General features: G+C 38.3%; 1 protein-coding gene and 1 long non-coding RNA gene across 2 annotated transcripts; one reads left to right on the top strand and one right to left on the bottom strand.

Annotated features, from left to right (window-relative positions):
- Positions 1 to 38,812: 38,812 nt before the first annotated feature.
- Positions 38,813 to 115,980, bottom strand: LOC118575022. The gene is made up of 5 exons (XR_004943838.1): positions 115,863 to 115,980; positions 86,110 to 86,191; positions 67,403 to 67,484; positions 39,259 to 39,339; positions 38,813 to 38,855 (listed from the first exon to the last, which is right to left on the bottom strand). It is a non-coding gene; the product is annotated as an uncharacterized LOC118575022 (long non-coding RNA).
- Positions 115,981 to 131,022: 15,042 nt separating this feature from the next.
- Positions 131,023 to 131,714, top strand: LOC118575023 (phosphoglycerate kinase 1-like). Its single transcript, XM_036175746.1, has one exon. The coding sequence runs from the start codon at positions 131,023 to 131,025 to the stop codon at positions 131,686 to 131,688; it is 666 nt and encodes a 221-aa protein (XP_036031639.1). The 3' UTR covers positions 131,689 to 131,714.
- Positions 131,715 to 144,179: the final 12,465 nt, after the last annotated feature.

The raw sequence follows: 144,179 nt of genomic DNA, 5'->3' as shown, positions 1-144,179 counted from the left end.
AGTGAGTTCCAGGACAGTCTCAAAAGCTAAAGAGTAAATAGTGTCTCATAAAACAACAAAAAAAATGGGGTTGAGGATTTGTCTCAGTGGTAGAGGCTTGCCTAGCAATCTAGCAGTCACCAGGTCTCTATTTGTAGAAAAAGGAGAACATATATACCAGCTCTGTTGTTCCACAATGTTATGTAACAAGGATCAAAAACATGTGATATTGGCAGACTCAAAAAGAAGTAGAAATGAAAGCAAATAAGAATGCTGTGTTTTTAAGTATTATTGAGCTGGTCATTAATTTTCTTTCCCTCTGAAAGGCTAGGAACCCAATAAAGTGCACAGAGGGCTCCACAGGAAGTCCTGCAGTTCTAGTCTGAGAGCTGAAAGAAGAGCTCAGTGCATATTTCCCCTCCCCTCCCTTTCCTTATTTCCTCGAATCTTTCAAATCACAACCCTCTGGCCACCTAGTTGCCTTGGGAACAGTGACTCTTGTAACAATAGAAATGGAAAAGTCATCAACACACAAGTAGGAACATTTCACTACTTGGAACACTTGGAGCTCCTGCACAGTGGGCTTATACTCACTTTTTGTTGTTACTATTGCTGTTGTACACAATTCTGCTCTATACCCCAGGAAACATGTATTTTACACTGCAACTTTTTTTTTTGTATTTAAATATATTTATTTATTAATTTTTTTTCATTTTACATATCAACCCCAGATTCCCCTTCCTCCCCTTCTCCTACCTCCTTACCTCCCTCCCACTCTACCCCCATTCACTCCTCAGAGTGGGTAAGGCCTCCCATGGTAGTCAACAAAGTCTAGCATACTAAGTTGAAGGAGAGCCTAGCCCCTCCCCATTATATCAAGGCTGAGCAAGGTATCCCACAACAGGGAATGGGTTCCAAAAAGTCAGTTCATGCACCTGGGATAAGTCCTGGCCCTGCTGCCAGGGACCCCACTAACAGATCAAGCCACACAGCTGTCACCCACATTCAGTGGGCCTAGTTCAGTCCCATTTATGCTGCAACTTTTATTCCCACTTATCATTGTTGTATCTTTTCTTTTTGTCTGTCTATCCTCTGTCCAATCACTCTTGATAGAAACATCATCTTTGCTATATGAATACAAAGGGGACCCAAAAGCATACAGAATGCTGGGAAATTGGGGAAAGAGTAATCTTTGCAAGAGACCAGTACAACTGTTTATATACCTGTTTTCAAAGATTGATGTTATTCTAATTAGCATACTAAAGCTTTATCCCAAGATTGCACAATGCATAGTATGAAGGCCAGAGAGCATTTAATTCTGACTTTGCTGGTAGTCCTAGTCCCTGGGCACAATTGATTGGACTATGCCAATGTAGCATACAGGCAGCTTTAGACAGTAGATGAGTGGATGGTTGTGTCTGTGATTCAATAGAGTTTATTAAGAAACAAAAAGTCAGGCTGGAGAGATGGCTCAGATGTTAAGAGCACTGACTGCTCTTCAATAGGTCCGGAGTTCAATTCCCAGCAACCACATGGTGGCTCACAACCATCTGTAATGAGATTTGGGACCCTTTTCTGCATACATAATAAATAAATAAATCTTTTAAAAAAAGAAACAAAATGTCATGAGGTGGACAGGATTTGTTCCATTGGTCATTAGTAAACAAAAAGAATAGGTAAATACTGTTTATCCATTTAGGAAGGTGAAGAATTGAGTTCCTGTAGGCAAGGAATATTGCGTTTACACCCCAACAGACACTGTTGACTTAAAAATTGTGAATATGGCCAGGTGGTGATGTCCTTTAATCCCAGCAATCAGGAGGCAGAGCTAGGTGGATCTCTGTGAGTTCAACACCAGCCTGGTCTACAGAGTGAGATCTAGGACAGGCATCAAAACAACACAGAGAAACCCTGTCTCAAGAAAACAAAACAAAAACCAAACCAAACCAAAACAAACAAACAAACAAAAAAAATGTGAATATGTTTAATTTATATAACATAACACATATTTTCTATTTCTGAATTATATCTGACATGAAATAGTGCCTAAGAATTCTGAGGTTATTACACCCATTTACACTGTATTTGAACCATATACTTCCATAGTTTTTTTTTTTTATTTGTTTCTTGAATAGTCTTCTAGGTGGACGACTACATTTCTTTATGAAAATATATAGTGATATTTTATTTGTATTGAAATGTAATTTTATTTGTATGTTAATAAAGTTGCCTTGAGGTCAGAGCAAGCCAGAGCAGAAGCTGGGCGGTAGTGGTGCACGCCTTTAATCCCAGCACTTGGGAGGCAGAGCTAGGCGGATCTCTGTGAGTTCAAGGACACAGCCAGCATGGCAGACACACACTTTTAATCTCAATACCAACCATAGAAGACCTGGAGTTCTGTACAAACAGGCAGTGACAAGGAGGTCATGTGGCTGGGTTTACAACCAATGAGAAAACAGAACAGAAAGTCTTTAAATAGACAGGACGCACAGAAGTAGGTCTCTTGCGAAGAGGAAGAACGGCAGAAGCAGTGAAGGGTAAGGTTTTCCACTTTGGCTCTGACCTTGTGGTTTTTAACTATGCAATTGGTTCTGTGTTTCTTATTTAACGAGCCAGTTACATCTACAAAAATATACTAGTAATAAGTGCTCTGTGAATAAACATCATGAATCCTCATCCTTGTTACTTCTTCATCCTCCTCCATCCCCAGTTCAACTATCAGGTCCCTCTGCTTACTCCTTGTGCCTGGATTTGGGTCACATAATGCTTCACACTACTAGGAGAGGAGAGAGCCTAAAAATATACATGGCTATCAGATTTAAAATTATTTAATTTTAAATAAGTTAAACCTCCCTAAGAATCCTCTGATGGGGTAAGAGAAACAATGCAGCCCTGGTGCCAGAACTTGTTTCCTACAATAAATTTCACAGTTCAGACATCTTATTGGAATGCCTTGCAGGACAGACCTGGACCAGAAGATGATGGCTCAGTGATGAGGGAGAACACACCTTGATCTGAACTTCTGACTTCTGTGTACTCCTTGCCCTCTGTTTAAAATTAAACCTCATGCCGTGCAGTGGTGGCACACATCTGTAATCCCAGCACTTGAGAAGCAGAGACAGGTGGATCTCTGTGAGTTCAAGGCCAGCCTGGTCTACAAAGCGAGTTCCAGGACAGTCTCCAAAGCTACAGAGAAACCCTGTCTTGGAAAAACAAAAATAAAACAAAAAAATTAAACCTCATGTCAGTACCCTGAAGAAAGGATGGAAGGGTAACTAAATTCTTTCTTTCATTTATTCTTCCCATGTGACCAAACTGAACAAATCTTTCCCTGTTTTAAGTGTTAATTGTCTCTTAAATTAGAATCATAGGGACTGGTGTCCTAGTCTAGCCTGTAGGGTCTGCCAGGGCTAGGGTTTTCACCTAAATACTCTAGTAACATGAAAGTATGGCTTTAATGTTTAGGAGGCTTCCACAAGAATCCTAAGTCAGTTTAGCTAGAATTCCCATCTTCTTTTAATATTGATTTCTATGAGTTCTTGGATGAAATTTCCACATTCCATGCTGAATTTTGAGTTTCTTCCATTGTTTTCTATCCTCCTAAAATTTCCCATTGCCATTACTTAATAGTAACATACTTTTTATGTTTTTGTGTATCAGTTTAAATAAATTTGAACATAAACATACATAATAAGACCAGGAGGGGTTGGGGATTTAGCTCAGTGGTAGAGCGCTTGCCTAGCAAGCACAAGGTCCTGGGTTCAGTCCTCAGCTCAGGGAAAAAAAAAGAAAAGGAAAGATATTTTTGGAGGACTCATGACAAAGTTACACAGGCATGTTTAAGGACAAAAAACAAAGTTAGGGAAAATACCTCAATTGACTAATTGTAAAAAGCTTTAGGGATTTTGGAAGAATAAACTACATCCACTTTATTAAATAAGTAAGCAAGTACTGGACATACTGAATATTATGTAATTTTTTTTTTGTAAAACAAACATGCAGTATGCTATTATAAGTAAGCAAAAGCAGCAGGCATAGCAGCATACCTAGGCAATGCAGACCATGAAAAAAATATTCAGAGCTGAAGCTGAGGTGCTGAGTTCCAGACTGTATTGGGGTATAAAAGAAGACAATATTGTTTCAGGGAAACAACATTATTATAATCCTACACAATGAAGTTCTCTGAAAAGAAAAAGATAACCTGTGTTTAATACTCTACAGACCTTGTACTGTGAAACTGCAAAGTTGAAAATTCAAATCCAATATTTTGTGCTATCCTTTTTTTTTTTAGAGATGAGCTCTGAAACTGTTAGCTTCTGGAGTGCCAGAAGGAGGGGAGTTGAATTTAGCTAAGATTATCTGACTATAAAATATTTTTTTCTAAATGCTTAAAAGATTATTTCATTTAACTCACAAGACATAGTGTTACCAAAGAGAAAAACTGCTTGTTCAGGAAACATAAACCCTAACAAGTAGTAAATGATAAATGTCATACATGTCAGCTAAACCAGTTTTGCAGTCAAACATGAACTCTGTATTTGTCCATATGCTTATATATCCATGTATGTATGTGAAATAACTCAGCTTAACAGGATTCACTGTTATGCGCAGATCTCCAGGATCCCCAAAAGACTACCACGGAGACAGAATCCCGTATGTAAAAGCAAAGAGTCTTTTTTTTTTCAAGCTCTGAGCTTGGTCTGTCTTTCTTTCCAATGCAGCTGTGAGAGCAAAGAGCCCTGAGCTCAGGCAGGGTAGAGTTTTTATCCTAGCAGAGTTTGGGATGAGGGCATTTCCAGGGTTCAGGACCCTGATTAGATGACATTTGTCCAGGGTATCTATACAACAGAAATAGGTGTGTGCTAGGCTTAGGGACATTTGGGCACCTTATCTAATGATTGGAATATTTGAAATGTCAGGTATTTTGACTTAGATGGAAGCTCTCCCTGGGTGGGGTCAGCTTATGGCTTTTCCTGTGTCTTGCTGTTGCTAGCTAGTAAACCTGTCATAGAAGCTGTGTTTGGCCTCTAAGCCTGTCATGGCAGCTGTGTGGTCAAGTTGTTTTGGGGCCTCTGTACATGCACATATCTCTTCAGCACCTCAATAAATTCGACCTAACAGTAAAAGGAGACTTGGGACACTCTTCCTGTTTCTTTACAGAGAATCATGAACTGAGCTTCTCCTCCAGCATTTCTGCATTATGTTTTTGCTGTGATATAAATATTGTAAAGAATTCTGCTGTAGTTTTTTTTTTCATGGACTCCTTTCTTTTTCAAATTACTAAGCTTGTTTTCAATCTTACCAACACTCTCATGCAATGTCAGCAACAAGTTTTTGGATGCTATGGGTTGCTGTGGTTATAGTGACCCCAAAATATAGTGAGGTATTTACTTATTCCCCTGTCTTTTCTTTATTGAGATTATAATGGAACTGTATCATTTTACATTTCCTCCTTCCAAGACCTCCCATATACCTCCTGCTCTCTTTCAAATTCATGGCTTTCTCTTCTCTATCTGTTGTTTGGAATTTAAGGATCCTGAGCTTAGAGTTCAATTGTCTCTTTCCTAGAGGATTTGATAGCCTGACTCAGCATCTTTACATTAGATCAAAAGGAGTTTCTTTCCATAATACATTTTCTGGGGTCTCTCTCTCATGAAAGTTTATTTTTTTCCTTCATGAGTGTTTGCTATTGAATGAGGTTTGTGCCTGATGCTCTTCGAGGCTTTAGGAGATGTGAGATGCCATGACTTGAATTACACAATGTTGTGAGCTTCCATATGGTTGCTGTAAAGTGATCCTAGGGCCTCTGGAAGAGAAGTCACTACTCTTAACCACTGAGCCACTGCTCCACTCTTTTTTTATTGAAAAAAAATTTTTTCCTTACAGTATATTCTGATCACAAATTCTTGTTTTCCAGTTCATTCCAGATCCTCCTCACCCATCCTACTCTATGCCATTTATTCTCTCTTCTCTTTCTCTCAAATAGACAAGCAAAATAAAAAGACAATGATTAAAAAAAAGCCACAAGAAACATGCACACCATAAAAAATACAAAATTGTAAAGCAAAACAGACAAGGAAAGACCAGTAAGATAAAGAATGTACAAACAAAGCAGTATGAGACAAAACATCTACAAAAATACCATGGTTGTCTTTTGTGTTGACCATCCAGTCCTCAGCAAAAGGCTTAGCCTGATCTGTTGTTAATGTATCCATAATCCTTCACAGGTTCAAGCCACATGGAGTCCCAGTGCTTAGAAGAGGAAGTGGAAAGTGGCTCCCAACCCTCACTAAGAAGCTATCTGAATCTACATCCAGTTGCAAAGTAAACTGTTTTTCTCCAATGTAGCAACTTTGTTACTTTTTTGGACTTTATTAGACTTCTTTTTTTCTGAATATCCTACTTTTCTATTCCTTGTACATGATACAATGAATCAGCGAAGGAGAAAGTAAGTTAGAAATGATATAAAGGTTTACTCAGATTCAACTGTTTATATACATATATGGAAAGTATATTATTTATCTATTATAAATCCAGGGGCCTTAATAGTGGCCCATTATAGGAAACTGAAATAATTACTGAAAATACTGCATTAGAATTGCTTTTGTTGGGGAAGGTTTGTTTTTGCTGAAGCTGCTGCTACTTCTTAATTTGTTATTGTTTTGAGACAGGAGTTACTACATAGCTCTGGTTGGTCTGGAATTTTCTATGTAGAACAGGCTGAACTTTAACTTTCAGATCCACCTGCCTCTGCCTTTGAAGTCATGGGATTAAAGGTATTTACTTCTTGCTTTAAAGGAGAGGAATTCTAGACATTTAGAAATGGAATGAAAAACGTTACCTAAAGCTTGTCAGGTGATGCAGTATGGATATGGTCAGAGTTCTGTGGAAATGAGGGAACTAAGTGATACACTAACCGTCCCTCTTTGAGACACAAGTTCCATAACCCATAGCAAATGAGTCTATCCCTCATAAGAGTCATGGGATGTACTTGGTTATTGCAGTACAGGGAGCCCATGAGCATCAGGTAGTGGAGCACAAACAAAAAGGTCAGTTTTTACCTCAGGAACTAAGCATATGAAGGTGGTAATAGATGTCCCTATGAATATCAGAGATTACAAAACAATGGAGGAAAAATGATTAAGATATGCCTTTTTATATTTAAAGGCTTTAGACTAGCATGGAAACTGGGTCCATAATGTGGCAAAGCTAGCAATGGGGCATCATGGACTGGCCTAAGCAGAGGAAGTACCTGTCTGGGTTCACTCATAGGCAATGTGGTGAGATTAGTACTGAGCACTGAATGCCTAGAGAAAATGTGACCAAAAAGCCACATGCTGTACTAGTGAGGTTCTGGAAGATTTTAAATCCCTGGCAGCAGTTTGCAGAGAATATAAATGCTAAATAATTGAGATGATTAAATTTAAGTTTGAGGCTGGGTGTGGTAGCACACGCCTTTAATCCCAGGTGCTGGATGCAGAGGAGGCTTTCTGTGATTTAAAGTATATCTGGCTCTACATAGTGAGTTCAAGGTCTTTATGAGACCCTTTAAAAACTGTTTTTAATGATTAAGTTTGTCCTATTCAGTTTATCTCACCCCAAGTATGCAGTGTATATTTCTCTCCTGCACCAAGTCAAACTGGGGCCAGATGTTATTTGTCCAGCCCTAGGACTTTTAGCAGTCACTTTGATTAATGGAGCACATGGGTCATGGTACTGCCCTGGAGCCTATGAGAACTGTGGAACTGGCTTGGCAAACATGAGAGTAGGTGTGATGGTTTTAATTAGAAAATTTCCCCAGAAATTCTGATATTTGAACCCTCGAGGCCCTGGTGGTGGCTCTGTTATTGAGGTTTGGATATAGTAGCCTTGATGGAGGAAGTATAAGACAAAGAGTGAGTTTTGCCATCATAAGCCTTGTGTAGGTTCCAGTTTGCTTTTCCTGCTTACTGCTTGTCCTCTACACTCTCTGCTCTCTACTCATATGTAAAGAGATTGCTTTCAGCTTCCTACACCAGCCACCATAATTGGGGAGAACACCGAAGTTAATAAAAACAAAGTGATGACTGATTCAAAAGATATAATAACAACACTGCTAAGATAGCAATTCATTGCACAAATATACTATATCACAGTGTGCTCAACAAATATGTATAATTTTTATATAAAAATAAGATATTTTACTTGGTCTAGGTCTTCCTGTTTCTATCTCTCTGTCTTTCTCTCCCTCTCTCTTTCCAGAAAGATGGATAAACAGGGTCAATGTGCAATCTTGAGAATACATAGTAGAAAGAGAGAACAAACCACATATTGTCCTATGACTTCACATGGTTACTTGGTGCCTGTAAATGCACAGATCATGCACATGCAGACACACCCACACACATATATACAAAATAATTAACAAAATAATGATATTTGAATTATTTATTTAAAACCATGTATATGGTATTGTGGTAGTCTGATTGAAAATGGCACCTATAGGCTCATAGGGAGTTCCATTATTAGGAGGTGTGGCCTTCTGCGAATAGGTGTAGTGTAGTATAAAAGTCTCTAGGGGTAGGCTTTGAGGTTTCAGATGCTCAAGCCAGGCCTAGTGGCCCTTTCTCTTCCTGCTGCCTGCTGATCCAGATATATAACTCTCAGCTCCCATTCCAGCACTATGTCTGCCTATGTGTTGCCATGCTTCCCACCATAAAGATAAATGAGTAAACTTCTGAACTATAATTCAGCCTCAATTAAATGTTTAACTCTATAAGAGTTGCAAGAGTCATGGCATGTATTCACAGAAATAAAACTCTAAGACAGAAGTTGGTAGCAGGGATTGGGGTACTGTTGTGATTTCTTTTTTTCTTTTCCCCTTTGAAGAATGTAGACTTGGCTCTTTGAGTTAGAAAAGAAGTCAAATGCTTTAAGTGAAGTTTAAAAAGCCGTAATGATAGAAGCATGGAAGACCATGGTGCCGAGGGTGATTTCAACTGTGAGGTACCTGATCACGATGTTTCAGAGGAGAATATTAATATATGGCCTAGAGTATATTCTTGTGGTATTTTGGTGAAGAATGTAGATACTTTCTGGCCTTACCCCCCCCCCCCAAAATCTGTGTAATATTAAATTGAATAGTTTGGATGAACAGCTTTTTCAGAGGACATTTCAAAACTACCTAGCATTGATTGTGCTACTTTGTTATTTTTGACTAGTGTTATGAAGATCTATAATGAAAAGAAGCAAGCTGAGTAACAAAATATACAAAATACACAGTTTGAGGAAGCAGCAGGAAGTTGTTTAAAGAAAAGCTTGATGCTAAATAGAATAAAGGGAGTAGTAACCTCTGGGCAACACTGCTTCCCCCTCTGCTATTGGTGGAAGTATTAAAGCAACTCTACATAGTTAAAAGGGTGGTATATTTTGTGAGTTAACTTACAAGTAAAGGTATAGGTTACATGGTCTGAGAAAGGTATAGTATAGTCCAGCAGTGTTCTCTGGAGAACTCTGCTCATTCTACCTCCAGAGTCCAGGATCCAGGAACCAAGAGAGTGTGTACATCCAGGTCTCAGGTGTTAAGGGCCCCTGTCTTGGTCCCACCTTGTAGATGTGACAGTTACAGGAAGCCTCAAAAGGGGTAGTACTTCCAGGTCAAAGCTGGAACAGCTACCCACTACATCTCCCCCTTTTGTCTAAATCAGAAAGTTCTAAGCCAAAACAAAACTATATACAATAGGAATGATTATCACATATTGTCCAGGAGGAATAAGGGATAATGACCTAAACAAGATGAAACTACCACCAACACAAACAATATCAACCAAGAGACACATACTAAAATCCAGAGAAGTCTGGAGCATAAGTAAATGGCACGTTACATAGATCATTCCAAAAGGTGCCCTACCCTGAAGAACCTGAATCTAAACTTAACGTGTTCTAACTAAGACATAAGATTATAACTGTAACTGTCAAGTCTTCCATTCCATCAAAGACCTGAGAAGGAATATAATAATTCCTGAGAAAAAGGAGAAGAATGCAAGCAACATTTGGGAGTTTTGCAAGAGTAGACATAGACAGCTGGCAGCCTGGACATTCATCTATTGTTTCTCAGTATTGTTGGTGCATTCAAAGTGACTATAGGCCTAGAGTATCAGTCATGTCTCTATGTGTCCTGTAGAATGTATGGCAGTTTCCTGTGAAAAGCAGGAACCTGAAGGACCATTTTGCCAAGCAAAGTCCAGTGGTCACCTTCCTATGGGTCCTACATGTCCAGTTAATACAACATTTTGTCAAGCAGTTCAGGCAACTACAGGTTCTTGCCCAAATGGCTATTTTTGCCAAGAAGAAGATAAACTCCATATAGAGTGTCTTTGATGCCCATCCTCCTCTCTTAAGTAAATTGGTACTGCAAGGATCAGATATGTCTCACTGTCCAGAAAGTCTAAAATTTTAAAACATTTTAAATGCATATTCTGTAGGTCTTTCAAGTGTTTGAAGATTACCAAAATAATTGAATTATATCTATGTATACCTAGAAAACTCAACATGTGTATAAATTTGACTATCATATTAGACCAATTATCAATCTGTATTTCTTAATCACCCATTAAAATCTAAATGAGTTACATAAACATAATACACCAAACAAGAATAGAAATATATATACAGTATACCAAAATTAAGTTAAAGCTTGTATCAATGAGCTAAAATCTATAGCAATATAAAACATTTCTAAACAAGTTGTTGCTCTTTAAAAGTAGGTTTATTAATCTACCCTTTCATCCTATCATATTTACACTATCCCCTTTTGTTCTTTAGAAAGAGATCACATTTATAATCAACGTGTATAGGATAGATAGGATTTCTTCTTTAATTTTGCCAAATACAAATAGACTAGATATTATAAATAGACTTGATATTATAACTGTATTTCTTGCTTGATAATTGTTTTGTTTTATGTAATTTTACTATGTTAAAGTTTAAACCTTCTTTTTTGAAAAAAAAAAAAGAAAAGGGGAAGTGCTGTTGATATTGCTCTGTATGCTGTGAATGTATTGTTCAGATTAGTTAATAAATAAAGTGCCAGTAGCCGGGTAAGAAGTATAGGTGGGACAAAGAGTGAGGAGAATTCTGGAAACAAGAAGGCTGGGTCAGGAGTCACCAGCCAGACACAGAGGCAGCAAGAAGTAAAAGTACCGGTTAGTCACCAGCCACATGGCCATGTATAGGTTAATAAAAATAGGTTAATTTAAGATATAAGAACTAGATAGCAAGAAGACTGCCATGGCAATACAGTTTATAAATAATATAGGTCTCTGTGTATTTATTTGGGTCTGAGTGGTTGCAGGAGCCAGGTGGACACAGGGAAACTTCAGCTATACTCATCTAAGCTTCGTACCAGTGAAAAGGAACTAAGAGGTTAGTTCCAGGCATAGCAGTACATACCTTAAATCCCAGCATTAAGAGAATGAAGCAAGTGGATCTCTGAGTTCAATGCCAGCCTGGTCTACAGAATAAATTCCATCATAGGCAAGCTTAGATAGTAAAGGAAATCATCAAAAACAGAAATATGGTGAAGGTGTAATTGAATTAGGGGGCTATGTTCCAGACCCAGCAATCAGTAAAATTTGCAAGCTTTAGAATCTAGGGCAAAAGAAAGTAGTTATGGAATTTCCCTTCATCGCTAAAGAAAGACTCTAATGCCAGCTGTGTGCCAGGGGTATCCCTTCATGGAGGCCTAGAGTGGCTGTTGTGTGAAGCTGTGAGGGTAAAGCCTGGATTGCCTTAGAGACCTCAAAATGATGGAGATACCAGAGCCATGTGATAACTGCTAAAGAGAATGGCAGACAGGGAAAGGAACCAGCCCATGAGAGAACCAGCAAAGCAGAAAGGAATTGGAGATCTGAAGGGCACTTTGACATCAGACATGGAGGTGTGGAGTTTAGAGTTTCCTAGCTGGTTTTCAGTCTTGTTGTGGCCCAGTATTTCCTCACAATTCTCCATTTCCCCCTTTTTGGAATAGTAATGTATATCCTGTGGCCTTGTATGTGGAAAGTGTGCAATCTGCTTTTAATTTTTGATTTTATAGCAACTTACATTTAAGAGATCCCAATGAGTCTCAAAAGAAATTGAGCTTTTAGACATTGTTGAGACTTTGATAGACTATGGGGACTTTTTTGTTTGTTTGTTTGCTTTTTGAGACAGGATTTCTCTGTATAGCTCTGGCAATACTGGAACTCACTCTGTAGCTCAGGATGACCTCAAACTTGGATATCCATCTGTGTCTGCTTCCCAAAAACTGTGATTAAAGCTGTGTACATTACCATTGTTTGGCTGACTATGGGGACTTCTGAGTTGGACTGAACACAGTTTTGAATATGATATGGTTACAAAGCCTATGGGGACCAGGGAGTATAATGTGGTGGTTTGAATGAAAATGGCCCCCATAGGCTCATCGGGAGAGGCACTATTAGGAGGTGTGGCCTTGAAATAGGTGAAGCCTTGTTGCTTATGGAAGGATTATATGGTGATATTTTATTTGTACTGAAATGTGATTTTTTTTTTTTGATTTTTCAAGATAGGGTTTCTCTGTGTAGCTTTGTGCCTTTCCTGGAACTCACTTGGTAGCCCAGGCTGGCCTCGAACTCACAGAGATCTACCTGGCTCTGCCTCTGGGATTAAAGGCATGCACCACCATTGCCCACGTGATTTGTTTTTATATGATAATACATAAATTTACTTGGCAGTCAGAGCTAATAGAAAGCCATAGTAGAAGTCTGGCAGTGGTAGCAGACTCCCTTAATCCAAATCACATGACAGGTAGATCTTTGTGTGTTCAAGGACACCACCAGCATGGAGAAATGCCTTTAATCTCTATACCAACCATAGAGACCTAGAGGTCTGTATAGAAAGGCAGTGATGAGGAGGTCATGTGGTTTGGTTTGCAACCAATGAGAAGGCAGAACAGAAAGTCAATAAAAAGACAGATACAAAGGAAGTAGGTCTCTTTCAGAGTGGAAAGACAGCAGCGGCAGTGAGGGTTAAGAAAGGGTTTTAGTCTCTGCTCTTAGCTACTGCTCTGACCTCTTGGGCTTTTAACTCTGAATTTGGCCCTATGTTTCTTATTTAATAAGACCCTTACATCTGCATAAGTGTGTCCCTGTGTTTGGTTTGAGGTTTCAGATTCTCAAGTCATTTTTACTTCCTGTTATCTGCTAATTTAGATGTAGAACTCTCAGCTACTTTTTCAGTACCTATCTGAATGTGTGTTGTCATGCTTCCTACCATGATAATGGACTAAATCTCTGACCTGTAAGCCAGTCTGAATTAAATGCTTTCCTTTATATGAGCTGTCATGTTCACTGTGTCTCTTAACAGTAATAGAAACCCTAAGACAGGTATATATACACAATAGACTATATCAGCTACAAGGAAAATAAAATCATGAAATTTATAGGATAATGCATAGAAATAGAACAAAAAAGTACTATGTGAGGTTATCATTATTCTTGGCTGTCCACTAGAACTTGATGGTAAGAACCTTTTTAGGGCGGGGTGTTCGAGATAGGGTTTCTCTATGTAGCTTTGCACCTTTCCCGGATCTCGCTCTGTAGACCAGGCTGGCCTCACACTCACAGAGATCCACCTGCCTCTGCCTCCCGAGTGCTGGGATTAAAGGAGTGTACCACCACTGCCCAGCGAACCTTTTGTTCAAGACACAGCACATTTTGTTTGCAGGATACAGAGAAATTGACCTTGAACTAACCAGAAAACTCTTCATACTGGCTAGGATCCATAATATTAGAAAGTGTTATGCAGGGTGCTTGCCTAGGGGAGAAAAGATGGTCATTTTTAACCTATTGCTGGATGTTGCATGCTACAATAAGGGCATTCTAGTCAAGAAGTACCCAGTGGTGCAATAGTGGCAATTCTGTATTGACTGGAATTGAGGCCAGATCCACAAGAGGAAATATAGGTTTGGTTCTGTAAACATGTTTTAAAAAACCAACCAAAGAAACAAACAAAATAAAACAGAAACAAAAACAAGGGTATAGAAGTCTTAGAGGAAAATCCATATATATATATATATATATATATATATATATATATATATATATATATATATATATATATATATATAATATGGTATTTGTGCTTAGTATGAGAATAATAGGAAACTAGAAACTAGTCACTGGCAGACATTGATGTATTTAGAGAGAAGTGGTCATAAAATACTTGGGAAATGAACATAGAGAGAGAAATTTTGAAGGCAGAATAATTCAAGAAAGTAGTATAGTGAGGGGAAGGAGAAATAAGGTACTAAGGGAAGGGTTAATAATAATTAATTGTTCATGAAGAAGCTATTTGGGAACTTGTAAACTTTCAATTAAGTTCAAACTATAGTAAGTGAGGTTTAAACAGGAATAATAATAATTGAGGTTTAAACTAAAAATTATATATATATATATATATATATATATATATATATATAATAAACTCTAAATGCTGCCTATGTTTCATATTGCTAGGAATTATTGTGCAGCAGCTGTTTGCTTGAATAGAAATGATATTGATTTTCTTATTTATTACAGGACCTTACATGTTAAAATTGCCAACCTCCTTCAACGAGGCTACAAATACGCTGATTCTTAAACCAAACAAAGATGCAACAAAGAAAGAGAACTACAGACCGAGCTCCCTCATGAACATTGATGCAAAAATACTAAATAAAATACTAGCAAACAGACTCCAAGAACACATCCAAACAATTATCCACCATGATCAACAGGCTTCATCCCAGGGATGCAAGGGTGGTTCAACAAACAAAAGTCTGTCAGTATAATGTACCATATAAACAAATTCAAAGAAAAAAACCACATGATCATCTCACTAGATGCAGAAAAGGCATTTGACAAAATCCAACATCCCTTCATGATAAAGGTCTTGAAGCAATCAGGAATAAAAGAAATATACCTAAACATAATAAAGGCAATTTACAGTAAGCCAACAGCCAACATCAAAATAAATGGAGAGAAATTCAAAGCAATACCACTAAAATCAGGAACAAGGCAAGGCTAGCCCCTCTCCCCATACTTATTCAATATAGTACTTGAAGTTCCAGCCAGAGCAATAAGACAACATAAGGAGATTAAGGCGATACAAATTGGAAAGGAAGAAGTAAAGCTTTCCCTATTTGCAGATGACATGATAGTATACATGAGTGACCCCAAAATTTAACCAAGGAACTGATACAGCTTATAAACACCTTCAGCAACATAGCAGGATATAAGATCAACTAAAAAAAATCAGTAGCCCTCCTATATACAATAGACAAACAGGCTGAGAAGGAAATCAGAGATACATCACCCTTTACAATAACCACAAATGATATAAAATAACTTGGGGTTACCTGAAAAAACAAATTGAAGAAGATGTCCGAAAATGGAAAGATCTCCCATGCTCATGGATAGGCAGGATTAACATAGTAAAAATGGCAATCTTATCAAAAGCAATCTACAGATTCAATGCAATTCCCATCAAAATACCAACATAATTCTTCACAGACCTGGAAAGAATAATACTCAACTTTGTATGGAAAAACAAAAAAAACCAAGATAGCCAAAAGAATCCTGTACAATAAAACAACCTTTGGAGACATCATGATCCCCGACATCAAGCTCTACTAAAGAGCTAAAGTAATAAAAACAGCTTGGTACTGGCATAAAAACTGACATGTGGACCAATGGAATCTATTTGAAGACGCTGACATTTATCCGCACACCTATGAACATATAATTTTTGACAAAGAAGCCAAAAATGTACAATGGAAAAAAGAAAGCATCTTCAACAAATGGTGCTGGCGTAACTGGATGTCAACATACAGAAGGCTGCAAATACATCCATATCTGTCACCGTGCACAAAACTTAAGTCCAAGTGGATCAAAGACCTCAACATAAATCCAGTGACTCTGAACTTGATAGGAGAGAAAGTAGGAAGTAGTCTTGAATGCATTGGCACAGGAGATCACTTCCTAAATATAATAACAGTAGCACAGACACTGAGAGAAGCAATCAATCAATGGGACCTGTTGAAACTAGGAAGCTTTTGTAGAGCAAAGGACATGGTCAACAAGACAAAGCGACAGCCTACAGAATGGGAAAAGGTCTTCAACATCCCCACATCTGACAGAGGGCTGATATCCAGAATATATAAAGAACTCAAGAAATTAGTCATCAAAATGCCCAACAGTCCAAAATAAGAAATGGGCTATAGAACTAAACAGAGAACTCTCAACAGAGGAAGTTCAAATGGCTGAAAGACATTTAAGGAATTGCTCAACATCCCTAATCATCAGGGAAATGCAAATCAAAATGACTCTGAGATACCACCTTACACCTGTCAGAATGGCTAAGATCAAAAACACTGAAGACAGCTTATGCTGGAGAGGATGTGGAGCAAGGGGAACTCTCCTCCACTGCTGGTGGGAATGCAAGCTTGTACAGCCACTTTGGAAATCAATATGGTGCTTTCTTAGAAAATTGGGAATCCATCTCCCCCAAGACCCAACTGTAGCACTCTTGGGCATATACCCAAGGAATGTTCAATCATATCACAAGGGCATTTGCTCAGCTATGTTCATATCAGCATTGTTTGTAATAGCCAGAACTGGGAAACAATCTAGATGCCTTTCAACTAAAGAATGGATAAAGAAAATATGGTACATATATACAATGGAGTACTACTCAGCAGAGAAAAACAATGACATCATGAGGTTTTCAGGCAAATGGATGGATCTAGAAAAAAATCACCCTGAATGAGGTAATCCAGACTCAGAAAGACAAACATGAGGCAGAGCCAGGTGGATCTCTGTGAGTTCAAGGCCAGCCTGGGCTACAGAATGAGTTCCAGGAAAGGCTCAAAGCTACACAGAGAAACCCTGTCTTGAAAAACCAAAAAAAAAAAAAAATACAAACATGGTATGTACTCACTTATAGGAGGATACTAGATGTAAAACAAAGATGACTAGATTGCTACTCACAACTCCAGGGAAGCTACCTAGAAAACAGGACCCTAAGAAAGACACAGGGATTGCCCAGTGACAGAGAAATGGATGAGATCTACATGAACAACCTGGATGTGAATGGGGGTAATGAAGGGCAAGGTTTGAGGGAAAGAGAGCTTAGGGGAGTAGGAGATCCCAGCTGGATCAAGAACAGAAAGGGAGAACAAGGAATAAGAGACCATGATAAATGAAGACCACATGAGAATAGGAAGAAGCAAAGTACTAGAGAGGTCCCCAGAAATCCACAATGATACTTCCACTGTATACTACTGGCAATGGTTGAGAGAAAGCCCAAACTGACCTAGTCTGGAGATTGGATGGCCAAACACCCTAACTGTTGTGCTAGAAATCTCATCCAATAACTGATGGAAGTGGATGTAGAGATCATTAGCCAGGCCCCATGTGGAGCTTCAGGAGTCCAATTGTCAAGAAAGAGGAGGGATTGTAAGAGCATGAATTGTTGAGACCACAATTAGAAAAATCACAGGGACAAATAGCCAAACTAATGGAAACACATGAATTATGACCAAAAGCTGAGGAGCCCCCAACTGGATCAGGCCCTCTGGAAAAGTGAGACAATCAAATAGCTTGAACTGTTTTGGAGGCACCCAGGCAGTGGGACCTGCACCCTTCCTTAGTGCATGAGCTTGATGTTTGGAACCTGGGGCTTATGCAGGGACACTTTGCCAGCCTGGGAGGAGGGGACTGGATTTGCCTGGACTGAATCTACCAGGTTGAGTTGAATCCCCAGGGGAGTCTTGGCCCTGGAGGAGATTTGAATGGGGACTGGGGTGGGGGGAAGCTGGGGTTGGGGGTGGGAGGGGAGAGGACAGGGGAACCCATGGCTCATATGTAAAATTAAATTAAATTTAAAAAATTAAATTAAAAAAGAAAATAAATGATATTGATTTTTTTTATTTATTACTGTGCCTTACATGTTAAAATTTTATATGTATATGTATTGTGTTATTTAGTTAGTATTGGCCAGTATTATGCAGATCTATAATGAAAAGAAGCAGGCTGAGTGAGAAAAAAAATACAAATTTTAAAGTTTGAGGAGAAAAGGAGCAACATGAAATGGTTAAAAAAAACAAAAACCTGGCCTAGTGTTGTTGGAGCACACCTTTAATCCCAGCACTCAGGAGGCAGAGGCAGGTAGCTTTCTGTGAGTTAGAGGCCAGCCCGGTCTATGAGCAAGATCCATGACAGTCTCCAGAAGCTACACAGAGAAACCCTATCTCAAGTACATAACAATGACAGCAACAAAAGCAGCTGGATGCTAAATAGAATAAAGGGAGTGGTGAACTCTGGGTAAGACCATGTCCAGCTAAGCTTCCAACCACTGAACAGGAATTAAAAGTTTAGGTCCAGATGTGGTATTACATATCTTTAATCCCAGCACACAGAGACAGAAGCAAGTGGAAATCTGAGTTCAATGCCAGCCTGTTCCATAGAGCAAGTTCTAACACATTCAAGCATAGACAGTCATGGAAACCATCAAAAACAGAAAGCTGAAGATATGTGACAGTAGTGAACAATGTTATTCCTTCAAGACACTGGTTATTAAGGGAAGATCTCAGTACCAGACAAGGGTTACTACTCTATGTGTTATTGGTCAGACAAGTCCAAAAATCATCTACAACTATAGAGGGAATTACCATTATTCTTGGTTGGCCATTAGAACTTGATGGTAAAACCTTGTTGTTCAACACGCAGCATATTTTGTTTGTAGGATATAGAGAACTTGATCTTGAACTAACCAGAAAGCTCTTCATTCTGGCTAGGATCCATTGTATTAGAAAGTGTTATGCAGGGTGCTTGCCTAGGGGAGAAAAACTAGTCATTTTTTAACCTATTGCTGGATGTTACATGCTACAATAATGACATACCAAGCAAGACGTACCCACTGGTGCAATAGTGGCAATTATGTTTATGGGGGTAACTATCCATTTTATTGATTGGAATTGAGGCCAGATCCACAAGAGGAAATTTAGGCATGGTCCTGTAAACATGTTAAACAAACAAACAAACAAACAAATAAAATAAAAACAAAACCAAGGGTAGGGAAGTCTTAGAGGAAAATCCATTGATGTTTTCATAAATAGTCATATTGCAAAGCTACACTCTCAGTATATATGTTTATGTCCAGAGATTTGTGCTACTCTCATCTTTGATTAGACATGATCCTTACTGCAGTTGGTGTTGATTAATTCATATTTGAATAACTACTAAAAGCACTGAGAATAACAACTGGGACAACTCAGCTATAGAGGGGTTGTCTATAATAATCCTTGTCAGGAATCAAGAAATATCCTGAAAAGGGTATAAAGAAAATAAGAGATGGAGGATGGGAAGGAAAGCTGTGAAATATTGTCCTCTATACATGACATGGCTGTTTCAAGCATGATATAACAGCAGTTGCAGTTGCAAACATACTCCTTAAGCACAAGATCAACCATGTATAAGCATGTGTTCAAGCATGGAGGAGGGGCTCTCAAGGCTATAACCATAGCTGAAGAGTATTGCCATTGACTGATGCAAGAACAAGAGTCAATTTTCTTAGAAAATCATGGCTTCTGATAAGGATAAACAGGACATGTTTAAACATAATAAAACAAATATACAACAAACCTAGAGGTAGCATTATACTTAAAGAAATGAAACTCAAAAGAATTTTTATTATAACCAGAAACAAGACAAGGATGTTCATTCTTCTCCTTCCTACTCAGTATAATAATAGGTTTTAGCTAGGGCAATAAGAGAAGTAAAGGAAACAAAGGCAATATTAATAGGAAAGGGGAAAGTCAAAGTATCATTGTTTGAATATGATAAAATTAATTATATACATAGAACTTTCTAAATACACTACCAAAAACCTAACACATCTGATAAGTACATTCAGCAAAGTGACAGGACCAAACATTAACACACAAAAATCAGTAGGTTTCCTACAACAACCATGCTGAGAAAGAACTCATAAAAACAATACCATTCATAATATATATAATACATACACAAACATCTTTCTATCTATCTATCTATCTATCTATCTATCTATCTATCTATCTATCTATCTATATTATGGAGGGGCTCCTGAACCACTTGTCCACACAGTTGACATGACAGGCTTAGAGCCCTAGACACAGCCTCTGTAACAGGTTTACTGGGAGGCAACACCAAGAAAATCATAACCTGACCCCACCCAGGAAGGGCCTCCATCTAAGGAGAAGTACCTGACAGCCCAAACATTCCAACCATTAGTAAGATGGCCAGATGGTCCTGAGTCTTGCATACACCTATCTTTGTTTTGCAGATACCCTTATACAAATGCCAGCCAATCAGGGTCCTATGCCCTGGAAATCCCCTCACCCCAAGCACAGCTATGATGAAAAACTCTATCCCACCTGGGCTCAGGGCTCTCTGCTCTTACTGTTGTATTGGACAGACAGAGACACCCAGCCTCAGAGCCTGAAAATAAGTGCTCCTTGCTTTTACATATCGGGTTCTGTCTTGGTGGTGGTCTTTTAGATGTCCCCATGGCCTGGATAGAACATTTGGGGGTTTGTCCCACATCCCCCAAGCCAACCACCACCATTGCCCATAGAGCCTGAAGCCGGCTGGTATGTTTTCTGTGTCTCTGTGTTTATTTTTTGTGTGTTCTATGTTTACTTTTATTTGGATATCCTTATGTAAATGGGCTTTTGAAATATCCTTTTGTAAGTAGGCCTTTTGGCTATTTGGATTATCCTTTTGTAAGTGAGCCTAAAATTTGAAAGTCCCTACAGAAGGTCTTTTGGATGGGTTTGAATCTCTTTGGTTTATTTGTATTTGAATTTGATTTGTATAGATGACATAGGTTGCTCCCATGCACCAGCATGAGGCTGACATCTTTCTTTTTGGGTTTTGTTTCCAGGCACAAGGAGAGCTGTTTTGTTGTATTATGTGTTGTAAAAAGTTTTGTTTGCCTTTCTGTTGGAATGTCCTACCTATATGAATGTGTGAATGTGTGAGAAAGTGGCCACAGGTATGCATGTTTTATGCCTAAGCTTGTGTGCACATTGTGACTCCTGATAGAAGCTGTGCATGGACCGCCTTTAGAGCCAGATGGCCAGTGAAAGGGATGGAGGGTCCCTTTCATTGAACTGGGACAGACTAAGAGTACCCCTGCCAGTTGCTTCCTTGCTTTCTGAGGACACAGCAGTTGGTGCCAGTGAACTATTATGGTACCTCCTGTGGAGGTAAGTAACCACTAGACCAAGTGGCTGGGCACTGGGGTGGGTCATGAGCACTCTGGAATTGGGCACACCAGGTTTGAGGTCAGGCCCCCACTCAGTGAGCCTGGGGGGGGGGGGGGGCTGAAGAGCTCAGAACATGCCTGAGCTGTGTTGGGGCTGGTGGAGAACTGCCTCTCTAGGGTCACAGCCAAGGAGTGGTCTACAGGTCCAGGGGACCAGCAGGGCCATGGAGTCACTTCTAGTCTGCTGTTCTAGCACACTTGAGAAGCTGGGGGTGGCAAAATCTTTTGTCCCCTTGCTAAGCACCATCCCCTTTCTCTACCTTGCTAATGGGTGGGGCTCCCACGACCTGCCCTGGGGGCTGCCCTGCAAACCTGAGAGAGTACTAGCTCCTAGAGCAGAGTGGTGCCTCATTTTCTATGGTTGTTAAGCTGTGGTGGCTATGTTATGCTGTAGCCAGAGGTGCTTTGATCATTCAGATTCAATAGATTATAAATATTTGTCATTGTTTAGAAGGGTTGGTTATAAATTATTATTGGTTTACAAGAAAACAAATAAAAAAAAAAACAGCTAGTGGTAGAGCACACATATAATCCCAGCAGTCAGAAGGCAGAGCCAGGTGAGTTTGAAGCTATCCTGGTCTACAGGTGAAATCCCAGACAAGCACCAAATCTACACAGAGAAACCCTATCTCAAAAACCAAAACAACAACAACAACAACAACACCTAACCAACCAAAAAAAACAAAAACAACAACAATAACAACAAAACCTAACCAACCAACCAAACAATAACAACAGAAAAACTAGTGCTAGTTTCAGATGCTTCATATTGATACAATGTTGATACAAATTTAGTTATTCTTGTTATGGTATATGCATGTATTTTTGTTCCTCTTTAAAATATTGCAGCTTTACAATATACTCTAGTCTACTGGTAGAAACCACAAGAAAGACTTTGGTAAGAGTGTCTGTTTTAAAAAGGAAGAAAAAAAATTTAAAAAAAAGGGGGGGTTGAGGATTTAGCTCAGTGGTAGAGAGCTTGCCTAGCAAGTGCAAGACCCTAAGTTTGATTCTCAGCTCCAAAAGAAAAAAAAAGGAAGAGAGAAATGTGTCTGAAGGAAATGTCTGAATGGACTGAGGATACATGGGAGGTTAAGAAAGTCAGAGGGTGTGTGAAATGAAATGTTTGTTGTGGTTTCTTACATGGAAGGTTGTAGAAGATAGGAAGGAATGTGAACTACATTTGTTGTGGTTTCTTATAACTGCAAATCTAAATTTAAAAGTTAATTATGGTTGGTTTTCATTTTAAAAATAGCTGATAATTCTTCATTGCAAACTGTATATATATGCTAGCTTTAACTGTATGTTATATGTATGTAACTCAGATCCAACTGTGAGTATGTATGTATGAGTGCATGCAATCATTGTTTAGAAAAACATGCTTTAAACAGCAACCACATGGCTTTCCTCCATTCTGCTTGGTGATCTGATCATGATGTAGGCAGCCATGTGGCTGGCAACCATCTTTTACTAAGATTATAAAGATCTATTCAGAAAATAAAAGCTAACTTAGAGATTTACACTTAAGTACTTATGTCTTTGCCAAGTGTTCAACAGCAAGGCTACATGTGTTTAATAAATAAGGTATTTGATAAATATTAAAGCTGCACCTCAATGCTTTTATACACAAGAATGTACCTTGCTCTGGCAGCTAAACTTTGTAATTTAGGGGTCACCCAGCTGATAGTCACCAGAAGCACCAGCCACAATGAAATGTAGCAGGCTGAGATCTAGAAGGTAGTCTATTCATATGCTGCCAAGCAGAGGGCCCAAGAAATGATGCAAGCCTCTAAGTAAAAGAACCAAAAGGATTGTGAATGAATCTCAGATATTGAACTTTGGGATTGTTTATACTCTTGAGCTTAGTTTTACTTTATACAGATTGTGGTTATGCCATGTTTTCTCCCTCTTTAAGTAAAATAAGAGACTTTATTGTTGATATTACAGAATGACATTTGAGAAATTTTAACATTTTTAAGAATAGTTTTTTAAATATTTAAATTTATGAGGCTATGGAACATTTTAAGTCTATAAAATGCTCTATATTGTTAATATTTTGACTTAAAATTAAAGGTTAAAAATTAGTGTCACAACCATAAACACCAAATACTAACTGGAAACTGGGATGTTCATTTCTTGCGATATAGCAAGACAATGACATAGGCAAAGGGCTTAGAACAGCTTCTGAGTCCATGAGTCTTGACCCTTTGGGGGTTAAAAAACCCTTTTTACAGGGATAACCAAGGTCCACCTGTGTGTCAGATGTTTGCATTGAGATTCAACAATGGCAAAAGTGCAGTTATGAAATAGCATTGAGAAAGTTGAGAACCAGTGACTTAGAGAATGTTTCTACTTACTCAAGGTTTATTCAGGCTAAAGAATGTTGTCAAACTTCCTTGTCTTTGCTATTTTTTTTTTTTTTTTTGGTTTTTCAAGACAGGGTTTCTCTGTGTAGCTTTGTGCCTTTCCTGGATTTCACTCTATAGACCAGGCTGGCCTCGAACTCAGAAAGATCTGCCTGGCTCTGCCTCCCAAGTGCTGGGATTAAAGGCATGTGCCACCACCACCTGGTATCTTTGCTAAATTTGTTAAGCTTAAGCTATTTGGATAAACTGAGTCATATAAATGTTTTATATTGATATTTTATTTTGGTTTCTTTACTGAACCTGTATTTGATACTAGAAGAGCTTCAATTAAAATCATTGTTTTTGAAGGCTACTTATTGTAGACTGTTAGAGAACATATGAAAATAGTCAATCATAAAGAATCAAGTTCTTTAATTGTTATCATGCTAAGTACTGATGTAATTAATTACAGGGATAAGCTTTACTCAGTTCCTTCCATATGTTTTCAGGGTTAAGCTTAAAACAAGTAGCTAGAAACAAAGGTTGTCTAATCAGATATACCCCAACAGAGCTCATACTTCAGAGATCTGCAGAATATGGCATTTTAAATGTTACTCTAAAAGCGTATTATATCAGATTTCTAGATCCTATTGGTGACCAAATATCCCCAAAGAAGTTTACATATGGGGCACCACAATGTTTCTCCCTGCATTATGGCTACAATGACCACAGGGCAAGATGCCCTCAATGCAAAGCTTGCCACCCAGACCCAGCCCAGACTGTGGACAATGAGCAGGACATCAGGGAATTGATTGCAGCTCTTTTTGCCTAGACAAAGTAAGCAGTCTTCCCATGTCATTCTTCCAAGGAAAACTCTGCCTTATGGGCCTGATGGCCAAAGAAGATGATGCTATTCTGATACTTGTGCCCTCTAATGCTATGGAGAACTGGGTATGGAATGGTCCCTGTCATTTATAGAATCTGAAGCTGCTTGGCCTGTGCTGAGATATAATTTATCCTTCTCAGATCTCTGATAATACTGATGGCTAGGCTAGCTATAACTTTGTCAGCTTGGCAGCATCAGAGAATCAGATCCGTCCACAAGGCTATAGCCAGCTTGTTAGCTCATTTTAAAGAAAATGTTCTAAAATATAAAAATTTAAATAAGTCATAAAAGTTGAAGTATGGGTCTAAGAAAATGCTGAGGATAGGAAAGCTTGTAATCTTTTGGGAGCTCAGAAAATGATTTAAGATATAAATGCAAGTTGTAAAGAGGTAAATAAATGATTTAGATTATGGGAAATGTTTCAGATTGTTCTCTTATTATGCTTTATAACAGTTCAGAGCTCTACATTTAATAGAGTTCTGATAAGCTTGTAGAGCAATGACTATTTACTGTTCAGTCACAAGCTCAACATTTTAGATTTATTTTAGTTGTCATCTAAATATATCTAAATATAAACCTAGAAGTGCTGCTCATCAGCCAAAAATCTCTATCTTATTTACACCTGGCTCTCAGGACAGAAGGAAAATATACATGTTTTTAACCTAAAACTGTAATTCTTGTTGGGACTTAAAGGTATGAGTCCACTTCTGCTGTTTTACATATACACATCACCTGCTTTATCTATGATATGGATTTCTGTACAGATTGTGATATTAATGTGTCTAAGTCTTTTATGATATTTTGTAAGATAGTTTATGTAGGACTCAGAGAATTAAAAGAGTCATAAAACTTTGACCCACTTCACAAGGGTTGGAAAGTACAGCTTATTCCTAAAGATGGTCTATTTTTCTCTCTCCTGGTCTTGCGACTCCTCTTCCCAGTTACCAAGAATGTGGTCCTAAGGGTTCCAAATAAGTTAATAAATTTGAACTTCTGTTCCTAATTTAAATTTCTATCAATGGATTTGCACTTTAGCTTCAGTTGCTGACTACACTGCTCTCCAGGACTATGAGCTCCAGACTCACTAAAAGCTGAAATGAAGCAACCTAGCCAAAGTGATTGTTCCCATTCTTTACAGCTGGGTCAGATAGCTACATGTTTTTGACAAATGCCCCATTGCCCAGCCTTTGACCAATCTTTCTGCCTTTTTTTGGTGGGGAAGGGGGGGGCGACAATAATGCCCCAATGCCAGCTTGAAGCAGTTCCAAAAGTTACTACATCATCCCATGTTCCCTGTCCAGAATAAAGCTGAGATGCTGGGTCAAAAGGAAACTCCCTGGCATAGAAGCAAGACAGTCAACTATAATGTCCATTGACATACCAGAAGCATAGTTTCAGAATTGTCAATTAATAAATTTATTAACTGAATTGGTTCTGCAATAGGATAAGACATTTGACCTTATTTGTGCAGAACCAAGGAGATATTACTCAAAAATGAGAACTATAGGACATTAAGAATGGCAATATATACAGCTGTCACTGCCCTAGAAAAATCTGTTAGCTAATAGTTCTTAAGTTACAATACCCCTGATCCCCTGGACTGGTAGGACTCATGATGGACTTCTATCATTGGTAGTTGTGAAGGGGGGAATGTGGATGGGCCCCAAAACAGTTTGACCACATAGCTTCCATGACAGGCTTAGAGACCCAGACACAGCTCCTGTGACAGGCTTACTAGCAAGCAACACACAGACCCAGGGAAAGCCATAACCTGACCCCACCCAGGAAAGGCCTCCCACCAACTAAGGAGAAATACCTGACATCAAAAATATTCCAACCATTAGATAAGGTGTCAAGATGTCCCTGAGTCTAGCACATACCTATTTTTGTTTTACAGATACCCCTAGAGAAATGTTAGCCAAACAGGGTACTGAAGCCTGGAAATCTCCTCACTCTAAAAACTACTATGATTAAAAACTCTATTCTACCTGGGCTCAGAACTCTCTGCTCTCACCTCTACCTCAGACAGACAGAGAGACCAAGCCCTTGATCTTGAAAATAAAAGCTCCTTGCATTTACATATGGGATTCAGTCTCTGGTTGTCTTTTGTGAGTCCCTGAAATCTGGCCATCACACACACACACACACACACACACACACACACACACACACACACATCAAAGAGTACATGTATGCATATGCAAAGTTTACAGCAAAATTTTAAGAAACTGGAAAAGTCAATTTAAAAAGAACCAGAACCTGATAAGCATTTCATGATTATTGATTGGAGGGTTATTTTTATGAAAATGGCCATCTTAAATGAAAGCAACTAACAGATTCAATGTAATTCCCATCAAAATCCCAGCAAAAACTTCCAAATAATTGTAAATTCATGTGGAAATACAAAAGACTCACTGTAGCAAAAAAAAAAGCCCTGAACAATAAAGAGCAAGAAGTATACAACATCTCATATTTCATGTTATAATATAGAGCTAAAATAATAAAAACAATATGGCATTGGTATAAAAACCAAGAGATCTTGAATAGAACCAAACTTAGGGGGCTGTAGGAATGTACAGCAATAACTACTAGTGATGAACAGGTCGACCCACCAGACCTACCTGATGGGGAGCCCTACCTGGCAAGGCCATCAGGTCACTGGCTGTGGAAACCAGTTGTTTTCTGTCTGTAATTTCTCTCATGTGGTATTGTGTTCCCCAAAATACTGTGCACCTTAATTTATCTGGGGTCAAAGACAGAACAGCCACAATATTAAACATAGAGGATAGGCAGTAGTAGCACACACCTTTAATCCAAGCAGAATTTCCACAGCCAGAAATCCATCTGTTCAAGGATACAGCCAAGTATGGTGACTCATGCCTTTAATCCCAGAAATCCAGCCTTTAATCCCAGGGCGTGTTGGTAGAAGGCAGAAAGATACATAAGGCATGAGGACCAGAAACTAGCAGCATTTGGCTGGTTAAGCTTTTAGGCTTTGGAGCAACACAGTTCAGTTGAGATTAATTCTGGATAAGGACAGAGTGGCTTCCAGTCTGAGGAAACAGGATCAGTGCAGGTACAGTCGAGATGAGGTAGCTATGGCTAGTTCTGCTTCTCTGATCTTCCAGAATTCACCCCAATAACTGGCCTTGGGTTTGATTTTATTAATAAGACCTGTTAAGATTCCTGCTACGCATGTACCCCTACATTTCTTCCCTAAGAACAGTTATGGGTGTTTTCTCACTGCTTGTTTATCTTGAGAATATATTCCATCTTTGGGCACACTTACAGCTGTGGATGTTCAGGAAGATGATTTTGGTTTAAGTTGTGTACTTCTGATATATAGGAATAATACCAGAATACTCTTCTTTACTGACACAGAAAGTAACAATTGTCTCAGTCTCAAAGACAGCTAAAGTTGGACTTCAGAACAAATTCAAAACAGACTAAAAATGGAGAAAACACACAGGACTAATTCCCAGGTGTTGTTTATTGCTAAATCAAGGCCAGGCTGTTTACACTGAGATCTAGGTCCTTGCAGTAGCTCTCTTTCTGCACGTACTCTGACTGTGCTCAAGGTTCAGCCAATTGTTTACTATCTAGGATCTCTCACCAACTTAGAGCTACGTGCATAAGTCAATGTGATATTACCAGCTTGAGAGAAACTATGTGACTTATCTTATGTTCTGAAAATAGGTAAGGCCCTGAAAAGGTAACCTATGATTGTCCAGAGTCTGTCTTGAGGTAGCAGTGGCAGTGTAGAGAGAGAGGGCTGTGGAGAGCTATGAGAGAACTGCTGCAGAATATCAGTGAAGTGTATGTGTGTGTGTTGAGTGACAGATGAAGAAGAATCCTGAGAGAAGTGTGAAGGAGTGAGTGTGTGAAAGAATGAGTGAGTGAATAATGTAAGAGAAGGTGTTTAGTGAGTGTGAGAGAGAAAGCTGTGAGCAAGAGCTGCTGCTACATAGAGGAGCTGTGCCTAGGAACTGTGTAAAGTGTTGTATGGTGAGAGAGCTATGTAAATGAGATGTTTAGCTGTGACTGTGTGGAGATCTGTAACTGTGTGGAGGCAAGGAAGATGAAGCTGTGTGGAGAAGAGATGTAGAAGAGAAATACATGTAAAAGAAAGATGTGTAGCCAAGTGGAAAATGTATGTATGTAAAGATATGTAGGTGTATGCAGCAGTGGTGAGATATGTAGCTCTGTGGAGACAGAGTCAGAAACCATTCTTCATCTAAAGTAAAAGAGAAAGTTATCATCAGAAAGCATGTGTGTTTCCTTATTTTACCAGTCAGATAGAAATTTATTTTAAATATTCTCAGATAGAAAAAGTCTAGCCTTCAGATATATGAGAATTTTTTCCTAATCCCTAGCTACTCTGAGGTTTTCTATTCACAACCCTGGAGTAGTTTGGGAGAGCTGGCCTTCCCCAGTTTATGATAACCAACATGACTGTCAAAAGACAAAAAAATTGGTGAAGTGATTCCTAATGATATTCTGATATACTCATAGATTGTCACCAGAGGGACTTCATTCAGCAGCTGATGGAAACAGATGCAGAGACCCACAGCCACACATTAGGCAGACCTTGGGGAATCCTGTGAAAGAGGGGTTGAAGGAGTATAGGAGACAGAAGGGCCACGAAAGCCACAAGAAAAACCATAGAATCAACTAACCTGGGCTCATAAGGATTCTCAGAGACTGAATTGACAATCAGAGAACTTGCTTGGGACTGACATGCACATATGCTACAGTTGTGAAGCATGGTCTTTTATGGGACTCCTAACAGAGGAAGCAAGCTCTGACTCTGTTACCTGCTTTGGGGATCCTTTCTTCTTACTGGGTTTCCTGCTCCAGGTTTAAAATGAGAGGTAGTGCCTAGTCTTACTGCAACTTGATATGCCATGGCTGGCTAATACACATGGGAGATATTACCTATTTCTGAAGAGAAAGGAGGAGTGGATAGTGGGTAGGGGAGGTTTCAGGGATGGAGTCAGAAGAGAAGTGGGAGGAAGGGGAAGTTGTAATTAGGCTGGGGAAATATTTACTAATTAATTAACCAATTAAAAACCTCCAATGCATAGACTGATGGAATAGAGTTAAGACTCACATATAAACACACACTAAAATAATCATCTTATTATTCACAAAAACATAAAAAGTTTTCAGTGAATGGTGTTGATTAAACTGCACAGCTACATTTATAAGGATGAGATTAAATCTTTTTTTTTTTTGTTTTTTGTTTTTTGTTTTGGTTTTTCAAGACAGGATTTTTCTATAGCTTTGGAGCCTGTCCTGGACCATCTCTGTAGACCAAGCTGGCCTCGAACTCACAGAGATCCACCTGCCTCTGCCTCCCGAGTGCTGGGTATGCCACCACTGTCCAGCGAAATTAAATCTTTACCTCTTACCCTGAACAAATTCAACTGTAAAGTGATTGAAAACTGCAACTTAAGACCTGATGCCCTGAATATGATAGAAGAGAAAGCAGTAAACATACTTGAATTCATTGACATTGAAACGACTTTCTGAACAGGACAATGATATCACAGCCATTATGTTCCACAATTAACACATGTGACCTCATGAAATTGAAAAAGTTTTTGTACAACAAATGATACCATCATTCAATTGAAGGGACAGCATTTGGATTGGGAAAATGTCTTTATCAAATATGCAACTGATAGTTTTTGGAATATAAAAAGCACTGCTAAAACTAAACACTAAAGAAAACAAACCTTCTGGCCGGTGTTAGTATATACCTCTAATCCTAACACTTAGGGAGCAGAGGCAGGCATATCTCTCAGTTTGAAGCCATCCATGTCTACAAAGTGAGTTCCAGGACAGACAGAGCTACACAGAGAAACCCTGTCTTGAAAACAAAACAAAACAAAACAAAGCAAAGCAAAGAAACAACAAAAACAACAAACAATAACAAAATAATCCAACTAAAAAGTGGGCCATGAATACATAGGTATATACATATACACACACTGTTACAGTTGGTGGTGAAAGAGGCCAAGAATTGAAAGAACTCAGGGAGGTAGGCATATGGGAGGGTTTAGAAGGAGGAGAGAGGATAAGTACTATAATTAAATTATAATCTCAAAATTTATAGAATTTTAATAGTAAGGCATTAAATTTAATTCTCAAAAGATTAAGTACAAATGGCTGAGAAATATTTTAAAATTCAACATTCTTAGCTCTGATGTATAAAAGTTACAAATACTCTGAGATTTCAGGTCACACCAATAAGAATGGCTAAGATAAACAAACAAGTTAAAGAAATGCAGGCAAAGGTGCAGGCAAAGAAGAACCCTGGTAGAAATGCAAACTGATTCATCCCCTATAGAAATCAGTGTGCAGGTTATAAATAAGCTAGATTAATGGTACTGCCATAGCTGAATGGAATGGCAGAAGTCATAAAGTCAGCACAGCCATTTGACAAAGATCCATCAAAGCTGAGCCATATGATGACTGCCATGCCACCTTTGTTTTTCAACTTTTGAGCTGCTGTGTACCTGAAGCAATTTTAAGAATTGTATAATATTAGAAATATTAGATTGATGACAATTTTCTTATGAGTCATTTATGCCTTCTTCCAGGAATGGCAGAACATAAGCATCCCAGAACAGTCAGGAACATACTATTCCCCTTATTTCAAGAGAGATATCCTTATCTACATGAAGGTATCCCTATGCCTTGGAGGTTGTGACATACATAAAGAAGCCAGAAGACTGTTCATAAGGCTATGAGACATTCTTGAAATATGTGTCCATGTACTTAACACAAGAACAAGATATTCAAAACAAAGTAAACTTAAAAAGTCCACAAGATTTGGTGGGCTAGAGGAGTTGGTCACAGTTCAGATTACAAGCCTTTAGCCATTGAGCATTCAGACAAATATATGGCACACAATTCTGCCCTACATAAAGACACATTGACGAGTAAAGTATAGAGTAGAAAGACCATAAAAGTATGAGACCTCAGGACCTCCCTTTCTTAGAAAAGTGAGCACATAGCTAGGGGGTGGTACATGCCTTTAATCTCAGCACTTGGGAGTAGGGAGATCTCTGTGAGTTCGAGGGCAGCCTGATCTATAGAGTTGAGTTCCAGGATAGCCAGGACTATTTGACAAAGAAACCCTGTCTCAAAAAAACCACAAAAAAATGAAAGAGACAAAGAAAAGGAAATTAGTACATGTAGAGGCATGGTGATGTCCTATGACCAAGGAACAACAGAATGCCAGGATTAGATATGGAGACAAATTCTATAAATGTGTAAACATTATATTAAGCCAGAATTTGAGTAATGGATAAAAAACACTTGGTATATTTATACAATGTAGTGTTATTGAACTCATGAGAAATTGAAAATATGAAACTCACAGCTAAATAAATGGAGCTTATTTTTTGTTGAAGATGTCTATACAATCAAAGGAGAAGTTATTATATAAAATGTTGAATTTCTGAGTTGAGGTATCTGTGTAGTGGTAAATCTTGACTGCTGTAAACAAAGTGTTTCATGTAAATTTCTTAACCACAGACTACAAGAAAATTAACTTGTTTATAAAAATTCTCTGCTTAAGAAATGGATGAGATCTACATGAACAACCTGGACAACAGTGGAGTAATGAAGGGTAAGATTTGAGGGAAAGAAAGCTTAGGGGAGCAGGAGATCCCAGCTGGATCAAGAACAGAAAGGGAGAATGAGAAATAACAGACCATGATAAATGAAGACCACATGAGAACAGGAATAGGCAGAGTGCTGGAGAGGTCCCCTGAAATCCACAATGATATATCCTCTGTAGACTGCTGGCAATGGTTGAGAGAAAGCCTGATCTGACCTAGTCTGGTGATCAGATGGCCAAACACCCTACCAGTCAAGCTGGAACTCTCATCCAATAACTAATGGAAGTGGATGCAAGATCCTTGCCAGGACCCAGGTGGAGCTCCAGGTGTCCAATTATCGAGAAAGAGGAGGGACTGTAAGAGTGTGAATTGTTGAGCCCAAGATTGGAAAAAGCACAGGGACAAATAGCCAAAGAATGGAAGCAGGTGAATTATGGACCAAAGGCTATGGATCCCCCAGCTGGAGCAGGCCCTCTGGATAAGTGAGACAATTGAATAGCTTGAACTCTTTGGGAAGCATCCAGGCTGTGGGACTTGGACCTGTCCTTAGTGCATGAGCTGGCTGTTTGGAACCTTGGGCTTACACAGGGACACTTTGCTCAGCCTGGAAGAAGGGGACTGGACCTGCCTGTATTGAATCCACCAGGTTTAAATGAATCCCCAGGGGAGTCTTGTCCCTGGAGGAGATGGGAATGGAGGGGAAGGTTGGGGTGGGAGTGGGGAGGACAGGGGAACCCATGGCTGATGTGTAAAATTAAAACACAAATTTAATAATAAAAATAAATAAATAAAAAATAATAAAAAAATTCTCTGCTTAATACAACTTTAGTCTGATTTCCCACCTTTGATTAGGACTGTCTTGGCAGTTTTCTATTTTAGCAAAGACCCTGCTCTTTTAGATTAACAAGAATATACCATAGTAGATATGTAATAATGTTTTTCATCTGCCACCCCCCATACATGGTATCTTGTCACACTGAATTAAGTTCAGCCAGAATCCCTAGTAATGCTCAGTAATCATTGATCTTCTGGACTTTCTAACTTTTTCTGGATGATAAATTCATACATTCCTATGTTTTACTTTGTGTTAAGCCAATCTCTCTCTCCACATGAAGACTCTGTGTTAGTGGTCTCTTTATATACATCAAGGGTTAGATTCACCATGCTTTAATAAGTTATCATTGAGTAACTTGGTATGACATGGAGGTATACATCTATGAATTCCAGTTTGGAAGGCAGAGAGTGGAGTATTGACACAAATTTAAGGCAAACTGTGTCCAGACCAGCCAGTTCTAGAAAAGAAGATCCTGTTTCAAAAAACCCACTCTCCACCTCAAATTATTAATGAATACATTTCAAATATTACATATACACAAACACATCTGAATACTGATATATTATGCAAAATTCACATGGTTCTTTAAGAAGATGTGTGTGTCATTGCAGACAATAGGCAACCAAAAGCCCTTTTCTTTGGCCTCTGTCATAACAGCTATGGTTATAGAAACATATGGCAGTCAACTGAATGGAAATTGTGGTGAAAATGAATCTCACTGAAACAGAAAAGGAATACATGGGGCCATCAATGGTACAAACAATTATTTCAAGAAATTTTGACAAATGTATTAAAACAACACAAAATATTTTAAGAGTGGCATACAAATTGACAACTTCCACAATCATAGCATAACTGCAAAAGCATTTTCATTTGTTATATAAGCAAAAGCTTTGACAAGACATTTCTAAGGCCAGATGAAATAAGTAAATGACTAAACATAGAAGGTTGATATTTTATTATTTGTATTTGTATTTGTATTTTGAGACAAGGTCTTGCTAGCCTGGAACTTAATCATCTGTAAATGAGCCTGGCCTGAAACTCATAGACATCTACCTGCCTCTGCTTCTCAAGTACTGGGATAAAGGCATCCTCAGGCACAGCAATATAATACATAGTCTCAGTAGCTGGCTCTGACCTCCAGATACTCTTAACTACACTTCCCAGAAGTATGATAATAGGTATGGGCACCAACAGCCTGACTTTGGATATTTTCCAATCTGCATTGCATATATGTACATTCTAGAGTGGGTAGATATAAATCCATGTATTCAATCAGTAATACTGACTATTAAGTGGTGTATACAGGTGATACCAATACAGATATGGCATGACTACTGAGTAAGTGAGTAGCCTAAGCTACAGTGTGAGACCTGTTTTCAAACCACCAAACAAAAAAGAAACCAACAACTCCCCACACCCAAAAAACTAAGAAATAAAATCCAGAAATTTTGAAAGTAAGTATAAAATATAGAAAATATAAAAAGTCCCTTACCAATGACCACTTTTCTGCAAGATTGGTTCCTTGCCTATACATTACAAGAGATGGGGAAACTATCTATGCACTGAATGATGAGGAATTAATGGGTTGTGGCTCAGCAAACTGACACATGCCCTCTAGGGTAACTTCTTTAAAATAAATTTACTTCTGTTGAAGGGTGCCTTGCATATTTAAGAAAGCATACCCAACAGATTACCTCTGGATTTTTATTCCTAACGTGAAAAAGTTCTGGGTAGTCAAAGCTTGGCCTCACATTCATTTTGTTTTTTGAGACAGGGATTCTCTATGTAGCTCTGACTGTCCTAGAATTCTGTGTGTAAGCCAGGCCTTGAACTGACAGAGATCCACCTGCTTTTGTCACCTTGAGTGCTGGGATTAAAGGCTTGTATCACTAAACTCAGTAAGTTCCACTTCTTAAGTCCCAGAGTACATGTACAACATAGGTTGCAGTTATTCTACAGGAATAATGGTTTTCAAAATGGGTCCTGATGTTGGGACAGTGGGTGCTGCAGAGTCTAAGACAAGGACTTATATTCAATGTCTGACACTGTTAAAGAATGGACTGTTAAAGAAGTTCATTCAATGCTGGGTGGTGGTGGCACACGCCTTTAATCTTAGCACTTGGGAGGCAGAGCCAAACTTTGTGAGTTGGAGTCCAGCCTGCTCAACAAAGTGAGATCCAGGACAGGCTCCAAAGCTACACAGAGAAACCCTGTCTCAAAAAAACAAAAACAGAAAAAAGAAGCTCATTCATGTGCTTGACTAGTATTTTCCAGGCTCCATTCCCTGCACCTTATAATACAGAGTATGGAGGTGCACATCTGTAACAACAACATCCTGGACATGGGGGCAGAAGGATCAGAAAATCCAGATTATTCTCCACTGCTGCAGGCCTCAATAATAGGAAGTAGGATTTCAGCTGATATGACAAGCGAATACCTGGATGAAACCAAGGGCCTTCCTGATTTCAAGCTGAGGCTCAAGGAGTCTTGGTGATATTACCTTTTGATTTTTAGCCATTTCCTACTATTAATTTCTTGTGTGCTATTGTAGCTTTTCCATCATTCACTGGGCACCATTTCCCCTCTACTAATGGAATATTTAGGTAACTTCCTGTGCAGCCATGCAGCCAGTATCCCTAATTCCAGGCCTCTGTCATTATTGTAATTAGTGGCACCTGGCCAGGACCATCCTCCAGGTAGATAAAGTGTTTTATCAGAGATACCTCTGTACTCACTAAGAACAGACTCAAGCATCTAGACCATCTGTTTGAAAAGGCCTGGCAGATGTGCTAATTGAGCTTACCTTTCTCCTTCCCAAAGTCTTATCTCTAGTTTTAGATCCACCTTTAACTATTAACTCAGAACCTAATCACTACTTACAGGTACATTAAGCTGAATCATGAAACCCATTCACCCAATGCACTTCATTTCCCTGCCAGAAAACTGCAGTAACCAAGATAGCTTGGACATATAAGTGACCAAAGGAAAATAAAGCAGCTTTATTTCCACGTGTCACTGATAGACTTCTAACACTTTAATTACCTACTTCTAAGAATATATAGTTGAGCACATAAAATCCCCCTTGCTCTGAAATTACCAAATTCATCTCTCAGTTGATTCTATTCCCCATTGGTCACTTCCCTTTTGGGTTGCAGGTGATGGCTGGCAATTACTGCTCTTTTGTGTGGATCTCATTGCCCCTCCTTTTTAACCTGAGGAAATTCAAGCCAGGTGACCTAGCTTTAACCAGAGCATTGCTATTACATAGGTATATAACTGTAAACCTCAGAGACTTGGGAGGATGAGACAGAGAAGAGAAAAAAGAAGGGAAGAACTAGAGGGCTAAGAACTTGAGAGGAATGAACTGAGATGAGAAAGAACTAGATTGAAGTCTAGAAGAGAGTACTAGAGGATGAGATAAAAGATGAAGAAGAAACAGATGGGACAGAACAAGATGAGGAAGAACAAAAAGAGAAAGAAAGATGGGAGAGGAGCTAAGATGGGAAAGACATAGATGGATGAGAACCTAAATGGGGCAGAAGTAAGATGAGAAATTTAAGATAGAATTTAGAGGGGAGGGCAGATAAATGCATAGAGAAATCAGAGAAAAAAGGAGCTAGGCATGAGAACAGAAGTGAAGCTTGTAGATAAATTTTATTCTAGACGAATAAAGTAGGTCGAGGAAAGCACCTATGTACTTAGATTCTTTTCCTGAAAATAATTCATGCTGTTTATAGCTTCTCTTCTGGGCCCCTGGGAAGAAGATGAATAAGGCTAGACCCTAATAATTTTCCAGACTCCACTACATTGCATTTTGGTAGCCAACTTGTGATACATGAAACCTCCTCTCAAAAAAAGAAAAATGGTAAACAGCACATATACGGCTGAATATATCTGGGCATATGAGTAACATTATCAGTAAATATTGCTATCTGAAATATTACAATTTATATTTATGGATTCATGAAAGGACAACTCCAAGTTATAAAACATGATAACACAATTTCTACAAATGAAGTTCCGTTACTCTTAATACAACATGATCACAAGTAATTGTACCTTAAACCACTTTAATGACATGCATATGCACACATGTGCATTTTGATATATATCAGAAATAGATAAATACTAAAATACTATATTATCTCATTTTTGTGGGTGTAGGCATAAAACTGAATTCTACAGAAGAAATTGAATGCTGGTCTTCAGTGTTGGGGCATGGCTCAGGGAAATGTTGGGTTAAGGCTCTATAATTAGGATGCTATAGAGCAGTTTTGAGGTGACTCTAGCTGAGAGTTTGGTTTTACAGAACTTAGAAAACAAGTTCCCATGGAAATTTTTGGGAGGAAATAGGAAGGCTGCAATGGTGACTGTGTGGTATGACTGTCAGTCTGCTTGATGGCTAAATCCTGCTCCTGAATACAAAGATGTCAGAACCTCTTGCTTTGGGATCATCCTTGTAAATGGTCTCTTATTTAAAAGTTCAGCAAGTAAACTAAGAACTAAGCAGTGGTATGGGACAAGGAACAACATTGTGGACTCCATGGTGAGCAGTCTACCTCCTATAGAAGTAAAGTGATAGTGGAATGAAAGTTAATAACAGTAGAGGATAAATTAGCAGTAGAATTACAGATGAGTTTCAGTAGCACTATCTTAATTACTGACATGTGTCAATGCAAAACCCATAGCACTCTTCATAAAGAGAGTAAAGGGTAGTTTATTCTGGATCCATCTGAGTGACCATGACTTACAAACACCAGTTTAGGTTACCTCACATTCCGTTTTTCAACATGGAACCAGTTTCAAGAAGTTTTTTAAAATAGATTTTATATAGAACAAGGTCATAAATCAAGGCAAATTAAAAATATAATTGGAGGTATATCAGAGAGACAGATACATCAAAATGGGGAAGCTTTTCTATACATCCAAGATGCTGTTGACATTATTAATTTTTGTGTTGGTACAAGCTAGTTCACTGCTAATTTAACAGATTCTGAAAGATTTTATATTTTATTTTGTTTTGAATTTGTTAGTGACAATCTGTCAGTTCTAACACAACTTGGTCAAGAAATGTCTGTTCTGGAGTGCTGGTATTAGCCCAAGATAAGATAAGTCTCTGGACCTGCAACTTTTCAATGTCTCCACAGTGCTGAAATTGTAATCAGACAACCAGTTTCTGCATACAGGGCTTATTTTTAAAAGCTTTCATTTGCACAGTGAAGGTAAAGTAAAAGGAGACATGGCTAAACATACTATGCTGAATTTTATGGAGAGAAAAGACACAATGTCTCTCTGCCATTTTCAAGTCCCCTGATCTGGATGTTATAAATTAGGATAATGATGACTGATTTTGTAGCTTAGTGGTAGAATTATTTAACCTATTCTGTACAAAACACTGCATATACTTCCTGGCAATGTGGAGAGGGAGTCCTAGGAGTCCACAAAAGTGAGATATTCAAAGATTCACAGAAGACCAGAGGGGAACAACTAAGCCTATGCTACAAACTCAATTAAACCCTCAATGAAGTCATGTGAGGAGATTCACCCTGTGCAAACAAATTATGTCTCATGTGAATGGATTCTCAGTGTCTTGCCTAATATGGTCAGCTTTAGGTAGAATATAAAAAAGTTCTTACCTCTTGTCCAGAAAGACTGTAGGGCAGGATGATTATATACAAAGATGAAGTCAAAAGGTCAGTTGTGTCACAACAGCCTTTCCAGCAGGCAATTTCTTGCATACCTTTGACTATAGGTAATTATTCACTCCAGACAGGATCATCCTATTTCTGTAGGGATTTCTGAATGTCAGAGGATGTTCTTGAATTCTATATCTCAAAAAACCAGAGGTTGATGTGTTGTATTAGTTGGTAATTGGGGTGGCCAACTAGACAGGCACTTCTGGGGTCCAAAAATAATACTTCCATGATAGCATATGCATAAACTCCTTAAAGACTGCTCTAGTATGCTCTTTATTTCATTCTTGTGTGTATACCCTTCACATGATATGGACTAGGCCTTGACAAATTAAGGTGTAGGAATTGTGACCTTTGCAGTTAAGAGGCAGCATATATCAAAAAGAGGGGAACCAAGAAAGACAAGGAAAAAGAAAACAGGAGATGTTGGAAAAGTGAAAGAGGAAGAGTCAAATGTGGAAAATCCACATAATATCCTAATATATTTTCTGTAACCTATAGGCAGCCATAAATTGTAGTATCAGCATAGTGCTAGGATTACCTCTATGTAGTCAACACTCTAGAAGGAAAATCTGAGAAAAGAGATGAGCACTGCAGCTTAAGGTTCTCTCAGTGTTGGGTCCTGTGAAGAAAGGAAATAAGCATCAAAACAAACAGTGTTTGCCTGTGGAGGATGAAGGGAAGGATACTTAAATGCATTGTAGTACAGGACAATATTCATTATCTTGACAATGTATCTTAAACATGTGGACACATAAGAACCAATCAAAAGCAACATAAATGGATGGAAATAAATGATAAAAAAGAGCAGAAATCAAGAGAATGGAAATGGAAAAAGTAAAATAATTAAAGTAATCCCTATCATAATACCTAAATCAAAGGTTCCCAACCTTCCTATTTCTATGACCCTTTAGTACACTTCTTCCTGTTGGTGTTGAGACCAACAGGTTGATAAACACTCACTTAAATTAATCTATGATTAACAGCATTAAAGAAGTGAAGCACCTTTGTTACAAAAAATTTAAAATCTTGTAGAATGAAATTGATGGAAAGATCCCCTTTTGTAAGCATTAGAGTAACTAATATTGTAAAAAGAGCTAAACCACCAAAAGGCAATCTATAGATTTAGTGAAATTCCTTTCAAAAATTTAATGGCATTCTTCACAGAAGTAGAAATTTAATTCTATAATTACTACAGAAATACAAATGATCTTGGACAACCAGAGCATTCCCGAGTACAATGAGCAATGCTATAAATATCCTCATAATTGATCTCAAGTTATCCTTCAGCCATATATAAAAGTGGGAGATGGCAGTGTAACATGAGGAGGAGAGGGAGAGGGACCTGTGGTTGGAATGTAAAATTTAAAAATAAATTAGAAGTTAAGTAAACCGTATTGTGCTGACAGAAAAACAGAAACAGCCCTCAGGAGTCAGAGACGTGCAAATTCCTGAGCTTAGGTCATCCAGATCTACAGAGCAAGTTCCAGGATAGACCCAGTAACCTGGAGTCACGAAAGCCCCTGGAGGTCCACAGGAATGACCTCATGTAGGACTCCTGGCAGTGGTGGAGAGGGTGCCTGACCTGACCTTCTCCTGTGGTCAGATTGGTGACTACCATAATTGTCATCATAGTACCTTCCTCCAGTGACTGATGGAAGCAGATGTGCAAGTCAAAGTTCAGGTCCTAAGGCTCCAGGAGTCCAGGTGAAGGGAGGAAGGAGGAAATATATAAGGGGTGGGATAGGGTGGTGGTGTCAAGATCCTGATGGGAAACACATAGAGACAGGTGACAGGAGCTCATAGGAGATTAAAGAATCCAGACCCACAGCTTGTGAGCTTATATGGGACCCACCTAAGCCTTTTGCATGTGGGTGACAGTTGTGTAGCTTTTTCTGTTTGTGGGGTACCTAGCAGTGGGTACAGGATCTGTCCCTGGCACATAAGCTGACTTTTTCTAACCTTTTCCCTGTGGTGGGCTATCTCTCTCATCCTTGATTAAGCAGGAAGGAGCTTGGTCCTGCCTTGACTTGATATGCCAAGCTTTGTTGACTCCCATGGAAGGACTAACATTTTCTGAGGAATGTGTGAGGAAGGGTGTACAAAAGAGGTAGGGGGTGGGAACAGATGGAGGCAAGGGAGGGTAAACTGTGGTTGGTCCCATACTTGCAGACTCTTGTCTCTGTTTGAATTGTTTAAAATATAAGTTGGGTCAGGATCCTAAAAGAGACATAAGGGTGGTAGCATATGTAAACTGCATGAGAATAAGGTATGTAGAAATTAGTAAAATCTTCCATTAGAGTTAAGCTCTTCCTTGGGCTTTAGTTACTCTTAGCTACATGCTTTCTCTCCCTTTCAATAATGATCTTTTCCTCCTCTAATCCTTAAGTATGCAGGGTGATTCCTCACTGGAAGGCATATTACGTCTAGAAGTGTAGAAGAAGAATTGGAGGTGGAAGGAGAAAGGTGACTAAAGAAGATACAGAGGAGGGATATGATCAATATACAAGCACATTACATACTTGTATGTAAATGTCTGCATAATACTCATTTTTCTAAACAGTGAAGATATACCAATTTAAAAAAAAAAGAAACAGGTAGTATGGACACATTGTAGAGACTGAAAATATAACAAAAGTCCAGAGGCCAGTTCTCTATCTTGACAGCTAGTATATGTGTTACATTGAATTTATTAAAAATAGTGAACTAGGCTGTGTTGCTTAACAACTGTATAGTATTTCAGATTAAAAGCAGCAGTATTCAGAGAAATAAGTGGCAATCAGCATTATTATCGTTAAACTTTTATTCACAATACTAATAGGAATACACCAAAGTAAGTGAAAGTTGTAAATTACTGAGATGCTTCTCAGGATCAATTTATAGTTTAAAATAAAAAAGTGCATTTGTCCAGTACAAATTTAGTTCTTTTTTTTCTTTTCTGAAGTTGAAAGTAATCAAGCATTTACCAGGTCTCAATTTGTAAGAAAGGTAGAATATATGTACTAACTTTGATGTTCCATATTGTTATGTAACATCGATCAAATATATGGGGTACTTGAAGACTCAAAAAGAAAGTAGAAATGAAAGCAAATAAGAATGCTGTGTTTTTAAGTATCACTGATGTGGTGATTAATATTCTTTTCCTGTGAAATGCTAGGAACCCAATAAAGTGCACAGAGGGCTGCACAGGAAGTCCTGAAGTTCTGAGAGCTGAAAGAAGAGCTCAGTGCATATTTCCCCTCTCCTCTCTTTCCTTTATCTTCTCCAATCTTTCAAGTCACAACCCTCTGGCCACCCAGTTGGCTTGGGAAGAGTGACTCCTATATCAATAGAAATGGAAAAGTCATCAACTTTCACCACTTGGAGCACTTGTAGCTCCTGCACAGTGGGCCAATTCTCCTCACTTTTTGTTGTTACTAATGCTGGTCTAACCCAATTCTGTTCTGTACCCCAGGAAACGTGTATTTTATGCTGCAACTTTTATTCCCATTTATCATTGTGTTTTTTATCTTTTCTTTTTGTCTGTCGATCCTCTGTCCAATCACTCTTGATATAAACATCATCTTTGCCGACAAAGGGGACCCAAAAGCATACAAAATTATGAGTATTGGAAAGAGAAATGTTTGCTAAGAGACCAGTACAACTCTTTATATACAAATGTTCCACATCTCTTTTCAAAGATTAATGGTATTCTAATTAGCATACTAAAGCTTTATCCCAAGATTGCACAATGCATAGTATGAAGGCCAGAGAGCATTTAATTCTGACTTTGCTGGTAGTCCTAGTCCCTGGGCACAATTGATTGGACTGTGCCAATGTAGCATACAGGCAGCTTTAGACAGTAGATGAGTGGATGGTTGTGGATGTGTTTCAACAGAATGTTATTTATAAACAAAAAAGTCATGAGGTGGACAGTACTTGTTGTGGGACTGGCGGGTAAGAGAGATTTGTCCTGACTGTGGGCCAGGCAGGAAAACTCTAACTACAAATGGCGTCCAACGTATTGGCAAGAGATTCCACCTAACACCTGAAAAAAAAAATTCTAAGACTGAGCTAACAACAGCTTCTTATTTGTCTCTCTCAAGTTAGCGGCAGCCTGCCGGTTTGAACTACTATGGCGGGTTCCTGGCGTGTGTGTCTGACCTGCAGTGTGGCGGGAATGAGGAGTCTACAAGCAGCACTTTACTCTGCTGCGTGGTAGATTTAGCCTTTGCTAGTTTAAAAAAAAAAAGTTTCTGGGCTATGCGCTGCTTTGATAGAACTGCTTCTGATAGTTGATGGTACACACGGCTCCAGACACAGAGCTGGCGGTAAACTTATCCACCGCCATGTTGGGAAGCTGAGGTGGGCAGAGCCAGCAGCCACAGTGGCGTTTCAGTCTTACAAAGATGGATATTACGCAGAGAATCTGGTTTGTCTTGTCTTTGGAATTTTTAACTACAAAAAAAGATTTTATCGTAAAAGCTGTTGAGTTAAATAAATATGTTTAAATTTTAAAGGTAACTTGACTTCAAAATTTGGATATAAAGATATGTTGCTTTGGAAAAGAGTCTCTGCTTTTGTTTCCACAGAAAGCCAGAGGCTGTGGATTTGTTCCAGATTAAGATACACCAGGTTTGATCAGCCAAGACCACCTGAAAGGTCTCTGATGACACCATGGCCCAGATGATCCAACATCCAGAATGCTTTCAAGGCAACTGGCTCAGAGGATCACCCTAATGGACTACTCCATAATCCTAAAATTTTCTTTGTGTCCCCATAAGATTCAGCGCCCCCCTCCAGCAGGAAGTAGTAAGAGAAACTACGCCCACATTCCCAAAATTATCAAGCTGGCTTTGGAGATGGAATTGGCTCACTCCTTCTCTAAACCCAGACATATTGCTAAAAGAAAAGGTTAAGAGATTCTTGTGTCCCAAATCAAAAGAGCCCTCTGGTGTGGGACAGAAAAAAACCAATATTTTTCTTTAAAGCAGGTTGATTATAAATGCAATCTCTTTCTAAAGAAGAAAAGGGGATATGATACAGATATAATAGGATAAAAGGGTAGTTTAAGGAACTTACTTCTAAAGAGCAACAACTTGTTTAAAATATTTTACATAGGTATAGACTTTAGTCTATTGATACAAACTTAAAGTTAATTTTGTTATACTGTGTGCATATTTCTACTCATGTTTAAGGTATTATGTTTGTATAGCTCATTTAAAATTGTAATGGATAATTAAAAATAGATTAATAATTAATCATCTGTGATAATCACACTCATAGCCATGTTAGTTAAGTCTTCTAGGTATACATAGAGATATTTCAGATAGATAGGTAATCTTCAAATACTTCAAAGACCTACAGAATATGGCATTTAAAATATTTTTAAAATTTAGACTTTCTGGACAGTGAGACATGTCTGCTCCTGGCAACACCGATTTACTTCAGAGAGGAGGATGGGCATTGAAGACATTTCATATGGAGTTTATCTTCACCTTGGAAAAAATAGCCATTTGGGCAAGAAACTGTTCTTGCCTGGACTGCTTGATCAACTATACGTGCAGGACCCATAGAAAAGTGACCACTGAACTTTGCTTGACAAAATGGTCCTTCAGGTTCCTGCTTCGCAGAGGAAACTGCCAAACATTCTACAGGACACTGAGAAAAATAACCAAGAGACTCTAGCCCTGTGGGCTGAAGACAGATGCCCCAACTTTACAAAGGAACATTAGGTGACTGTCCAGGCTGCCAGCTGTCTCTGTCTACCCTGCAAGACTCCTGAAAAATGCTTACATCCTTCACCCGGTTCTCAGGTTATATATCCGTCTGAGATCTTTGATGTGGTTGAAGACTAGATAGTTATAATTTCCTCAGTTATGATAAAAGATAAGTTAGATATAAAACCTTAGACTCACAAATATAAGATAGATAGGATATCTTCTTTAATATTGTAACTGTAATTCTTGCTTGATGATTGTTTTGTTATATGTAATTGTACTATGTAAAAGTTAAAACCTTCCTTAAAAAAAAAAAAAAAAAAGGGGGAAGTGCTGTGGATATTGCTCTGTACAAATAAAATGCTGTTTGGCCAGTGGCTAGGCAGGAAGTATAGGCGGGACAAGAGAGAACAGAATTCTGGGAAGTAGAAGGCTGGAGAGAGACACCGCCAGCCGCCGCCATGAAAAGCAACATGTAAAGACACTGGTAAGCCACAAGCCATGTGGCAAAGTATAGACTAACAGAAATGGGTTAATTTAAGATAGAAAAGGTAGATAACAAGCAGCCTGCCACGGCCATACAGTTTATAAGCAATATAAGTTTCTGTGTGATTTCTTGGTTGGGTCTGAGTGACTGTGGGACTGGCGGGTAAGAGAGATTTGTCCTGACTGTGGGCCAGGCAGGAAAACTCTAACTACAACTTGTTCCATTGATTATTATTAAATAAAAAGAATAGGTAAAATGCTGTTTATCCCAGTAGGAAGGTAAGGAACTGGGCTCCAGTAGGCAAGGAGTTTATACAACAGAAACTATTGACTTAAAAATTGTGAAAATATTTAATTCATAAAACACAATATATATTTTCTATTTCAGAACTATATATGACATGAAATAGTGCCTTGTGATGTTATTACATCCATTTACATTGTATTTGAAACATACAATGCCAAAGTATTTTTTATCTGTTTTTTTAACTTTCTCTATGCTGACGCATATACTTTTGAAAATATACTATTAATAGGTATTCTGTGAATAAATATCAGGAATCCCCATCCTTGTTACTTTCTCATCCTCCTCCATTCACAGTTCAGCTATCAGGTCTCTGTGCTTGCTCCCTGTCCCTGGATTCATGTCTTGTATTGCATCACACTATTAGGAGAGAAGAGAGCCTAAAAATATACCTGGCTGGCAGGGCAATGTTGGCTTATTCATTTAATCTGAGCCATTGGGAGACAGAGGCAGCTGGATCTTTGTGAGTTTAAGTGCAAACTGGTCTACAAAGTGAGTTCTCAGACAGTCAGGGCTTCACAGTGAAACACTGTCTAAAAAAACAAAAACAAAACAAAACAAAAAGTGAATTTCTTTGCAGCAGGTGTTGGTGCATGCCTTTAATCCCAGCACTTGGGAGGTAGAGGCAGGTGGATCTCTGTGAGTTCTAGGCCAGCTTAGTCTAAAGAGCAAGTTCCAGTACATGCTTCTCAAAAGAAAAAAAATATATGTATATATACATATGTGTGTGTGTCTATCTGATTATTCAAACCATGATATCCAAATAATTAAAATCTCCCTAAGAATCCTATCCTGGGTTAAGAGAAACAATGCTGACCTGGTGCCAACTGGAGGGAGAACTTGTTTTCCAATAATAAATTTTACATTTCAGACATCTTATTGGAATGCTGTCAGGACAGACCTGGACCAAAAGATGATGTCTCAGTGACGAGGGATAACACACCTTGGTCAGAACTTCTGAATTTTGTGATTTCTTGCCCTCTGCTTAAAACTAAACCTCATGCCAGTACCCTGAAGACAGGATAGAAGGTTAATTAAATTCTCTCATTTGTTCTTCTTCCCATGTGAGCAAAGTGAACAATTCTTTCCCTGTTTTAAGTGTTACTTGTCTCTCAAATTAGAATTTTAGGGACTGGTGGCCTAGTCTAGCCTGTAGGGTCTGCCAGGGCTAGGGCTTTCACCTAAATACTCTAGTAACATGAAATCGTGGCTTTAATGTTTAGGAGGCTTCCACAAGAATCCTAAGTCAGTTTAGCTAGAATTCCCATCTTCTTATAATATTGATTTCTATGAGTTCTTGGCTGGCATTTCCACGTTCATTGCTGAATTTAGAGTTTCTTCCATTGTTTTCTATCCTCCTAAAATTTCTCATTGTCATTACTTAATAGTAACGTATATTTTATGTTTTTGTGTATCAGTTTAAATAAATTTGTACATAAACATACATAATAAGAAAAGGAAATGTATTTTTGGAGGACTCATGACAAAGTTATGCAGACATGATTAAGGACAAGAAACAAAGCTATGGAAAATACCTCAGTTGATTAATTGTAAAATGCTTTGGGGAATTTGAAAAAAAAACTATTTTTACTTTATTAAATAAGTGTGCAATTACTGGACATACAGAGTATTATGTAACTATTTTTTGTAAAACAAACATGCAGTATGATATTATAAGTAAGCAAAAGCAGCACACCTAGGCAATGCAGACCATGGAAAAAAATACTCAGACCTGAAGCTGAGGTGCAGAGTTCCAGACAATATTGGGGTACAAAAAGAGACAATATTGTTTCAGGGAAACAACATTATTATAATCCTACACACTAAAGTTCTCTGAAAAGAAAAAGACATCCTGTGTTTTATACTCAACAAAGCTGGTTTGCTGTGGAATTGTAAAATTGAATATTCAAACCCAATTTATCTTGGGTTATCTTTTTTTCTTTTTTTAAACTTGGTGAGGCCTGGAACTGGTAGCTTATTGAGGGCCAGAAAGAAGAGAGGTGAATGAGGCTAAAGTGATCAGACTATAACTTTTTTTTTCTAAAAGGATAGTCCCTCTTTTAAGATTTTAGCTTAAAGAATCATTTCATTAAACCACAAGATATAGTGCAACCAAAGAGAAAAACGGCATATTCACGGAACATAAACCCTAACAAGTAGTCAATGAATGATGTCTCAACATGTCAGTTAAACCATTTGGCAGGAAACACGAACTGTGTGGTTGTCCATATGCTTGTATATCCATGTATATATGTGAAATAATTCAGCTTAATTGGCTTCATGTACCTCTTCAACACATCAATAAATTTGACCTGATAGGAAAAGCAGACTTGTGATATTCTTCCTTTTTCTTTACAGAGAATCATGAACTGAATGAACTTTGCCTCCAGCAATTCTGCATTATGTTTTTGCTTTGAAGTAAAAATTTTAAAGAATCCTAATATAGTTGATTCATGGACTCCATCCTTTTTCAAAATTTACCAAGCTTGTTTTCGATCCACTAACACTCTCATGCAATGTCAGCCACAGATTTGTTGAAAGCTAGGGGTCGCTCTGGTTACGCTAACCAAATGTTCACCCTAGTATAGTGAGGCATTCACTTATCCTTCCTTTTTTTTTCTTTATTGAGATTACAATGGAACTGCATTATTTTACATTTCCTACTTCCAAGACCTCCCATGTACCTCCTGCTCTCTTTCAAATTCATGGCTTCCTTTTCTCTATCTGTTCTTTGGAATTTAAGGATCCTGAACTCCTTCCTAGAGGACAATTTGATAGTCTGACTCAGCATCTTCACATTAGATCAAAAGGAGTTTCCTGATAACATTTTCTGGAGCCTTTCTCTCATTAAAGTTTATTTTATTACTTCTTGAGTGTTTGCTGTTGCATGAGGTACATGCCCGATGCCCTTAGAGGCTTTAGGAGATGTGAGATGCCATGACTTGAATTACACAATGTTGTGAACTTCCATGTAGTTGCTGTAAAGTTGCTCTAGGGCCTCTGGAAGAGAAGTCACTACTCTTAATCACTGAGCCATTGCTCTTGTTCTTTTTTTTATTGAACAAAAATTGTTTCCTTACAGTATATTCTGATCACACATTCTTGTTTCCCAGTTGATTCCAGATCCTCCTCACCTAACCTACTCTATGCCATTTCTTCTTTCTTCTCTCTCTCTCAAATAGATAAGCAAAAAAAAGACAATGAAAAAAAGCCACAAGAAACATGCACACCATAAAAAATACAAAATTGAAATAAAAATAGACAAGGAAAGACCAGAAAGATAAAAAATGTACAAACAAAGCAATGTGAGACAAAACATCTACACAAATACCATGGTTGTCTTTTGTGTTGACCACTCATTCCTGAGAAAGAGGCATAACCTGAACTGTGGTTAATGTATGCAGAAGCCTGCACAGGTCCAAGCCAGTGCTTAGAAGGGGAAGTGGAAAGTGCCTCCCATCCCTCACCAAGAAGCTATCTGCATCTACAACCACTTTCAAAGGAAACTTGTTTTCTCCAATGTGAAGACTATTTTTACTTTATTGGACTTTATTAGACTTACTTTTCCCCAAATATCCTGCTTCTCCTTTCCTTGAACATGATACAATGAATCAGCGAAGGAGAAAGTAAGTTAGAAATGATAAAAGGTTCTACTCAGATTCAACTGTTTATATACATATATGGAAATGTATTATTTAATCATTATAAATCCATGGGCCTTAATAGTGGCCCATTATAGGAAACTAAAATAATTAGTGAAACTTCTACATCAGAATTGCTTTTGTTGTGGAAGATTTGTTGTTGATGTTGTTGCTGCTGCTTTGGTTGTTACTGTTTTGAGACAGCAGTTACTATATAGCTCTGGTTGGTCTGGAATTTTCTATGTAGAACAGGCTGAACTTTAACTCTGAGATCTACCTGCCTCTGCCTTTGAAGTCATGGGATTAAAGGTATTTACTTCTTGCTTTAAAGGAGAGGAATTCTAGACATCTAGAAATGGAATGAAAATGTTCCCTAAAGCTTGTCAGGTGATGCAGTATGGATATGGTCAGAGTTCTGTGGAAATGAGGGAACTAAGTGATACACTAACCATCCCTCTTTAAGACACAAGTTCCATAACCCATGTCAAATGAATCTATCTCTTATAGGAGCCATGGGGTGCACTTGTTATTGCAGTATGGGGAGCCCATGAGCATCAGGTAGTGGAGCACAAACAAAAAGGTCAGTTTTTAACTCAGGAGCTAAGCATATGAAGGTGGTAATAGATGTCCCTATGAATATCAGAGATTACAAAAGAGTAGTAGTAGAACAAAAATGATTAAGATATGCCTTTTTATATTTAAAGGCTTTAGACTAGCATGGAATCTAGGTTCCCAAAGTGCCAAAGCTAGCAATGGGGCATCATGGACTGTTCCAAGCAGACAAAGTACCTGTCTGGGTTCACACATAGGCAAATGTGGTGAGATTAGTACTGAGCACTGAATGCCTAGAGAAAATGTGACCAAAAAGCCAAATGCTGTACTAGTGAGGTTCTGGAAGATTTTAAATCCCTGGCAGCAGTTTGCAGAGAATATAAATGCTAAATAATTGAGATGATTAAATTTAAGTTTGAGGTGAGTGTGGTAGCACATGCCTTTAATCCCAGGTGCTGGATGCAGAGGAGGCTTTCTGTGATTTAATGTATAGCTGGCTCTACATAGTGAGTTCCAGGTCTGCAAGGACTATATAATGAGACCCTTTAAAAACTGTTTTTAATGATTAAGTTTGTCCTATTCGGTTTATCTCACCCCAAGTATGCAGTGTATATTTCTCTCCTGCACCAAGCCAAACTGGGGCCAGATGTTATTTGTCCAGCCCTAGGACTTTTAGCAGTCATTTTGATTAATGGAGCACATGGGTCATGGTACTGTCCTGGAGCCTATGAGAACTGTGGAACTGGCTTGGCACACAGGAGAGTAGGTGTGATGGTTTTAATTAGAAAATTTCCCCAGAGATTCTGATATTTGAACCCTCGAGGCCCTGGTGGTGGCTCTGTTATTGAGGTTTGGATATAGTAGCCTTGATGGAGGAAGTATATGACAAAGAGTGAGTTTTGCCATCATAAGCCTTGTGTAGGTTCCAGTTTGCTTTTCCTGCTTACTGCTTGTCCTCTACACTCTCTGCTCTCTACTCATATGTAAAGAGATTGCTTTCAGCTTCCTACACCAGCCACCATAATTGGAGAGAACACCGAAGTTTACCAAAACAAAGAGATGACTATTTCAGAAGGTATTATGCTAACCACACTGCTAAATAGTTGCACATGACAGTGTGCTAAACAAATATGCATAATTTATATTTAAAAAGAAGAAATCTCACTTGGTCTAAGACTCTCTGTTCCTATCTCACTCTTTTCTCTTTCTCTTTCCAGAAAGATGACTAAATAGTGTAAATGTGCAGTCGTGAGAATACGTAGAAGAAAGAGAGAATAAACTGAATATTGTCCTATGACTTCACATGTGTACTCAGTGCCTGCAAATGAACAGAGCATGAAAATGTACATTACCACACACCCACACACATACAAAAGTAATTAACACAATAATGATTTTTGAAATATATATTTAAAAATATGTATATGGTATTGTCGTGGTTTGAATAAAAATAGCACACATAGATTCATAGTGAGTTCCATTATTAGGAGGTGTGCCCTTGTTGAAAAAAGTGTATCTCTGGAGGTAGGCTTTGAGTTTCAGATGCTCAAGCCTGGCCCAGTGGCACTTTCTCTTTCTGCTGCCTACTGATCCAGATATAGAATTCTCAGCTCCCATTCCAGCACTATATCTACTTGTATGTTGCCATGCTTCCCACCATGAAGATAAGTGACTAACCCTCTAAACTATAATTCAGCCCAAATTAAATGTCTTTCTGTATAAGAGCTGCTAGATTCATGGCATGTATTCACAGAAATAAAACCCTAACTAAGACAGAAGTTGGTACCTGGGACTGGGGTACTGCTGTGATCGGCCTGACCATGATTTTTCCTTTCCTTAAGGAATGTGGGCTTTGGCTCTTTGAGTTAGGAAAGTAGTCAAATGCTTTAAGCATAGCTTAATGGACCATATTTATAGGAGCATGGAAGACCATGGTACCAAAAGTGATTCCAACTGTGAGGGCCCAGATCAAGATGTTTCTGAGTAGAATATTAATACATGCTCTACAGACCATTCTTGTATTTTGGTGAAGAACATAGATACGTTATGCCCTTATTAAAAAAAAAAATCTGCCTAAGTTTAAACTGAAGAGTTTTGGATGAACAGCTTTGCTTTGGCAGAGGACATTTCAAAACTACTTAGCATTGATTATGCTACTTGGTTATTATTGATCAGTGTTATGAAGATCTATAATGGAAAGAAGCAAGCTGAGTAAGAAAATATCCAAAATATACAGTTTGAAGAGAAAAGCATGTTCAGGAAATCCTTTAAAGAAAAGCCTGATTCTAAATAGAATAAAGGGAGTAGTGACCTTAGGGCAAGACCTGCCCCCCTCAGCTAAGCTTCCAACTAGTGAAAAGGAACTAAGAGGTTAGGTCTAGGTATGGTGGCACACATCTTTAATCCCAGCACTAAGAAACAGAAGCAAGTGGATCTCTGAGTTCAATGCCAGCCTAGTCTACAGAGCAAGTTACAACACAGCCAAGATTAGGTAGTGAAGGAATCCATCAAAAACAGAAATATGGTTAAGATGTAATTGCATTAGAGGGATATGTTCCAGGTCCAGCAAGCATTAAACTTGACTCAGACATGGAGATGTGGAGTTTAGAGTTTTCCTGGCTGGTTTTCAGTCTTTGTCTATGACTACCTCATAATTCTCCCTTTTGGAATAGTAATGTATATCCTGTGGCATTGTATGTGGGAAGTATGCAATCTGCTTTGAGATTTTGTTTTTATAGCAACTTACAGTTAAGAGAGTACAAGGAGTCTCAAAATAAACTGAGCTTTTTGACATTGTTGAGACTTTGATATACTATGGGGGCTTTTTTTTTCTTTGTTTGCTTTTTGAGACAAGATTTCTCTTTATAGCTCTGGCTGTTCTGGAACTCATTTTGTAGCCCAGAATGGTCTCACCCTTGGAGATTCCTCTGCCTCTGCATCCCAAGTGCTGGGTTAAAGCTGTGCATTAGCTTTACCTGGCTGACTATGGGGATTTCTGTGACACAGGTTTAAATTATGATATGGTTACAAAGCCTATGGGGACCAGGGAGTGTAATGTGGTGATCTGAATGAAAATGGCCCCCATAGGCTCTTAGGAAGTGGCAATATTAGGAGGTGTGTTCCTGGAGTAAGTGAGACCTTGTGGCTTAAGGATAAAAGTGTGTCCCTTTGGGTCAGGTTTGAGGTTTCAGATGCTCAAGCCAGACCCACTGTCACTTTTCCTTCCTGCTGCCCTCTGCTCTGGATTTAGAACTCTCAGCTACCTCTCCAGCACCTATCTGCATGTGCCATTCTTCCTACCATGATAATAGACTAAATCTCTGATCTGTAAACCGGTCTGAATTACATGCTTTCTTTTATAATAGTTACCATGGTCATTGTGTCTCTTAACAGCAATTGAAAACCTAGGACAGGTATATTTACTCAAGAGAATAAATCAGCTACAAAGAAAATAAAATCATGAAATTAACAGGATAATGCATGGAAACAGACCAAAAAATCTCTATGTGAGGTTACTCTCTTCCCTGCCCCCAATAAAAAGCAAATACTGTATGATTTCTCTTGCATGACAGTCCTAGCTAGAAACCTTATGGTATTTGTGCTTACTATGAGGGAAATAGGAAACTAGAAATTAGTCACTGGCAGATATTGATGCGTTTAGAGAGAAGTGGTCATAAAATACTTGTGAAATGAACATAGAGAGAGGAATCCTGAAGGCAGAATCATTCAAGAAAATAGTATAGTGATGAGAATGGAGAAATCAGGTACCAAGGGAAGGGCTAACATTAAATAATTGTTCATGAAGAAGCTTCTTGGGAACATGTAAACTTGAAGTTAAGTTAAAACTATATTAAATGAGGTTTAAACAGGAATAATAATAATTAAGGTTTAAACTATGATATATATATATATAAACTCTACATGCTGCCTATGTTTCATATTGCTAGGAAGCATTGTGCAGTTGTTTGCTTGAATCGAAATGATATTGATTTTCTTATTTATTACTGGACCTTACATGTTAAAATTTTATGTATATATTGTATTACTTAGTTACTATTGGCCAGTATTATGCAGATCTATAATGAAAGGAAGCAAGCTGTGTAAGAAAAAAATACAAATTTTACTATTTGAGGAGAAAATGAGCAACATAAAATGGTTCAAAGAAAAACCTGGCCCAGTGTTGGTGGAGCACACCTTTAATCCCAGCACTCAGGAGGCAGAGGCAGGTAGATTTCTGTGAGTTAGAGGTCAGGCTGGTCTTCAGAGCAAGTTCCAGGACAGGCTCCAAAAGCTACACAGAGAAACCCTGTCTCAAAAATAAAACAACAACAACAACAATAGCAGTCTGATGCTAAATAGAATAAAGGGAGTGGTGAAGTCTGGGTAAGACCCTGTACAGCTAAGCTTCCAACCACTGAAAAGGAATTAAAAGTTTAGGTACAGATGCGGTATTACAAATCTTTAATCCCAGCACACAGAGACAGAGCAAGTGGAAATCTGAGTTCAATGCCAGCCTGGTCAATAGAGTAAGTTCTAACAAATTCAAGCATAGACAGTCATGGAAACCAAAAATAGAAAGTTGAAGATATGTGACAGTAGTGAACAATGCTATTCCTTCAAGACACCAGTTATTAAAAGAAGATCTAAGTACCAGACAGTGGTTACTACTCTATGTGTTATTGGTCAGACAAGTCCAAAAATCATCTACAACTATAGAGGCAATTACCATTATCCTTGGTTGGCCATTAGAACTTGATGGTAAGACCCTATTGTTCAACGCACAGCATATTTTGTTTGCAGGGTACAGACAAATTGACCTTGAACTAACCAGAAAGCTCTTCATGCTGGCTAGGATCTATAGTATTAGAAAGTGTTATGCAGGGTGCTTGCCTAGGGGAGAAAAGATAGTCATTTTTTTAACCTATTGCTGGATGTTACATGCTACAATAATGACATACCAAGCAAGATGTACCCACTGGTGCAATAGTGGCAATTATGTTTATGGGGTAACTATCCATTTTATTGATTGGATTTGAGGCCAGATCCACAAGAGGAAATTTAGGCATGGTCCTGTAAACATGTTAAACAAACACACAAACAAACAAATAAAATAAAAACAAAACCAAGGGTAGGGAAGTCTTAGAGGAAAATCCATTGATGTTTTCATAAATAATCATATTGCAAAGCTACATTCTAAATATATATGTTTATGTCCATAGATGTATGCTGCTCTCATCTTTGGTTAAACATGATCCTTATTGCAGTTGGTGTTGATTAATTCATATTTGAATAACTACTAAAAACACTGAGAATAGCAACTGGGACAACTCAGCTATAGAGGGGTTGTTTATAATAATCCTTGTCAGGAATCAAGAAATATCCTGAAAAGGGTATAAAGAAAATAAGAGGTGGAGGATGGGGAGGAATGCTGTGAAATATTGTTCTCTATATATGACATGGCTATTTCAAGCATGATGTAACAGCAATTGTGGTTACAAACATACTCCTTAAGCACAAGATCAAGCATGTGTTCAAGCATGGAGGAGGGGCTCTCAAGGCTATAACCATAGGTGAGGAGGGATTGCCACTGATTGATGCAAGAGCAAGAGTCAGTTTTCTTTATTAAAAATGGCTTCTAGTAAGGAAAAACAGGACATGTTTAAACATAATAAAGACAATATAAAATAAACCTAGAAATACCAGCATGCTTAATGAAAAGAAACTCAAAAGCATTTTTGATCAAAGCTGTAAAAAGACAAGGATGTTCTTTCTTCTTCCTACTCAGTATTATAATGTGTTTTAGCTAGGGCAATACGAGAAGAGAAGGAAACAAAGGCAATAGAAATAGAAAAGGATAAAGTCAAAGTATCACTGTTTGAATATGATATAATTAATTATATACATAGAACTTTCTAAATACACTACCAAAAACCTCTTATTTCTGACAAGTACACTCAGCAAAGTTGTAGGATCAAACATTAAAACACTAAAATCACTAGGATTCCTACAACAACCATGCTGAAAAAGAACTCATAAAAAATACCAATATATATATATATCTATATCTATATATATATATCACATATGCTGCACAGTTATGTAAAGGCTATTGTGAAACATTAAGAAATAAGAAAAATAAATTTAAGAACACACCAGTGCTTCATATGCTTCCATATTTATAGATCGCCTGGGTTATTATTATGAAAATGGCCATACTACTACAAGCAAGTAACAGATTCAATGTAATCCCCATCAAAATCCCAGCCAAAACCTTTATATACATTGGAAAATAGAAATTGTAAATGTAAAAGATTACTGTAGCAAAAAATAAAAATAAATAAATGCTGAAAATAAAGAGCAAGAAGTATCCACCATTTCATATTTCATGATATACTATAGAGCTAAAATAATAGAAGCAATATGGTATTGGCATAAAAACCAAGAGACCTTGGATAGAACCAACTGCAGGGGGCTGTGGGATTGTACAGCAATGACAACTAGTGATTAACAGGTTGACCCATCACATCTACCTGATGGGGAGCCCTACCTGGCAAGGCCATCAGGTCACTGGCTGTGGAAAACAGTTTTTTTCTGTCTGTAATTTCTCTCATGTGCCACTATATTTCTTCCCTAAGAACTGCTATGGGTGTTTTCCCACTGCCTGGGTGTTTATCTGGAGAATATACTCCATCTTTGGGCACACTTATAGTTATGGATTGTCAGGAAGTTGATTCCTGTTTAAGCTGTATAATTCTGGCATATAAGAATAATACTAGAGTATTTTTCTTTACTGACACAGGAAAATAACAATAGTCTCAGTCTCAAACAGCTAATTTTGGACATCAAAACAAATTCAATACAGACTAAACTGCCCCTGTAGATAATACATGGAGACTAATTCCTAGGTGTTGTTTATTGCTAAATCAAGTCCAGGCGATTTACACTGAGATCTGGCTCCTTGCAGTAGCTCTCTTTCTGCACGTACTCTGACTGTGCTCAAGGTTCAGCCAATTGTTTACTATCTAGGATCTCTCACCAACTTAATGCTATGTGATACATCAATGTGACATTACTAGCCTGAGAGAAACTATGTGACTTATCTTATGTTCTGAAAACAGGTAAGACCCTGAAAAGGTAACCTATGATTGTCCAGAGTCTGTCTTGAGGTAGCAGTGGCAGTGTAGAGAGAGAGGGCTGTGGAGAGCTATGAGAGAACTGCTGCAGAATATCAGTGAAGTGTATGTGTGTGTGTTGAGTGACAGATGAAGAAGAATCCTGAGAGAAGTGTGAAGGAGTGAGTGTGTGAAAGAATGAGTGAGTGAATAATGTAAGAGAAGGTGTTTAGTGAGTGTGAGAGAGAAAGCTGTGAGCAAGAGCTGCTGCTACATAGAGGAGCTGTGCCTAGGAACTGTGTAAAGTGTTGTATGGTGAGAGAGCTATGTAAATGAGATGTTTAGCTGTGACTGTGTGGAGATCTGTAACTGTGTGGAGGCAAGGAAGATGAAGCTGTATGGAGAAGAGATGTAGAAGAGAAATACATGTAAAAGAAAGATGTGTAGCCATGTGGAAAATGTATGTATGTAAAGATATGTAGGTGTATGCAGCAGTGGTGAGATATGTAGCTCTGTGGAGACAGAAAGAATAAGAAACCATTCTTCAGCTGAAGTAAAAGAGAAAGTTATCATCAGAAAAGCATGTGTGCTTCCTTATTTTACCAGTCAGATAATTAGAAACTTACTTTAAATACCCTCAGATAGAAAAAGTCTAGCCCTCAGATATGAGAATTTTTTCCTAATCTCTAGCTAATCTGAGGGTTTCAATTCATACACCCTGGGTCAGATTGTGGGAGCTGGCCTCTCCCAGTCTGTGATGTTGAACATGACTGTCAAAAAAGAAAAAAAAATACTAGATGAAATGATTCCTAATGAGAATCATTGATTGTCACCAGAAAGGCTTCACTTAGCAGCTGATGGAAACAGATGCAGAGACCTGCAGCCAAACATTAGGCAGACCTTGGGGAATCCTGTGGAAGAGAGGGAGGAAAGAGTATAGGAAATATAGTGGCCAAGGGTACCACAGGAAAAAGCACAGAATCAAATAACCTAGGCTTATAAGGACCCACACAGACTGAACTGACAATCAGATAATTTGTGTGGGACTGATGTGCATATATGCTACAGTTGTGTTGGTTGGTCTTCTCTTGGGACTCCTAACAGAGGGAGCAAGCTCTAGCTCTCTTACCTGCTTTTGGGATCCTTTCTTCTTACTGAGTTTTCTGCTCCAGGTTTAAAATGAGAGGAAGTGTCTAGTCTTCCTACAATTTGGTATGCCATCGCTTCATGATATACATGGGAGACCTTAACTTTTTCTGAAGAGAAAGGAGAAGTGGATAGTAGAGTAGGGGAGGTTTCAGGAATGGAATAGGAAGTGAACTGGTAGGAAGAGGAAATTGTAGTTAGGCTGGGGAACAATTGACTAAATAACTAACCAATTAAAACCCCCCAACACATAGACTGATGGAATAGAGTTGAGGACTCATATATAAGCCTACACTAAAATAATCATCTTATTGTTCACAAAAACATAAAAAAAGTTTTCAATAAATGGTGCTGATTAAACTGCACAGCTACATTTGTAAGGATGAGATTAAATCTTTACCTCTTAGCTTGAACAAATTCAACTGCAAATGGATTGAGGACTGCAACTTAGATCTGATGCCCTGAATATGACAGAAGAGAAAGCAGGAAATATGCTTGAACTCATTGATGAGGAAATGACCTTATGAACAGGACGATGATATCACAGGCATACCAGTAATACAAGTTCCACAAGTAATACAAGTGACCTGATGAAATTAAAAAGTTTCTGTTCAGCAAATGACACCATCATTCCATTGAAGGGACAGCCTTTGGATTGGGAAAAAAGTCTTTATCAGATTTGCATCTGATAGTTTGTGGAATATAAAAAGTACTCCTTTCAGCCATTTGAACTTCCTCTGTTGAGAATTCTCTGCTTAGTTCTATAGCCCATTTCTTAATTGGACAGTTGGGCATTTTGATGTCTAATTTCTTGAGTTCTTTATATATTTTGGATATCAGCCCTCTGTCAGATGTGGGGTTGGTGAAGAACTTTTCCCATTCTGTAGGCTGTCGCTTTGTCTTGTTGACCATGTCCTTTGCTCTACAAAAGCTTCTCAGTTTCAACAGGTCCCGTTGATTGATTGTTTCTCTCAGTGTCTGTGCTACTGGTGTTATATTTAGAATGTGCTCTCCAGTACCAATGTGTTCAAGAGTACTTCCTACTTTCTCTTCTATCAGGTTCAGAGTAACTGGATTTATGTTGAGGTCTTTGATCTACTTGGACTTAAGTTTTGTGCACGGTGACAGATATGGATCTACTTACAGCCTTCTACATGTTGACATCCAGTCATGCCATCACCATTTCTTGAAGATGCTTTCTTTTTCTATTGTACATTTTTGGCTTCTTTGTCAAAAATTATATGTTCATAGGTGTGCGGATTAATGTCAGGGTCTTCAATTCGATTCCATTGGTCCACATGTTGGTTTTTATGCCAGTACCAAGCTGTTTTTATTACTTTAGCTCTTTAGCAGAGCTTGATGTCGGGGATTGTGATGCCTCCAGAGGTTGTTTTATTGTACAGAATTTTTTGGCTATCCTGGGTTTTTTGTTTTTCCATATGAAGTTGAGTATTATTCTTTCCAGGTCTGTGAAGAATTGTATTGGTAATTTGATGGGGATTGTGTTGAATCTGTAGATTGCTTTTGGTAAGATCATCATTTTTACTATGTTAATTGTCTCTTTCTATGAGCATGGGAGATCTTTCCATTTTCTGACATCTTCTTCAATGTCTTTTTTCAGGGACTTAAAGTTATTGTCATATAGGTCCTTCACATGCTTAGTTAGAGTAACCCCAATGTATTTTATATCATTTGTGGCTATTGTAAAGGGTGATATTTCTCTGATTACCTTCTCAGCCTGTTTGTCTATTGTATGTATGTAGGAGGGCTACTGATTTGAAAGACATTTAAGGAATTGACCAACATCCATAATTATCCTGGAAATGCAAATCAAAATGACTCTGAGATACCACCTTAAACCTGTCAGAATGGCTATGATCAAAAACACTAAAGACAGCTTATGCTGGAGAGAATGTGGAGCAAGGGGAACTCTCCACTGCTGGTGGGAATGAAAGCTAGTACAACCACTTTGGAAAACAATATGGTGCTTCCTTAGAAAATTGGGAATCCATCTCTCCCAAGACCCAGCTGTAGCACTCTTGGGCATATACCCAAGGAATTCTCAATCATACTACAAGGGCATTTGCTCAGCTGTGTTCATATCAGCTATGTTTATAATAGCCAGAACCTGGAAACAACATAGATGCCCTTCAACTGAAGAATGGATAAAGAAAATATGGTACATATACACAATGAAGTAGTACTCAGCAGAGAAAAACAATGACATCATGAGGTTTTCAGGCAAATGGATGGATCTAGAAAACAATCATCCTGAGTGAGGTAACCCAGACTCAGAAGGACAAACATGGTATGTACTCACTCATAGGAGGATACTAGATATAAAACAAAGATGACTAGACTGCTATACAACTCCAGGGAGGCTAACTGGAAAGTGGGACCCTAGGAAAGACACAAGGATCACCCAATGACCGAGAAATGGATGAGAATTACATGAACAACTTGGACAACCATGGGAATAATGAAGGGCAAGGTTTGAGGGAAAGAAAGCTTAGGGGAGCATGATATCCCAGCTGGATCAAGAACAGAAAGGGGGAACAAGGAATAACAGACCATCATACATGATGACCACATGAAAACAGGAATAGGCAGAGTGCTGGAGAGGTCCCCTGAAATCCACAATGATATATCCTCTGTAGACTGCTGGCAATGGTGGAGAGAATGCCTGATCTGATCTAGTCTGGTGATCAGATGGCCAAACACCCTAACAGTTGTGCTGGAACTCTCATCCAATAACTGATGGAAGTGGATGTAGAGATCCTCAGCCAGGCCCCAGGTGGAGCTCCAGGAGTCCAATTGTGGAGAAAGAGGAGGGACTGTAAGAGTGTGAATTGTTGAGACCACAATTGGAAAAGCACAGGGACAAATAGCCAAAGAATGGAAGCATGTGAATTATGGACTGAAGGCTGTGGAGCCCCCAGCTGGAGCAGGCCCTCTGGATAAGTGAGACACTTGAATAGCTTGAACTGTTTGGGAAGCACCTAGGCAGTGGGACCTGGACCTGTCCTTAGTGCATGAGCTGGCTGTTTGGAACCTTGGGCTTACACAGGGACACTTTGATCAGCCTGGAAGGAGGGGACTGGACCTGCTTGTACTGAATCCACCTGGTTGAAATCAATCCCCAGGGGAGTCTTGTCCCTGGAGGAGTTTGGAATGGAGGGGAGGGCCTGAGGGGAAGGTGGAGTTTGGGGCAGGAGTGGGGTGGACAGGGGAACCCATGGCTGATGTGTAAAATTAAAACACAAATATAATAAATTTAAAAAGGGAGAGAAAAAAACCACAAAGACAACACACACACACACACACACACACACACACACACAAATGAACTCCTAAAACTAAACATTAAAGAAAACAAACCTGCTGGCTGGTGGTAGTTCAGGCCTCTAATCCCAGCACTTTGGGTTCAGAAGTAGGCAGATCTCTGAGTTTGAAACCAGCCATGTCTACAAAGTGAGTTTCAGGACAGACAGGGCTTCACAGAGAAACCATGTCTCAAAACAAAACAAACAAAGCAAAGCAAAAAAACAACAAAAAACATCAAACAAAATAATCCAATTAAAAGGTAGGCCATGAATGCATAAGTATATACATATACCCATGCTATTACAGTTGTTGGTAAAAGAGGCCATGGAATGATTGTGATCAGGGAGGTAGGCATATGTGAGGGTTTAGAAGGAGAAGGGAGAATAAAATAACATAATTAAATTATTATTCTCCAAGAATTATAGAGTTTTAAAAGGTAGGCCATAAAAGTTAATTCTCAAAAGATAAAGTACAAATGTCTGAGAAAATTTTAAAATTCAACATTTTTAGTTCTGAGGTATAAAAGTTACAAATAGTCTTAGATTTCAGGTCACACCAATAAGAATGGCTGAGATCAACACACAAGATGAACAAATGCAGGCACAGGTGCAGGGAAAGAAGAACCCTGGTAGAAATGCAACCCATGTGGAAATCAGTGTGCAGGTTATAAATAAGCTAGATTAGTGGTACAGCCATAGCTGAATGGAATGGCAGAAGTCATAAAGTCAGCATAGCCACTTGACAAAGATCCATCAAAACTGAGCCACATGATGACTGCCATGCCACCTTGAAGCAATTTTAAGAATTGTATAATATTAGAAATATTAGATTGATGACAATTTTTTTTATGAATCTTTTATGCCTTTCCCAAGAAAGGAAAAACATAAGCTTCCCCAGAATAGTCCAGAACATACTATTCCCCTTACTTCAAGGGAGATATCCTTATCTACATGAAGGTTTCCCTATGCCTTGGAGGTTGTGACACACATAAAGAAGCCAGAGAACTGTTCATAAGGCTATGAGACATTCTTGAAACATATGTCCCTGTTCTTAACACAGGAACAAGATATTCAAAACAAAGTAAACTTAAAAAGGTCCACAAGATTTGGTGGGCTAGAGGAGTTGGTCACAGTTCAGATTACAAGCCTTTACCCATTGTGCATTCAGACAATTATATGGCACACAGCTCTCCCCTACATAAAGACATATTGATGAGCAAAGTATGGAGTAGAAAGACCACAAATGTATGACACCTCAGAACCCCTCTTTCTTAGAAAAGTGAGCACATTGCTGGGCAGTGGTATATCCTTTTATATCTGTACTGGGGAGGCAGATGAAGGAAGATCTCTGGAGTTCAAGGGCAGCCTGGTCTATAGAGTGAGTTCCAGGAAGCCAGGACTGTTTGACAGAGAAACCCTGTCTCGAAAAACCACAGAAAAAAAGAAAGAGAGAAAGAAAAGGAAAGTTAGCACATGCAGAGGCATGGTAATGTCATATGACCAAGGGACAACAGAATGCCAGGATTAGATATGTAGACAAATTCTATAAACGTGTAAACATTGTATTAAGCCAGAATTTGAATAATTTGAATTAAGCAGTAGCTTTGTCCTCAGGATGTTTCTTGGGCACTCTGACCATTAAGAGTTAAGGATACAGTGCTTGGGTCACTGCAAATTTCCCAGGGTTGCTTGAAGATTTTGTTTTGGTCTTGTGTCATTGAAGCGACCGAATGTAACAGCATGAGAACCGTCTGTCATATGCCTCTAGATTCTAAAAATTGGGTTATGCAGTTAATAGAAAGAATGATAATTATTTATTCATGATTTCAAAAATTGAGTGGAAATGATAACTCTGTTCTGTCATAGTTTATTAATGATGACTAAAAGATGAGCAAAAGGAAGTGAAACATATGCCCCCAAAGTGATATGATCTATGTTTTGGAACATCATGGATGTATGCCTGATTATTAAATTCTCTATAAATAAAGAAGAATCCTGGATGCTAGACATTCAGACTGCAAGATTCTCCCAACCACCATGGCCTGGCTCACTTCCTTTCTTTCCCCAACTTCTTACTTCCTCTGCAGGGACCCATCCACTGCTGGGATGGCTCCAGTCAAAACAGGTTCACAATATGATCGCGTTATGACATTTTTGGTCATATGCCCATAGGAACCTATTTCATACTATGGAAATACCTGATACTCATGTTCAATAATTTTATATTCATAATAACTGGGAAATGGATACAGTTTAGATATCCGTCATTTGAGTAATGGATAAAAAACACTTGGTATATTTATACAATGTAGTGTTATTGAACTCATATGAAATTGAAAAATATGAAACTCACAGCTAAATAAATGGAGCTGAAAACAATTATTCTGAAGGATTTAACAGAGACCCCCAAAGGATAAAACCTTATGTGTATTGTCTTACTTGTTGGTGCCTGCTCTGAATTTTCTGAAATGTATTTTTCATTTTGAAAACCCAAAGGTATGGAAATTAGTAAATGGCAATGGATTACAGGAGAGCAGGGAAGACTCCAGTGCTCTAAATGGTTAAAGGAGAATAATGGCATATGAAGGGATTAATGGGAAGAAGATGAGTGACTTTTCCTTGTTAACAACCTATGAGATCTCTCTTATTACACACACATAAAAGTGTGTGTAAGTTTGCTTTACTAATCTCATAGGTATTTGTATCCAGTTAAATCAGCTGGGCAGTGGTGGCACATGCCTTTAATCCCAGCACTCGGGAGGCAGAGCTAGGTGGATCTCTTTGAGTTTGAGGACAGCCTGGGCTACCAAGTGAGTTCCAGGAAATGCACAAAGCTACACAGAGAAACCCTGTCTCAAAAAACCAATTAAATAAATAAATAAATAAATAAATAAATAAATAAATAAATAAATAAATTGACATTAATCTAAGAAATATTCAAAATCCTCAAAAACATAAGAGGACTGAGTACTATTACAATTTGTTTATGAAGCAAACATTATTCTGATATGAAAACCATAACAAATGATATAAAGCACTGATCTAGAAAATGTTCTACTGAGGAATGCAACCCATACTCAGAAGGGGAAACACTGCTAGTTTTCTTGTACTTGTGAATGCTATTTCAGAATCTTTAGATGTAAGCAACCTGAGTTAACCTGGAGTAACCAGAGACACCAGGAGTGTAAAAAGGGAATATCAAGGAAAGGGGAATGTATCATCCCTAAACATATAAATACAAGCAACAGTAAATGGACTTCACAAGCTGTATATAACAATAACAGCTAGAGAAGAGGTCATGGATTTGAGAAGAAGTGGGGGGGTGGAGGGTTAGTTTGAGAGGGAAGGAAGGAATCAAGATGATATAAATATAATATTCTTATATGAAATTCTAAAATATATAATGACAATATAAGGAATCTAGCTACCAAATCTCAGACATGATTTGCTCCTGCCAATTGACATTGGAGGCAATCTAGGACAGTCATTATTAAACTGTAAGGAATGTGAATTTATATGAATATGAATTTAGTAGGATTGAGTTTGAGGTTATGACTCTATCTCTGCTTTTGGTGCTCCACATTCTCCTCAGCCTTTGTGGAGTCTATTAACACTCACATATTCAATATGATGTTCTGCTATGACATCTCATCAGATTTGCTGTATTTCATGGCCCTTTGTTGATCCAAAGTTAGAGAACTACAATGACACCAGTAGTAATTTATTTTAGTTTTGTCTTTAGAGCACCACTGACACTTGATGAAATAGAAATTCAAAGACCCCAGCTAGACCTTGTGAATTTTAATGCCTAGGTCAAAGTTATACCTAGTATTTTAACAACTCCCAGGTGAAGCAAATGCCCATTAAATTTGAGGAACAATGGGTAGTGCTAGAGGATTGTTAGAATTAGGGAGAACTGCTGGAGAGAAAAGCAAATATCCAATACTGAAGAAAAGACTGAGTTCTGTACCTATAAATAAAATTACATTGCTTGATCAATTGGAGGAATGCTTCATATTAAAGGGAAATACCCAACAACAGGTAGAGGGAGGAGTTAATTAAACAGTTTACATGCTAGTGGAAGTTAAGGAGGACCAGACAAGACATTGTAATAATTCTATTTATACAAGACAACGTGTCTTATGGATCTAGTATGGAGGCCAGAAAAACCTTTGAATCAATTCTATAAAAGGAATATGTTAGAGGTTATATTTTATTTTACAATTAGATAGGGCCTGGCTAGTCTGAGGAGTGAGGAGTAACAGTTCAGAGATGTATTACAGTTAACTGGAAGGTAGTGGGGTGTTAAGGAGCAGATCCTACCTGGGAGGCATATAAGGGAGGTCTCATAGGATCCTGGTCAGAGGATCTAGTTGGAGGATCAGGCCAAGCAAGTGTCTAAAGAACTAATGAGGTGAAGGAAAGCACCTATGTACTTCGATTCTTTTCCTGAAAATAATTCATGCTGTTTGTAGCTTCTCTTCTGGGCTGCTGGGAAGATCAAAAATAGGGCTAGAACCTAATAATTTTAAAGACTCCCCTACATTGCATTCTGGTAGCCAACTTGTCAAACAAGAAATGTCCACTCAAAAAAAAAAAGTAAAAAGAAAAATGGTAAACAGCACATATACAGCTAAATATATCTGGGCATATGAGTAACACTATCAGTAAATATTACTATCTGAAATACTACAATTTATATTCAAAGATTCATGAAAGGATAACTCCAAGTTATAAAACATGATAACCCTTTTCTTCAAATCAAGTTCCGTTACTCTTAATACAACATGATCAGAAGTAATTGTACCTTACTCCACTTTAATGACATGTGTATTTTGATATATATCAGAAATAGATAAATGCTGAAATACTATATGATCTCATTTGTATAGGAAGAGGCATAAAACTGAATTCTATAGAAGAAATTTAATGCTGGTCTTCAGTGTTGGGGCATGGCTCAGGGAAATATTGGGTTAAGGCTCTATAATTAGGATTCTTTAGAACAGTTTTGAGGTGACTCTAGCTAAGAGTTTGGTTTTACAGAACTTAGAGAACAAGTTCACATGGAAATTTTTTGGGGGGAAATAGGAAGGCTGCAATAATGACTGTGGGGTATGACAATCAGTCTGCTTGATGGCTGAATCCTGCTCCTGAATACAAAGATGTCAGAACCTCTTGTGTTTGGATTGTCCTTGTAAATGGTCTTGTACATAAAAGTTCAGCAAGTGAACTAAGAACTAAGCAGCGGTGTGGGACAAGGAACAACATTGTGCTGATATTAGCCCAAGATAAGTCAAGTCTCTGGACCTGCAAATTTTCAATGTCTCCACAGTGCTGAAATTGTAATCAGCCAACCAGTCTCTGCACACAGGGCTTATTTTTAAAAGCTTTCATTTGCACAGTGAAGGTAAAGTAAAAGGAGACATGGCTAAACATACTATGCTGAATTTTATGGAGAGAAAAGATACAATGTCTCTCTGCCATTTTCAAGTCTCCTGATCTGGATGTTATAAATTAGGATAATGATGACTGATTTTGTAGCTTAGTGGTAGAATTATTTTACCTATTCTGTACAAAACACTGCATATACTTCCTGGCAATGTGGAGAGGGAGTCCTAGGAGTCCACAAAAGTGAGATATTCAAAGATTCACAGAAGACCAGAGGGGAACAACTAAGCCCTTGTCCTATGCTACAAACTCAATTAAACCCTCAATGAAGTCATGTGAGGAGATTCACCCTGTGCAAACAAATTATGTCTCATGTGAATGGATTCTCAGTGTCTTGCCTAATATGGTCAGCTTTAGGTAGAATATAAAAAAGTTCTTACCTCTTGTCCAGAAAGACTGTAGGGCAGGATGATTACATACAAAGATGAAGTCGAAAGGTCAGTTGTGTCACAACAGCCTTTCCAGCAGGCAATTTCCTGCATACCTTTGACTATAGGTAATTATTCACTCCAGACAGGATCATCCTATTTCTGTAGGGATTTCTGAATGTCAGAGGATGTTCTTGAATTCTATACCTCAAAACACCATAGGTTGATGTGTTGTATGAGTGGGCAATTGGGGTGGCCACCTAGCACTTCTAGGGTCCAAAAATAAGACTTTCATTGTAGCATGTGCATAAGCTCCTTAAAGACTGCTCTAGTATGCTCTTCCTTTCATTTCTTGACTGTGTACCCTTCACATGATATGGACTAGGCCTTGACAATGTAATGTTTGAGAACTGTGATCTTTGCTGTTAAGAGGCAGCATACATCAAAAACAGGGAAACCAAGAAAGACAAGGAAAAAGAAAACAGGAGATGTAGGAAAAGTGAAAGAGGAAGAGTCAAATGTGGAAAATCCACATAATATCCTAATATATTTTCTGTAACCTATAGGCAGCCTTAAATTGTAGCATCAGCATAGTACTAGGATTACCTCTAAGTAGTCAACACTCTAGAAGGAAAATCTGAGAAAAGAGATGAGCACTGCAGTTTTAGGTTCTCCTCAGTGTTGGGTCCTGTGAAGAAAGGAAATAAGCATCAAAACAAATAGAGTTTGGCTTTGGAGGATACAGGGGAGGATACTTAAATGCATTGTAGTACAGAACAATATTCAGTATCTTGACAATGTATCTTAAACCATGGAAACACAAGAACCAGTCAAAAGCAACATAAATGGATGGAAATAAATGATTAAAAAAGAGCAGAAATCATGAGAAGGGAAATGGAAAAAATAAAATAATTAATAAGTAATCCCTATCATAATACCTAAATCAATGGTTCAGAACCTTCCTATTGCTGTGACCCTTTAGTATACTTCTTCCTGCTGTGGTGACCTCCAATCATATAATTATTTTTGTTACTACTTCATATCTGAAATTTTTCTACTCTTATGAATCATAATATACATTCCTGTGTCTTCTGATAAACTTAGTTGACTCCTGTGAAAGAATTGTTTGATGCCCAAAGTGGTTGAGACCAATGGGTTGATAAACACTCACTTAAATTAATCTTAGGATTAACAGTGCTAAGGACCTTTGTTATGAAAAATTTAAAATCCTAAAGAACAAAATAGATGAAAAGATCCCCTTTTTTAAGCATTTCAGTAACTAATATTGTAAAAAGAGCTAAACCACAAAAAGCCAATCTATAGATTTAGTAAAATTCCCGTCAAAATTTAATGGCATTCTTCATAGAAGTAGAAATTTAATTCTATAATTCCTACAGAAATACAAATATCTTGGACAACCAGAGCAATCCTGAGCACAATGAGCAATGCTATAAATATCCTCACAATTGCTCTCAAGTTATCCTACAGCCATATATAAAAGTGGGAGATGGCAGTATAACATGAGGAGGAGAGGGAGGGGGAACTGTGGTTGGAATTTAAAATTTAAAAAAAAATTAAAAATTAAGTAAACAGTATTGTGCTGGCAGAAAAACAGAAACAGCCCTCAGGAGGCAGAGACCTGCAAATTTTTGAGCTTAGGTCATCCAGATCTACAGAGCAAGTTTCTGGATAGAAACAGCAACCTGATGTCAGGGAAGCCCCTGGAGGTCCACAGGAATGACCTTGTGTAGGACTCCTGGCAGTGGTGGAGAGAGTGCCTGACCTGATCTTCTCCTGTGGTCAGATTGGTGACTACCATAATTGTCATCATAGTACCTTCCTCCAGTGACACCTGGATGCAGATGTGGATGTCAAAGTTCAGGTACTATGACTCCAGGAGTCCAGGTGAAGAGAGGAAGGAGGAATTTTATAAGGGGTGGGGTAGGTTGGGAGTGTCAAGATCATGGTGGGAAACACACTGAGACAGCCACCCAAGCTCATGGGAGAATACAGACGCTAGAACCAAAGCTTGGGAGCCTGCATGGGACCAAGCTAAACCCTCTGCATGTGGGTGACAGTTACGTATCTTGTTCTGTTTGTGGGGCACCTAGCAGTGAGTAATGGGTCTGTCCTTGGCACATGAACTGGCTTTTTGGAACTTATTTCCCATGGTTAGAAATCCCACTCATTCTTGATGCAGCAGGAGGCAGCTTGGTCCTGCCTCAATTTGATATGCCAAGCTTCCTTTACTCCCTTGGGAGGCCTCCCATTTCCTAAGGAGTATGTGGGGAAGGGAGTAGATAAAAGGTAGGAGAAGGAACAGGAGGAGAGAAGGGATGGTAAACTGTAGTTGGCACATAGAGTAAATAAAAATAGGTAAATAAAAATAAAATAAATAATTGTAGCAACATCTTTACTCTGTGAATCTCCCATTTTTCCAATTAGCCAGTCTTGCAGTCTTTTGTCTGTCTTTGAATAGTTTAAAATGTAACCTGGCTCAGGACCTAAAAGAGTTATAAGGATGGCAGCATATATAAACTGCATAAGCATAATGTGTGTATAAATTAGTAAAATCTTCTATTAGAATTCAGCTTTTTCTTGAGCATTACCTACTGTTAGCCACATGCTTTCTCTCCCTTTCAGTAATGATCTTTTCCTCTTCTAATCCTTAACTATGCAGGGTGATTTCTCACTGGAAGGCATATTACTTCTAGAAGTGTAGAAGAAGAATTAGAGGTGGAAGGAGAAAGGTGACTAAAGAAGATACAGAGGAGGGATATGATCAATATACAAGCACATTACATACTTGTATGTAAATGTCTGCATAATACTCATTTATCTAAACAGTGCAGATATACCAATTTAAAAAAGAAATAAATTGATAGTGTGTACACTTTGTAGCGATTGAAAATATAACAATAATCCCAGAGGCCAGTTCCTTATCTTGACAGCTAGTATATGTGCTACATTGAATTTATTAAAAATAGTGAACTAGGCTGTATTGCTTAACAACTGTATAGTATTTGAGATTAAAAGCAGCAGTGTTCAGAGAAATAAGTGGCAATCAGCATTATTATTGTTAAACTTTTATTCACAATACTAAGAGGAGTACACTAAAATAAGTGAAAGTTGTAAATTACTGAGATGCTTCTCAGGATCAGTTTATAGTTTAAAATAAAAAAGTGCATTTGTCCAGTACAAATTTAGTTTTGTTTTTCTTTTCTTTTCTGAAGTTGAAAGTAATCAAGCATTTACCAGGTCTCAATTTGTAAGAAAGGTAGAATATATGTACTAACTTTGATGTTCCATATTGTTATGTAACATCGATCAAATATATGGGGTACTTGAAGACTCAAAAAGAAAGTAGAAATGAAAGCAAATAAGAATGCTGTGTTATTAAGTATCACTGATGTGGTGATTAATATTCTTTTCCTGTGAAAGGCTAGGAACCCAATAAAGTCCTCAGAGGGCTGCACAGGAAGTCCTGCAGTTCTGAGAGCTGAAAGAAGAGCTCAATGCATATTTCCCCTCTCCTCTCTTTCCTTTATCTTCTCCAATCTTTCAAGTCACAACCCTCTGGCCACCCAGTTGGCTTGGGAAGAGTGACTCCTATATCAATAGAAATGGAAAAGTCATCAACTTTCACCACTTGGAGCACTTGTAGCTCCTGCACAGTGGGCCAATTCTCCTCACTTTTTGTTGTTACTAATGCTGGTCTAACCCAATTCTGTTCTGTACCCCAGGAAATGTGTATTTTATGCTGCAACTTTTATTCCCATTTATCATTGTGTTTTTTATCTTTTATTTTTGTCTGTCTATCCTCTGTCTAATCTCTTTTGATATAAACATCATCTTTGCCATATGAATACAAAGGGGGCCCAAAAGCATATGAAATACTGAGAAGTTGTACAAAGAGTAAACTTTGCTAAGAGACCAGTATAAGTCTTTATATACACAAACGTTCCACACCTCTTTTCAAAGATTGATGGTATTCTAGATAGCATACTGAGGCTTTACCCCAATATTGCACAATGCATAGTATGAAGGCCAGAGAGCATTTAATTCTGACTTTGCTGGTAGTCCTAGTCCCTGGGCACAATTGATTGGACTGTGCCAATGTAGCATACAGGCAGCTTTAGACAGTAGATGAGTGGATGGTTGTGGCTGTGATTCAACAGAGTGTTATGAAGAAACAAAAAGTCATGAGGTGGACAGTACTTGTTCCATTGATTATTATTAAATAAAAAGAATAGGTAAAATATTGTTTATCCCAGTAGGAAGGTAAGGAACTGGGCTCCAGTAGGCAAGGAGTTTATACAACAGAAACTATTGACTTAAAAATTGTGAATATATTTAATTCATAAAACATAATATATATTTTCTATTTCAGAACTATATATGACATGAAATAGTGCCTAGGTAGCCTGATGTTATTACATCCATTTACATTGTATTTGAAACATACACTGCCAAAGTATTTTTTATCTGTTTCTTTATCTTTCTCAAGGCTGACACATATACTTCTTTAGGAAAATATACTATTAATAGGTTTCCTGTGAATAAATATCAGGAATCCCCATCCTTGTTACTTCCTCCTCCTCCTCCTCCATCCACAGTTCAACTCTCAGGTCCTTGTGCTTACTCCCTGTGCCTGGATTTGGGTCATGAATTGCATCATACTATTAGGAGAGGAGAGAGCCTAAAAATATACTTAGCTGGCAGGGCAGTGGTGGCTTACTCTTTTAATAAGAGCACTTGGAAGACAGAGGCGGCTGCATGTCTGTGAGTTCAAGTACAAACTGGTCTACAAAGTCAGTTCCAGTACAGCCAGGGCTTCACAGAGAAACACTATCTAAATCAAACAAACAAACAAAAAAACAAACAAAAAACAAGAAACAAACTGAATTTCTTTGCTAGGTGGTGGTGGTGTATGCCTTTATCCTAGCACTTTGGAGGCAGAGGCAGGTGGATCTCTATGAATTCTAGGCCAGCCTGGTCTAGAGAGCAAGTTCTAGGACAGGCTCCAAAGCTACATAGAGAAACTCTGTCTAGAAAGAAAAAAAACATGTATATATACATATATATTTGTGGTTGGTGTGTGTGTCTATCTGATTATTCAAACAATGATATCCAAACAACTAAAATCTCTCTAAGATCCTATGCTGGAGTAAGAGAAATGATTTAGCCCTGGTGCCAGCTGGAGGGAGAACTTGTTTCCCAATAATAAATTTCACAGTTCAGACATCTTATTAGAATGCCTTTCAGGAGAGATCTGGACCAGAAGATGATGGTTCAGTGATAGGGGAGAACATACACTTCTGAATTCCATGTATATCTTGTCCTCTGTTTAAAACTAAACCTCATGCCAGTACCCTGAAGACAGAATGGAAGGGTAACTAAATTCTTACATTTGTTCTTCCTCCCATGTGATGAAACTGAACAAATCTTTCCCTGTTTTAAGTGTTTCTTGTGTCTTAAATTAGAATTTTGGGAACTGGTACCCTAGTTTGGCTTGTAGGGGCTGCCAGGGCTAGGATTTTAACCTAAATACTCTAATAACATGAAATCTTGGCTTTAATGGTTAGGAGGCCTCAATAAGAATCCCAAGTCAGTTTAGCTAGACTTCCCATCTTCTTATAATATTGATTTCTATGAGTTCTTGGCTGATATTCCCACGTTCTATGCTTAATTCAGAGTTTCTTCCATTGTTTTTCTAGCCTCCTAAAATTTCTCATTGTCATTACTTAATAATTATGTACATTTTATGTTTTTTGTATTAGTTTAAGTAAATTCAAACATACATATTAAGAAAAGGGAAAAAATTTTGGGAGGACTCATGACAAAGTTATGAAATCATGTTTAAGGATGAGAAACAAAGCTATGGAAAATAACTCAATTGACTCATTATAAAAAGCTTTGGGGAATTTGAAAGAACAAACTGTTTCTATTTTAATGAATCAGCATTTACCGGACATACTGAGTACACTGTAAATATTTTTGTATGAGACAAATATGCAGTATGCTATTATAAGTAAGCAAAAGCAACAGGCATGGCAGCATACCTAGGTAATGCAGACCATGAAAAAAAACTACTGAGAGCTGAAGCTGAGGTGCTGAGTTCCAGACCATATTGGGATACAAAAGGAGACAATGCGGTTTTGAGAAAAAAAAAAAAAAAAAGAACTTTATACTCCAATACACTGAAGTTCTCAGAAAATAAAAAGACAACCTGTGTTTAATACTCTTCAAAGCTGGTTTGCTGTGGAATTGTAAAGTTGAAAATTCAAACCCAGTTTATCTTGGGTTATCTTTTTTTAAAAAACTTGGTGAGGCCTGAAACTGGTAGCTTATGGAGGGCCAGAAGGAAGAGAGGTGAATGGGGCTAAAATGATCAGACTATAATATAACTTTTTTTTCTAAAAGGATAGTCCCTCTTTTAAGCTTTTACCTTAAAAAAATCATTTCATTAAACCACAAGATATAGTGCTACCAAAGAGAAAAACTGCATATTCATGGAACATAAACCCTAACAAGTAGTCAATGAATGATGTCTTAACATGTCAGTTAAACCATTTCACGGTCAAACATGAACTGTGCCATTGTCCATATGCTTGTATATCTGTGCATATATATGAAATAATTCAGTTTAAGAGGCTTCAATTACCTCTTCAACATCTCAATAAATATGACCTGATAGGAAAAGCAGACTTGAAACATTCTTCCTTTTTCTCTACAGAGAATCATGAACTGCACTTTAGCTCCGGCAATACTGCATTATATTTTTGCTTTGAAATAAATACTTTAAAGAATCCTGCTTTATTTTTTTTTCATGGACTCTATACTTTTTCAAAACTTACTAAGCTTGCTTTCGATCTTACCAACACTCTCAAGCAATGTCAGCCACAGATTTGCTGAATGCTAGATGTTGCTGTGGTTACAGTGACCAAAGGTCCCCCCTCATATAATGAGGTATTCATTTATTCCCCCTTTTTTTTTCTTTGTTGAGATTATAATGGAACTGCACTATTTTACATTTCCTCCTTCCAAGACCTCCCTTGTACCTCCTGCTCTCTTTTAAATTCAGGGCATTCTTTTCTCTATCTGTTGTATGGAATTTAAGGATCCTGAGCTTAGAGTTCAATTGTCGCCTTCCTAGAGGACAATTTGATAGTCAGACTCAGCATCTTCACATTCAATCAAAAGGAATTTCTACCCAGATAACATTTTCTGGGGGCTCTCTCTCATGAAAGTTTATTTTCTTACTTCATGAGTGTTTGCTGTTGCATGAGGTACATGCCCGATGCCCTTAGAGGCTTTAGGAGATGTGAGATGCCATGACTTGAATTACAGATAGCTGTGAGCTTCCATGTGGTTGCTGTAAAGTGACCCTAGGGCCTCTGGAAGAGAAGTCACTACTCTTAACCACTGAGGCACTCCTCCATTCTTTTTTTTTATTGAAAAAAAAATTGTTTCCTTATAATATATTCTGATCACACGTTCTTGTTTCCTAATTCCTCCCAGATCCCCATCACCCAACCTACTCTATGCCATTTGTTCTCTCTTCTCTCTCTCTTAAAGAGAAAAGCAAAATGGAAAGACAATGAAAAAGAGTCCCCAGAAACATGCACACCATAAAAAATACAAAATTGTAATCAAAATCAACAAGCAAAGACCAACAAGACAAATGTGCAAACAAGTCAGTGTGAGACAAAACATCTACAAAAATACCAGTGGTTGTGTTTTGTGTTGACCACCCATTGCTGAGCAAGAGGCATAACCTGAACTGTGGTTAATGTATCCAGAAGCCTGCACAGGTCCAAGCCAAATGAATCCCAGTGCTTAGAAGTGGAAGTGGAAAGTGCCTCCCATCCCTTACCAAGAAGCTATTTGCATCCACATCCACTACAAAGGAACAGTAGTTTTCTCCAATGTAATGACTGTTGTTACTTTTTTGGACTTTATCAGACTTCCTTTTCCCCAAATATCCAACTCTCCTTTTCTTGTAGATGATGCAATGAATCAGTGACTGAGAAAGTAAGTTAGAAATGATAAGAGGTTTTACTCAGATTCAATTATTTGTATACATATAAGGAAAATATATTATTTATTTACTATAGATCCTGAAGCCTTAATAGTGGCCCGTTATAGGAAACTAAAATAATTAGTGAAAATTCTGCATCATAACTGCTTTTGTTAGGGAAGATTTGTTGTTGTTGCTGCTGTTGTTGCTTTGGTTGTTGCTATTTGGAAACAGGGAGTTACTATGTACCTCTGGCTGGTCGGAATTTTCTATGTAGTGCAGGCTGAATTTTAACTCAGAGATCCACCTGCCTCTGCCTTTGAAGTGATTGCATTAAAGGTGATTTTACTACCATGCTTTAAAGGAGAGGAATTCTAGACATCTAGAAATGGAATGAAAGGGTTCCCTAAAGCCTGTCAGGTGATGCAGTATGGATATGGTCAGAGTGCTGTGGAAATGAGAGAACTAAGTGATACTCTAGCTACCCTCTTTGAGACACAAGCTCTATAACCCATGGAAAATTAGTCTCTTCTTGTAAGAGCCATGGGATGCACTTGGTTATTGCAGTGTGGGGAGTCCATGAACAGCAGGTAGTGGAGCACAATCAAAATGGTCAGTTTTTACCTCAGGAACTAAGCATATAAAGGTGGTAATGGATGTCCCTATGAATATCAGAGATTACAAAAGAGTGGGAGAACAAAAATTATTAAGATATGCCTTTTTATGTTTAAAGGTTTTAGACTAGCATGGAATCTAGGTTTCTAAAGTGCCAAAGCTTAGCAATGGGGCATCATGGACTGTCCCAAGTAGACAAAGTACCTGTCTGGGTTTACTCAGGCAAATGTGGTGAGATTAGTACTGAGCACTGAATGCCTAGAGAAAATGTGACCAAAAATGTACTAGTGAGGTTCTGGAAGATTTTAAATCCCTGGCAGCAGTTTAAAGAGAATATAAATGCTAAATAATTGAGTTGATAAAAATTAAATTTGAGGCTGGGTGTGGTAGCACATGCCTTTAATCTCAGGTGCTATGGACAGAGGAGGCTATCTGTGATTTAAAGTATAGCTTGCTCTACATAGTGAGTTTCAAGTCAGCAAGGACTATATAATGAGGGCCATAAAAAAGTGCTTTAAAGAGTGTTTGTTCTATTCAGTTTATCTCATATGCACTGTTTATTTCTTCCCTTGTATATAAAAAGAAGAAATCTCACTTGGTCTAAGACTCTCTGTTCCTATCTCACTCTTATCTCTTTCTCTTTCCAGGAAGATGACTAAATAGTGTAAATGTGCAGTCATGAGAATACGTAGAAGAAAGAGAGAATAAACTGAATATTGTCCTATGACTTCACATGGGTACTCAGTGCCTGCAAATGCACAGAGCATGAAAATCTACATTCCCACACACCCACATACATACAGAAAAAATAATTACCACAATAATGATTTTTGAAATATTTATTTAAAATATGTATATGGTATTGTGGTGGTTTGAATAAAAATAGCACACATAGATTCATAGTGAGTTCCATCATTAGGAGGTGTGCCCTTGTTGAAAAAGTGTGTCTCTGGGGGTAGGCTTTGAGTTTCAGATACTCAAGCCAGGCCCAGTGGCACTTTCTCTTCCTGCTGCCTGCTGATCCATATATAGAACTCTCAGCTCCCATTCCAACACTATGTCTGCCTGTGTGTTGCCATGCTTTCCACCATGAAGATAAATGACTAACCCTCTAAACTATAATTCAGCCCAAATTAAATGTCTTCCTGTGTAAGAGTTGCTAGAGTCATGGCATGTATTCACAGAAATAAAACCCTAACTAAGACAGAAGTTGTACCTGGGACTGGGGTGATCAGCTTAACCATGAATTTTCCTTTTCCTTGGAGGAATGTGGGCTTTGGCTCTTTGAGTAGGAAAGTAGTTGAATGCTTTAAGCATAGCTCAGTGGGCCACATTTATAGGAGCATGGAAGACCAAAGTACTAAGTGTGACTCCAACTGTGAGGGCCCAGATCAAGATGTCTCTGAGTAGAATATTAATACATGCTGTACAGACCATTCTTGTTGTATTTTATTGAAGAATGTAGACACTTTCTGCCTTTATTAAAAAAAAATCTGCCTAAGGTTAAAATGAAGAGTTTTGGATGAACAGCTTTGCTTTGGCAGAGGACATTTCAAAACTACCTAGCATTGATTATGCTACTTGGTTATTATTGATCAGTGTTATGAAGATCTATAATGAAAGGAAGCAAGCTGAGTAAGAAAATATACAAATATACAGTTTGAAAAGAAATGTGGCACATGGAAATCCTTTAAAGAAAAGCCTGATGCTAAATAGAATAAAGGGAGTTGTGATCTCAGGGCAAGACCTGCCCCCCTCAGCTAAGCTTCCAACTAGTGAAAAGGAACTAAGAGATTAGGTCCAAGCATGGTGGCACATGTCAATAATCCCAGCACTAAGAGACAGAAGCAAGTGGATCTCTGAGTTCAATGCCAGCCTGGTCTACAGAGCAAGTTCTAACACAGCCAAGATTAGGTAGTAGAGGAATCCATCAAAAACAGAAATATGGTGAAGATGTAATTGCATTAGAGGGCTATGCTCCAAATCCAGCAAGCATTAAATTTGACTCAGACATGGAGACGTGGACTTTCGAGTTTTCCTGGCTGGTTTCTAGTCTTGTTTTGGTCTAGTACTTCCTCATAATTCTCCCTTTTGGAATAGTAATGTATATCCTGTGGCATCGTATGTGGGAAGTATGCAATCTGCTTTGAAATTTTGATTTTATAACAACTTACAGTTAAGAGAGTACAAGGAGTCTCAAAAGAAACTGAGCTTTTTGACATTGTTAAGACTTTGATATACTATGGGGACTTTTTTGTTTCTTTGTTTGCTTTTTGAGTCAGGATTTCTCTTTATAGCTCTGGTTATCCTGGAACTCATTCTGGAGCCCAGGATGGCTTCAAACTTGGAGATTCATCTGCCTCTGCATCCCAAGTGCTGGGTTAAAGCTGTGCATTAGCTTTACCTGGCTGACTATGGGGATTTCTGTGACACAGGTTTAAATTATGATATGGTTACAAAGCCTATGGGGACAAGGGAGTGTAATGTGGTGATCTGAATGAAAATGGCCCCCATAGGCTCTTAGGAAGTGGCAATATTAGGAGGTGTGTTCCTGGAGTAAGTGAGACCTTGTGGCTTAAGGATAAAAGTGTGTCCCTTTGGGTCAGGTTTGAGGTTTCAGATGCTCAAGCCAGACCCACTGTCACTTTTCCTTCCTGCTGCCCTCTGCTCTGGATTTAGAACTCTCAGCTACCTCTCCAGCACCTATCTGCATGTGCCATTCTTCCTACCATGATAATAGACTAAATCTCTGATCTGTAAACAAGTCTGAATTACATGCTTTCTTTTATGTGAATTGCCATGGTCATTGTGTCTCTCAACAGCAATAGAAACCCTAGGACAGGTATATTTACTGAAGAGAATATATCAGCTACAAAGAAAATAAAATCATGAAATTAACAGGATAATGCATGGAAACAGACCAAAAAATCTCTATGTGAGGTTACTCTCCTCCCTGCCCCCAATAAAAAGCAAATACTGTATGATTTCTCTTGCATGACAGTCCTAGCTAGAAACCTTATGGTATTTGTGCTTACTATGAGGGAAATAGAAAACTAGAAATTAGTCACTGGCAGATATTGATGCATTTAGAGAGAAGTGGTCATAAAATACTTGTGAAATGAACATAGAGAGAGAAATCCTGAAGGCAGAATAATTCAAGAAAGTAGTATAGTGAGGGGAAGGAGAAATCAGGTACCAAGGGAAGGGTTACCAGTAATTAATTGTTCATGAGGAAGCAACTTGGGAACTTGTAAACTTGTAATTAAGTTCAAACTATATCAAGTGAGGTTTTTTTGTTTGTTTGTTTTTTGTTTTTTGCTTTTTTCCTATTTTTTGAGACAGGGTTTCTCCGTGTAGCTTTGTGCCTTTCCTGGAACTCACTTGGTAGCCCAGGCTGGCCTCGAACTCACGGAGATACACCTGGCTCTGCCTCCTGAGTACTGGCATTAAAGGCGTGCACCACCATCACCTGACATAAGTGAGGTTTAAACAGGAATAATAATAATTATTGAGGTTTAAACTTAAAACAAAATATATATTTATAACCTCTAAATGCTGCCTATGTTTTATATTGCTAGCAAGTATTGTGCAGCTGTCTGCTTAAAAAGAAATGATATTGATTTTCTTATTTTTTTACTGGACCTTACATGTTAAAATTTATATGTATATGCATTATATTATTTAGTTACTATTGGCCAGTATTATGCAGATCTACAATGAAAAGCACCAAGGTGAGTGAGAAAAAAAAAACAAACACAAATTTTACAGTTTGAGGAGAAAAAGAGCAACATGAAATGGTTCAAAGATAAACCTGTTGTTGTTGGAACACACCTTTAATCCTAGCACTCAGGAAGCAGAGGCAGGTAGATTACTGTGTTTTAGAGGCCAGCCTGGTCTACAGAGCAAGATCCAGGACAGGCTCCAAAAGCTACACAGAGAAACTCTGTCTCAAAAACAAAACAACGACAACAACAAAAGCAGACAGATGCTAAATAGAATAAAGGGAGTGGTGAACTCTGGGTAAGACTCTGTCCAGCTAAGCTTCCAACCACTGAAAAGGAATTAAAAGGTTAGGTCCAGATGTGGTATTACACATCTTTGATCCCAGCACACAGAGACTGAAGCAAGTGGAAATCTGAGTTCAATGCCAGCCTGGTCAATAGAGCAAGTTCTAACACATTCAAGCATAGACAGTGATAGAAACCATCAAAAACAGTAAGTTGAAGATATATAACAATAGTGAACAATGCTATTCCTTCAAGACACCTGTTGTTAAGGGAAGATCTCAGTACCAGACAAGGGTTACTAGTCTATGGGTTATTGGTCAGATTGTCAAAAAATCATCTGCAATTATAGAGGCAATTACCATTATTCTTGGTTGGCCATTAGAACTTGATGGTAAGACCCTATTGCTCAACACACAGCATATTTTGTTTGCAGGATACAGAGAAATTGACCTTGAACTAACCAGAAAGCTCTTCATGCTGGCTAGGATCTATAGTATTAGAAAGTGTTATGCAGGGTGCTTGCCTAGGGGAGAAAAGATAGTCTTTTTTAACCTATTGCTGGATGTTACATGCTACAATAATGACATACCAAGCAAGATATACCCACTGGTGCAATAGTGGCAATTATGTTTATTATGTTTATCCATTCTATTGACTGGAATTGAGGCCAGATCCACAAGAGGAAATTTAGGCATGGTCCTGTAAACATGTTAAACAAACAAACAAACAAATAAAATAAAAACAAAACCAAGTGTAGGGAAGTCTTAGAGGAAAATCCATTGATGTTTTCATAAATAGTCATATTGCAAGGCTACATTCTAAATATATATGTTTATGTCCATAGATGTATGCTGCTCTCATCTTTGGTTAAACATGATCCTTATTGCAGTTGGTGTTGATTAATTCATATTTGAATAACTACTAAAAGCACTGAGAATAGAACTGGGACAACTCAGCTATAGAGGGGTTGTCTATAATAATCCTTGTCAGGAATCAAGAAATATCCTGAAAAGGGTATAAAGAAAATAAGAGGTGGAGGATGGGGAGGAATGCTGTGTAAACATTGTATTATGCCCTAATTTGAATATTAACCACAGCAGCTCTTTCCTCAATGTTTTTCTTGGGCACTTTGACAATTAAAAGTTAAGGATACAGTGCTTGGGTCATTACAAATTTCCCAGGGTAGCTTGAAGATTTTGTTTTGGACTTGTTCATTGAAATGATCAATGTACCAGTGTGAGAACAGGCTGCCATACGCCTCTAGATTCTTAAATATTGGATTATGGGGTTAATGAAAAAGAATGACAACTATTTATTCATGATGTCAAAACTTGAGGGGAAAAGATAATTCTGTTCTGTCATAGTTTATTAATAATGACTAAAAGGTGAGCAAAAGGAAGTGAAACATATGTCCAAATACAAAAATGATATGATATGATATGATATGATATGATCTATGTTTTGGAATATCATGGATGTATCCCTGATTATTAAATTCTCTATAAATAAAGAAGAATCCTGGATGCTAGACATTCAGACTGCAAGATTCTCCCTACTACCATGGCCTGGCTCACTTCCTTTTTCCCCCGACTACTTACTTCCTCTGCAGGGACCCATCAACTGCTGGGATGGCTCCAGTCAAAACAGGTTCACAATATGATCGAGTTATGACATTCTTGGTCATATGCCCATAGGAACATATTTCATACTATGGAAATACCTGATATTCCTGTTCATTAATTTTGCATTCACAATACCTGGGAAATGGAAACAGTTTAGATAACCGTCATTTGAGTAGTGGATAATAAACATTTTGTATATTTATACAATGTGGTGCTATTGAACTCATGAGAAATTGAAAATATGAAACTCACAGCTAAATAAATGGAGCTGAAAACAATTATTCTGAAGGATTTAACAGAGACCCCCAAAGGATAAAACCTTATGTGTATTGTCTTACTTGTTGGTGCCTGCTCTGAATTTTCTGAAATGTATTTTTCATTTTGAAAACCCAAAGCTATGGAAATTAGTAAATGGCAATGGATTACAGGAGAGCAGGGAAGACTCCAGTGCTCTAAATGGTTAAAGGCAAATAATGGCATATGAAGGGCTTAATGGGAAGAAGATGAGTGGCTTTTCCTTGTTAACAACCTATGTGATCTCTCTTATTACACACACATAAAAGTGTGTGTAATTTGCTTTACTAGTCTCAAGGTATTTGTATTCAATTAAATTGACATTCACCTAAGCAATATTCAAAATCCTAAAAAACATGAGAGGACTGCATACTATCACAATTTGTTTATGAGGCTAACAGTATTCCAATATGAAAACCAAAAAATGATATAAAGCACAGATATAGAGGAATGCAACCCATACTCAGAAGGGGAAACACTGCTAGTTTTCTTGTACTTGTGAATGCTATTTCAGAATCTTTAGATGTGATCAACCCGAGTTAACCTGGAGTAACCAGAGACACCAGGAGAGTAAAAACGGAGCATCAAGGAAAGGGGAGTGTATCATCCCTAAACACATATAAATACAAGCAACAGTAAATGGATTTCACAAGCTGTGTATAACAATAATAGCTAAAGAAGAGGTCATGGATTTTAGAAGGAGTTGGGGGAAGAGGTGGATTTTGAGGTGGAAGGAGGGAGTCAAGATGATATAAATATAATATTCATATATGAAATTCTAAAATAAATAATGACAATATAAGGAATCTAGCTACCAAATCTGAGACATGCTTTGCTCCTGCCAATTGACATTTAGGAGGCAATCTAAGACAGTCATTATTAAACTATAAGGAACATGTGAATTTATATGAATATGAATTTAGAATGATTGAGTTTGAGCATATTACTCTATCTCTCATTTGATGCTCCACTTTCCATTCAGCCTTTGTGGAATCTATTCACACTCACATATACAATATGTTGTTCTGCTATGACACCTCTTCAGATTTGCTGTATATCATGTACCTTTGTCGATCCAAAGTTAGAGAACTACAATCTCACCAGCAGTTATTTATTTTAGTTTTGTCTTTAGAGCATCACTGACACTTGATGAAATAGAAGTTCAAAGACCCCAGCTAGACCTTGTGAATTTTAATGCCTAGGTCAAAGTTATACCTAGTATTTTAACAACTCCCAGGTGAAGCAAATGCCCATTAAATTTGAGGAACAATGGGTAGTGCTAGAGGATTGTTAGAATTAGGGAGAACTGCTGGAGAGAAAAGCAAATATCCAATACTAAAGAAAAGACTGAGTTCTGTACCTATAAATAAAATTACATTGCTTGATCAATTGGAGGAATGTTTCATATTAAAGGGAAATACCCAACAACAGGTAGAGGGAGGAGTTAATTAAACATGCTAGTGGAAGTTAAGGAGGACCAGTCAAAAGATTGTAATAATTCTATTTATACAAGACAACGTGTCTTATAGATCTAGTGTGGAGGCCAGAAAAACGTTTGAATCAATTCTATAAAAGGGATATGTTAGAGGTTATATTTTATTTTACAATTAGATAGGGCATGGCTAGTCTGAGGAGTGGGGATAACAGTTCACAGATGCATTACAGTAAACTGGAAGGTAGTGGGTGTTAAGGAGCAGATCCTACCTGGGAGGCATATAAGGGAGGTCTCATAGGATCCTGGTCAGAGGATCTAGTTGGAGGATGAGGCCAAGCCAGTGTCTAAAGAGCTAACAAGGTAGAGGAAAGCACCTATGTATTTAGATTCTTTTTCTAAAAATAATTCATTCTGTTTGTAGCTTCTCTTCTGGGCCCTTGGGAAGAAGCATAAGCCTCGACCTTAATAATTTTCAAGACTCCACTACATTGCATTCTGTAGCCAACTTGTGAAACATGAAAGGTCCTCTCAAAAAAAAAAGAAGAAAAATGGTAAACAGCACATACATGGATAAATATATCTGGGCATATGAGTAACACTATCAGTAAATATTACAATCTGAAATACTACAATTTATATTTATAGATTAATGAAAGGACAACTCCAAGTTATAAAACATGATAACACCATTTCTATAAATCAAGTTGTTACTCTTACTACAACATGATCAAAAGTAATTATACCTTACACCACTTTAATGGCATGCATATACACACATGTGCTTTTTGATATATATCAGAAATAGGTAAATACTGAAATACTATATGATCTCATTTGTGTGGGTAGAGGCATAAAACTGAATTCTTTTTTGTTTTTTTTTTTGTTTATTTTTCCATTTTCTTCTTCTTTTTAAAAATATATTCATTTACTAATTTTTCCCATTTTATATACCAAACTCAGTTCCCCCTTCCTCCCCTTCTCTTGTCTCTTCACCTACCTCCTGCTCTACCCCCTCAGAGTGGGTAAGGCCTCCCATGGTAGTCAACAAAGTCTGGCATACTAAGTTGAAGGAGAGCCTAGCTCCTCACCATTGGATCAAGGCTCAGCAAGGTATCCCACCACAGGGAATGGGCTCCGAAAAGCCAGTTCATGAACCTGGGATAAATCCTGGTCCTACTGCCAGGAACCCAATAAACAGATCAAGCCACACAGCTGTCTCCCACATTCAGTGGGCCTAGTTCAGTCCCATGCAGGTTCCTGAGCTGTCAGTCCAGAGTCAGTGAGCTCCAACTAGCACCAGTCAGCTGTCTGGGGTTTTCCCATCATGATCTTGACCCCCTCTTCTTCTTTTTCTTAATAAAACTGAATTCTACAGAAGAAGAAATTGTTGGGGCATGGCTTAGGGAAATGTTGGGTTAAGGCTCTATAATTAGGATTCTTTAGAACAGTTTTGAGGTGACTCCAGCTAAGAGTTTGGTTTTACAGAACTTAGAAAACAAGTTCACATGAAATTTTTTGGGGGGAAATAGGAAGGCTGCAATGATGACTGTGGGGTATGACAGTCAGTCTGCTTGATGGCTGAATCCTGCTCTTGAATATAAAGATGTCCGAACCTATTGTTTTTGGATTGTCCTTGTAAATGGTCTTGTATTTAAAAGTTCAGCAAGTGAACTAAAACTAATCAGTGGTGTGGGACAAGGAACAACACTGTGGACTCCATGGTGAGCAGTCTACTTCCTATAGAAGTAAAGTGACAGTGGAATGAAAGTTTTAACAGTAGAGGATAAATGAAAAGTAGAATTACAGACGAGTTTCAGTAGCACTATCTTAATTACTGACATGTGTCAAGGCAAAACCCATAGCTCTCTTCATAAAGAGAGTAAAGGGTAGTTTATTCTAGATCCATCTAAGTGACCATGACTTACAAACATCGATTTAGGTTACTTCGCGTTCCGTTTTCAACATGGAACCAGTTTCAAGAATTTTTTTTAAAGCAGATTTTATACAGAACAAGGTCCTAAATTAAGGCAAATAAAAAGTACAATTAGAGGTATATGAGTGAGACAGATACATCAAAATGGGAAACTTTTCTATATGTCCAAGATGCTATCTGTTGGCATTATTAGTTTTGGGGTTGGTACAAGCTAGTTCACTGCTAATTTAACAGATCCTGAAAGATTTTATGTTTTGTTTTGTTTTGAATTTGTTAGTGACAATCTGTCAGTTCTAACACAACTTGGTCAAGAAATGTCTGTTCTGGAGTGCTGGTATTAGCCCAAGATAAGATAAGTTTCTGGACCTGCAACTTTTCAATGTCTCCACAGTGCTGAATTCTAGTCAGCCAACCAGTCTCTGCACACAGGGCTTATTTTTAAAAGCTTTCATTTGCACAGTGAAGGTAAAGTAAAAGGAGACATGGCTAAACATACTATGCTGAATTTTATGGAGAGAAAAGACACAATGTATCTCTGCCATTTTCAAGTCCCCAGATCTGGATGTGGGGAGCGAGTCCTAGGAGTCCACAAAAGTGAGATATTCAAAGATTCATAGAAGACCAGAGGGGAACAACTAAGCCCTTGTCCTATGCTACAAACTCAATTAAACTCTCAATGAAGTCATGTGAGGAGATTCACCCTGTGCAAACAAATTATGTTTCATGTGAATGGATTCTCAGTGTCTTGCCTAATATGGTCAGCTTTAGGTAGAATATAAAAAAGTTCTTACCTCTTGTCCAGAAAGACTGTAGGGCAGGATGATTACATACAAAGATGAAGTTGAAAGGTCAGTTGTGTCGCAACAGCCTATCCATCAGACAATTTCCTGCATAGCTTTTGCTAAAGGTAATTATTCACCCCACAGACAGGATCATCCTATTTCTGTAGGGATTTCTGAATGTCAGAGGATGTTCTTGAATTCTATACCTCAAAACACCATAGGTTGATGTGTTGTATGAGTTGGTAATTGGGATGGCCACCTAGCACTTCTAGGGTCCAAAAATAAGACTTTCATTGTAGCATGTGCATAAGCTCCTTAAAGACTGCTCTAGTATGCTCTTCATTTCATTTCTTGACTGTGTACCCTTCACATGATATGGACTAGGCCTTGACAATGTAATGTTTGAGAACTGTGATCTTTGCTGTTAAGAGGCAGCATACATCAAAAGGAGGGAAACCAAGAAAGACAAGGAAAAAGAAAACAGGAGATGTAGGAAAAGTGAAAGAGGAAGAGTCAAATGTGGACAATACACATAATATCCTAATATATTTTCTGTATCCTATAGGCAGCCATAAATTGTAGTATCAGCATAGTACTAGGATTACCTCTAAGTAGTCAACACTCTAGAAGGAAAATCTGAGAAAAGAGATGAGCACTGCAGTTTTAGGTTCTCCTCAGTGTTGGGTCCTGTGAAGAAAGGAAATAAGCATCAAAACAAATAGAGTTTGGCTTTGGAGGATACAGGGGAGGATACTTAAATGCATTGCAGTATAGGACAATATTCAGTATCTTGACAATGTATCTTAAACCATGGAAACACAAGAACCCGTCAAAAGCAACATAAATGGATGGAAATAAATGATTAAAAAAAGAGCAGAAATCAAGAGAAGGGAAATGGAAAAAATAAAATAATTAATGAAGTAATCCCTATCATAATACTTAAATCAATGGTTCAGAACCTTCCTATTGCTCTCTCATTAGTATCCTTCCTCCTGTTGTGGTGACCTCCAATCATATAATTATTTTTGTTACTACTGCATATCTGAAATTTTGCTACTGTTATGAATCATAATATACATACCTGTGTCTTCCAATAATTTTAGTTAACTCCTTTGAAAAAATTGTTTGATGCCAAAAGTGGTTGAGACCAATAGGTTGATAAACACTCACTTAAATTAATCTTAGGATTAACAACACTAAGGAAGTGAAGCACCTTTGTTATGAAAAATTTAAAATCCTGAAGAACAAAATAGATCGAAAGATTCCCCTTTTGCAAGCTTTTGAGTAACTAATATTGTAAAAAGAGCTAAACCACAAAGAGGCAATCTATAGATTTAGTGAAAGTCCCGTCAAAAATTTAATGGCATTCTTCACAGAAGTAGAAATTTAATTCTATAATTACAGAAATAGAAATGATCTTGGACAACCATCTGAGTACAATGAGCAATGCTGTAAATATCCTCATAATTGCTCTCAAGTTATCCTACAGCCATATATAAAAGTGGGAGATGGCAGTGTAACATGAGGAGGAGAGGGATGGGGAACTATGAATGTAAAATTTAAAAATAAATTAAAAATTAAGTAAACCGTATTGTGCTGACATAAACTTAGAAACAGCCCTAAGGAGTCTGAGACGCGCAAATTCCTGAGCTTAGGTCATCCACATCCACACAGCACGTTCCAGGATAGACACAGTAACCTGGAGTCAGGGATGTCCCTGGAAGGCCACAGGAATGACCTTATGTATGACTCCTGGTATTGGTGGAGAGGGTGCCTGACCTGACCTTCTCCTGTGGTCAGATTGGTGACTACCATAATTGTCATCATAGTACCTTCCCCCAGTGACTGATGGAAGCAGATGTGCATGTCAAAGTTCAGGTCCTAAGGCTCCAGGAGTCCAAGTGAAGAAAGGAAGGAGGAATTATATAGGGGTGGGGTAGGGTGGTGGTGTCAAGATCATGATGGGAAACACATAGAGACAGCTGACAGGAGCTCATACAAGATTAATGACTCTAGACCCAGAGCTATGGAGCCTTTGTCTACATTCACTATAAAGGAAAAGTAGTTTTCTGCAATGTGACAACTATTGCTACTTTTTTGGACTTCCTTTTTCCAAATCTCCTACCTTTCCTTTCCTTGTACATGATGCAATGAATCAGTGAAGGAGAAAGAACGTTAGAAATGATAAAAGCTTCTACTCAGATTCAACTGTTTACATACATATATGGAAAATATAAATCCAGGGGTCTTAACAATGGCCAATTATAGGAAACTAAAATAATTAGTGAAAAATCTGCATCATAACTGCTTTTGTTGGGGATGATTTGTTGTTGTTGTTGATGTTGCTGCTTTGGTTGTTGCTATTTGGAGACAGGGAGTTAGTATGTAGTTTTGGCTGGTCAGAATTTTCTATGTAGAACAGGCTGAACTTTAACTCAGAGATCCTCGTGCCTCTTCCTTTGAAGTGATGGGATTAAAGGTGATTTTACTACCATGCTCTAAATGAGAGGAATTCTAGACATCTATAAATGGAATGAAAGGGTTCCCTAAAGCCTATCAGGTGATGCAGTATGGATATGGTCAGAGTGCTGTGGATATCAGAGAACTAAGTGATATACTAACTACCATCTTTGAGACACAAATGAGAGAACTAAGTGATATACTAGTGATACACAAGTTCCATAACCCATGGAAAGTGAGTCTCTCCCCCATAGGATCCATGGGATGCACTTGGTTACTGCTGTATTAGGAGCCCATGAGTAGTGGAGCACAACACAGGAAATGTCAGTTATTACTGCAGTAACTAAGCATTTGAAGGTGGTAATGGATGTCCCTATGAATATCAGAGATTACAAAAGAGTGGAAGAAGAACAAAAATTATTAGTATATGTGTGATTATGTTTAAAGGGTTTAGACTTGCATGGAATCTAGGTTTCTAAATTGCCAAAGTTAACAGTAGGGTATCCTGGACTATCCCAATCAAAGTACCTATCTGGGTTCACTCTTAGGCAAATGTGGTGAGATTAATCCTGAGCACTGAATGCCTGGCGAAAATGTGACGAAAAAGCCATATGCTGTACAAGTAAAGTTCTGGAAAATTTTCAACCCCCAACAGTAGTTTACAGAGAATATAAATGCTAAATAATTGAGATGATAAAAATTAAGTTTGAGGCTGGGTGTGCTGGTACATGCATTTAATCTCAGGTGCTGGAAGCAGAGGAGGCTTTCTATGATTTAAAGTATAGCTTGCTCTATATAGTGAGTTCCCTGTTAGCAAGGTCTAAACCATGAGGCCATAAAAAACTGTGTAGCTAGAATTTTTCTCTTCATGTCCCACCATACCCTGGCAGTCCTGTAACCCACTTTTAAAATAAATATACAGATGCTTATATTATTTAAACTGTTCGGCCATTACCTCAGGCCTATCACTGCCTAGCTCTTACTCTTATACTCAGCACATTTCTATTAATCTATATTTTGCCATGTGTTTCTTGGCTAGACCTGCTGCCTTTACATGATGCTGCCTGGAAGGCTGGCTGGCGTCTCCTCCTCTCTGCCTTCCTCTTCTCTCTTCACCTTTCTGTTAGTCCTGCCTATACTTCTTGCCTGGCTTCTGGCTAAGCAGTGTTTTCTTTATCAATCATCCATAACACTTCCCCTTTTTCTTTTTTTTTCAAAAAGGACGGTTTTAACTTTAACATAGTAAAATTACATATAACGAAACAATTACCAAACAAGAATTACAGTTACAATATTAAAACAGATATCCTATCTATCTTATATTTGTGAGTCTAAGGTTTTATATCTAACTTATCTTTTATCATAACTGATGAAATTATAACTATCTGGTCTTCAACTACATCAAAGACCCCAGAAGGATATACTATTACCTGAGAAATGGGAGAAGGATGCAAGCAACTTTTGGGAGTCTTGCAAGGTAGACAGAGAGAGCTGGTAGCCTGGACAGTTACCTTATGTTCCTTTGTAAAGTTAGGGCATCTGTCTTTAGCCCACAGGTCTAGAGTCTCTCAGTCATTTCTGTCTGTGTCCTGTAGAATATCTGGCAGTTTCCTCTGAGAAGCGGCAACTTGAAGGACCATTTCTCCAAGCAAAGTTCAGTGGTCACTTTCCTATGGGCCCTGCATGTCCAGTTGATCAAGCAGTCCAGCAAGAACAGTTTCTTGTTCAAAATGGTTGTTTTTGCCAAAGTGATGATAAATTCCATATGGAGTGTCTTTGATGTCCATCCTCCTCTCTGAAGTAAATTGGTGCTACTAGGAACAGACATGTCTCATTGTCCAGAAATCTAAATTTTTAAAATATTTTAAAGGCCATATTCTTTAGGTCTTTGAAGTATTTGAAGATTACCTATCTAACTGAATTATATCTATGCATACCTAGAAAATAACATGTCTATAAGTTTGACTATCGTAGAAGATTAATTATTAATCTGTATTTCTTAATTATCCATTACAATTTAAATGAATTACATAAACATAATACCTCAAATGAGAATAGAAATATATATATATATATATATACAGTATAACAAAATTAAGTTTAAACTTGTATCAATAAACTAAAATCCATAGGAATGTAAAACATTTTAAACAAGTTGCTCTTTAAAAGTAGATTCAATAATCTACCCTTTCATTCTATCATATCTATATTACAGCTCCTTTTCTTCTTTAGAATGAGATTGCATTTATAATCAATCTGATTTAAATAAAAATACTGTTTTTTCTCTGTCCCATATCAGAAGAGCTCTTCTGATATGGGACAAAAGAATTTCTTAACCTTTTTTTTTTTTAAGCAATATGTTTGTGTTTAGAGAAGAAGTGAGCCAATTCCATCTCTAAAGCCAGCTTGTTATATTTGCAAATTTGGGTGTAGCTTATCTTACTACTTCCTGCTGGAGGGGATGCTGTATCTTACAGGGACATAAAGAATATTTTAGGATTATGGAGTAGTCCATGAGGGTGTATTGTCTGAGCCAGTTGCCTTGGAACTGTTCTGGATGTTGGATCATCTGGGCCATGGTGTCATCACAGACCTTTCTGTGAATCTTGGCTGGCCAAAGCTGATGTATCTTAATCTGGAACAAATACATAGCTTCTGGCTTTCTGTGGAAACAAAAGCAAAGCCTCCTTTCCAAAGCAACATATACTTACATCCAAATTTTGAAGTCAAGGTACCTTTAAAATATACATATTTGTTTAACTCAACAGCTTTTATGATAAAATGTTTTTCTGCAGTTAGAAATCCCAAAGACATCACAATCCAGATTCTCTGTGTAATATCCATCTCTACACGTCTTATTTTTTTAGTTATTCCAATTTATTTATTATTATTATTATTATTATTATTATTATTTTTAATTTTATACATCAGCCATGGGTTCCCCTCCCTTCCCCCCCCCACCCCAACTTTCCCCAAGCCCTTCCCCTCCATTCCCATCTCCTCCAGGACCAAGACACCCCTGGGGATTCATTTAAACCTGGTGGATTCAGTACAGGCAGGCCCTCCTTCCATGCTGAGCATGTGTCCCTGTGTAAGCCCAGGGTTCCAAACAGCCAGCTCAAGCACTAAGGACAGGTCCTGGTCCCACAGACTGGGTGCCTCCCAAACAGATCAAGCTATTCAATTGTCTCACTTATCCAGAGGGCCTGATCCAGCTGGGGGCTCCACAGCCTTTGGTTCATAATTCATGTGCTTCCATTCATTTGGCTATTTGTCCCTGTGCTTTTTGCAATCTTGGATTCAACAATTCATGCTCTTGCAGTCCCTCCTCTTTCTCAACAGTTGGACACCTGGAGCACCACCAGGGGCCTGGCTGAGGATCTCTGCATCCACTTCCATCAGTTATTGGATGAGAATTCCAAGATGACTGGGTGTTTAGTCATCTGATCACCTCAGATCAGGCTTTCTCTCGACCACTGCCAGCAGTCTACAAATAATGACATCATGAGGTTTGCAGGCAAATGGATATACCTAGAAAAAATCAACCTTAGTGAGGTAACCCAGACTCAGAAGGACAAACATGGTATGTACTCACTCTTAGGAGGATACTAGATGTAAAACAAAGATGACTAGACTGCTACACAACTCCAGGGAGGCTACCTAGAAAATGGGACCCTAGGAAAGACCCAGGGATCACCCAATGACAGAGAAAGGGATGAGATCTACATGAACAACCTGGACGACAGTGGGAGTAATGAAGGGCAAGATTTGAGGGAAAGAAAGCTTAGGGGAGCAGGAGATCCCAGCTGGATCAAGAACAGAAAGAGAGAACAAGGAATAACAGACCATGATAAATGAAGACCACATGAGATCAGGAATATGCAGAGTTCTGGAGAGGTCCCCAGAAATGCACAATGACTTATTTTTTATACTACCTTTACTGTGTCTTTAAAGACTTTATTTTTAAAAACTATCTATTTCTTTATATAACTGTATATATTTCTTTTTTACTCTCTTTCAAGCCTATGTACATTTTTACACACATTGTAAACCATTTAAAGTTTTGATCCATCTGAATCTGTCTTACTGTGAATCTATTGTTAAACTACAGCATTAATAGGGCTAAAATAGCAGCTTTGGGTGGTGGCTTTGCCCACCTCAGCTTCCCAACATGGCGGTGGTACATTTACCACCAGCTCTGGGCCACCGTTATCTCTGGGAGCCATCAACTCCTACAAACAGTGGTTCCAGGCTTCTATCAAAGCAGTGAGTAGCCCAGAAACCTCTTTTTTTGTACTAGCAAAGACTAAATTTACCACACAATGTAATGTGCCACTTGTATATGCCTCATTCCCACCATATTGCCAGTCAAATGCTTGCAAGCAAGGTGCCTGCGAACTTGAGAAATACAACTAGGAAGCAATTTTTAGCTTGTGTTAGAATCTTTTTCTGAGGTTTTAGGTGTAAATTCTTGCCAACCCTTTGGGTGCCAATAAATTTGACCTCATGAAACTAAAATGTTTCTGTACAACAAAAGACACCATTCATTATTCAATTGAAGGGACAGCCTTTGAATTGGGAAAAATGTCTTTATCAGATATGCATCTGACAGTTTGTGGAGTATAAAAATCACTGCTAAAACTAAACATTAAGGAAAACACACCATCTTGCCAGTGGTAGTGTGTTGTGGGATGTTCTGTATGTCAAATGTGTTGCTCTGATTGGGTAAAATAAAGTGCTGATTGGCCAGTAGCCAGGCAGGAAGGATAGGGTAGGCAGGACAAGGAGGAGGAGAATTATGGGAAGTGGAAGGCTTGGGGAGAGACTGCCAGCTGCTGCCATGACAAGCAACATGTAAAGACACTGGTAAGCCCCAAGCCATAGATTTATAGAAATGGTCTAAATATAAGAGTAACAACTAGACAATGGTAGGCCTGAGCTAATGGCCAAGCAGTTTAAATAATATAAATGTCTGTGTATCTATTTTACAAATGGGTTGTTGGACTAACAGGGCTTGGCAGGGGCTGGAGAGAAGGTCTCCAACTACAGAAGTGCATGCCTCTAATCCTAGCACTTGGGGGACAGAGGCATGCAGATCTGTGAGTCTGAAGCCATCCATGTCTACAACGTGGGTTTCAGGATAGACAGGGCTACAGAGAGAAACCCTATCTTGAAAACAAAACAAAATAAAGCAAAGCTAACAAACAAAAACAAAAAAACCCAAACAATAACAATAAAATAATCCAATTAAAAAGTGGGCCATGAATGCCTTAGTATATACATATACCCATGCTATAACAGTTGGTGATGAAAGAAGCCATGGAATGAATGTGATCAGGGAGGTAGGCATATGGGAGGGTTTAGAAGTAGGAAGGATAAAAAGAATTAAATGGTAGATCATTAATCTAAATACTCAAAGATTAAATAAAAATGGCTGAGAAATATTTTAAAATTCCACATTCTTAGCTCTCAGGGATAACAATTAAAAACATCAATGAGAATGGCTGAAATCAACACAAAAGTGTAACAAATACAGGCACAAGTGCAGGCAAAGTGGAACCCTGGTAGAAATACAAACTGATGCATCGCTATGCAAGTCATTGTGGAGGTTATAAATAAGCTAGAATTAGTGGTACAGGCATAGCTGAATGGAATGGCAGAAGTCATTAGAGCCAGTACAGCTGCTTGACAAAGATCCAGGAAAGCTGAGCTGCATGATGACTGCCATGCCACCTTTGTTTTTCATCTCTGCCTGTTGTGTACTTGAAGGACTTTTAATATCTGTGCAATATTAGAAATATTAGATTGATGAACATTTTCTTATGGATCATTTAGCCTTCTTCCACAAATGCTGCTTCTAAGATTCCCCAGGATAATTCTGAATATTCTGTTCCCCCTGCTTCTAGGGAGATATCCTTATCTACATTAAGGTCTTCCCTATGACTTGGAGGTTGTGACACACATAAAGAAGCCAGAGGTTTCTTCATAAGGTTATGAGACATTTTTGAAACATATGGCCCTGTACTTACACAGGAACAAGATATTCAAAGCAAAGCAAACTTAAAGAGCAAAGTATGGAGTGGAAAGATAATAAAAGTATGAGATATCAGGACCTCCCTCTCTTAGAAAAGTTAGCACATGCAGATTCACAGTAAAGTCATATGACCAAGGAACAACAGAATGCCAGGATTAAACATATAGACTAATTCTATAAAAATATATACTAGAATTTGAATAATAACTGCAGCAGGTTTGGCCTGAGGATTGGACTTGGGCACTCTGACCATTAAGTGTTAATGATACACTGCTTGAGACATGGAAAATGCCCAGGGTGCCTTGAAGATTTTGTTTTGGTCTAGTGTTATTGAGGCAACCAAAGCTATCATCTTCATAATAGGCTATCATATGCCTCTAGATTCTTAAAAATAAGGTTATGTGGTTAATAAGTAAGAATGATAAGTCTGTTTGTTAATGATGTCAAAACTTGAGGGAAAATATTGGAAATAATAACTCTGTTCTGTCACAGTTTATTAATGATGACTGAAAGATGGACAATAGGAAATGAAACACATGTCCAAAAGCAAAATGATATGGTATGTGTTTGGAACATCATGGATGTATTCCTGCTTACTCTATTCTGTATAAATAAAGAAGCATTCTGGCTGCTAGTCAGTCAGGCTGCAAGATTCTTCTGACTGCCATACCTTGGCTCACTTTCTTCCCTCACAAACTCCTTACTTCCTCTTGCAGGTTTCAACCTCTGCTGGAGATGGCTCCACACAACTGGTGCCTGGAATATGAGCATGCAGAGGTAATCTAAATGTGGTAAGGACTGGACATCGCCCAAAGATTTTCAAGAGTCCTTGGATAAGAAATAGACCAGGAACTAGAATGTGGTAAAAATAAAAGAATGATAAATAGGTCATGGGTCATAGAGAGTTTAAGAAAATAGACTCTTTATACATGTAAAACAGAACTTTAAAAAAGTTATGGGCCATAATGAGTCTAAATAAATAGACTCATTATAGAACAAATTTAAAAAAAAAAGAAAAGGTAAAGAAAAAAGTTAAATAGATATTTTTCTGTGGCCCCAGAGAGTTAAGTTTTACTCAGGTAAAAACAAGTCTAATATCTGCTGATGCTGTGGATTCCTTCAAGCTCTGTGCTGCTGGAGGCTGGTCCTGTAGACAGTGATTCCTGTCAGGAACCGAGGTACTGTATAATCAAGAAGACTGCTCAGGGTACAGCGGCAGCTCTTCTTGGAGATTGTCCGGATGGAGGCAACCACCTAATCATTGCCACAGCTAGAATCTCAATAAGAGTGCTACAGACACCCTAGTATAAGAAAAAGCTCGGTGAGAATAGTGAGAAGTAAAAAGTATAAGTAAGAAGTATGAAAACAGGACATACCTAACTCCTCTAAAAGACAAATGTATATTGATATCCTTAAAAGTTCCCTTAAAGAATGAAAAGAAAAGAAAAAAAAATAAAGGTATTAAAGTTTAAGAACACAGTTTGTCAGAATGTTTACAGTTTGTGTAAAAGACTAGTCCTTTGTTTTGAGACCATGGAACATTAGACTTAGAAGTTTGGGAAAAAAATTGTAAAAGATATAAGCTGTTGGTACAATAAACATTGCCCTGAAAAGATTCCTATTCTAACAGTTACTTTGTGGGGACTTATTATGTAAACTCTATCTGCAGAAGCAGTGACAGATCTCCCTGACAATGCTTCTAAAGTATTTCTCCTGTTAAGAGGTATAGAACTATTAAGACTCATGTTCTTATACCTCCTTCTAAGCCTCCTGTAATAAAGCATGGATATTTAATTGATCTGCTAAATAATGACTTGGAAGCATCTGAGAATGCTCCTAAGGAGCCTTTAGATCCTCATAATGCCTCTGACTTAGAAAAATAAACTGCAAAATATCATAATAAAGATTGGCCTCCACCTTATAATATGCCATCTGCTCCTCTTCTTAATTAAAAAAAAAAGACTTAAACATCATAGTTCAGGACTCTTAGGCATGTCTAGCACTGCCTATGAAGCAGCTTTATCTGGAGACCTGCTTTTAGATTCTTCCCTGTTGAATTCTAAAAGGTTACCTTACCCTTACCTTAATCCCAATACTCAGGATAATTCTACTTACTTATTTCCTCAGCTATTTTCTTTCTTTCCTGTTATGAGCATTTGTCTCTCCCCTTCTTCTTGGTAAGGGTCACTATGGAGCTCCCTGCTCTGTTTATTTCTAATCGAAAAATTACACTGGTGTGTCAGGAAGCTTCCTTTAGCCCTACCTGGGCCTTATCACATGGAGAAGGACTCCACTCCTTTGTGATTTGGAATATTTCTATCAAGTCTTTCAGTCCATTTAGAAATGTCCCTGATTGAAACTCTTGTTACCAGGACATTTACCCTCTCTGCTTCCTCAAAATTCCTCTTAGCTCCCTCCTTTACCTTTCTTACCTCTTCCTAAAAATTGCCTTCATTCTCCAATTCTCATTTAATCCTGAGAATCTTTCCCCTTGACAGTTTGGAATGAATTTTTCCCCTTTCATCCCTGAAACAGCTATTTTGATTTCCTTACTGTACCTGTTTTCAGTCATGGTACACTATAAAAGTATTATTAATGTTGCCAGTCTCCCTATATATTGTATTTATGATTACAATGTTTTTTTTCAATACTGAAATAACTTCAATTCAAAATAATTCTTTTTAAGAGTAAATTAACAGGGATGGAACATGAAGTTCTACTATTACAAAAGCTACTAACTTATTGTAAATAGTTAAGGGTAATTTAAAATTACAAGCTAATGGCTATTCACCTGAAAAATGATCAAATTCTTTAATATGTTCAAATCTATACTTAATAGTCATGCTAAGTATTAATACAACCAATTCCTTTTTGAGCCCCCTGGCATATAAAATGTTTAAGTTTTATTTTCCCACTATAGACAAAACTGTGCATGACGCTTACTGCCAGGGCTTTGTTCAAATTACACTTTTGGGTCATTTAGATTACATTTATAATCATCAGGTCTAAAAATAATTTGCCTTGCTGTCAAATTCCAAATAGAGAATAGCTCACAAAACAGATTTCAAAGTAACTTTTTACTATTCCTTTGTTTAAAGGAACTCACTCTACAATGAATACTTCATTAATAACCACCCTATATATCCTGATAAATAATTGGATAAAAAGATATAAAATTAAATAAACTATAAGGATAAAAAATACTTTGAGGTATTAAAAGGTGTTCTAAGATAAATAAGCACAAGTTTATGTAAGGTATGAGATGTAAAAGCTTAAGTTATGATACACAGGTCAAGGACAATTAATGATACAAGGTATGCAGGTGTAAGATAGGCCAAACACCCTAACTGTCGTGCTGGAACTCTCATCCAATAACTGATGGAAGTGGATGCAGAGATCCTCAGCCAGGCCCCAGGTGGAGCTCCACGAGTCCAATTGTTGAAAAAGGAGGGACTGTAAGAGTGTGTATTGTTGAGACCAAGATTGGAAAAGCACAGGGACAAATAGCCAAATGAATGGAAGCACATGAATTATGAACCAAAGGCTGTGGAGCCCCCAGCTAGATCAGGCCCTCTGGATAAGTGAGACAATTGAATAGCCTGAACTGTTTGGGAGACACCCAGTCTGTGGGACCAGGACCTGTCCTTAGTGCATGAGCTGGCTGTTTGGAACCTTGGGCTTACACAGGGACACTTTGCTCAGCCTGGAAGGAGGGGACTGGACTTGCCTGTACTGAATCCACCAGGTTTAAATGAATCCCCAGGGGAGTCTTGGCCCTGGAGGGGATGGGATTGGAGGGGAGGGGATGAGGGGAAGGCAGGGTTGGGGGCAGGAGGGGAGAGGATAGGGGAACCCATGGCTGATGTGCAAAATTAAAACACAATTATGATAAAAAATAAAGCTTAAATAAGTCATGAAGATTTGAGTATGGGTAATGTTTTTGTGAGGTCTGAGATGTGTAGACTTAAGGTATTGGCAATGAAAGCTTAGTATGAATAATGTTTTATGCAAGTGGTAAAAGTCTGAGAATGAAAAGATAAATGATAAAAGAAAATGATTTGAGGTATATATAAAAATGAAACATAGTTCAGATTTCTTTCTCTTGCTATTCTGCTGTTATATTGAGACTCCAAAGGTTCATAATTTTGCTCTAACAACATACCATCTGAAATTTTTGTCACTTTAAGAAGGTTCTGATAGGCTGTAAGGGAGCTATACCCACCAATGCCCACAGGCCAAGACAGACTTGAAAAAATACTATTAATCTGTGGTTTGTTTCCCTATTTCCTTTAGGGGCACATCAATCTCTGTCTCCCTCTCTCTGAATGTTGGAACTCCCTTTTCTCCTCTGCCAAAACTGTGCACTTAAAAATTCCAAATGTACACCTAAGAGAAAAATTTCACCTTCAAAATTTCTTTACTTCATGTTCTTCCAATTAGTATATATTTGTTTCAACTGATTTCTAATCAATTATAGGTTACAGTCTACTTCAACTGCTGCCTGCACGGTCCTAGCTTCAGATGGTCCTACAGAGCCCGGACAACTAATGAAACAATCCGCTCTTCCTGGACTTGGTCAACATTCCAGCCTTTTGGGTCCCCAGCTACATCCCAATTTCAGCAGGAAGTAGTGAGATGATTGCACCCCCCTCTTATCATTCATTTATTATAAACCAAAGACTGGAACATTAATTTCTTAACCTGGGATATATGGCTAAGGAGCCCATTTAAAATATGCTATTAAAGAAATTACTAATGTTCTTAATAGGCCTAAAATTTACTACTGCTTTAATTTGGGGCATTACTATACTCATTACTACTATGAGAACTGTTGTGGCATGTACAACTTCCATAGAACAATAGGTTCATACTATAGTGCACGTTAATCAGCTTTCAAAAATGTTATCACTAAAAACGAAACAATAAAAATTTAGAGGATGGGGGAAAACTTTGAAAGGAGCAGTTCTATTTATGGGTAATCAAATTCAAAATATGAAGGTTAGATTAATTGTCTCTTGACAATCACAATTTAAATGGGTTTATGTCACTCCACTTCTATACAATTGCTTCTAGGATAACTTGGGCACAGGTTAGGTCCCACCTTGATCTCCTATGGAACAATCTTCAACTAGTTATGAACATGCAATCTTTGCATCAACCAACTATAGTCATTAATTAAGCTCAGTTGGAGTCCACCTTGGATTTGGGGGTTACAAATAGATTTTTACTAATGCTCATTTCTTTTATTTCAGGACAGAACTTTTTGTGTATGATCAATAATTTGGGAGTAATCCTTGGAATTGTGATTATTTGACTTTTGTCCTTCCAGTAATCTTTTTTACAAACAAAATAGGGGAAAAGGCACAGCCATATCTGAATGGAATGATAGAATTTATAAAGCCAGCACAGCTGCTTGACAAAGATCTAGCAAAGCTGACCCGCATGATGGTTGTCATGCCACCTTTGTTTTTCATCTCCATATGTTGCATACTTCAAGGACTTTTAATATTTGTACAGTATTGGATTTATGGAATATTATTCTGAATCATTTATGCCTTCTCCCAGGAATTCTACTTCTAAGCTTCCTCAAGACAGTCTTGAATATACTATATCACCAATTTCTTGGGAGATATCCTTATCTACATGAAGGTATTCCTTATGTTTTGGAGGTTGTGACACACATAAAGAAGCCTGAGGTTTCTTCATAAGGCTATGAGACATTCTTGAAACATTTATCCCTGTACTTACACAGGAGCAAGATATTCAAAATAAAGTATATTTAAAAAGGTCAATAAGATTCAGTGGGCTAGAGGAGTTGGCCACAATTCAGATTACAAGCCTCTTCCCACTGTACACTCAGACAACTATGTGGCATACAACTGTGTCATACATAGAGACATATCAATGAGCAAGTATGGAGTGGAAAGATGATAAAAGTATGAGATGTCAGGGCCTCCCTTTCTTAGAAAAGTTAGCACATGGCAGAGTCACTGTAATGTCCTATGACCAAGGAACCACAGAATACCAGGATTAGATACATAGACAAATTCTATAAAGTTGTGAACATTGTAATATGCCAGAATTTGAATAATGACTGCAGCAGGTTTAGCCTGAGGATTTTTCTTGGGCACTTGGTCCATTAAGAGTTAATGGGGGGCTGGAGAGATGGCTCAGAGGTTGGGAGCACCGAATGCTCTTCCAGAGGTCCTGAGTTCAATTCCCAGCACCCACATGGTGGCTCACAACCATCTGCAATGAGATCTGGCACCCTCTTCCGTATACATAATAAATAAATTAATTAATAAAAAAGAGTTAATGATATGGCCAGATGGTGGAGCCACATGCCTTTAATCCCAGCACTGGAGAGGCAGAGGAAGGTGGATCTTTGCAAGTTTGAGGCCAGCCTGGTCTACAGAGTGAGTTCCAGGACAAGTTCCAAAGCTACACAGAGAAACCCTGTTTCAAACTCCACTCACCCAAAAACAGTTAATGATACACTGCTTGGGACATGGTAAAATGCCAAGGGTGGCTTGAAGACTTCATTTTGGTCTAGTGTCCTTAAAGTAACCAAAGCTACTAGCCTGTTCTCAGGCTGTCATATGCCTCTAAATTCTTAAAAATTGGGTTATTGTGTTAATGAGTAAGAATGATAACTCTGTTCATTAATGACATCAAAACTTGAGGGAAAATGGTCGGAAATGATAACTCTGTACTATCACAGTTTATTAATGATGACTAAAAGATGAGCAAAGGGAAGTGAAACATATGTCCAAAAAATGATATGATTTATGTTTTGTAACATTGTGGATGTATCTCTGCTTACTAATTTTGTATAAATAAAGAAATACTCTGGCTGCTAGTCAGTCAGGCTACAAGATTCTCCCAACCACTATGGCTTGGCTCACTTCCTTTCTTCACCAACTCCTTGCTTCCTCTGTAGGGAACCATTCACTGCTGGGATGGCTCCCGGCAAAATAGATTTACTATTTGATCCAGTTATAATATTCTTGGTTGTATGCCCAAAGGAACTTAGATCATACTAAGATACCTATTATCTATGTTCATTGGTTTTATATTCACAATAACTGAGAAATAGAAACAGTTTAGATATCCATCATTTGAGTAATAGATAATGGATAATAATCATTTGGTATATTTATATAATGTAGTGTTATTGAACTCATGAGAAACTGAAAATATGAAACTCACAGGTAAATAAATGGAGCTGAAAACAATTATTCTGAAGGAGGTAATAGAGACCCCAAAAGAAAACTTGGTGTTTTTTCATACTTGTGGGTGCTGGCTGTGTATTTTCTGAAATGTATTTTCCATTTTGAAAATTCAAAGCTATGGAAATTAGTAAAGGGCAATGGATTTCAAGAGAAGAAAGACAGACTCCTGTGCTCTAAATGGTAAAAGGAGAATAATGGTACATGAAGGTTTTAATGGGAAGAGGATGAGTGATTTTCCCCTATTAATGCTCTATGTGAACTCTCTTATTACACAACCAGAATGTGTGTAAGTTTTCTTTACTAGTCTCATTGGTACTTTTAAGCAATTACATTGAAATTTACGTAAGCAATATCCAAAATTCTCAAAAACATGAAGAGGATTGAATACTATTACAATTTATTCATGAGTCTAACACTCTGATATGAAATCCAAACAAATTATATTCAAAAGTAAAGGTATATGTGAATACCTCTAATCAACTCAGTTATAAAAACTATAAACAAAAAAGAAACATGATTTAACAGCATGAAGGTAGAAAAATTGTTCCTGATCAAGCAGGGTAAATTTTTAAGGCAGGGATAAATCAGCATGTATTTTATCCATAAATTAAAAAAAATAAAGCCAAAATAAATTACATTGACAATTTTAAAGAAAGAAATGAGTCTTCAACACAGAGTTCAGTAAGGTGTGATGATATATTGCTTGTAATCTAAGAAATAAAAGCTTGCCTGAAGATCAGAGGACAGAGAAAGCCACAGAGTTGTCCATGGAGGTCAGCCAGTGGTGGCATACAGATTTAACCCTAGCACTGAAGAGGGGAGGCAGAGGCAGAGGCAGAGATCTCTCTGGATCTCTGTGAGTTCAAGGCCTTGCTGAGCTTCACAAGGTTAATCCAGTTTAAAGGAGAAATAGCCAGGCAGTGATGACACACACCTTTAACTCCAGCATTAGGAAGGTTGAGACAGGAAGTGATATAACTGGGCAGAGAAAGGAATATAAAGTGGGAGGAGACAGGAACTCAGGTGTTTTTGGGGCCTTGAAGGCTGAGGATTTGGTGAGTTAAGAGATGGCTAGCTCTGCAGCTTTGATCTTTCAACTTTCACCCTGATAACTGGCTCTGGGTTTTTATTAAGACCAATTAGGATTTGTGGAACACTAAGGAAGCTATGAAATTAAAAGACCAGTTACCAAGGAAAAAATAATGGTGAATAGACTATAGTGATATTTTATTTGTATTGAAATGTGATTTTATTTGTATGTCAATAAAATTGCCTTGAGGTCAGAGCAAGCCAGAGCAGAAGCTGAGCAGTAGTGGGGCATGCCTTTAATCCCAGCACTTGGGAGGCAGAGCTAGGTGGATCTCTGTGTATTCAAGGACACAGCCAGCATGGTAGCCTTTAATCTCAATACCACCAATAGAAGACCTGGAGGTCTGTACAAACAGGCAGTGATGAGGAGGTCATGTGGCTGGGTTTACAACCAATGAGAAAACAGGACAGAAAGTTTTTAAATAGACAGGACACACAGAAGTAGGTCTCTTGCAGAGAGGAAGAACAGCAGAAGCAGTGAAGGGTAAGGTTTTCTGCTCTTGCTCTGACCTCATGGTTTTTAACTCTGCAATCGGTTCTGTGTTTCTTATTTCAGAAGCCGGATACATCTACATTTGGCGCCCAACGTGGCAAGAATTCAATGAAAAACCGCTTGCCTTGGCAGTGGGTCCAGCTTTCTGCCTGGGTGGTCCCGGCTCCCTAGCTCCGACTTAGCCCCGGCCTAACCCAGGCCTAGCTCAGCTTAGGACTCAGGCCCAACCTACCTTAGCTATGAGCAGTTACCGCTGCAGCTGGAGTTACTTGCTTAAAAAGCTGGTGCTAGGAACAACTCAGGCCTGCGGGAGCTACCGCTAATTGCAGTAGCTACACGCAACTGCAGATAGGCTGCTTTTGGCTGAAACACCAGCGCACGTGGTCGGTCGGAGCTTAAGGAAGCCAGAGCCCAGGCTCGACTCGGCTCAAACAGGAACACTGAAGCAGTTGGACTCACGCATTTAGCCAGAACGTGGCTACGCTTTCTTGCTTTCTTTCTCTCTCTCTCTCTCTCTCTCTCTCTCTCTCTCTCTCTCTCTCTCTCTCTGGATTCCCACCTCGAATGCTAGGTAGCTGTTTGGAAATTCCCTTGGATTTCTACTGTTCTACACAGAATTGGTAAGTCATTTATATCAGATATTTTAAAGGAAACTATTTAAAAGAGATTTTTTTCCACTTTAAAAAAATGGGTTTTATGTGTACACTGGAAGAAAATTGGGCTTTGTTTGAAATTTTAGGCAGTATGGTAATGGAACAACTATATGAGATTAATGTTGATCGAATTATGTACATTATTATTCTTCTTATCCTTATTTTACAATTTAAAAAGACAAGTGCCAGGATAAAAATTTTAGAAAAACTTGTTAAACCTGTTAAAATGAATTATAGAGAAATTCAGATTCAGACAGAAGAAATTAACAGTGAAGTTGTTTCAGGATTGGATTATAAGGTTACAGAAAGAAAGCCTGTTTTCACACAATCACCCTTAATTTATTTGGTAACCATACAACAGCAACCTGGTCAAGTGAATACGCAACATATTTGGACTGCAGTTGAAATGTTAGACTTACAAAGGTTTAAGGAAGCAATAGTATCTTATGGCATGCATTCTCCATATGTAAAGCAAATGTTAAATTCCTGGTCAACTTATAATAGGATTATACCACAGGACTGGCGGGAGCTGGCACAGGTGGTTCTAGAACCCAGACAGCAGCTCCAGTGGCAAATGTGGTTCAAAGAGGAGGCTAAAAGCATAGCAAAACAATGTAGGGATAGAGGTATACAAATCTTCCAGGATCAGCTTGTTGGAGAAGGCCATTATGCTGCAGTAGAAACACAAAGTTTATATGATATCCAAACTATAATTCTATGTCGAATGGCAGCCTTGATTGCATAGGACAGAGTTGAGGAACCAGGGAAGAAAACTGAGTCATTTACAAAGGTTATACAGGGCCCAAAAGAATCTTTCATAGATTTCTTACAAAGACTGACTTCAGCAGTAAAGAGAATGGTCCCAAATTCAGAAGCTAGCCAGATAATAATTGAATCTTTGGCTTTTGAGAATGCAAATGAAGCATGCAAGAGAATAATCAGGCCGTTAAAGGTGAAATCTGCACCCTTGGAAGATTGGATTAGAGACACGGTTAATGTTGAGGTTCATGATCATGATACTATGTGGGTAGGAGAAGCAATTTCAAGAGGTTTGAGGAATATTAGATGTTTTGGATGTGGAAAGCAAGGACATTTGAAAAGGGACTGTAAACAGGGCACTTCTAGAAACAATGTTTCGTCAAGGAACAATGGCAACAGAATTCCCCTTCCTTCAGGAGTATGTAGAAGGTATGGTAAGGGAAGACATTGGACCAATGAATGTAGATCAACAAGGGACAGACAAGGTAATACTTTGCCTCAGTCTTCGGGAAACTCCCAGAGGGGCCTCAGGCAGGCCCCTACAGTGAATCCAGTACAGACCTTTCCTGCAATCGTAGAGGAGACCCCTACTCAGAGCAGTTAAATAACCAATGCCTATTGGAATAAACCAGGCTACTCAGAGTAATGGAACAACTGAGACAGACAGAACAGAAAATTCAGGAGAAACCATAAAGAAATTTTTTTTTGTCAAACTTCTATAAATGAACAAAGACCAAAATTAACAATAAAAATAAATGGTGTTTTGTTGTCTGGTCTGGTAGACACAGGTGCTGATGTTATCATAATTACACCAGAATTTTGGCATCCATCTTGGCCTCTTCAGGAGGTAAATGTTCAACTGTTAGGAATTGGAACATTATCTCAAGTTAAACAGAGTGCAAGATGGCTCAAATGTATAGGCCCAGAAGGACAGAGAGGCAGATTAAAACCATATGTGGCTAACATAGCCATGAACCTGTGGGGTCGAGACCTGTTACAACAATGGAATACTCAGATTAACATCCCTCCAACCTCAGAAATAAATAATAAACTAGCACATGTTTCTGAGAGAAATATTAGAAGGTATTATTCTAATGAGTGGTCACCAGCCATCCATATTATACAAGAACAGGGCACAAAAACTGATGATCAACAGCTCTACCTTTAAAATGGTTAACAGACAAGCCTGTATGGGTTTATCAATGGCCTTTAACAACAGAGAAACTCCAGGCTTTAGAAGACCTGGTAGAAGAACAGTTAAATGCTCAGCATATTGAAGAATCTACTAGCCCATGGAATTCTCCTGTATTTGTTATTAAAAATAAATCTGGTAAATGGAGAATGGTAACAGACCTTAGAGCAATTAACAAAGTAATTCAGCCAATGGGATCTCTACAATCTGGAATTCCTTTGCCTACTCTGTTACCTAAAGGATGGCCTCTCATAGTTATCAATTTAAAAGACTGTTTCTTTTCAATACCCCTACAAGAAAAAGACAGAGAAAGATTGGCTTTCACGGTGCCTACTTACAATAATTCTCAACCGGCTAGAAGATTTCAATGCAGAGTCCTCCCACAAGGAATGCTGAATAGTCCAACCCTGTGCCAATATTTTGTACAATAGCCCTTGGAAGTGATACGTAAAAAATTTCTTAAATTTATAATATATCATTATATGGATGATATTTTACTAGCTGACTCAAATGCAGATACTTTAGAAAGAATGTTTGAAGAAGTAAAGAAAATATTGCCTTGCTGGGGATTGCAAATTGCTCCTGAAAAGATACAAAGAGGAGATTCTATTAATTATTTAGGATATAAAATAGATCTACAAAAAATTAGACCTCAAAAGGTTTAAATTAGGAGAGATTGCTTACAGAATCTTAATGACTTTCAAAGATTATTTGGGGGGCATTTCTCATCTACGAACTATTGTTGGGGTAAAAATGATGAACTGAATAATTTGTTCAAAACCTTAGAAGGTGACAAGGACTTAAATGGTCCAAGAGAATTATCACCTGAAGCTGAGAAAGAATTGTCCTTGGTAGAAAAAAAGGTACATGAAGGACATGTGGATCATATCGATCCAAAGCTGGATTGCATTTTGGTTATTTTACCTTGTAGGCATTCTCCTACAGGAATATTAATGCAGAGAGAAGATATTATATTGGAATGGATATTTTTACCAAATAAACCAAATAAAAAATTAAAAACTTATGTGGAAAAATCTCTGACTTAATTTTGAAAGGAAAATTGAGACTTCGTCAATTAGCAAGAATAAACCCAGCAGAAATTGTTGTACCTTTAACTGAAGAGGACATTGAAAAATTATGGACAGAAAGTGAACCTTGGCAAAGACCTTGTAGTAATTTTTTGGGAGAAATTAACAGCAAATATCCTAAAAGCAATATAATTGACCTTATAAAGAGAGCTGATTGGATCTTGCCTTGAAGTGTATGTGAAAAACCCACATCTGGAGTTCGGACATGTTATACAGATGCCAACAAACAAGGAAAGGCAGGTTACAAATCAGAAAATTTAAGTAAAGTGGTTCAAAGTCCTTATAATTCAGTTCAAAAATCGGAATTGTATGCTATGCAGTTGGTATTAATGGATTTTTCAGAACCTCTCAATATAGTTACTGACTCTCAGTATGCAGAAAGAGTGGTATTACATATTGAGACTGCAGAATTTATCCCTGATGCTTCAGAATTAACTTCACTATTTATTCAATTACAAGATGTAATCAGGGAAAGGAGTCATCCTTTATATATAACTCACATCCAATCCCATACTGGTCTGCCAGGCCCTCTAGCACAAGGTAATGATGAGATTGATAAATTATTGATAGGAAATGTGCTGGAGGCCTCAGAATTTCATAAGAAACATCATGTCAATAGTAAAGGTTTAAAAAAGGATTTTTCCATAACCTGGCAACAAGCCAAGGAAATTGTAAAGAAATGTCCTACTTGTTCCTTCTACAATCAGACACCATTACCAGCAGGATATAACCCAAAGGGTACTCAGAGGAATGAAATCTGGCAGATGGATATGTTTCACTTTGCAGAATTTGGAAAATTGAAATATGAACACCATACTATCGATACTTATTCAGGATTTCAATGCGCAACTGCTTTGAGTTCTGAAAAAGCTGATTCTGTAATCACTCATTTGCTAGAAGTTATGGCCATCATGGGTATACCTGCACAAATTAAAACTGACAATGCTCCAGCATATGTCTCTATTAAAACGAAACAGTTTTTTTGCTTATTATAATATAAAGCATATTACAGGTATACCACGTAATCCTACAGGCCAAGCAGTTATAGAAAGATCCAACAATACTCTAAATGACATGATAAATAAAGAGAAAGGGGTAACAAAAACCCCCAGAAATAGACTGCACAATGCTATATTAACTTTGAATTTTCTCAATGTTAATGAGAAAGGAACAACAGCTACAGAGAGACATTGGTTAATACAAAAAACAACAGAATTAAATCAGCCTATATACTTCAAGGATGTGCTGACCTCAGAATGGAAACCAGGGTATGTGTTACATTGGGGACAAGGTTTTGCTTTTGTTTCTGCAGGAGAAGATAAGCTGTGGGTACCATCAAAACTGATAAAGGTTCGATTTGAACAAGAGACCTCTTAATTAGAAGAGTTGATAGTTCATCAACCAACATGACCATCCAGTTTAAACTCACTTATACCATTAATACATGCCTTTTCATTTAATCATGTAACTTGCCAAAAGGGGGCCTCCCCAAAATTAGTCTTGGGGAAGGGTTTTTGTTTTTGTCTTTGAGGAGAATGAAGGCTAAGGAATCTGAAGAACACTGGACAAATGAGACAACTGAAGAAAAAGGACAAATCATCTGTCCCAGGAAAAAGAGTAAAATGGCCTATTGGTATATCATTTACAAAATTTCATAAATCTTTCTAAATGTTTGTTTCTGCTCTTCTCGAAAAAATTAATACTCTTAGTCTTCTTGTAGTCCCAGTTCAATTAAAGCTTCAAGCTGATTTTGGAGTTGGAGAATGGCTCTCTCCTCCTTTAAACTCAAGCATGTTGTTAAAAGGAAAATTAAAACTCCCTGTATCATACCAGAAGAAAGAGCCATCTTCTGACATGGGACAGGAGAAAAACCAAATTAATTAAGGGACTATTCTATTACTAATCTCAATTCTTTGATTCTATTCTGATTCTTTAAACTTTTCTTAAAGTATGAATTTTATATCAAAATTTACAAGATATATATATTTTAAACTTTGTTAAGATAATAATGGTCATATAGAGTACTAATTAATTCTAGAGAAAAGGCTTCAATTAGCTGCCTATACATGTCTTTGTGTTCGAGTCTCTTTTCAGTTTTCTGCAGGAAATCACAGCTAGGCCTAACTTCAACTGAAATCTCCAGGAAGAAGAAGGGGCCCCACAATGACAATTCCACATGGAAAATAATATCACTAAGCTGACAAACATCATCTACAGATCAGCTTTGGACTACAAAGTGCTTAGAGCAATTCTGAGATGGCTAGCTGAGATGATCCAGTTTCAAAGACTACTTGAATAAGGACTTGAGATAAACCCTGAACTTTGGCATTATGGATAACAAAGAATATAGTTACCTTTCCTAGAATTTGTCAATTAACCCAAAATTTTTCTTTTCAGAAAAAAGATAACTTCGCCCATACCCAGCAGGAAGCAATTTTAAGAATCCGACGCCCATATTCCCAAAGGGGTGGTGTGGGGTGGGTGGTTTTTTGGTCTTTTTATGGGTATTGGGTCTGGGATAGTTTTCATTGTTTAGGAGGGTTGGTTACAAGTTGTTGTTAAGGGTTAGGAAAAGGGCTAGGCAAAAGGTGCTTGTTAAAAAAGAAAGAAAGAAAGAAAGAAAGAAAGAAAGAAAGAAAGAAAGAAAGAAAAATGAAAAAGACAATTACTAGTTTTAAATACTTTACATTCGATTGGATTGTTTTATATTGTATACAAATTATTATTATTGAGATTGAGATTGTTAGAATATACCATACACGTACTTCTAATCTTGTTCGAGATATTGTATTTATACCATTCATTTAACAATGTAATGCAATTTGCTAATCCTTGAATGTTAGTATTGCCAACTATTAGGATCTATAGAAATGAAAATTAGTGGTTAGACATTACAATTGAACTTGTAATCATATTAGGTGTGTTTTCAAGATCAAACAGACATATTTTAGATAGACAGGTCATCTTCAAACCCTTCAGAGATCTACAGAATATGGCATTTAAAATGTTTTAATAACTTAAGAATTTTTCTTTTTTGCTATGACTATGAGACATGACAGCTCCTGGCAGTACCAATCTACTTCAGAGAAAATATGGGCATTGAAGAAACTGCATGTGGAAATAACTTTCATTGTGGCAAAAGTTAGCCACTGGACAACAAAGTATCCTCTAATCAACTGCTGACAAACAGGACAGATAGGACATGAAACAAAGGACTACCAATTCTTGCCAAAACAAGTGTGGTTGTGGCTTTAACAAAAGGCATCTTCTGAAGCCAGGACAATATGGTACCATCCCTGAAGTGAGTGACCTTTGCAATCTGTAAAAGGTACCATGCCCTTTCCTTCGAAGGCAGCTGAACAGGGAGTGGGCCAATGGCTTCTGATGTGCAATGTAACAGCAGATGAAACAGTTATTCTTGAAGAATAACTAAGCTCACCTCTCTCAATAGTAGACTGGCATTTAATAGAAAGATGTGGAGAAGAACAGGATGCCGAGATGAAGCCACATATACACAGCCAAGAAAAATGGACAGCTGAATTGAAGAAACATCAATAATTCCCAGAATTTAAAATCCTGAATCATGACATGACACTAATGGAATTCAGGTGTTTCTGGTACATGGACTGCTCTCACCAAATGTGAGGTCAAACTGTTGACCTTGTATACATCCTAGTTCACAAAAGAGTCTGTCAGATACGCTAAGCCTATAGGCTGAAGATGATGACTCAACACTGTGGAGAAACCTCAGGTGACTGTCCAGGCAGCTAGCTGTTTCTGTCAACTCACTTTTTTTTTGGAAGCTGCTTGCATGCACTTCTTGTTTTTATTTTTTATTAGGTAGTATTATTTCCTTCTTGGGTCTCTGAGGGAGTTGAAGATCAGTTAGTTATAGTTATAATTATCTTTGTTAAGGATTTCAGAAAAACTCACTAAGAGCTGTAAGTGTATAAATTTGAAAGACGTTATAAGACAGTTCCGTTAGCAATATAAGTTAGGATAAAAGGTGAATCAGGTACATTCTGGACTTACCAAAATAGGATAGATAATGGAATTATTTTCTCTGAATTTGTCAAATACAAATGGACTAGACATTGTTTAGGTATTTATTGTTTGTATATATGATATATATAGTTATTATACTTTTGTATATAGTTTTTCTTATATTAGTTATAACTTTTTCCTTTTTTTTCTTTTTATTAAAATAGAAAAGGGGAAATATAGTGATATTTTATTTGTATTGAAATGTGATTTTATTTGTATGTCAATAAAGTTGCCTTGAGGTCAGAGCAAGCCAGAGCAGAAGCTGAGCAGTAGTGGGGCACGCCTTTAATCCCAGCACTTGGGAGGCAGAGCTAGGTGGATCTCTGTGTGTTCAAGGACACAGCCAGCATGGCAGACACACGCCTTTAATCTCAATACCAACTATAGAAGACCTGGAGGTCTGTACAAACAGGCAGTGATGAGGAGGTCATATGGCTGGGTTTACAACCAATGAGAAAACAGGACAGAAAGTTTTAAATAGACAGGACGCACAGAAGTAGGTCTCTTGCAGAGAGGAAGAACAGCAGAAGCAGTGAAGGGTAAGGTTTTCTGCTCTTGCTCTGACCTCATGGTTTTTAACTCTGTAATTGGTTTTGTGTTTCTTATTTAATAAGCCGGATACATCTACAGTAGACTTCACTTCATTTTCTTGTTTACTATCAGTTATTAACACCAGGATTCTGCTAGAATTTTCCTAAATGTGTGTCCCTTAATAGTAAATTATACCATTTATGTGTGTATGTATATACATATGTAAGAATGTATACATATTATGTGCCTGAGCGCCCATCTATATGTGCCTTTGGAGAACTGAAAGCAATATTAAGTATCATTGCTCAGGTAATATCTGTTTTGTTTTTGTGTTATGCTCATGTGATAGCATAGAGCTTACCTAGTAGGATAGGACAGATGGAAATGAGCTTCAGAGATCTGCCTGTCTGATTGTGCCCTGCTGAATTACAGGTGTAACCTTCCTTACCTTGCAGTTTTACATTGTTTCTCAAGATTGAACTCAGGGCCTCATGTTTGCATGACAAACATTTTTAGCAATTGAAGCAACTATTCAGCTCCTTTTGATATTATATTTTATTTGAGTCACAAAACCATGACATCTGCTGTAAGATTATGACCTCTATACATGACAGGGAAGCTTCACCCATGAAATTTGAACAGTGAGGTCACTTAAAAATACTAGAATGACAACACCAATTGATATACAAATTCGTATGGGGGAAATCTGACAGGGCCCAACCCCTGGATGATTATCGACAAGCAACTGATGACTTCTGAGAGAGGGAGATCCAGTCTTCCTCAGTGATGAACCCCTAGTTGCTTATTTAAAACCAAGTGGTTATTCTTAAAATATTATGCATATAAGAACTATTGTATGGACTTAGCAAGTTGTGTTCATGTGTGTGTGTGTGTGTTTGTAAACATATATATGTGTGACAATAAAAATAAAAGAGATGATTTGAGGGGGAGGGGGAAGAAGCATGGGAGGAGTTAGAGGTAGAAGCAGAATAAGGGACATGGTATAAATAAAGTACTTACATATGAAATTCTGAAAAATAATAAAATACCATGAAGTTGGGTAAAATAATTGTCCTTATGAATAATAAACTTGGAATATCTATCTCAAACTATTAATAGGATAAGTCCCCAGTGGAAAAACGTTTAAAATAGAGATAATAGATGTGTAGATAGCTAGCTACATTGATGAGCAAATAGATGCATAGATGATGGATAATTTAAAAAACCCTGGAAAACGTAGATGTTACCTTACCTTAAAATGATCTGAATTTGTCCATTTTTCTAGAAAAGCTGAAAAGTAGACTATGCAAATATTTCTTGAGAAATGTGATAACAACTATAAGAGGAAATGTCCATTACTGATGTTTTTCATAGACTTAGTGTGTCATCCCCTCCACCTTTAATGTTAACATACTAACCCACAGAACCATGGTATTAGGAAGCCAGGCTTTGAGAGGTGAATAAGCCTTGACAGAAGAGCCCTCAGAGTAGAAGATTTAGATTTAGATTTTTAAGAGAAAAACACAGTTAAATAGGGTCAGAATGAGAAAACAGCCAGCTACAAACAAGGAAGAAAGTCCTTACCTGGTAACAGAATATTTTATTATGCACTTACAAATGGAAATTTTCAATTATACCTTTGGATATCTAAACCCTACAGACAACTCATTACAGTGAACAGAATCCATAATTGGATTATATCCCTAAGTATGTAAGATATAAAATGAAAGGCTTTGATAAACCTTTTTGTTTTCCTTCTAATTGTTAGAAGGCTTCACATATCCCAACCAATTGTAGCCAATTGCACTGAAAATGCTGATTAGAAGAAATTGGATCATTTCAGTCTTATCACAGAATTTCACCAATAGCATAATCATAATTTTCCAGTTACATTTTTGCTCTAATTGCTTCTTTGAAGCAAATACATTGCTGAATTTCCTTTATAATCTAATTTTGTTTTGTTTTGTTTTTTGAGACAGGGTTTCTCTGTGTAGCTTTGTGCCTTTCCTGGAACTCACTCTGTATCCCAGGCTGGCCTCGAACTCACAGAGATCTGCCTGCCTCTGCTTCCCGAGTCCTGGCATTAAAGGGTGTGCACCACCAATGCCCAGCCTTATAATCTAATTTAACTTAACAGGGTCATCCTTGTGAAAGCATGATGAGTACTCTAAGAAATTTTCAAAGATAAAGACTAAAAGAATCCACTTCCGGTTTCACATTGAATTCATTTCTTCAATAGTGCTCAGCACTGTTGCATGTAGTGCATATATTTTACATCCAAATCTGAATTATTTTTTGCTGGACAACACTATTATTTTCAGAGTAATTTTAACAAACAAAAAATAATGTTATCACTATTATTGAAACAATATTTTAAAAGAATATTGTACAAGCTTGCAATGAAATATGATCTCATGTAACTGCATACCCCCTATGATTCCCATGTATACCCTCCAACTAGTGCTCCTTCATGTCATTTTTATTTTGATAAGCCAATAAGTCTGATGATTGCTGCACATATGTATATGGATGAGGTGACATCCACTGGCCCATGGGAAACAAACAAACATAAAAACAAATCATGGATACATCCTCCAAAAATAATGATTCTTCCTATTCCAGGTGTTTTTGATAATAGCTCTTCAGTAAGGTGGAATTCATCTACCTGATGTATGATGGGGATTTGCTCAGTCCCATTTAATATATACATATAAAATAAGGTCTTAATAGGTAGTTCTGTTGGAGCTTAAATACTGTGCAGCTTGTGTAGGCTTCAAAGTCTTGATCATCCTGGTTTAGCTTACCTGGAATAAAGGCATCCATAATAACCTTAGTGGTATCTTCATATTTGGATATATGCAGGTGCTCAAATTATGAATAGATAAGTATTTTTCTTACTAGTATTATGTCAATAGAAATAAGTCCATAAGATATAAGGGACATTTCATAAGCCTTTACTTAATTCTCGTTGACCATTGAGAAACACTATGTATAAGAAAATGAAGGAATGTCTATAAAAATGAACAGGTATATTTAAAGAAGAAAATCAAGATCTCTAGCAGTCATGAAGACTGCCTGAGGCAGCACAGCAAGTCCTGGGTGTCCCTATCTCTTTAGACACAAGTAGTTGCTCCTGTGGCAACCAGAGGAAGTATAGAGCTCCCATCTTTCCCTGGCTAAAGCAGCGTCTTTCAAAGATGCTTCAGACATCTAATACTCTAGTTTACTAAAATACAGAAAAGCAGTATCATGGAGTATCTGCCATGCCATGCAAACAGAGGCTATATAAATTCCTGATATTTCCTGAGTTCAGCTCCCCTCTTTCTCTGTAGCACAGGGGAATGGGTCTGCTGCTAACCTCACTGTTACAACTTGTACAAACCCATATTATTTCACTAGCTTTGCATTGAGACATGGCAAAGAAGTAGGGAAAAGAGTAGCTGCTGTACCCAGAGCAAATACATTGCAGCCACCATTCCCTGGCCACATTAGCATATTTGTTGGTGCAGATAGTGCCCTGTACCTTATTGTAGTACATTGGGGTAGGGTGATATGGGCATGAAAATCTATCATGTCAGGCTGTGGTGAGCAGACTATCACCACTACTGTGTTATACCTGAGTTAATTAACACCTCTGGAGAAGTGACAGCTTCTGAAATCAGTGGTGCTGGAATGGGTAACCACTCCCTTGCATTTTCAAAATACCTTTTAAAGTCTTAAATCCAAATATAATTTTGAAATGAAGAACAAAATATATTGACATAAAGAAAGGAAACGTGCTCCGTGGGTTTATCTCCCAGAGGATGCCTAAAAGAAAATTCTATATTCCATCTGCATATCTTATAAACTCCAACCAAGGGAGGGGATGAGAGCAACGGAAAGTGGATGACAAATCCAAACAAAGTATTTCCCAAACAATCAGCAATACAACACTGTCATATCTCAACAGTATTATAAAAATAAAAATAAAAGAAATGAAGACAAGGAAGCTTGTTTGCAATGTTCAAAGTAGACCACCTTACAAGATCATAGGAAAAATGCTTGTCATTCTGTACCTCTGGGGAGAATGTATGGCCTTATGTGACAGATACCTCTCATTTCCATACAATGGCCTTCGGCAGATGCATCCACTCAGTTCTGATACACACACACTCTCCAATTCACTCTGTCTAAAATTCTTTCTTATAGCCACTTTGGAAACCACTCTCCTTTATTTTAACTACCATAGTATCAGAACTTATATTTATCTTATCCTCCAACCATTCAGAAACTGGAAAGTAAAAACCACCATGGTCTGTTAGACACCACCAACCCTTCCCCCTCACTGCCTGTTCATCTGTATGCTTCCTTTCAGCTGCTTTCATCTTCTCACAAGCTTTAGTGCCAGGCAGACACCTAATTTATCTTCTATTAGACTATTACAGTTGTGCAATATCACCATACCACAACAGTTGCTCCTGTTTTTTTCTGTCACTGCCCTTACTCTGACACACTGATAATCTACCACAACTGCCTCAGCCTTGAAATATAAATCTGTGCCCATGAAGAAACCTGAGCTAACTGGACTGGGTAGATTGACAGAGCAAGAGGAGGTGCATTGTATGGCTAATAAAACACAGGGCAGGACAAAGGAAGCCAAGAATTGATCTGATACCTATATGATCTGATTCCTCAGAGTCAAAGATTTTAAATCTATACAACAATATTCTAATCCATACAGATTTGCAGTTAATGTTCAAAATGATGTCTAAGAAACACACAACAGGGCCCAGAGGGAGCTGACCTTGGTTGCTGCGTTGTCCTGCTGACCATTCCTCAGGTGAATGCTACAGGCATCTTTGGCTCCCTGTCTTCTGAGCAGGACCTGCTGCTGCACTGACTTGACTCATCACACTCCCAACCCCCAGCCTGTGCTAGTGAGCCTGCAGAACCCTGCAATCACGCATGCGTGCTTGCTTGCCAGGCTGCAGGGTCTCAATAATCTGTTCTGAACCCAATGACATAATAGGCAGCAAGGAGCTTTAAGATTTCTTATCATTAGTGTGTCAATGGAGGGTATTTATAACCCTCTGCATAAATCGGCCAGAAACAAATTCAAGATGTTTTTGTAGGTACTAAGGACTGCATAATTCTAATTATATTCACTCTTATCTCTCTACATACAGTAGAGAAAGGGTGCTTAAAAATGTCACCCAGACTAGAGAATGTACAAAAACACTAGACACATGAAAGACTGGCAGAAGAGGATACTTTGGTGATTAAAAGATATATTAAAAACATTTTGCATTAATCAGATTTTACTTGATTCATTACACACATATATATATATATCATGTTTAAATTCAAATATGTTCAGGAAATTGAAAATGTTACTATGAAAATAATAATTTCAGTTTTAACAAAAGTGTTGAGTGATCAATTAAATTGCAAAATTCTTTATTCATTGTGTTGGATAGTTTTATGGCAACTTGACACAAGCTAATGTTATCTGAGAGGAGAGAGCCTCAATTGAAAAAATGCCTCCATAAGATCCAGCTGCCTGCAAGCCTATAGGGCATTTTTTTAAATTAGCGATTGATGGGCCCAGCCTATTGTAGGTAGTGCCATCCCTAAGATTGTTTTCCTGGGTTCAATGAGAAAGCTACAAGGGGCAAGTCAGTAAGCAGCACCCCTCAATGACATCTGCATTTGCTCCTGCATCCAGACTCTTGCTCTGTTTGAGTCCCTGTTCTGACTTCCTTCAATGATGAACAACAATATGAAATTATAAGCCAAACAAGTCTCTTTGGTCATCATGCTTCACCATGGCAATAGTAACCCAAACTAAGACACTCATGTTTTCAAAAATACTTGCTAGGATATAGATTTTGGGTTTTTTTTAAAAAAATATATTATTGAGACAGTGTCTTTCAGTGAAGCCCTGGCTGGCCTAGGAATTCACTTTGTCAACCAAGGCTTACTTGAGCTGACAGTAATTCACCAGCTTTTGTCTGCCAAATGCTGGGATTAAAGGCATGTGCTACTAAAATTGGCTAGATTTTATTATTTTTAATCATGTGCATGTGTGTTTCTTTTAATGTACGTGTGTGCATTTGTGTTTGTGCACACGTGTATAGAGGTGTCAGAGGACCACAGAGGTATTGGATAAACCCAAAGAGCCAGGGTTACAGGCAGTTATAAGGTGCCTGATATAGGTGCTTAGAACCAACCTACAGCACTCTGGCAGAGCAGTTGCTGCTCTTAACAGCTGCACTACCTCTCCAGCTCTCCTACTCACTTCAAAACCTTCACAAATTAGATCCATACTGAATATTTGAACAGCAAACAAACAAAAAACAATTCTGCCTGTTAAGAATGCATACATTCCATTTTTCCAACAAATGTAAATTTATTATTGACTTAACATTATCTGTGCCCAGAGATTAAAGACTATATGGGAAGGGAAACTATATAAGGAGTTACTGAACGTGATTTGAAATTGGAAAATCGGTACTGTGCACTATACAATCAGGGAAGGGGATTATTTATAAAAATGAAAAGGTGGCTTTGAAAGCATGTTTACATTTTCTATCAGCAATGGTGGCTGTTCTAACCTGTACATAGGGTTCTAGTTTGGATGTATCCCATCACAAAGTTTACGAATGCAGTTTATTGGTACGGATTAAAGAATTATATGGGGCATCTTCCATTGCTTACAGACAGGAGAAACAAAACCCTCGTCTTTGCTTCACTCAGCTCTGGTTCTTCACTTAGTCATTGTTGAGAGAGAGGTCTAAGAAACACATTAAGTAGTGTCTGTGGAAACTGGGGAGGGAAAGACAAAAAGTAGCTTCTGTGGCAGCCTAGTGAAGAACAACTGCCATTCCACCAGGACAAAGGTGCACAGCCCCCTACAACCTAAATGTCATAGCAAGAGGGCAGCTGTCTTATTGCCTGGGTTTACTAACCCTGCTCCCTTTCCATGGCAGCATTTTCCAAAGCTAGCCATGTGTGGCTGAAAGTGCTGCAATGTAGGACTGAGCAGATAAGTATTCTCATGTCTCAGATGATTCAATATTGTGAGGAGGGTAACCACAATGAAGCCTCCTGTGCTCTTGCCAATCAGTCCTTCTGTAGCTTCTGCCAGCTTTGGAGAACTTTAAAATATGCTGACAAGATACACTTGTCCTCTTGCATCTCAAGATGCCTTTCAAGTCTTGATTTCTATAGGAACATCAGTGAAACCACAGTACAGTTGGGCTTTCTTTGGCATAACTGTCAGGATGCCTGGCAGCAAGTTCTCCATATGACTTACTGCTTTTTTTTGTTTGTTTTTTTGTTTGTTTTATTTTGTTTTAACACTGAGAAGAAAGCTTGCTGCATCATGGCTAGAATGACTTCCATATTTTTATACTTTATCCTCCAAAGTCAAGAATTATATGGGGTTAGCAAAACAAGAAAACTAAAGCAAGATTTTTTGCCACCACCAACTTACTATAGGGCAGGATGCCATTAGAAAATGAACTATCACCTCTTTCCCTCTCATCCAATCCTTCTCCTCAGTTTCTCTACAGAAAAAGGTAGGCCTCCCATGGATATCAACCAACCATGTTATATCAAGCTGCAGTGAGACTAGGCACCTCCTCTATTAAGGCTGTATGAGTCAACCCAGTACCTCCTTTTAACTTATTAAGTCAGGGCTTTTTTTTCTTTCTATTTAAATAAACAGTCTCAAATTTTGCTACTGATACATGATAGCTGGAGTGAGAAAAATGGACATTTTCAAATAATATTAACAAAGAAGAAAATATAAGTTGACCTAACAATATCCTATATGATAAAAATCCTATATTATCAAGTATTATAAACTATTTCTTAAGAAATTGTAATGTTTAAAATAACATTTTTGTTAATGTTTTGCAATTTTTATGCATACACACAATATATTTTTATCATACTATTCCTCATTAACTCCCTGAACACATCTAAGACCTTCCAACCCATCTCCCTCTGTTCTTTGTATACATCACACCAATAACATCATTAACTTTGATTTCATCAACTCCGTGTCTAGTTAATGCTGACCAATGCACATAAGAGTTTGTGACCATCCACACTAATGGTTACATCCCCCAAAGACATGTGAATGAAAATGAATGCACAATATACCCAAACTTATGGCACACATGAAAATAGTGCTAAGAGGAAAGTTCACTATATTAAGCGCCTATGTAAAGAACTTGGAGAGACTTCATACTAGCAGCTTAACAACACACCTAAGATCTTTAAAACGGAAAAGAAGCAAGCTCAGTCAAGGGGAGTAGAGAAACAATCAAACTGAGGGTTGAAATCAATAAAATGGAAACAGAGAACAAAACTAAGAATCAATGAAACTAAGAGTTGGTTTGCTGAGAAAATCAAGATGATGGATAAGCCACTATTCAAACTATCTTCTGTGAAAATTACCACAGCTAAGGAATTGTATATTGTATTAGGTTTCTGTTGCCTTGATAATACACCCAGTTTTGTCTTCTATTTTAAATTTATGTATTTAAGAGTCAGTTTAAAAAAATCAAGAGATTGAAATTTGCAAAAGCAATGAGTTTTCTACATTAGGGATATAGAGGGACATAATTATATAAGTAATCTGAATTTCATGTAATAGTGACCACTAGTAATAACAGGCAATTTTATTCTGATCACGAGTATAAATAGTAACTCTTAGATTACATATTAAGCTGAACAAAGTATCATATTATGCATGTGTGTCTCACACACAAACACACACACACACACACACACACACACACACAGAGCACGCTTGCAAAATGGATAAGAAGGGTTAAAAAAAACTGCATGGGGCAGGATTACTGAAGGCAGAGAGCTGCTACAAATGTAAGCAAAAGCCCTGCAAATGAACAGATAAGAAGTTGTATAAACTGCAAGGTAGGCATAAAACTGCTCTAATGTACAAAGGTACCAATTAAAAAGTCCTGTAGGAAGCTCAACAATCAGCCAGTTTTAAGTGGGATGTATGCCACAGACAGTACAAAGTGTGAGGATTGAAGTCCAGGGAGCAGCAGTATGCTGATTTTTTTCCAATTTAACACAAACTGGGTCATCTGTGCAGAGGGACTCTCAACTGAGAAAATAACTCCATCATGTTAACCTGTTGGCAAATCTTTGGGAGTATTTTCTTGATTAATGAGTGATGTGGGAGGACCCAGGTCACTCTGCACTGTGCCATGTCCAGGCAGCTCCTCCTGGGTTCTACAAGAAAGCAAGCTGAGCAAGGCACAATGAGCCAGCCAGCAAACAGTGTTCTTTCATGGTCTGTGCTCTATGTCCTGCTTCAAGTTCCTTCAAAAGAGATTATAATGAGGAAGTAAAACTCAAACAAACCCTTTCTTCCCCAAGTTGGTCTTGGTCCATGTGTTATCAAGACAACAGATACCTAACAAATACAAGATGCAATTCCTTAGTTGTGGCAATTTTCATGGAGATGGTTTGTGATGAGTGACCTTGTGACTGGTCAGTGTGCTTGCCATATCACAGTCTTGGGTCACTCCTCCTGGTACAGTCTCAGGGGCAGGGGAGAATTCTGGTTCTCACAGGCCTGATTTTTCAGATTTTTGCAATACACCTTCCATGTGCTCTTGATTTACTTTAAGTCTGTTGCTGGTCATTTTTTGTGTATATGAAGAAGTTATTTATCAGTCTGTGCCTTGTGGGTCAGGATGCACATGGAGTGGATGTTTACATGTGAAAACATGTGTAGACACATTCTGCCTCAGCATTTACACCAAAATGGAACATATTACAGTTTTGTAAAATGTACTCATTTAGGGGAGGGGACAGTGTGAAAAACATGGTTTCATACAATATGGAGTAACTTATGGATGGGCACAACCCTTATCTACACAGAAAGACTCTGATTACATTCACATCTGTTAGTTCTCTTTCCATTAAGGAAAAAGGAGGCCACAAATGAGAAAGAACACAAGGGAGGGCATATAAGGGGCTTTGGAGGAAATAGCGATGGGAGAAATGATGTAATTATATGATAATCTTCAAAATAAAAGAGAAAAATAAAATGTCAAATGAGAGTTTCTAAGGAAGTAGACAGCTAGATGTCTCAGTGGAGAAGAAGACCTGTGGCACAGGCCTGATACCCTACATTCACTCCCCCAAAACATGGGAGAGAAGAATGAATTTCATAGTTAACCTCTAGTAACTATGTATAGACATGTGTGCAGAAGTATACACACATTCATCCATACACAAATTCCAGACAAACATACAATAATAACAACAATAATAATAATTAATAATAATAACAATAATAATAAAACCCAACAAGCATGTTTCTAGTGAATTCAATCACCAAAACACATATGAAAGTGGAAGAAAGAATGAATTTCACAAAATTGCCCTCTGGCCTCTGCATGTTTGCTGAAGCATACTCACATCTATTCAAACACAAATGCTACACATATATGTAATAATAATAATGGCAAATTTTAAAAAAGTGTTCCTACAGGAATATTGATAAATTCTCTGGATGAGTACTGGATTTTCTGAATTTAGTTGTTTTATATCAGTTTTTAAAAACCATTAATGACTATTTCCATCAATATTGACATACAGGGTCTGGGGAGACAGCTCTTTCAATAAATTTCTTTCCTGACAAGTATGCAGACTTGAGTTTGATTCCTCAGAATCCATGAGAGACAGCTGGAGACAACATGCACCTGTAATTCCAGAAATGGGAAAGGAAAAACAGCATAATCTTGGAACTTACTATCAAGGCTAGTCAAATCAGCAAGTGCTGGATTCAGTGAGAGAAATCTGTCTCAAAACAACAGGTGGCATGAATAGGGCTGGAGAGAGAGATTAAGAGCACTAACTGATTCATCAAACAATCAGAGTTCAGATTCCAGCATCCTCATCCTATATTGAGAGGTTCATGAACATCCATAACTCTTGCTCTGTAGAACCCAACCCTTCCTGCACTTCCTTATGGCCTCTCTGGCCACCCCCACATAGATGCATGGCATACACATGAATAAAATAAAGTAAAAAAAGTATAGATTAAATGCTTAACTTTAGGCTACCAAGTTACCATGTGACTTGAAAAGTTCATTTTGAACTGGATGATACTGAACCCATAAACACTTGGCTTGATTCAGTTCATAAAGAAAGGCATGTACAGCAGTCCTATGATGCTGAACAGACTTGTTGCATATCGGAGATCATGCTGGGATAGGCCCTGAAGATACAAATAAGTAACAAAAAGAAGTAGCAAAAGGGATCAGTGTCCCCCACTTGTCATTTCACCTAGCTGTACTTAGGTCTTCCTGAGTAACTTAGTCAGATAGCTTGAGGAACACTCAAGCCTGTTTTATAGCTGGTTATACTCAGTATGCAGGATCACCAGAAATTGAACAGCTGAAGCACTACTTTCTCTCTCTAGGAATCCTTGAAAGAGAGTGGTAAAGATAATTGTGGATTTATGGATTGATTGTTTGAGTGTTTGTGATTTACATGTGCCAAAGTACATGTGTGTGAGGCTGAGGACAACTTGTGGGACTAAACTGTTTGTAGGTTATGGGAACTGGATTCAGTTCCTCAAAATTGGCAGCAAGTAGGGTAACTTCTGAGCCAACTTGCCAGTCCCAGAATTAAATTATAAATAAAGTACAAGTACTTGAACATTGAAAATGTATCTGATTAAGAAAAAAATCGTTAGCCTCTCAAATATGTAGAAGAAGTGGTAGATTAAATAGAGGTTCTATAATCAGAGGCTAATGAAGAAACATGCACACCTTAATCAGGGTTTCCAGTGCTGTGATAAACATTATGATTAAAAGCAAGTCTTGGAAGAAAGGGTTTGTTTTGCTTACACTTCCACATCAGTTCATCATCAAAGGAAATCAGGGCAGGAACTCAAGCAGGGCAGGAACCTGGAGGCAGGAGCTGAAGAAGAGAACATAGAACAGTTCTGTTTACTGGTTTGTTCCTCATGGCTTTTTTCTCAGTCTGCTTTCATGTAGAAGCTGGGATAAACATCCCAGGGAAAACACCACCCTAGATGGGCTATACTTTCCCCCATCAATCACTAATTATGAAAATGCTCTACAGGCTTGCCTATAGCCAGATCTTATGAGGAATTTTCTCAGTTTGAATTTCTTCCTCTTAGATGAATTTAACTTGTGTGAAGTTTACATAAGATTAGCCAGCACAGTGCAGAAATATGTGAAACTTCTCTTCACACAGGAGAAATTCGCGTCACCCTCTGGTAACGGAAAGCAAAATCTGTGGAGGAAAGTCTTGTGATGGAACACATTCATGGAATTTTCACTTCTAATTATTAATATATTATGTTGTTAACCATCACAGAAGAGGCTAGGCAATGGTGGCACATGTCTTTAATCCCAGCACTGGGGAGGCAGAGGCAGGTGGATCTCCAGTTTGAGGCCAGCCTGGTCTACAGATCAAGGTCCTGGATAGCCACGGCTCCACAGACCCTCCCCTCTGGGATAAAAAGAGTCACAGAAGAGAAGACCTAACTGTTAAAAACAGCAGTTTATAATCCTTAAAGTCATGAAAGAAAAGTTTCTTGAATGTAAGGCATACAGACAATGGAAAGGAAATATAACACAAAATCTTGAATTTGTGGTCCAGTGAGATTTCTCAGAGTTTAACATGCTTGCAAATCTAATTACCTGAACCTATAAAGTGAAAATAGAGAAAAAAGAGGACTGGATTTTCCTGAGACCAGTCATGTCCCCTCTCCTCCCCTTTTCTCCCCTCCCCTCTCTTCTCCCCTCCCCTTCTTTCCTTTCTTCCCCTTAATCTCTCTCTTTCATGGTTATTAGTTACATTTCCATTACTGTGATTAAAAAAAAATGACCAGAGCAAATTATAGGAGAAACAATTTATTAGGGGCTCTTTGTGTTTCCAGACAGTGTCCATGGAAGAGAGGAGGTAGCAAGCAGCAAGTGGCTTGAGCAGCTGCTAAAAGCTTACACCTCAAACCAGAAACAGCAAGAGGAGAGAGAGAACTTGAAATACCATGAGTTTTTTTTGAAAGCTCAGAGCCTGTCCCCAATGATATTCTTCGTCCAGCAATGCACATCCCCTAATCTTCCCCAAACAGCCCCCAACTCAGAGTCAAGTATTTGAATACTTGAAATTAATAGAGGCATCTCATTCAAGTCATCTACAAAATGTGTTTAATCCAACTTCAAAAGTCCGCTTAAGCAGGGCTTCTGGTGGCACATGTTTTTAATCCCAGGCAGAGGCAGGCAGATCTATAAATTCGAGGCTAACCTACTTCACAGGGCAAATTCCAGAAGAGCCAGGACTACATAGAGAAACCCTGTCTCAACAACAACAACAACAACAACAACAACCAAACCAAACCAAACAAACAAACATAAAAAGGTCTTTGTAATATTTCAAAGAATCAATACTGTTTAAATTCCCATAGTCTCTTCTATGACTCAAGGCAATCACTTAAATGGAAACTCCAGTAAAATCAAAAGCAGTTTAGATATTTACAACATGCAATGGCTATAATGGCACAGAGTAGTACCTTCACCTTGAACAATGCTGTTGATGACCTTAAGCTTCACATTCTTCTGTCCTTTTCTACTGAAATGTTACAGTCACTAGTGAGCACCATCTCACCTGTTTCTGTGATGCTAAGGGTTAAACTAAAATCTTTGTGTATGCTAGGCAAGAGATTTAACAAAGGTGCAATGTCACTCGTCTCCCCATACACTTTCTTATAAATCATACTTTTATCTTTTTTTTTCTTCTCAAGCTGAGGATTGAACCCAGGGCCTTGCGCTTGCTAGGCAAGCACTCTACCACTGAGCTAAATCCCCAACCTAAATCATACTTTTAGTAAGCATCCTGGCAACTTGATCTAGCTGAACTAATCTCTAATGGAGATAATAGTAACTTTTTCATCCTTCACCATTTCCCAAGTGTTTTTAGATTACTCTGAAAATTTTCTAGACCAAATTTCTTATTGGTTAGTAATTTTCCATTCACCAAAACTCCTAACCTGGTCCTTGCTCTAAGTAATTTCTTGACTTGTTAAACTTAACCTCTCTCTCCATATGGACAGCCTGGTTGTTATGATCTTTACTGATCTGCCATTGCTACTGACTTTCAATGTTCTCAGGAGGAGGTATTTGGAACTAGCCAAGTTCTTAAAGGTGTTTAGATATGAAGTACATGTAGTATCTTCTGAGGCTTCACATTCTTCACAAAGTCAAGGCATTATGTCAAGATCTATCTTCCTACAATTCCTATCATATATATTCTGGTGTCCATATCTACCAGGATGTTAAATTTTCATGAAAAACTTAAAAAAACACACATTTAGTTGAGAAACTAAAACTAATTGCCTTTTGATAGCACATTATGAGAAGACCACATGCTCATTTAAAATTATGCACATGGTACCACAGATAGTGTAGAAATCTCTTCTTCACTTGTCTTTTTGTCTTAGTCAGGGTTTCTATTGCTGTGACAAAACACTGTGACTAAAACAAAAACAAAAACAAAAACAAACACAAACCAAACCAAACAAAACAAAACTTGTGGGGGAGGGAGTTTATTAGGCTTACACTTCAGCAGTCCTTTTCATCACTGAAGGAAGTCAGGACAGGAACTCAAATGGGTAGGATCCTGGAGGCCAGAGCTGTTGTAGAGGCCATGGAGGAGAGCCGCTTACTGGCTTTCTCTGCATGGCTAGTTTAGCCCATCTTCTTACAGAATCCAGGCCAGCAGCTGAGGGAAGGCACCACCCACTATGGGCTGGGCCCTCCCTACTGATCACTAAATAAGAAAATGCCTTACAGCTGGATCTCGTCAAGGCATTTCTTCAACTGAGGCTCCTTCCTCTCATGATTTTAGCTTGTGTCAAGCTGACAAACAAAACTACCTAGTATACTCTGTAATTACAAAGATTTTAAAAATTAAATTATAGAACTCAAAATTATGCACCTAATGTGTATGTTTGTTTATAAACAGCCAGTGTTTAAAATTAATCCCATATAAGTAAAAATGGAATTAAAAATGAACATCTAATATACTGATAATAAATCCAAATAAAAGAACCAAACTAATAATTTACATGCAAGGCACATATTTGGGACACCAACACAGACACATAATCTTTGACCTACAGACTGTTTTGCCTATGGGATGTGTTGGTGTAAGGGTGGTCTAGAGATTGAAGAAGTGGCCAATCAAAGACTGGTCTAGCCTAAATCCCATGTCAGGAGAATAAGTTCATGCCTGACACTGCCAAGCGTACAAGCAACCACAGGCAGGATGACCTAGAGACCTAAGATAGAACCAAGCAGAACTGGAAGAAAAAGAAATGTCAATGTAGTCATTCCTAATGATATTATGCTGTACTCATAGATTGGTGCCTAGTCCAATTGTCATCAGAGAAGTATAATACAGCAACTGACGGAAACAGATGCAAATCCACACCCAAACATCAGGTGGAGCTTGGGGAATCCTGCAGAAGAGGGGAAGAAAGGATTGTAGAAGCAAGAGGGGTCAAGAACACCACAAGCAAATCCATAGAATCAACTAACCTGGGCTCATACTGGCTCACTGAGACTGAACCAACAACCAGGGAGGCTGCATGGGACTGATTAGGCACTCTGCATATATGTTGCAGATGAGTAGCTTGATCCTCTTGTGGGACTCCTAACAGGGGAAGCAGGGACTGTCTCTTTTACTGGCTTTTGGGACCCTACACCTATTGCTGGGTCACGTAGTCCAGCCTTAATATTTGGAGAGGTGCTAACTGGAACTTGGTATTCTATGTTTTGTTGAAAATGATGAAAAACTAGCCCTGTCCTCAAATAGAAAAGGAGAAGGCTGGGGCTACCAAGTGAGTTCCAGGGAAGGCACAAAGCTACACAGAGAAACCCTGTCTCAAAAAACCAAAAAAAAAAAAAAAAAAAAAAAGAAGAAGAAAAGAAAAGAAAGAAGGCAAAGGAGAAGAAGTGGATTGGTAGGTGGGAACAGGAACAGTCTGGGGAGGTACTGGGAGAAGAGGACACAGGGGAAACTGTCTCTGGGTCGGAAAAAAAAGGAATTTATGTGGACTAGAGGAGTAAAAATGGCTGGTTGAAGAAGCAAACACCCTAACTAATCAAAATTACCCTATTACCCTACTGTGTCACACCACACTTCCTAGCCAAACTTACTATAGTCTTCCCATTTTGTATAGTTATTTGTATTTTATGAAATAGTAGATGTTCAAGGTATTCAAAATCATGTATTATTTTAGTTTTAATGTTTTTCTTTCGTTTAGTTGATTTCATGGGGAAAAGTAGCAAAAATTATAAGTAAATTATTGTAACTGATATTTTTGACTAATAATTTTATTTGTTCTATTATTTTGTTTGGAAGGTTTCAGTATTGAGAAGTAGGAAGATAGTTAAATTACAGAAAAGAGCAGATATGAATATATTAAGACTTCATAGATTTTTGTGGGTATGTCCAAATACTATTTTTTAGTTTTCAATCACAAAATGAAAGGAGACTCCAAATATTACCATCTTGTAATATTCATACACTTAATTTTGTTAAAACAACTATCATTTAATATTTCCTATCTCAGTTACCTGCATTGTGGGCCATTTGGAATCTTACTTAATAAGGGAACACAGAGTCATAAGGTAAATCTCTTAGATTTAGTTTCACTTTTTAAAATAACATTTGAAGTCCTGTTTTTGAACATGAATCCTTTAAAATGTATGTTCTTTTATTATTTTCAGCAGATCCTGCTTGTCCTAAAAATTGTGATCCAATACTTATAGTACTACTGGCTGTAGGAACTGGCCAACTTTCCTTACAAAAGAATGGAAATCAATATGGCGCTTCCTTAGAAAATTGGGAATCCATCTCCCCCAAGACCCAGCTGTAGCACTTTTGGACATATACCCAAGGAGTGCTCAATCATATCACAAGGGCATTTGCTCAGCTATGTTCATATCAGCATTGTTTATAATAGCCAGAACCTGGAAACAACCTAGATGCCCTTCAACTGAAGAATGGATAAAGAAAATCTGGTACATATACACAATGGAGTACTACTCAGCAGAGAAAAACAATGACATCATGAGGTTTGCAGGCAAATGGATGGATCTAGAAAAAAATCATCCTGAGTGAGGTAACCCAGACTCAGAAAGAAAAACAAGGTATGTACTCACTCATAGTAGGATACTAGATGTAAAACAAAGATGACTAGACTGCTACACAACTCCAGGGAGGCTACCTAGAAAATGGGATCCTAGGAAAGACACAGGGATCACCCAATGACAGAGAAATGGATGAGATCTACATGAACAACCTGGACGACAGTGGGAGTAATGAAGGGCAAGGTTTGAAGGAAAGAAAACTTAGGGAAGCAGAAGATCCCAGCTGGATCAAGAACAGAAAGGGAGAACAAGGAATAACAGACCATGATACATGATGACCACATGAGAACAGGAATAGGCAGAGTGCTAGAGAGGTCCCCAGAAATCCACAATGATACATCCTTTGTAGACTGCTGGCAATGGTTGAGAGAAAGCCTGATCTGACCTAGTCTGGTGATCAGATGGCCAAACACCCTAATGGTTGTGATGGAACTCTCATCCAATAATTGATGGAAGTGGATGTAGAGATCCTTGGCCAGGCCCCAGGTGGAGCTCCACGAGTCCAATTGTGGAGAAAGAGGAGGGACTGTAAGAGTGTGAATTGTTGAGACCAAGATTGGAGAGGCACAGGAACAAATAGCCAAACAAATGGAAGCACATGAACAATGAACCAAAGGCTGTGGAGCCCCAGCTGGATCAGGCCCTCTGGATAAGTGAGACAATTGAATAGCTTGAACTGTTTGGGAGGCACTCAGGCAGTGGGACCCAGACCTGTCCTTAGTGCATGAGCTGGCTGTTTGGAACCTTGGGTTTACCCAGGGACACTTTGCTCATCCCGAGAGGAGGGGACTGGACCTGGCTGTACTGAATCCACCAGGTTTAAATGAATCCCCAGGGGAGTCTTGGCCCTGGAGGAGATGGGAATGGAGGGGAGGGGATAGGAGGAAGGTGGGGGTGGGGGCAGGAGGGGGAAGGACAGGGGAACCCATGGCTGATGTGTAAAATTTAAACACAAATATAATAAAAAATAAAAAAAACAAAACAATGAATTCTACTGTCTGTTTTTGCATTATTTGGTTGTAATATGTATATCCCCCAAATTTTGTGTATTTCAACAAGAATCAAGAGTGTAAAGGTTGCTCTGTATGGAGAAATAGCTTGATAGTTAAGAGGATTTGTTTTTATTATAGAGGTCCTAGGTTTGGTTTTCAGCAATTAGGTACAGGTTTTCAGTGCATCCGTTCCAGAGGATCTGATGCCTCTTAAAATCTCTGTGTGACATTAGAGAAAACCCTGTTGGTAAAGGTGTGGTTGAGCCAGCCCCTAACTTGTGAGCAAGGAAGAGCTTGTCCCATGAGGTAGCATGGGCAGGGAAGAGACCCCCCCACACACCCTCCAATCAATGCCTGAGGCAGATGGGGGAGTTATTCCCATTATTCAATTGTCATGTGGTGATGTGGACCAGGGAGCAATTCCCCCCCCCCCCGACCCTCTACCCTATCTACCCCCTGTCCCCCTACCTCACCACCTGCCCTATCCCCTGCCTCACATGGACGAGCTGGCTCTGAGGTCCTAAGATCAGGAGAGCCCCCTCATCAGCTGAAGCACTCCAGAGATGCCCCTACGCCTCAAATGGGCAACACAGTAGAGCTGTTGCTGAAGGTATAGGTGTGGGAGAACCTACCCCGAGAATGTGAAAGTAGAAAAACTGACCCCACCCCTTGCTCATCACTACAAGGGGTGAACTAGTTAGGGCAGTGCTGGGGAACTCACCATGGTGGTGAGGACAGGGGAGAGCTGGCAGGCTGACCAACCCTCAACTATGCAAGCCCAGACCTAGGGTTAGGTGTTGGCCACCGTAACTTGCATCCCATCTGTGATCTACTGGAGCACAGGTGGTGGGGGCCAATCTTACAGACCCAGGACTACAGGATCTCCATGACACAGGGTAGCAACAAAATGTTCAGGAAAAGTCCCAGGGATAGCCCAGTGTTGATAGTGTAGCAAAGACCAGGGGCCTGGAACCAAATGAATGATTCCTTACAATGAATGCTGGCATATAAAGATGTATGGATAAAGGGGTTTACTCCATGACTCACTGTGTCACACTGTAGCTTCCACTATGAGATTTTCTTTTTAATCTTAAATTTTATTTTGTTTTATTTTTTGGGGGGGAGGTTGCAGGGCAGAAGGTGGATGTGAGGAGATGGGAGATGGGTGGGATTGCATTGCGGTGCATGATGTAAAAGACAAAAACAATAAACAAAAAAAAAAGAGTGGGGAAAAAAGGCACTGTGGCCAGGTGGTGGTGTCGCATGCCTTTAATCCCAGCACTGGAGAGTCAGAGCTAGGCAGATCTCTGTGAGTTCGAGGCTAGCCTGGTCTACAGAGCTTGTTCCAGAAAAGGCATCAAAGCTACACAGAGAAACCCTGTCTCAAAAAGCCAAAGCCAAACCAAAACAAAAATAAGAACTCTGTATTAACTAGGCACACATATGGTATACAATCATACATGCAAACAACATACTCACACACATAAAATAAAATGAATAATTCTAAAATATGTTTTGAGTGTCAATGTTACTCTAAAGTATGCACAATTTTGAGTATATCATAAAGATTGATAAAATAAATCAATTGTACCTTAATATATTACTCTCACTGGTAACAAAGTAATATAATTGGTTGAACTCAGTAAAATATTTTGTTTTGATTCTCTTAGTACTTAAAAATTTTAATGTTTTGTGGCTTGAAGCTTTGGTTTAAAATGCAGTCACTGCGAAAATGGATTTCTTTTTGGAGAGTCCTGAAAGACCCTTCCTGGCTATCTTGGGAGGAGCGAAAGTTGCAGACAAGATCAAGCTGATTAACAATATGCTGGACAAAGTCAATGAGATGATCATTGGTGGTGGGATGCCTTTTACCTTCCTGAAGTTGCTCAACAACATGGAGATTGGAACTTCTCTGTATGATGAAGAAGGAGCCAAGATTGTCAAAGATCTCATGTCCAAAGCTGAGAAAAATGGTGTGAAGATTACCTTGCCTGTTGACTTTGTCACTGCTGATAAATTTGATGAGAATGCCAAGATTGGCCAAGCTACTGTGGCCTCTGGTATACCTGCTGGCTGGATGGATTTGGACTGTGGTCCTGAGAGCAGCAAGACATACACTGAGGCTGGGGCTCGAGCTAAGCATATTGTTTGGAATGGACCTGTTGGGGTACTTGAATGGGAAGCTTTTGCCAGGGGAATCAAGTCCCTCATGGATAAGGTGGTAAACACCAATTCTAGCGGTTGCATCACTATCATAGGTGGTGGAGACAATGCCACTTGCTGTGCCAAATGGAATATGGAGGATAAAGTCAGCCATGTGAGCACTGGGGGTGGTGCCAATCTAGAGCTCCTGAAAGGTAAAGTCCTTCCTGGGGTGGATACTCTCAGCAATGTTTAGTATTTGCCTGCCTTTTGGTTCCTGTGCACAGGCCCTAAGTCAACTTAGTGTGTTTTCTGCATCTCCATTTGGTGTTAGTGCAAGATTCAGCTAGTGGCTGAGATGCAGCACCAGGAACCCTTAAACAGTTGCACAGCATCTCAGCTCATCTTTCTGCTTCGGGATTTGTCTACATTCTTCAAGATCCCACTTAAGTTCCTTAGTGACTAAAACCCCTCCCCTCCATTCTCATCTCCTCCAGGGCCAAGACTCCCCTGGGGATTCATTTAAACCTGATGGATTCAGTACAGGCAGTTGCAGTCCCCTCTTTCCAGGCTGAGCAATGTGTCCCTGTGTAAGCCCAAGGTTCCAAACAGCCAGCACTCTGCCTATTCCTCTTCTCATGTGGTCATCATTTATCATGGTCTGTTATTCCTTGTTCTCCCTTTCTGTTCTTGATCCAGCTGGGATCTCCTGCTCCCCTAAGCTTTCTTTCCCTCAAACCTTGCCCTTCATTACTCCCACTGTCATCCAGGTTGTTCATGTAGATCTCATCCATTTCTTGGTCATTGGGCGATCCCTGTGTCTTTCCTAGGATCCCGTTTTCTAGGTAGACTCCCTGGAGTTGTGTAGCAGTCTAGTCATGACGCTTGCCTAGCAAACACAAGGCCCTGGGTTCAGTCCTCAGCTCTGGAACAATAAATAAAAAATAAAAAAATAGAACAAGAATTTTCTCTTCTTAAAGTACTATTAGATTTTCCCCAAATGCCTGGCCACCTAACTTCATACCCTTTCTTTTCTTCTATTCTTGAAACAAAAATCAAATGAATAAAAATACATGAATATTTACAAAAGAATAAAAACCACAAATACAGAGCCCATTAAAAAAACAAAATCAAACACCATAATACACAAGCAAATGACTGGCAAAACAAAAACAAACAAACAAACAAACAAACAAAAACCCAGGCAAAGCAATAGCAGAACAAAATCTACAGAAATACCGTTAACTATACCTTGTGTTTTCCATACACTGCTAGGCATGGTTTGTAGCCTTAAATGTGGTTAAAATACCCAGTGGGATGCCAGTGTATAGCTGGAAGAGTTCTTGCTTAGCATGCACAAACCCTGGGTTTTATGTTAACACTGTATAAACAGGAGTGATGCACACCTCTAATGCAAGCATTCCAGTGGTGGAAGCACAGGGATTAGGAATACAAGATCATTCCTGGTACAACATAATTTCCAGGCCAACCTGTGACATAAGACTCTTCTTAAATAAAAAAGAAAGAAAAAGAGTAAGTAAGGAAGAAGAAATAAAACAAAATACTTAAGAGACTTAAAATCAATTTCAGCTTAGTGTCATGGCAAATGTTTTTAATCTTCCACACCAGAGAGGCAGAGTCAGGTGGATGTCCATGAATTTGAGGCCAGCCTGCTCCACAAAGAGAGGTACGGGACAGCCAGGGAAACACAAAGAAACTGTGCTTGAAAAATCAAACCAAGCAACCAAATAAAATTGGTGTTAATATACCAGTCAAAGACTTATTGCATATTGTATGCACACACAGCAACACAATTTGACAAACATCAAATTATTTAATTTTAAAATTATACATTTATTTGTTATGTGTGCATTAACACATGCACACAGAGTGAGTGAGAGAGAGAGAGAGAGAGAGAGAGAGAGAGAGAGAGAGAGAGAGAGAGAGAGAGAAACACACAGATTTTATGTTTCATGTGTGGAGGTCAAAGGGCTAATTAAAATAGGTATTTCTCTCCTTCCATCACATGGATTCCAAGTATTAAATTCAAGTTGACTAAGTTAGCAGCAAGAACTTTTAATAGCTGATCCATCTTTCATGGCCTTACACATGGTTTTTTTATACATAATTATTTTTTGTAAAAAAATACATTTTAAATATTTTTTAGTTCATGCAATAAATACATTTTTTTCATTCCTTTCCGCCAAATCATCCCACCTAACGCTCCACTCTCTCCATCAAATTAATAACCCTTTCCCTATACAAGTTACTGTATGTATATGTTTATATATATATACACACACACACATACTTATTCCTATATATAACCTGATCAGTCTGTATAATGTTACTTGTATGTATATTTTCATGGCTGTTCATTTGGCATTGCAAAATGAATTGGTATACTTTTCCTGGGGAGATCACCTCTCCTACTCCCAGGAATCCACAGCTGCCTATCCATTTTGACACATTCAGTGGAATCATCCTTGTTCAGCACTTTTTTTGTCATGCGATATATTTTGATATTATTCTTATCCTCCTCAAAAACTTCTAGATCCTCTTCATCTCTCTACCCACCTAATTCCACGTTTCTCTCCCCCTTTCCACAATAGAAGAGAAAAATTCCTGATATTTGAAATTATATATATATATATATATATATATATATATATATATATATATATATATATATATAATGTGTAGAATAACACTCATTGAAAATGTAGTGTAAAAAATTCAGGCATAAATTATTGCACACAGCAATTCATACAACCAAACTGGAGCATGATCTGATATCAAAGGTAAGTGGTTCAATGGCCTCTATATAGGTAAACAAGTATGCAAGCTGTACTGATATAATTGAGGATGGCATGTCCATAGGAAAATTTCTGACAGCTGCCTACCCCAAGTGCCATGAGATGATTTGCCTTTTTGCTATATTGGCAGTAGTATATTCCTTCTCATGGATGTCATGACATGCCATTATGTTTAAGACATCTGAGAATGGAATGTTCTTAGGGACAATCCCAGTTTAGATATCTGCCTTTACATGATATTCAAAGGCATGCCTACATAATACATAGGGTCTACCTTGTAAGTGTGGAAATATCCTTCAAATTATTGATGAACTAAGCTTTATATCACCATGCATAAAAATAGTGCATATTGATTACAATTATATTCAAGTTGTGGAAGCTGTTGAGTGGCCTTTCTCTTGGACAGTAAGATTTCTAGCCATGCTGAGTTGTCTGTATAGGAATAATTTGCTCTGCAAGAGATGAGTTACTGTGGGAAAAAGACATGAATATGCATTCATCCAGTGATTTGGCAAATGCATTTAAAAATGAAGCATGGGATGGGTGTTGACTTACCTCTTTTTGTTTTTGTTTTTGAACAGGTTCTTACTATGTAGTCCTTTCTGAGTGGGGACACTGTTTAGCTATGTAGTTTAGGCTGGCCTCAAATGCAGAGACATCAACCTGCTTGTCTCTTTTTATCCTGGGAATAAAGGTGTGTGTGACCACAATGGGTCATTTTTAATAGGCTTAAATATACAGGGAAAAGAGAATAACATTCTAACTTTACTGAAGATCACTTTCTTGGGGCCAAACACTTGCAACCCATACAGTGAAGAGGAATACAGTGAGTTAGAAATGATAAAATATTTTACTAAGGTTTAACTGTTAATATATAGAAAGGGAAAATATATGATTCATTAGACAGCCAGGGACCCTAATGATGGACCAATAGAGAAAAGTATAATAATTAGTGAACTTTCTGCATCAGAATTGCTTAAATTGCCAAAATTTTTGTGTTGATACTACTTTTGTTGTTGTTTTGAGTCAGGAAATTGTTGTGTAGATCTGGCTGGTCTCGAAATGCAGACCAGGGTGACTTAAAAGTCACGGAGATCAATTCATCTGGTTTAAGGCTTCTGGCCTCTAGCACATCATCATCACTGGACCCAACTTGCCAAAACTCCTCTTGGATGTGCTGTTGCATAGTTCCATGGAGACCAAATGGCTATTATTCTGCAGGACTAGTCCCTTCACATGCTCCAACAGGTCATAGATGAGGTAGATGTTAGGGTGGGCCAACCCAAGGCCTGGGATGAGGATGGGATAGATGTTAGGGTGGGACAACCTAACGCCTGTGTGATATCTGAGCTGGTTAGCCTTGGCCACTGGGACTGCCCCCTACAGGTGAGGGGTAGACCCAGCTCTCACATGCCCTTGGTGAAGGGTGGAAACAATCTCCTGAGTGTGGGGGTAGCTTTCCCATGACTGGTGGGGCCTGCTTGTCTGTTGCAGAGCCTAGTCAGGTGTACGGCCTGCCATCCCAGGGCCAGTGAAGAGTGGGGCTGTCTCAGCACAGCCCTCAGATTTCAACACCCATAAATCCTACGATCCCCTGTGGTAACTTGGGCCATAGATATCCACACAGACTCCAATTACAGCATGAACATGGACCCAGACATGGAGAGGTGGGAAAGAACTGGGAGGAGTAAGTAAAAGGAAGGAAAAATGTAGTCATGATATATTAGATTAGAAAAGAATCAATTATCATTAAAAGGAAAAAATTAAATACAAAGGCGATTTTGAAATGAAAAAAAAAATACAATTAGAAAAAATACCCCTTTTTGATGAACATCCTTAATGCATAATTTTGACACTCTTTGGAAATAAATGATAACTACTGTTCAGTTTTTAATAATTATTTGAATTAATTTTATCATAAAATATTTGTGAGTATGTACATATCTTTCCAATTATTGTCCATATTGAAATAAATATCTGTTCTTCCAAAAAAAAAAAAATACCCCAAACCTCCAACGAACAAACAAAAAAGGTACATATCCCTGTTGATTTCTCTGTCAGAGGGTGGCTAAAGACAAATTCTCCATACCATTTGCATATCTTATAAATATGAAATAGATGACATATCAAAACTATGTATTTCTCAAAGCATGAGTCTATTGTCATATCAGGGCAATATTTCAAAAAAATTAATATACCAATAAATAAAAAAGTACATAAAGACACCAAAGCATGTTCCTAATGTTCAAACTAGATCACCTGACAAGAACATGGAAAAAATACTATTTTGTACCACTGTAGACTGTAGTTCTGTATGCAAAAACCACTCTTCCTTTCCACACACTGGCCATTCTGCTGACATGCCCACTCCTCACTTGAGATCCTCAAGTGTAACACACAGACATACAGACTGGCACACACACCTCAATTCACTCTGTCCACCACTCTAATTTACAGTAACTTTGGAAACCTCTTTCATTTATTATACCTATACTAGCATCAGAAATCCTACTTACTTGATCCTTCTAACCATTCAAAAACTTGCAGGTGCAAACCACCATGGTCTGTGGTGTTGCCACTCTGCTGTTAATGTGTATATTAACTCTCAAGTATTTTCATTCCTTTACATCCTTCATTGCATGGCACCAAATTTAATTCTTCTTCAGAATGCTGACTTTGTGAAACATCCCTATACCAGAACAAATATGCTTTTCTGTTTGGTCAATAACCCGTACTCCCACACACCAATCATCCAAAATACTGCCTGGGCTTTGAAGTGTTAATGTTCACCCTGGAAGAATACCAAGATAAAGTGACAGGACAGATTGAAGGAACAATGAATGGGAGGGGCACTGTGTGGCCAGGACAATACAGGGAAGAACAAAGGAAGGAAGATCTTGATCTGACAGCTTTCTGATCTGATTCCTCAGAGCCAAAGACTATAGATCTATACAACAATGTTCTAATCCATACAGATTTGCAATAATTAATGGGCAAAGATGATGTCTATCTATGAAACACACAACAGGGCCCAGAGGGAGCTGACCTGGTTGCTGCATTGTCCTCCTGACCATTCCTCAGGTGAATGCTACAGGCATCTTTGTCTCCCTCTCCTCTGAGCAGGACCTGCTTCTGCACTGACTTGACTCATCACACTCCCAACCCCCAGCCTGTGCTAGTGAGCCAGCAGCTCCCTGCAATCACGCATGCGTGCTTGCTTGCCAGGCTGCAGGGTCTCAATAATCTTTTCTGAACCTAATGACAAAAGGCAGGCATCCATGAGCTTTAGGCTTTCCTTTTGCTAGTATGGAAAAGGAGGGTTTTCATAACTACCTGTATAAATTGATCAGGATCAAATTCAAGATGGTTTTTTGTGGGCAATATGGACTACATAATTTTAATTTATATCTCACTTTAGATCTTAGGAAAGGCTGCTTAGAAAAAATGTAACCCAAACTGGAGAAATCCTAGACACTTGAAGCACTGGCAGAAGAAATCACTAACAATTAAAAGATGCTATATTTAAAACATTTTACATTAACCAGGTTTAACTTTTTTTTATTTTTAAGGTTTTAAGTTGTTCAGGTAAAGTGAAATCCTTACCATGGACATAATAATGGTTGTTTTCATGAAAGTGTTGGGCTACCTACCATTCAATGATGAAATTTAAGTACTCACTTAAAAAAAAAATCCTTGCTATGATGTAGATTTTATGTTAATTATTTATTTTTGAGACAGTCTCACTGGTTAGAGCTTTCTGGCCTAGGAATGCAGTTTGTAGACCAAGCTGGTGTTAAACTCAAAGAGATCTACCAGCTTCTGCCTCTTGAGAGCTGAAAGGAGAGACATGTGTCATCAGGATTAGCTGGATTTTATTTTTAATTATATATGTGTCCTCTCTCTGTCTCTGTCTCTGTCTCTCTCTGTCTCTCTCTGTCTCTCTCTGTCTCTCTCTGTCTCTCTCTGTCTCTTTCTCTCTCTCTCTGTCTCTTTCTCTCTCTCTCTCTCTCTCTCTGTCTGTGTGTAAAGTAAACACACATGCAGAGATGTTAATGGATTGCAGTAGCTCTGCATGCTCCCAGAGCTGGAGTTATATGAAATGCCCGACAAGGGTCTGGGAACTGGACTCTAGCCTTTTTGCAGAGCAGTAGTTGCTTTTAACAGCTGAATCATCTCTTCAGCAATCCTATTCACTTTTATGCCTTGGTAAGTCAGATCCCTTCTGAAAATGCAAACAAACAAATGAACAAAATCTAGATAAACTGAATTTTAAATATGTATACATTCTATTTTTTAAACAAATGTTACATGATCAAAGACTACATGGGAAATAGAAATTCATAAGGAAATATTGAATGACCTTTGAAACTGGAAAACCTGAACTATTAAATAATGAAAGGGAAAGACTGGCAAAAATAAAAATGTGGCTTTGAATGGAACTTTATATTTTCCATCAGTAGTGTTGGCTACTCCAAATAGACATAAAGTACTCCTTTGGAAGTACTGTCCCTGTTAAGGTTTTCCACTCCAGTTTGAAGAGGAAGAGGAAAGAACACAGGGATTCTTTGATGGAATCTTTCATTGCTGATATATGTGTAAACAAAGCCCTAGCATTTGCCTTATTCAGGTCCCTCCTCCACGTAGTCATTGTAGGGAGAGTGCCTTTAAGGACCTCATTAAATTTTGCCTGTAGAAATAGGGGAAAGAGACAAAGAGTAGCTGCTGTAGCAGCCAAGTGGAGAAGAGCTGCCATTCTCCTAGGTCAGAGGTGCACAGACTTTTACAATCTACTCTTACAACAGGAAGGACAGCTGTCTCAACTCCTGTGTGTAAATACCCTGTTTCCTGTCACCTGGCAGCACTTTCAGGTGTTCTCCCTGTGTGGCTGAATTTGCTGCAATGTAGGAATGAACAGATAAAGACATTCATATCTTAACTCATGCAATACTTTGAGGAGGGGATGGTTACCCTGAAACCTACCATGTTCTGGACATTCAGTCCCTCTGTAGCTGGTGTGAAATTTGAGAACTTTAAAGTATGCTGAAAAGATCCTCCTGTCATCTTGCATTGTCAATATACCTTTTAAATATTGATTCCTAATATGAGAAAAGCCAGGGAAACTATAATGCAGTAGAGCTTTCTTTTTTAAAAATTGAGAGGATGTCTGGCAGCAGCTTTCACTAAGACTTAGCTGTTCTGTTATTATTAAAGACAGTGTTGCCTTCAATAGCAGTATTTGAGCAGGAAGCGGCTTTGTAGAATAACTTGGCCTTGAATTTATAAGCATCTGCTTCCTAACACTGAGATTAAAAGTTGTTCTATCGGTTTGGAAGGCCCCCAAGGCAGTGGGACCAGGACCTGTCCTTAGTGCATGAGATGCTTGTTTGGAAACTGGGACCTATGCAAGGACACTTTGCTCAGCCTGGGCAAAGAGAAGAGGGGACTGGACCTGTCTCAATTGAATATACCAGGCTGAGCTGAATCCTCAGAGGAGTCCTTGCCCTGGAGATGAGAATGGGGGGTGTGCTGGAGAGAGGACTGGGGGGTGCTGGAGGAGGGAGGACAGGGGAATCCATGGCTGATATGTAAAATTAAGTTAAGTTATAAAATAAATTAAAAAAATAAAACAAAATATTTCAGGTCTTAAAACATCCTTGAAAAGCATGGCTCTTAATCCAAACTCTATCTAAAGACATGCAGTTGAATCTCAAGGATGGTTAGTCATATTGCTGGGCAAAGTTTACAGAACAACAACAATAATAAAAGAAATTTCCCTTTAATGAATGAATGGCTGCACTAGAATTTTCTGTGTTCAGATGTAATTAGAAAACAGCTGTGAAAGAAAATCAATTGTTCCTGGTAGTCAATGGCAAATTTTCCACAATCAAAATAAAGAATGCAACATGAAAAAAAAGTTGTTCTATTATGACTAATCTGATTTCCAGATTTTATACAGTAGTCACAAAAGTCAAGGATTTGATAGAAGCTAGCAAAACAAAACAACAAATGATTTTCCTTTGCATCTACTTATGTATTGTAGGTCAAGGTGGCATTAGGACTCTGAAAACACCTAATGAAATCCCTGTATCTTAAAATAAAATACAGTTTCAATCCTACAAGTTATGACTAATTATGAATATATTTGTAAAATTGTCAGTATGTTGGTTTTGGAGGCACTGTGTTGTAGAGGTCTTGACTAGGACACAGAAAGTCAATTGTTTAGTGTAAATGCCTTTATTAAGGAGCCCCATCTTGGCAAAATAATGTTCTAGAATATAGCAGCTTGGTTTTACAGTGTTTTTTCAAAGTATAATAATTTGTTTTCACACATATCTAGGAAATGTAATCAAAACATGATTCTTTTTTGTTTGATGTATTTTCTTTGAGACATGGTTTTGCTGGGTAGCCTCAGCAGTCCTGGTACTAGCCCTATAGACCATCTTGTCCTTTAACTCAGAGAGATCCACCTGCCTTTGGCTCTGGATTGCTGGTACTTAAGGAATTTTCCAACACTGCATGTCTGGGACCATTTTTCTCATCTTGTAAGTAAACATGTGACTTCGTTACACTTTCTGGTCCTATGATAAAAAAAAACCCTACCCATTAGGTAGGAAGGGTTAAGTTTGGTTCACAGATCACATCTTTTTTATTATTTATTTATTCATTATTTAGTTGTAACAGAAATTGAAGCATAGGCCTCAGACATATTAGATAAATACTGTACCACTGAGCCACATCCCGGGATCTCCTCTTATTTTCTAGCTTTAGACAGGGTCTCACTCAGTTGCCCAGGATTGACTTGAACATGTTTCTCTCCAGCTCTGCTTCCAGTATAGCTGAGATTCCAGCTATTTAAGGTCCAGCTAGGATTGTTATTTTATTTATTTATTTATTTATTTGTTTGTTTGTTTGTTTGTTTATTTTATCTTTCTTTTTTTTCATTTTTCCTTATTAAGAAAATTTCTACTCATTCCACATGCTATCCACAGATCCCCCTTCCTCCCTCCTCCCACTCCCAGCCCTCTTTCCCAAGCCCCACTGCATTCCCACATCCCCCAATTCGAGGTCTCCCATGGGGAGTCAGCAGAGCCCAGCACACTGTGCCTAGGCAGGTCCAAGCTCTTCCCACTGCACCAAGGCTGTGCAAGGTGTCACACCACAGGCACCAGATTCCAGAAGCCTGCCCATAGACCAGGGACAGATCCCAAACCCCCTGCCTGGGTGTCCCCCAAACAGTTCAAACCAAAAAACTGTCTTCTGTATCCAGAGGGCCTAGTCCAGTCCCAGGCAGGCTTCACAGCCACCAGTCCACAGTTCATGGGCATCCACTAGTGTGGCCGGTCATCTCTACACATCCTCCCATTATAATCTTGATGTCCCTCACCTGCAGTATCTCTCCTCTCTCTCATCAATTGGATTCCCAGAGCTCAGGCTGGTGCCTGCCTGTGGATCTCTGTATCTGCCTCCATCTGTCACTGGACAAAGGCTCAATAACAACATCTAGGTTACTTGCTAGGCTGGTCACCAGAGTAGACAGGTCCAGGCACCCTCTGGACCACTGCCAGCAGACCAAGATGGAGTCAACCTTGTGGATTCTTGAGAGCCTCCCCTGCACCCTGTCTCTTCCTATTCCCATGATGTCTTCATCTATCATGGTATCTTCCTCCCTGCCCTCCCACTCTGTCCCTGTTCCAGCTTGACCCTCCCATTTCCCTATATTTTCATTCCTCACTCCTTACCCTCTGCCACCCCCTCACCCAGTCCACTCATGTAGATATCATCCACTTCTCCTTCACAGGATCATCCATCTGTCCTTCATAGGGTCTTTTCCTGTTAGCTAGCCTCTCTGGAGTTGTCGGTTGCAGTCCGGCTGTCCCTTCCCTCTCATTTAGTATCCACTTATCCACTGGCCATCCCTTCTCTCCCATTCAGTATCAATTATAATGAGTACATACTATGTTTGTTCTTCTGAGTCTGGGTTACCTGATTCAAGATGATGTTTTCTAGATGAATCCACTTGCCTGCAAATTTCATGATATCATTGTTTTTTTGTGGTTGTTCTTTTGTTTTTTGTTTGTTTGTTTGTTTTACTGCTGAGTAGTACTCCATTGTGTATATGTACCATATTTTCTTTATCAATTCTTCAGTTGAGGGACATCTAGGTTGTTTCCAGGATCTTGCTATTATGAATAATGCTGATATGAACATAGTTGAGCAAATGCCCTTGTGGTATGATTGCGCATTCTTTGGGTATATGTCCAAGAGTGGTATAACTGGATCTTGGGGAAGACTTAGTCCCAATATTCTAAGAAATCACCATACTGATTTCCAGAGGGGCTATACAAGTTTGTGTTCCCACCAACAGTGGAGGAGTGTTCCCCTTGCTCCACATCCTCTCCAACATAAGCTGTCTTCAGTGTGTGGATCTTAGCCATTCAAACAGGTGTAAGATGGTATCTCAGAGTTGTGTTTTTTCTCCTTTTATTTATTTATTTATTTATTTATTTATTTATTTATTTATTATATTTGTGTTTTAATTTTACACATCAGCCATGGGTTTCCCTGTACACCCCCTCCTGCCCCTGCCTCCACCTTCCCCCAGCCCCTCCCCTCCATTCTCATCTCCTCCAGGGACATGACTCCCCTGGGGATTCATTTAAACCTGGTGGATTCAGTACAGCCAGGTCCAGTCCCCTCCTTCCAGGCTGAGCAAAGTGTCCCTGTGTAAGTCCAAGGTTCCAAACAGCCAGCTCATGCACTAAGGACAGGTCTGGGTCGCACTGCCTGAGTGCCTCCCAAACAGTTCAAGCTATTCAATTGTCTCACTTATCCAGAGGGCCTGATCCAGCTGGGGCTCCACAGCCTTTGGTTCATCGTTCATGTGCTTCCATTTGTTTGGCTATTTGTTCCTGTGCCTCTCCAATCTTGGTCTCAACAATTCACACTCTTACAGTCCCTCCTCTTTCTCCACAATTGGACTCCTGGAGCTCCACCTGGGGCCTAGCTGAGGATCTCTACATCCACTTCCATCAGTTATTGGATGAGAGTTCCATCACAACCATTAGGGTGTTTGGCCATCTGATCACCAGACTAGGTCAGATCAGGCTTTCTCTCAACCATTGTCAGCAGTCTACAGAGGATGTATCATTGTGGATTATTTCTGGGGACCTCTCTAGCACTCTGCCTATTCCTGTTCTCATGTGGTCTTCATTTATCATGGTCTGTTATTCCTCTTTCTCCCTTTCTGTTCTTGATCCAGCTGGGATTTCCTGCTTCCCTAAGCTTTCTTTCCCTCAAGTCTTGCCCTTCATTACTCCCACTGTCGTCCAGGTTGTTCATGTAGATCTCATCCATTTCTCTGTCATTGGGTGATCCCTGTGTCTTTCCTAGGATCCCATTTTCTAGGTAGCCTCCCTGGAGTTGTGTATCAGTCTCGTCATCTTTGTTTTACATCTAGTATCCTCCTATGAATGAGTACATAACATGTTTGTCCTTCTGAGTCTGGGTTACCTCACTCAGGATGATTTTTTTCTAGATCCATCGATTTGCCTGTAAGCCACATGATGTCATTGTTTTCTCTGCTGAGTAGTACTCCATTGTTTATATGTACCACATTTCTTTATCTATTCTTCAGTTGAAGGGCATCTATGTTGTGTCCAGCTTCTGGATATTACAAACAATTCTGATATGAACATAGCTGAGCAAATGCCCTTGTGGTATGATTGAACATTCCTTGGGTATATTACCAAGAATGGTATAGCTTGGTCTTGTGGGAGATGGATTCCCAATTTTCTAAGGAAGCGCCATATTGATTTCCAAAGTGGCTGTACAAGCTTGCATTCCCACCACATCCTCTCCAGCATAAGCTGTCTTCTGTGTTTTTAGCCACTCTGACAGGTGTAGGGTGGTATCTCAGAGTTGTTTTGATTTG

This window comes from Onychomys torridus, unplaced genomic scaffold, assembly GCF_903995425.1.
Source record: "Onychomys torridus unplaced genomic scaffold, mOncTor1.1, whole genome shotgun sequence".
NCBI lineage: Eukaryota > Metazoa > Chordata > Mammalia > Rodentia > Cricetidae > Onychomys > Onychomys torridus.
The sequence above is the reverse complement of the archived record's forward strand: the minus strand, read 5'-3'. Positions and strand labels throughout refer to the sequence as shown.

Bases quoted from the DNA above. Each gene is read 5' to 3' on its own strand.
- LOC118575023 (XM_036175746.1), top strand. From the start codon at position 131,023: ATGGATTTCTTTTTGGAGAGTCCTGAAAGACCCTTCCTGGCTATCTTG.